Source organism: Rhinoderma darwinii, chromosome 2 (genome assembly GCF_050947455.1).
Source record: "Rhinoderma darwinii isolate aRhiDar2 chromosome 2, aRhiDar2.hap1, whole genome shotgun sequence".
In the NCBI taxonomy this organism is placed as follows: domain Eukaryota; kingdom Metazoa; phylum Chordata; class Amphibia; order Anura; family Rhinodermatidae; genus Rhinoderma; species Rhinoderma darwinii.
Window position 1 is genome coordinate 459821324 of NC_134688.1, and position 144179 is coordinate 459965502.

General features: G+C 43.5%; 4 protein-coding genes across 5 annotated transcripts; 1 reads left to right on the forward strand and 3 right to left on the reverse strand.

Moving 5' to 3' along the window:
• The first annotated feature begins 11617 nt into the window (after positions 1-11617).
• On the forward strand, positions 11618-34778 carry IFNGR2 (interferon gamma receptor 2). 2 transcript variants are annotated; one of them, XR_012881603.1, is made up of 8 exons: positions 11618-11900; positions 19345-19465; positions 24052-24215; positions 25962-26107; positions 26717-26861; positions 27667-27818; positions 28994-29420; positions 33152-34778. XR_012881603.1 is itself a non-coding variant. In XM_075854574.1 (7 exons), the coding sequence occupies exons 1-7, from the start codon at positions 11669-11671 to the stop codon at positions 29150-29152; spliced, it is 1119 nt and encodes a 372-aa protein (XP_075710689.1). In that variant the 5' UTR covers positions 11618-11668; the 3' UTR covers positions 29153-30657. The 2 variants fall into 2 exon arrangements, 1 of the variants encoding a protein (XP_075710689.1); XM_075854574.1 differs by lacking the exon at positions 33152-34778 and having other exon boundaries at positions 28994-30657.
• Positions 34779-39383: 4605 nt separating this feature from the next.
• Positions 39384-84859, reverse strand: LOC142741604 (interleukin-10 receptor subunit beta-like). Its single transcript, XM_075850969.1, has 7 exons — positions 84721-84859; positions 73867-73990; positions 53196-53359; positions 51783-51943; positions 49474-49624; positions 43970-44127; positions 39384-41442 (listed from the first exon to the last, which is right to left on the reverse strand). Exons 1-7 carry the CDS (start codon positions 84767-84769, stop codon positions 41323-41325), a joined length of 927 nt encoding a protein of 308 aa, XP_075707084.1. The 5' UTR covers positions 84770-84859; the 3' UTR covers positions 39384-41322.
• A 30048-nt stretch (positions 84860-114907) lies between these two features.
• On the reverse strand, positions 114908-118502 carry LOC142741605 (uncharacterized). Its single transcript, XM_075850970.1, has 7 exons — positions 118306-118502; positions 117526-117593; positions 117114-117256; positions 116717-116879; positions 116083-116138; positions 115562-115648; positions 114908-115343 (listed from the first exon to the last, which is right to left on the reverse strand). Exons 1-7 carry the CDS (start codon positions 118428-118430, stop codon positions 115221-115223), a joined length of 765 nt encoding a protein of 254 aa, XP_075707085.1. The 5' UTR covers positions 118431-118502; the 3' UTR covers positions 114908-115220.
• A 14599-nt stretch (positions 118503-133101) lies between these two features.
• On the reverse strand, positions 133102-133952 carry LOC142741910 (uncharacterized). The gene is given in 2 exon segments (XM_075851233.1): positions 133102-133675; positions 133677-133952. Coding segments are annotated over 2 exon segments (768 nt in total). The 5' UTR covers positions 133871-133952.
• Positions 133953-144179: the final 10227 nt, after the last annotated feature.

Below are 144179 nucleotides of genomic sequence, written 5' to 3' on the forward strand. Positions count from 1 at the left end.
TCGCCATGGCTACGAGTAAGTATATATATTTTTTTTACCTGCTGTTTTCCACAGCGGGCTTTCCGGGCGAAAAACTGCACCACAATTTGGTGCATTTTTGCGGCCGGAATTCCGTGCGGGGACCGGGGTTGGTTGGCTGTGTACTTTTACGCAGCGTTTCCGCCCTGTGTGAACATAGCCTCACTATAAAACAGGGTTCCACGGGTTGGATACGCTATGTAAAACTACACAGCATATCTGACCTAGGACCCGCAGGCCACTCCATCCGAAAAACCATACCACATTGTGGTGCAGTTTTTGAGGCATAATTTTCGCTGCGGAAAGTAGCGCTAGAAAAAAAGAAAGTTCATACCCCAGGCGTAGTTGTCTAGTCCGGCCTCCTGTGATGTCGTTGCAGCCTATGTGATTGGCTGCAGCAGTCACATGAGATGAGACGTCATCGTAGGAGGCCAGCCTGGACGAAGAACAGAAGAAAGCGTCGTACATTACCTTAATCCCTAAATCAGGAAGGGATCAGACGGACTGCAAAAATTATAGACCCATCACGTTATTGAACGCAGACCTCAAACTCTTCACCAAAATTCTAGCTTCCCGCCTCAACGTTTGGCTACCGTCCCTGATCCACATGGATCAAGTGGGGATGGTCCCATTCAGGAAAGGAGGGTATAATACCCGTAGAACCATTGACCTTATTGAAGTTGCTAATAGACCTGCGGAGCCCACCTTATTATTGAGCCTTGATGCCAAAAAGGCGTTTGATCGCCTGGGGTGGCCTTCCATGTTCTCCTGCCTGAAGGCTTTTGGTCTGTCTGGTCCCTTCCTGTCTGCCTTAAAGGACGAGTGTCGCGAAAAAAAAATTTTTTTATATCAATTTGCTTTTAGTGTTTTATTAAAAAATGTTTTATTTATTTGTGTGTTTGTGTTTTACTTCTTTTTATTTTTTAACTTTTTCTTGTCTATGGGGGCTGCCATTTTTTTTCCATCTCTGTATGTGTCGATTAACGACGCATACAGACATGGAATACGGCACATACAGCCCCATAGTGAATGTGAACGGGACCTGTTCCATCCACTATGCTGTATGCCCAGCTTCTGGCAGTGCAGACACAGCGTGTTCTCGAGACATCACGCTGTGACGTCACTCACAGGTCCTGCATCGTGTCGGACGAGCGAGGACACATCGGCACCAGAGGCTACAGTTGATTCTGCAGCAACATCAGCGTTTGCAGGTAAGTAGCTACATCGACTTACCTGTAAACGCTGATGCTGCTGCAGAATCAACTGTAGCCTCTGGTGCCGATGTGTCCTCGCTCGTCTGACACGATGCAGGACCTGGGGCAGGAAGTGAGTGTACGTCACAGCGTGATCTCTCGAGAACACGCTGTGTGTCTGTGCACTGCCAGAAGCTGGGCGTTCTGAAGAGAAGTGGATGATACTTCTCCTCAGAACGCCCAGCTAGTAAAAGTAGTAAAAACGCCCCGATGTACGCACATAATACACGCCCGCTTGGACTTTTACTTTAAACACGCCCACTTGGATTTTTGCAAGCCTCATTTGCATAAATACAAAAATGGTCATAACTTGGCCAAAAATGCTCGTTTTTAAAAAATAAAAACGTTACTGTAATCTACATTGCAGCGCCTATCTGCTGCAATAGCAGATAGGGGTTGCAAAATCTGGTGACAGAGCCTCTTTAAGTAGAGTCGTGTGATATTGAACCTTCTTACCTTTCTTTCCATACCTCCAACCCAAGAGAGACACGTGACAACCGAGATAGAAAATGCTATTTAATCCGAGACATTCGGATAAACACAAGGAATTCTCCCAAAGAATTCCTTCTATAATTCACATGACCGAACATGGGTCAATAATAAAATAACATAAAGTACGCCAGGGGAGTCCTTGAAGTTATTTTTTCCGGTTTACCTTGAGATAGCCATCTGCAACCACCACCACCTATATACATCCAGCTGTAAACCAGTTCGAAGTTACCGATCACCTCTGCAGATGGCTCCAACCAGAAGACCACTTCAAAGGGATAACACCCTATGAAGTTTTCCAAATATACCTTTCTGGGAGACGCATACCCCCGATGCGACCCCCCCACCAGTTCGTACTGACCAACCTCAAGGACTCCACCCGCCACAGCGAAACAGGCCACGCAAAAGGCATTTGACAGCTCCGTGTGTCATCCGTGTATGATGCGCGGCTGCGTGATTTTCGCGCAGCTGCCATCATAGAGATGAGGCTAGTCGACGCCCATCACTGTCCAAGGTGCTGAAAGAGCTAACTGATCGGCAGTAACTCTTTCAGCACCCTCGACAGTGAATGCCGATCACAATATACAGCAACCTGTGAATAAAAAAAGACGTTCAAACTTACCAGGAACTGCCTGCTTCCTCCAGTCCGGTCTCCCGGCCGTTGCCTTGGTGACGCGTCCCTCTCTTGTCATCCGGTCCCACCTCCCAGGATGACGCGGCAGTCCATGAGACCGCTGCAGCCTGTGATTGGCTGCAGCCTGTGCTTGGCCTGTGATTGGCTGCAGCTGTCACTTGGCCTGAATTGTCATCCCGGGAGGTCGGACTGGAGGAAGGAGCCGGGACTTATCGGTAAGTCCGAACTTCTGTTTTTTTTTACACGTATATGTATATGGCGATCGAAAGTCACTGTCCATGGTGCTGAAACAGTTTAAGTCTTTCAGCACCGTGGGCAGTGACTGTCTCCTGACGTCGCGTACCCGAACATTTTTTGCCGGGTTCGGTCAAAACGAGTTCGGCCGAACCCGGTGAAGTTCGGTGCGCTCATCTCTAATTTGACACTCCGTTTGGATGTTTGTAAACAGAAAAGCACGTGGTGCTTTTCTGTTTACATTCATCCTTTTGACAGCTCTTGCGTGATTTTCGCGCATGCAACGCAGTAGCGTCCGTGTGGCATGCGTTGTTTTCACGCACCCATTGACTTCAATGGGTGCGTGTTGCGTGAAAAACGCACGATTATAGAACATGTCGTGAGTTTTACGCAACGCACTCACGCTGTGCAAAATTCACGCATCGTCTAAACTGCCCCATAGAGTAATATAGGTGCGTACGACACGCGTGAAAAGCACGCGCGTCGCACGCGCGTATATTACGCTCGTGTAAATGAGGCCTAAGTCTAATGCACTCCATTACTCCAAAAATTACCTTCCCCTGACTCCAAGTCCCTGTAATGCACACAAACTCCCCCATTCCTGGCTATGAATTGTGACACTGCTCGGTTCACTTTTATGCAAGCCTTGTTGATCTCATCCACCGACCGCGCCAACCGGCAATGCCTCCTAGGGACTATGTCAGACCAGACTACAATTAGGCTCAGATAAGAAGCCCATAATCACAAAAGATCATGCTTAATGTCCTGTACCCGCTCACGAAATGGGCGTCCACCCAAATCATTCCCGCCCACGTGTAACACCAGGACCTCTGGACCCGATCTAGCTGCGAGTATGTGTGGAATTCAGCCAATACCCGGTTCCATAACATACCGCTGATCCCCAGTCAATGCACGACCGCGTAATGTCGTGGACGTCGGAGCTGGCGACCATCAAGGTCGCCCTCAGGGCGCCCCAATGTACATATGAGTTCCCTAACAGCCACACCAGACACGGGCGCCGATCTGGAATGAAAAGAAATAACATGCACGCACAAACGTAAGCCGATCCACCACGACCACAACAGCACAACCCACCGCCATACAAACCCAGCAAAACAAACAATGAAACAGTACAGTACTTATAACAAATGTGGACAGACGTAAGTGCGAAACCTGTTGGACTCCCAGCGCCCAAGGCGACGCACCCCTCATCGTCCAACCCCCAGGGCACAGCCTCGGTCGCAGCACTGATGCAAAACGAATGAGAAGCGTAATGGGTGGAACTGATCCCCACCTCAGTTAAGCATTTATCAAACATAGCGCAAAACTGGTCCTGGACAGGAACGTTCCATTCTTATGACGGAGCAGAGGTACGTCAGGTCCCCCCATCTGTGGCCTAAAAACAAGCATGCAACTAACAGGGCATACAGCCGACCCTGGGAGAGCCAACAACACAATCCGCTTCCCACAACCCAATTGGTCCGTCTTGGACCACCGCAAAACAATTTCAGTCTGTCCCCATACAGACGTGCATCCTACTGCCTCAGCCCCCCCCCCCCCACCCACGATGTACTGGGAGAAACCAACTCACCCAATCTAAGCGCACCAAAAAACGCGAGGGAAAAAACTAGGTGAAACAGCTGAACCTCAAAAGACGAATTACAGACTGACTCAAGAGATGTGCCCGAGGAGCAGAGGAGAGTAAATAACACAGGCCGCCTCTGGTCTAATTCCTCCGTGTTATGCTGCAAACCTTTCAAAGCTTGCCCCACCAAAAATACCTTGGTCACATCCCTTAAACCCCGCAAACTTAAAACCAAACGCCAAAGCGGATACAAAACTATTGACCTTAGCCACGGAAAAAACCCTGCATCCCAAACGTCGCCAACCAATCCAATAAGGACACCAACCTGTCTTGAGCTGAGCAGAGCTCCTCCCACTGCCGCCAACTAGCAGAATAAGTGCTCCACGTTGAAACTCGCCAACGACCTTCGGATTAAACCTCCCGCGGAACCGAACCAGGTCCCAAAGATGCCCCGGACAGGCCAAACCGAGCAGATCCGCTCCCGGCGCCAGTTGTCGGAAACAATCCCACTGCGAGCGAGAAAGAGCGTCAGCGATACCATTGTTCACTCCCGGCATATGCACTGCCACGACCCACATATTCAAAGACAAGCAAACCAGCACCAGGTGATGCAGCAACTGAACCACGGGCAGAGATGACGCCCAGATGTTATTAATCGCCAATACCACCCCTATATGATCACAATGGAAGCAAACCTTTTTATCCCTGAGCCTGTCCCCCCCAAACAGTCATAGCAACTACGATGGGGAACAGCTCGAGCAGGGCCAGGTTACGCGTGAGACCACTGACCACCCAGCTTGACGGCCAACTCCCCGTACACCAATGGCACCTGCCGTAAGCGACAAAACCGCCCGACCCCGCTGCGTCAGTAATTAGGTCTAGATTGCACGTATCCTGCACTGGAGACATCCAGAGAGATCTACCATTGTATTGACCGAGAAAATTCCTCCCATACCCTTAAATCCACCCGATGTCCTACCCCCATCCGTACAAAATGATGCGGTTCTCGTACACCCGCTGTCACTTCTGCCACACGTCTACTAAAAACTCTTCCCATGGGCATGATACAACACCCAAAGTTTAGCTTCCCAAGCAGGGACTGAAGACGCAGGGTAATTTTCTTTACGTGACAAGCTCGCCGAACCTCCTGACACAGCAAATTTAACTTATCCTCGGGAAGTCTACACTCCATCGCAACCGAATCCATCTCAATTCCTAAAAACAGATAGTGGTGACTGGACCCTCTGTTTTTTCTGGCGCTAGCGGAATCCCGAATTCCCTTGCAACGTTTTTAAGGAACACAACAAATTTCCGCAAATAGGAGAACCGTTGGAGCTAAACACACAAAAATCATGGACTTAATGAATCAAGGATTCAACCCCGGCTACACCCCTTGTTACCCATTCCACCAAGCAACTAAACGCCTCGAAGTATGAGCAAGAGAGAGAGCACCCTATAGGGAGGCAATGATCGACTTAAAACCCCTCATTCCAAAAACATCACAACAGGCTCTCGGGATGAACTGGCAACAATCGGAAAGCCGATTCGATGTCCGTTTTTTGCCAACAATGTGCCGGCCCCCGCCCACCGAACTAAACCCACAGCTTTGTCAAAGGACATGTAGACTACTGAGCATAAATCGTTATTGATGCCGTCATTAACCGAGAACCCCCCGGGAAAAGAGAGACGTTGAATCAAACTGAATTTTTTTGAGTTCGCGCTTGGGCACCACTCCCAACCAAATTCTCTACCGTCGAATCGAGGAAGGGGCTCGCCATACGACCTAACGAACCCTCCTTAAGAAGTATTTGTGAAACAACCTCGGAGTGCTAATAAGCCAACTTAAAATTACGCAGAATAACAAAACCCAAAACAAAACCCGTCATAAAGTCAGTTTGCCGCCATCCTATCAGGGTATTCATTTAGATAAGAGTCCATCTTTTCCAACCTCACCCCCTTGACCAGCAGAGCTGGGCTGGTTACCCGACCGCTTTCCCTTCCACATACATTTTCAAGACCCGTTGCATTGTGAACAAATGTGCTTAAACTTACAGGTGGCCCCGAAATAACACTGGCCGTCATTGAATTGCCAGCAAAACCCAAGTTTTAAACCAGAGCTTTGCCCAGCCTGACTGGTCTGACCCGACGCTCCCGGGAAAGAACTGTTTAACCGGGGCAGTAACCCTTCACCACAAAGCGATATCTTTTTGATCCCACCTAATTGATGGCTGGACCGCCTTATGCTGGCGAAATTGCTAGTCGTAACGCAACCATGCCTGACCGCCATACGCTCTATGAGCCTCACCGATGGCATCCAAATAGCAGAACAGCGACGAGCCGTTTTCCGGCGCCTTTTCCCTGATCTCACTTGCCAAAATGGCAAAAGCCTAAAGCCAATTCACAAACGTTCCTCCTCCTCCTTTTTACTCTTGTCCCATTTGCTTTTATCCAAATTAAACTTCGCATGCGGCAGAAGAGAAAAAATTTCTACGTATTCATCCATCCAAATCCGCTCACGGCCCTCTTGCTTAAGATGAGCCACTAACGGGCCCTCAAAACATATGTATCGATCGTCAAGGCGAACCCTATCCCTGTCCTTTTTCGCTTCAGTTTGAACCGAAACCGCAACCGCCTCCCTGTACGCCTCCAGTGGCTCCCCGCCAATGGGCCGCGACTGTGTCCCCCCCCCAACGTCACGAGAACCGTCCCAGACTACTATCGTGGACGCCGCCAGAACTACTGGTGCAGACGCCCTATCCAAGCGCCCGACTAACTTGCGCAAACAACCCACTAAAATCGGCTAAACCTTCACTCCTCGCAGCGCCACTAACACCCGATGACTCTGCGCTCGCCGACCCCCCACCCACTACATCTCACATAAAAATTGCAGGATAAGACAAAGAAGGTGTTAAGCACTCACCAGGCTGCCCAAGCGCTGTGCTCCCGCCAGCCGGAAACTCCTGACCACGCTGAAGCTCTTCCAACTCTCCATCTTCCATCTCATCCACTGCTGACGATCACATATGCATCTTTGACCCGAGGATCCCAGAGTGCTAGTAGATGGGCCGGAAACCTGCCGCCCGACCGAGGGGACCCAGACTTCGGACCGAACGTTCCATCTCACCACTGCTGAAAAACGAGGAGTCCTTCCTGCAGACCGCGAAGAAGCCAGCCCCCTGGTAGGAACATCACAATGCGGGACAGCCGTCGACATTCCACCTGGAATGGCCTCATAAGGACGGGGTGTGACTGGGAGCCCAAGCTGCGACCCCCTGTTAACCGCCGAGCCCCGCCGCGGCTGAGGATTCCTGCCAGAACGCGGCCTCGGGTGGGGGGCATCCATCCCAGATGCCTGGCCTGCAGCGTCCCTAGAGGGGCTCCTCCTGCGGCAGACTCGCGGGACGACTTCCGGGCTGAGCCATGCTGGCGGGTAAGACCGCCGTGAACGGCGAGGTGAGCAGGCCTAAAGTCGCCGCCCCCGACAATGGATTAAACTCCCCGCTCCGTGAAGGAGCGCTACCAGAAAGTGATTCCCCTCCCGCCGCCATGCCACCGGAAGTGGAATGGGGGACGGGGAAGGGGAGCATGTCCGGCCTGGCGGGGAGAGGGGCCAGGTGGAGGTACCCTGGTCAGGACAGCGACCTGTTCTTCTAACCAACCCGGGCCATGATGTGCAGCAGCGGCCAGGAGCTGCTCCAGCAGCCTGTCAGTGGACGCCATGACACAGGACACAGGAGGTAAGAGCTGTTATTTCTTGTTCTTCCCGCTGCTACCCGCTCAATGCCGGAAAACAGCGGGAAGAATGCTATACACAACCCCTTACTCCTCCTTCCCCTAGCTCCTCCTGCCATTCCCTGCACTGACCCCTATATGACCTAAATTATTAACCCCCTCCCTCCTATATCGGTCATGGAGGCTTCCCCTTATTTCTTTTGGGCTGCAATCCAGCCTCTTCTATACCCGAAATATACATCCTTTTGACTGGCTCCAAGACAAATTCTCCCTACCTGTTCAGAGCAAATTCCACTACATATTCATTATGCACTATGCCAACTCTCTCTTCCGGGGTCAACCGGTATCCAATCCTACTTCATTCGAGAAACTATGTAGACTGGGCACCTCAACCAAAGGGCTTATATCTGCCATCTACCACATTTTACTAAACCCAATCCTTACATGCAACAATGGGAGGTATATCTGGGAGGACCGATCTCCGATGCTACATGGAGGACAGTTTGGAGAAGGGCTGCTAAAACTTCAGTGTGCACTACACCGTGTTCCAAATTATTATGCACATTGGATTTAAGTGTCATAAACATTTAATTATTAGCTTTTCAATTAAACTCATGGATGGTATTGTGTCTTAGGGCTCTTTGGATCATTGTAATCAATCTCAGACACCTGTGGTAATTAGTTTGCCAGGTGTGCCCAATCGAAGGAAAACTACTTAGGAAGGACGTTCCACATTATTAAGCAGGCCACAGGTTTCAAGCAATATGGGAAAGAAAAAGGATCTCTCTGCTGCCGAAAAGAGTGAAATACTGCAATACCTTGGACAAGGTATGAAAACATTGGATATTTCAAGAAAACTGATCATCGTACTGTGAAAAGATTTGCGTCTGATTCAGAGGGCAGACGGGTTCGTTCACATAAAGGCATAATGAGGAAGGTTTCTGCCAGACAAATTAATAGGATTAGGAGAGCAGCTGCTAAAATGCCATTGCAAAGCAGCAAACAGGTATTTGAAGCCGCTGGTGCCTCTGGAGTCCCGCAAACCTCAAGGTGTATGATCCTCCAGAGGTTTGCAAGTGTGCATAAAGCTATTATTCGGCCACCCCTAAACAATGCTCACAAGCAGAAACGGTTGCAGTGGGCTCAGAAATACATGAAGACTAATTTTCAAACCATGTTGTTTACTGATGAGTGCCGTGCAACCCTGGATGGTCCAGATGGATGGAGTAGTGGATGGTTGGTGAATGGCCACCATGTCCCAACAAGGCTGCGACGTCAGCAAGGAGGTGGCGGAGTCATGTTTTGGGCTGGAATCATGGGGAGAGAGCTGGTAGGCCCCTTTAGGGTCCCTGACGGTGTGAAAATGACCTCTGCAAAAGTACGTAGAGTTTATGACTGACCACTTACTTCGGTGGTACAAAAAGAAGAACCGTGCCTTCCGTAGCAAAATTATCTTCATGCATGACAATGCACCATCTCATGCTGAAAAGAATACCTCTGTGTCATTGGCTGCTATGGGCATAAAAGGAGAGAAACTCATGGTGTGGCCCCCATGTTCCCCTGACCTCAACCCTATTGAGAACCTTTGGAACATCCTCAAGCAAAATATCTATGAGGGTGGGAGGCAGTTCAAAACAGAAGCTCTGGGAGGTTATTCTGACATCCTGCAAAGATATTCAAGCAGAAACTGTCCAAATACTCACAAATTCAATGGATGCAAGAATTGTGAAGGTGATATCAGAGAAGGGGTCCTAGGTTAACATGTAACTTGGCCTGTTAAGTTTTTTTTGGATTGAAAGAGCTTTTGATGTCTGTAAATATGACCTCCTGATGCTGCAAATTCAACAAATTACCATTTTAGTTCCCTTTACAACCTTTAAAATGTTTTGATCTGTGGTTATTGATCATGTTTTGTTTGTTTGAAAATACCAATAAAAAAGATTGAATCATAAAATGTTTTGATCTCTGTTGTGCATAATAATGTGAAACAGTGCATTTTGAGTTTTTTTACTTCTAAAAAAAATCTATTATAATTAGGAGATTTGTTCAATAAATTTGCATTATACTCCAACGGTTGATGGCTTGAAGATTATACTGACTGTCATTTGCATCGACTATTTACGAAAATCAGCAAAAAGTAACATTTGCATAATAATTTGGAACGCGGTGTATATACAGGGTAGAACCAATATAAAGTGATGATGCACTGGTACCATACTCCTGAATTCCTCCACCATTTGAACCCTACTATACCGCACATGTGCTGGAGATGTCAAACCGCCAGAGCGTCTCTATTCCATATCTTTTTGACCTGTCCCGATATACGCCCCTTTTGGGACGAGGTTAAACACTAATCTCTGACACCCTTCATCTAGATATCCCACTAGATCCCCTTTCATATCTACTGAATGTATTCCCGTCCCCGTTAGGGAACCCCACGTTAGCACTCCTTCTACACACCCTAACGGCTGCCTGGTGCTGCCTAGCCCGTTCCTGGAAACAATCTGATCTCCCAACCCTAGCAGATTTATATTCTAGAATTAAGGATATTAGATGCATGGAACATCTTACAGCAGTGATTCTTGACAAATTAGATGATTTCCTGCAAATCCGGAATGCGTGGGATGTTTTCTCTCTTACCTGTCATTTGTTAACATTGATATCTCTCATCAGTACGTCCCGTTATCAATAAAGCTGCATCAGAATCTTCCCACTCCCCTTCCCTCCTTTTGGGTTCTACGTCTTGTCCTTTATGTTGAATGTTGTGTTATTTTATGAAGGTCTGTTTTTTTCTTGTTTGATTGCCACCTGATATGCTCCTGTTATCCGCATATTGACTGCACTTCTCTTTTGAAAAATCTAAAATCTTCTTCCAATATAAACACAGTTAAAGAAAACAAAAACCGCAGGAAAAGGTGCGGTTTTGCCGCAGCGGAAAGTCTGCAAATTTCAACGGAATTGCTGCAGAAAGTTTCTGCAGCAATTCCGTTGTGTGTGGGCAAACCCCAAATGCTGCAGAATTTTCGCACAGAATTACGTTGTGGAAATCCAGCAGCGTTTAACCCTTGCACATGGGACCTAAATGCTGCAAATTTTCCATGCAGATTTACGCATGGAAAATCCGCAGCGGATTACAGTACCAGTCAAACACGTGATCATTGAGCGCTGTGTATGCAGAGAATGAAAAGGGCAGAAAACGGAGGCAGCAGACGGACTGACAGAGAAGCCATAGAGCAGTGGTCTCTAATCTGGTTCTCCAGGTGTCGTAAAACGACAACTTTTTCTTTGTCAGGGCATGCTGGGAGTTGTAGTTTCACGGCAGCTGTAGATCTACAAGTTGGAGAAAACTCCCATAGAGAATCTGTTTTCCATGCGTGTGCCATGGTATATCATCAGACCACTCTGCTCATAAAGGGAGTAACAGAAGGAAATTAGGAAGTTGCTATTCATGCGATTCCCCGATATACATACATAAGACTATAAAAGACATTCTTGCGAAAACAGGAAACCCCTGCGTGAAATTACAGGACTTGCTTCTGCAAATCTGCGACATTCTGTACATGGTACAAACACAACATGTATAAAAGTATAGCACTCTATATGCCGAGCGCCATAAAGTGGCTTCACAACAACTGCAGCCATTGTCCCGGGAGAAGGAAGGGGTTTATCTCTGCTGCATTTTATCCCTATATAGAATAGTAGAGAGGACGGTTCAGGACAGGGATGATATGGCACATCAGGCAATGGGAAGGCCCTGACTGTGTTCCAGTAAAGGAGGAGTCTTATAATAGAGAAGCAGGAAGAGATCTCAGTAACGTCAGGCCCTGTTGTCTGCTAGGCCACAAGAAAACCCCGACCTCCCAGGCATCTGATCAGGAAACATACATTATGTGGCCCCTTCTCCTGGCACTATTCTCCATGATGCCCGTCTCCTTCACCACTATGGTTGTGGGGGGTGAGTAATTGCCATGGCTTGTATATAATGTGTGGGTTACAGCTCCCGGACTGTACAGACTGTTATATGTGTTCAATAGCTAGAGTTGATGTAGCAGAGCTGAGTATGTCATTTTGGATAACTTGTCGGATCTGGTGCGTTATCCCCAAAAAAATGTAGACGACTAAAACAACTCCACTTTATGTATAGAAACGCACATTATATATATAAAATGTACTGTATATGGCTCTGCACACATTATTTGCGTCCCATCAGGGCTACCTGTATTTTTTACAGAAAGAATAGTGCAGTCTGCACTGCAGCGCTATTTTTTGCCCATCGGTAATACCAATACTCCAATGGAGAACCGATGGACCTCGTTATAAATCCATGGCGTCCATCACGACCTGTTGGAAAATAGATCTGTTATGGGTCTTAAGTACATTAAGAAAAAGTATCTAATATGAATCTTTCTTTCCTATATTTGTTATAATTATTAATATTATACTATTTTATTTGTATTCTTTTTATAACAAGACATGTTTCTATTTTTATATGACTAGAGGACAAATATTGAGAATTATTTCATTAGATTTGTGAAGAGCTGTGGGAATATAATATGTAATATAATATATGTGTGGCCCAGTTCACACCAAGTTATTTTTTACGTTCTTTGACGTGGGAACCGCGTTGGAAAACGCACCAAAAAACGTCCGAAAACGGCTCGCAGGAAAGAGAAGCGACATGCCCTATCTTCAGGCGTTTATACGTCTATGACCTCCCATTGACATCAATGGGAGGCAGAGGAAGCCTTTTTCGCGGCGCTCAATTCCAGACGGAATTTTGAGGCAGAATTTTCTGTGTGAACAGGGCCCAAATCAGTTTGTGCAAAAATTATTTTGTCATTTGTTGCCTGACTTAGGCCTCATTTACATGTGCGTTGGTATTTCCGTTGTTCTGCTCCGTCAGAGAAAATACCAGAAGCGGCGGTTCTGTTGTACGGCGGACACCATAAGCGCTCTACAGAACCCATTGACTTTAAAGGGTTCCTTCAGGTCTTCGTCTGGCTGTTCGTGGTTTTTACCATGCACAATAGCGCAGCATGCTGCGCTAATGTTTACGGTATTTTCGGCCGGATGTGTGACAGGGGCCCTTGATGGAGCTTCCAATGCAGATATGAACCGTGCATTAGTCTCTGTTTACATCCCATTTTTGCATCCTGTTGAGGTACCTGTATTCTGTTCCTATTCACTGTCTGGATCTTGTTCTTCAACAGGACAGAAAAAAAGGAGCCTGCATAATTTTTTGTGTCCCTCTGCATCCTGTTATAACCCCTTTCCGACATTTCACATACATATACGTCGTAGTCGGGAGGGGAGAGCACGGAGCGGGCTCTTGGGCTGAGCCCACTCCTTACGCTGCGGGTCCAGCTGTATATTACAGTTGACACCCTGCTCTAACGGCCATGATACATCAAAAGGGGTTTTCTATCCAGTAAAAATTGATGACCTATCATCAGGATAGGCCATCAATAGCTGATGGGTTGGGGTCCGACTCCCAGGACCCCCACCGATCAGCTGTTTTGAAATAGGGTGCTGCGCTCATACGACCACTGCTTCCCCTTAATTTCTTCTTGCTCACTGTGAATCATCGACACGCGTGTAGCAGCGATTCACAGGTATTGCAGCCTTTTCTCCCATTCACTTCAATGGGAGAAGAAAGCTGCAGTTCTGCTGCTTCGTTTCAGCGATTCATGGGGGTCTCAGTGGTCCGACCTTCACCGATCAAAGTTTCTGACATGTCAGACGTTTTTTGAAAGTTTAGTTACCCTTTAACATCATGCTGTCTTTTCTTCATAAATCCTTTTTAGTGGTCTGTTTTTCTGATACAGAGCTCCAAATCCTCTACATAGACATAGATATACCGTATTTTTCGGACTATAAGACGCAGTTTTTAGCAAGAAGAAATCCGGGCCGCCTGACTGCTCCTTACTTAACCCCTTCCTGACCCGTGATGTGCCAGCACATCAACCAGCGGGGAGGGGATGGTGTATGGAGCGGACTCACGCGCTGAGCCCGCTCCATACACTGCAGGTGTCAGCTTCTGACACGCTGCACTAACGGCTAGGGACAGTGATGGCGCATGGCCTAGCAGATGCCTGTCCGTTTTAAACAGACAGGCAGTAAGGGTATGTGCACACACACTAATTACGTCCGTAATTGACGGACGTATTTCGGCTGCAAGTACCGGACCGAACACAGTGCAGGGAGCCGGGCTCCTAGCATCATACTTATGTACGACGCTAGGAGTCCCTGCCTCTCCGTGGAACTACTGTCCCGTACTGAAAACATGATTACAGTACGGGACAGTTGTCCTGCAGAGAGGCAGGGACTCCTAGCATCGTACATAAGTATGACGCTAGGAGCCCAGCTCCCTGCACTGTGTTCGGTCCGGGACTTGCGGCCGAAATACGTCCGTCAATTACGGACGTAATTAGTGTGTGTGCACATACCCTAATACACTACAATACAAAAGTATTGCAGTGTATTATAAAAGCGATTGGATGATCGCATAGTAAAGTCCCCTAGTGGGACTAGTAAAAAAGTAAAACAAAAGTTTAATAAAAGTTCATCAATAAATTATATGTACCCCAAAATGGTGCTATAAAAAAATACAACTCGTCCCGCAAAAAAACAAGACCTTATACAGCTATGTCGACGCAAAAATAAATAAGTTATAGCTCTTGGAATGCGACGATGGAAAAACGCAAAAAATGGCTTGGTCATTAAGGTTTAAAATAGGCTGGTCATTAAGGGGTTAAGTAAGTAAGTGGGAACAATTTACTGCCGCAAGTTCTTTTCAAAACTTACCATTGCAAAGAGTCGACTGCGCTCCGTATTGACATCACGCGCCTCACCACAGAGAAGCTGTTCCATCACATTAAGGGGGAGTTTATTAAATGTTTGACCAGATATCGCAGGCTCATTTTTAAGTTGATAATTTTGTATGGCCCGCGAATGATGTTATAAATATCCAAATGGCCCTCAGCAGAAAAAAGGTTCCCCACCCCAGCCATAGAGGCAGCTAAAGTGGCTGCTATGGGGCCCTTGGAGGGTGGGGGCCCAGTCCCATTCCCATTGTTATTAGGTGGCAGCCACCTGTCCAGAGGAACCGCATCGCTAGCAGAGTTAGGGTATGTTCACACAACCTATTTTACGCCTCGAATTACGCCTGAAGAGACGGCTCCCTTACGTCTGCAAACATCTGCCCATTGCTTGCAATGGGTTTTACGATGTTCTGTGCAGACGAGTTGTAATTTTACGCGTCGCTGTCTAAAGACGGCGCATAAAAGACGCCGGCGTCAAAGAAGTGCATGTCACTTCTTGGGAAGTTTTTGGAGTCGTTTTTCATTGACTCCAATGGAAAACAGCTCCAATAACGTCCGTAAAATGCGCAGCGAAAAACGCAAGTACTTGCAAAAACGTCTGAAATTCACGAGCTGTGTTCGCCTGAAAACAGCTCCATAATTTCAGACGTATTTTGCGTTTGTGTGTGAACATAATTGGACCAAGGATCATTGAACGCCAGGCCCTTCTGTCCTCTGTAGTAAAACCCGGCAAAATAATGGGGACCCAGGGTCAGTGTGGTCTTTGCTATGGCCACCCCCTCTCTTCTATGTAGACTGATCCTTCAATGGGATGTAATAATAACATAGCAATGTAAAGGGACAGACCATCAGAGTGGTGATGGGTGAGTATGAAGAGTACTGGGCTACTGGATCATTCCATGTAACTTGTCAAAACTGGGTGTACGGGGTCTATGCCCCAGACCCCATAATGTGACTCCCCAAACCATGACATTGGTCAGGAGATTTACTGCTTCCCTAATTGTTATCATTAACACATTGGTGGTTCAGTGGATGGGCACCAGGGTCTGGCGTTTGCCCCATGCCGCTTGCAAATGTGAGTATGTATCCATGCATATTCTCCAGGACTAGAGGAAAAAAGAAGTGTGCCAGTCTCCGGTAAGTCCCGGTGGCACATGGCTGCATTGGTGGATCAATAGACTGGCAGTGTTAACCCCTTAATGACCGGGCCTAAAAAGGCCTTAATGACCAGCTAAATTTTTCTGTTTTTGCCATAACTTTTTTATTTTTTCATTGATGTGGCTATATGTGGTCTTGTTTTATGCGGGAGAAATAGTATTCTTTTTTTCACAGTTTGGGGGTAGAAAAAAAATAATTTTTACAGCGTGAATATAAGAAAAAGCGTTTCTCTGAATCATTTGTCTGGTTTATTTTTATCCCGTTCACGTTTCACACTAAATAACCTGTTAAATTAATTCTCCAGGTTATTATGGTCATGTAGATACCTAATATGTGTAGGTTTTTTGTTTTGATGTAATGTATGGGCAATAAAATGTATTTAATTCAAAATAATCACTTTTGGCGGGACATTTTTAATTTTTTTTTTTGTTACTTTTTTTTTAATCCCATTAAGGGATAACTTTATTTACAACTTTATCTTTTACTTGTAATGAATTAGTATACTCCTGTATGCTAATACATGATCTTCTGTGTCACTTTGACACAGGCTTCTGTTAGGGCATCACATAGTGTGCCCTAACAGCAGGCAAACTGAACAGACAGTCCCCCAGGGCTGACTGCAGATGGATTCCCCGGTCTTTGATTACGTCACTGGGTTTCCAATGACGTGATCAAAGAGCGGAGTTCCCTTTGATCATGCCGGGGTAACGGACTGCGGCATTTAAAGGGTTAGACAGCTGGGGTCCGAATGTTTTCCGACCCCGGCTGTATTCAGCAGGCTGCTCTAAGATCAGGAGCTGTAAGTTACAGCTCCTGCTTAGTGCTCACAGGAGCGCTCACCAGCCTCTTCTACAGCGACGCCAAAAGACGTCGCTGTAGACAAAGCACCTGCAGCGCCTGCCGTCAAAAGAGTTAAATGGGAATATGGCTGCCATTTATAAGGAGCCATGAGCTTGCACTGTTGAGGTGGCATGTGGTTGGCACTGTTACGGTGGCACTGTGGCAGGCACTGAGTTGGAGCACTCTGGCTGGCACTTTGTAATATGGGCACTAAACTGAGCACATTTCGGAATTTTACTGATCATCGTGAGGGTCATGAGCTGAAAAGTGATGAGGACCATGTATCCCACAGGAATTATTCCATGCAGGTTTATTCTTCTCATAGCACATGTCCTGTCTAGGTTCTTCTCTAGTGCACTCCTGGTCAGTACAGGCATGATTGGGGCGTAGTTGGGGTGGCATGTTCCCTGGCCACAGTATTTAGATACAGGATTAAGGTTGTGATCTAAATTCTTGCCCCAGGTAATGGAGAGAAAAAAAAAACCACACAAAAACAGGCCATACTTATTAAATGGGCAGGTTAAAACCAGTTCCCAACAGGATGCAGACAAGCCACAAATGCTACATAGGGAGAGAGGGCTCAGGGACAATATGCTAGTGATATCCACTCCCACTAATCTGGAGGGGAGGTGGCTGCTCAGTGTTATCACTGCGCACACAACCAAAGCTGCAAACAATGTGTCGGTCGCACGGCGTAGCGTATCTTGCCGGATCACAGCCTATTAGTCACACCCATGCTATTAGATCAGGCGGGCTGCCCTGCACGCCACACCAGACAATGGCACACTCTTGTCCTCCAGCATTACGAGACCTGGCTGCCTCCTGAAAAACGTATACATGATAAACATGAGGTATTAGTTGATATTTTGGCCAAAATCCGAAAGCTCGCAACCCACATCAGGGGTCCTCACCGTCTTGCGAGTCCCTACACTACAACTTTTCGTTCCCTAAATGGAAGCAATTCACCGAAAAATGGGACATATTAATATAGAAAAAAACACAAAAACAGGCCATACTTACTAAATGGGCCGGTTAACACCAGTTCCCAACAGGAGGTAATGGAGGGCTGCGCCGATGGTTTCAGGTATAAAACGAAAGCCTTTTGGGAATGTTTATTTAGGGGGAGCGGCTGACGGCCGATGAGGTTTTTTTTTTTCTCTCGGTGGTTTCTGATTCTTGGCTCACCTGGTACGTTCATCATTTATGTTTCCAGTATGTCTCATTACCTGCGATTACAACGCTGCTCCTGACTAGGTGGTTTCCAGCGCTGTACGTTTATCATGTTAGATGCTGTGAAGTGCATCCTCTGCTTCAATACCTTTTCATGAAGTGATTTATATTGCTGCAATTTCTGAGCAGGGGAATTTTCTTACAGATTACGTGGGATAAATCAAAGCAGAAGTGTGGTTAAAAAGTCTGTGTCTAGTTCTTTCCGGCTGTTTTTTTGTTGCTGCTCTGGCAAATATTTTTAGCTCTTCTCCATTAGGGCACAGCTATGATCAGTGACTCCAGTTTAGTAGCCTTGTCTGTTGGAGTCTAGGGTAGTCTGAAATCCACCTCCTGTCTCACCAGAGGCTCAGACTGCTGCTTGCTAGGGCTTATTTACACGAACGTGATATACGTCCGTGCAACGCGTGTGATTTTCACGCGTGTTGTACGGACCTATGTTAGTCTATGGGGCCGTGCAGACAGTCCGTGATTTTCACGCAGCGGACACACGTGAAACGCACGACAGGTCCTATATTTCTGCGTTTTTCGCGCAACACGCACCCATTGAAGTCAATGGGTGCGTGAAAATCACGTGCACCACACGGAAGCACTTTCGTGGGACGTGCGTGATTCACGCAACAGCAGTAAAAAGTATGAATGGAAACAGAAAAGCACCACGTTCTTTTCTGTTTACAAACGGCGTGTCATAAGGATGGCGGCTGCGCGAAAATCACGCAGCCATGCATCATATGGCGATGACACACGGAGCTGTTAAGTGCCTTTTGCGCGCGCAAAACGCCAGGTTTTTTACGCGCGCAGAACACACACGCTCGTGTAAATACGTTCTTAGGCATACCTCCCAACCATCCCGGGTTCAGCGGGACAGTCCCGGATTCCGGCCGGTGTCCCGCTGTCCCGGGTGGCTGGGGGTATGTAATGCTGTCAACTTTATCTACGTCCTCAGGACGCAGATACAGTTGGACCCAATACTGCAGCAGGGAACCATCAGCTCCCTGCTTCAGAATTAGTTCAGAGCGGAGGAGCAGTGGGAGCTCCTCTGCTCGCCGAGGACTTCCCGGGCACAGCGTTACTTTAACTTACTTTAGATCCACACATTCGGGTTAGCCTCATCCAGCATGGCTAGTCCGTGTGCGAATATCTGCTGGCTTTTCCGCATGGAATCTGTGTCAGTACGTGACATGTCCCTTATTTTTTTCAACGCATTTCGTAGAGATTCGTATTTATTATTGAAGTCAACGGTAGATGGATTTCATGCAGATTTCATGGGTATTTTCCCCGGGAAATCCCTGTGAAATCCCGAACACCTAGGCGGGCCTTATGTTCATGTGTATTTGTTTTTCATGTTTATAGACCTTCCAGCACCGACTAATGTCCACATTGATTCCTACAACATGAAGCATATACTGAGGTGGGATCCTGTGCAAGTGCCAAATCAGCTGCACCCCGTAACGTACAGGGTAGAATGTGAACTGTAAGTAATGCATGATATATATTTCTACGTTGCAGCTGTACTGTATATATGAGCTATGTAATCTATGTCATAAGAAATATTTACAAATGAACAGATTAATTAACGGAATGATTTAGGTGATGAGATGGTTTAGTGGTTAGCACTTAATATTATGTAATAATATAATTATATTGCTCATAATTATATGGTTTAGGATGGTGAAAGGGTTAATGGCAGTGGTATAGGGCAGAAAAGTTTATCTATCATTTATTTTACATAATCTAAATAGGTTCAGAATTCTTATAGGGGTTGGAGCTCTGATACAAAGCTCCAAATCATCTGCATCTCTTTACACGATCATCCTAGTAAACGGAATCGGTCATGTCATTTTAGTCCCCTAAACCGCCACCACGCTGTAATACACAACCTGACAATATTTCTAAATGGGCCCTTGTATAATTTTTTCTGATGCAGCAAAATCTAGAAAATAAACTAAATGCGCTGTATGCATGCGCAGTGCATCGATGAACCGGGCCGAGTACACTGCGCTGCACTGCATCCCCTGGGAGTATAAGGGAACGGCACATGTGGGAAAGTTGCAGGAGGCTGGTAGTGACATAGAGCAGTCAATTAGACAGGGGGATGTCAATCGAGCCTAGAAGAGAGGGTTTGGAGACCGGATTACGTGACTCTTCAGGCCAGCGTCACCGCCCCCATGACTCGCCAACGGTGATTAGCATACAATGCACCATTTTAGAAGTTGATTTTATAAATTTTGTTGCGTCAGAAAAATACATACAGGGGCAGGGGCATAGCTAAAGGCCGATGGGCCCCCGATGCAAAAGTCCTTCTTGGGGCCCCCCAACTTCTTCTCATGGACGATCGCTGGGTGTCGTAAGTGACTCAACAATGCAGCACTAGCAGCCAGGGATGTCGCTAAGGTCTTAAAATGTCCGGGGCAATAGCCCCAATATATATGCCCCCCCAAAAAGAAATGTGTATGTGTCTGTGTATATGTATATATATATATATATATATATATATATATGAGGCAGCATATCTATAGCACTACGACCCTATTGCTATGGATAGGATTAAATCCACTGGCTCATCAGACAGTATCACATATGACAGGCTTAGATACAGCGGCTCGGCAGACAGTCACACATGATAGGATTAGATACAGTGGCTCAGCAGACAGTATCACACATAATAGGATTAGATACAGCGGCTCAGCAGACAGTGTCACACATGATAGGCTTAGATATAGGGCTCAGCTCGCTGACATTGCGGCTCCAGCGCTGGACCCAGGAAAAGTAAGTATAAGAATTGTTTTGCTTTTTTATGTGTTATTAATTATTTTTGTGTCTTTTGTTTTTTTTACAGGTTCGGTCGTTGAACTACGTCTGATTCGAGGACTACTTCGATGACAGCGGTTTTTTATTCTCAATATAATTGTTAATGAGGGTTGTGTGGGGGTTTTTATTTCGATAAAATATTTTTTCTATGTCCGTATATTTTTTTAATACTTTATTACTACCACCTTATTATAAATAGCCGCTGGCTGATTGACAACATCCATTACTAAGGCGAGACTTCATGTTAGACATGAAGAGGCTAACACTAACCCCCATTATTACCCACTGCCACCAGGGGTTGCCGGGTATGATCGGGCGCTGGGGCGGCCGCAGGCTGATATTATTAGGTTGGAACAGCCCAAACACAGTGACCCTTCCCACCCTGGTAATGCTGCCTGCTGCTGCTGTGTTGTATTTGGCTGGTTATAAAAAATGGGGGGACCCCACGTCGTTTTTTCGAATTATTTTTTTATTTTTATTAAATGATGTGAGCCCACTTTTCATAACCAGCCAGATACAACATAGCAGTCGCAGCCTAGCATTACCAGGATGAGATGACCCACTGTTTCTGCCTTTCCCAGCCGAATAATACCAGCATGAGGCCGCCCCAATACCCGACCATCAATAGATATGGTCGGGTACTGGATCGTACCCGGCTCTTCCCGATACCCTTGGTGGTGGTGGGTACCAGGGTAATAATGGGGGTTAGTGTTAGCCTTTTCACCTGCTAACATTAAACCCTGCCTTAGTAATGGACGCTGTGAGTCAGCCAGTGGCCATTACTAGGCAGTAGTAATAAAGTTTGAAAGAAAATACAAAGATATAAAAAATATATTTTATTGAAATAAAAAAACACACAAACTTCGTTATCCATTTTATTGAAAATAAAAAAAGCAGTTATCGAAGTAGTCCTCAAATCCGACATAGTCCAACATCCGAACCCTGCAAGTCCTGCTTGCGCCCTGCTGCTCCATTCATTCTCTATGGCACTGCCGGAGATAGCTGTGTGCTATACTCGGCTGTCTCCGGCATTCCCATAGCCAGTGAATGGAGCCGCAGGTTGCAAGCGGGACCTGCCGCTGCGTTCATTCGGAGGAGAGGGACCCCCGTTCTCATGATCAGTGGGGCTCCCAATGGTCGGACCCCCACAGATCAGCATGTTATCACCTATCCTGTGGTTAGGAGAGAACTTTTAATCTTGGGACCCTTAAGCAGCAACTTGCCTTCTTCCTAGTTCCTTACCATTAAATTGCAGGCTGTGCAGGTCAGGACTACAGAACCAGGTTAGCGCACAGGGACATCATGTACCCCTTCCTCCCAGGCTCTCATGGACAACACAGCTGGCCAGCTATCATCCCTGGTAGCATTTTCAGAAACGTGGGGGGGGGGGGAGGTGGGCAGGCTCTTCTGACACAAAGAAAGAGCAGACGGGTGGCGGAAGTGACTGAGGGAGGAGTCCGTGACGTTCGATTGGCCATGAATTGTCCAAGCGTCACTGACTTCGCGCCCCCCCCCCCGCGGTACTTTTTGAGAGTTAGGAGAGATCCACCCACGTCCTGCAATCCTCCGCTGTTGGTTCCCCCGAATGACTTCCTCCGCTCTTGGTCCCCCCGACAATCCACCGCTCTTGCACTCCCCAGCCAAGTTAGGGACCTGGCTGCACTGCACAGTGTGGTAAGGGGGGCCTCTGGGCCCCCCTGGCTTAGGGGCCCGGTCGCAACTGCGACCCCTATAGCTATGCCACTGTACAGGGGCATGTTTGTACACATTGCCAGGTCATGTATTACAGCATGGTGGCGGTTTAGGGGGCTGAAACAACCTGACAGGTTCCATTTAATGTCTAAAATTCTTTCTACTGCCACTAGGGGGAGCTCACCTCATAGGGATTTATAAAGCTCCCATTTCGGCAAACTCGGTGACAGAAATATATTGTTTTCCTAAACTGTTCAGATGTGGGGTTTCCGTTTCTAGCAAACCCAACTTAAAGGTCCTCACATCCCTGCTTCCATCGCCTATTTTTTTTGTTCAGTTCCCTCCGATCCTGATTAATTGTTCCCCGTTCTTTTATATGGTAATTCACTGCAGTTAGCCAACGGGCGTTTTTGCCCCGAATTACGTCCGAAAATAGCGCTTCAATAGCGCTGACAAACATCTGCCCATTGAAAGCAATGGGCAGACGTTTGTCTGCTCACACGAGGTGTAATTTACGCGCCGCTGTCAAATGACGGCGCGTAAATAGACGCCCGCGTCAAAGAAGTGACCTGTCACTTCTTTGGCCGTAATTGGAGCCGTTATTCATTGACTCCAATGAATAGCAGCGCCAATTACGTCCGTAATGGACGCGGCGTTCAAGCGCCTGCACATGCCGGTACGGCTGAAATTACGGGGATGTTTTCAGGCTGAAACATCCCCGTAATTTCAGCCGTTACAGACGCCCTCGTGTGAATCTCCTCTGCCCTTTCTCCTCCCCCTGCTGCTGTGCAACTCCTGATTGGGCACTGTCGCTAAGCGTCCCTCCTCTTGCCTCACTGGCAGGACGCGGGCAGCCTCCTTGCCCGTCATGTGGCTCTCATGGGAGCCATTGGAATGGAGCGCCAACACTGCCTGCCTATCAGCTCGGCTTACTGTCGCACCTACTCACTACCCGCAATGTTAATGAAAAACACTATGGAAAAACAAGGTCCAAGGGAGAGACACTGGGAAAGGCAAAATCATACACACAAGGGAGACACACAGACGTGAGAGAACATCAGAGTAAATCATTTTGTACTGATCCTGAGTTACAGCCTGTATTCTATTCCAGAGAGGCATTCACAATTCTACAGGCTTCAGAGCTGAAATCTCTCAGTATTCCTTGTTTGTTCAATGTCTGAACAGAGTTTGTTCTGGTGAATCTCATTCTAGGAAGTTTAGTCTTTAAACCAGACACTGTACAGTAATCTGATATAGGAGAAACTAAATGCCCTCCATATTATAGAAGCTCAGCTAAGCTATTAGGGGTGTGTCTGACAACAAGCTTGTAGACTGTTTCTAGTGGCAACCAACAGAGTTATGCAGTAGCTCTGGAGAATAATACACACTGTATCTCAGGATCAGTACAAAATAAATATTATATGTATTTATAAAGTGACTCAACTCTTCATGTAGATTATATTTATACATAATATCCTGTAAAATACTGTTGAACATACCCTGTAAGCTACATTGCTTCGGCTGTACCATATTTTATACATGTGCTATATATTCTAGGATCAATGAAAGTCGTCCGATGTGTGTGGGCATCACTGAGACGCAATGTGATTTTACAGACAAAATAAAACCTTTTTGGAGAGGTGAATATAAAGTCCGAGCTGAGCTGGGGGAGTCGCGGTCTGTCTGGGTCAATGTATCTGAGTTTCAAGCAAGTTTACACAGTAAGTGGCTACTATGATATATCTGACCCATTTCATATTACACGGTTGTCACTGTTGCCAATACTGGAACAATTGTCTAAAATATCTAGCTGGTGCCCCAAAAAATCCAAATTAATGCCTGTATGGTCATGAGTGGGAGGGCGACCTAATCGTAAGGGTTGGAATATTTAAAGGAGTAATCCCACAATAGTAAGTGATGGCATATTGCTAGGATACTCCATCACCTACTGATTGATGGGGGTCAGACTGTTGGTACCCCACGATCCTCAGAATGAAGGAGCAGCAGAGCTGGTTGGGCACTTCATATCTCTCACAGATTTTTCCTGTGCAGTGAGGCTCCTGACCACCAGCTGTGCAGGAAACTACAATACAGCCCCATTCACTTAAGGCCCTTTTACACCGGCCGATAGTCGCGGCGAGCGCCGATCAACAAGACATCGTTGATCGGCGCTCGTTTGCTCCTGTCACAAGGAGCTATGGCTGGGGACGAACGGTCGTTACTCCGATCGCTCGTCCCCATACGTTATTATCAAGTCAACGATAATATTTTACTTTTTTAAAACGATACGACCAGCAGATGATCGAGTGTTTGCTCGTTCATCTGCTGATCGTTCCCCTGTTTACACAGGACAATTATCGGCAACGAGCGTTATATGAACTCTCATCTGCACCATAATCGCCCAATGTAAAACCCCCTTTAGATAGAGCTGCAGAAAGAGTTTTCTGTGCAGGGAATAAGCTAAAGGAACCCTGTTTACTTCAGTCTCAAGATTTGGGAGGGTCCTAGAGGTCCAAACCCCACCCATCATATTGCTAAGGCCAGCACATTATTAGATGGGAATACCCCTTTAAGAAATGTATAGATAGCTGTGAAATAGTACTGATTATTAAATAGGAGATGGAACTGCTGGTCATATTGATTTTTAACACAGCTGACCCCTATGCTATGTGGGTGTCCATGTTTCTCACTCCACTTGTGAGGATAGCCCAATATGGCTTAGATCATGTTCACACCAGCGTCATTGTTTCTGTTTATAAGAAAGCCATGACGCTGTGACATATCTGCTGTCTGATGGACCCTATTGACTTTAATGGGGCCCGTTGGGGTTTTCACAATTTTTGACTGCAAGACTAGCGCTGCAGACTCCACTATACTTGCAAATAAAAGTGATGGGACTTTGAATTTAGTGAACATAGCCGTATGCACTTGGCATTATTTGATGACATCTCTATTTTTTAGAAAATGTTGCTTTTTGTTTTTTTTTGTCCTTTCTGTGCCCGCTTTGCCGCATACCCCACTTATGGTATGCCAGGATTTGTGGCAGAATATACTATTGAAGTTACCCTTTAAAACACTGGAAAATTCTAAAACAGAGAAACCAAACTTTGACATGTCCTAGATAAGTGGAAGTAGTGCTCGTGTCAGCGCTCAGCCGCTTCGTGTCTGTTCGGCGTTCTGAGAAAAGCCGAGCAGAGCCGATCAGAAACAGAACAGCACAGCGCCCCCCTTAGTGCTTCTGCCACTTCGTTTTAGCGAACTGTGGGGGTCTCAGTGCTCGGACCCCACTGAACAAATCTTCTGACATGTTACTATGACACGTCAAAAGATTAACGAAGTTTAGTTACCATTTAATAACTTTTATGTGTTATCTCACTTTTTGGCTTTTCTCTTTGTATTAGGTTTTGTCATTGCCTAGCCTGTTAAATAAAATGTTGTTATAAGTTTCGTTTTCTTCTGCTTTGCAGCAAAAATTGGTCCTGTACAGTCCCTCATCTTGAAATCCCATGCAAACACAGTGACGGTAGATTTTTCACCCCCGTTTTCACCAATCCCACAAAATTTTAAATTCAAATACTGGCTGTATTACTGGAAGAAAGGCACTGAAGATAAGGTGCGTAACCTGGATCTCTTGAGCAAATGTTTAACATTTGGGTATGAACATAGGGAAGGCCCTACGTGGTGGAGGCTAAAAGGATTTTCCCCATTTTGCCTTATAATCTGTACCTGGATTTTCCAATAATAACTTGTATTAGAGAATTATTTCTCTAAGGTGGAGCTTGTCTTTAAGACCATGTTATATAATCATAAGAGGCATTTTGTATATTTTGAAAATGTTCCTTAAAGGCATCTGAATCCCTCACTGTGGCCCCGAGGGGTAAAGGGCTCACATATGACATCATAGAGGGGGGGGGGGAGGTCACCCGGTTGGGACGCTCCTCTATGAGCCAGAATAGAGAGCCACTTCTGAATGACCACCATGTAATTCTACATTTCCCCTGTAGAGGGTGCTGCAGGAGAAATGTCTGACTGGCCGTGGCAAAATCAGCTGTTTGTGGCTCCAGTCTGACAAAACAGCTACTTGAATAGAATAAGAATAGAATAATAACCCATTGATGCCCCATTTGGAAAGCATGCAACCCTCAGTGACTCCTCTAGAGCAATTCACTATTGTCATGTATGTCCTGTCGGATATTGACATATTATGTAATGTGACCCACAGACAGAGGTTCCTTTAAGAGTGTCAACACACTACATCATGGGCGACCTGGAAGAACTGACCGAGTTCTGTGTGCAAGTAAAAGCTTCCACTGATTATATAGAAGGTCAAACAAGTGATCCCCAATGTGCAAAGACAATGATTAGAGGTAATTCAACCCATATGAAAACATTATCCGAATTATTGAATGAGTGCAATAATCACACCTGATTTATCGTTGTGGAGCCCTGGCTTTAGGGGGAAATATGGATATGCAGTGGACCTATAGATTATCAAAACAAACTCTGGCTATCAGTTGTATCTATGCAGACATTGATCTCTCAAAGGAACACTCCAGGAAAAACGATATACTGTGTTATACCTAGTGCATGGCCTGAAGGGGGCAGTGCATGACACATCTTTTGGTGTTATTTGGATCCCTGTGTCATGCACCGCCCCCTCAGGCCCTGCATTAGCATAACATCAGTTTTTCCTGGAGTGTTCCTTTACATCATAACACGAGATTAGTGTCCCAGAATTTACTAACCAAGGTGCCCAAGTATACAACAAATTTTATCTAAAATTATTAAAAAAAAATAATATTTTCAGATGTTTCCTAATTATTTATATTTCAAGGAAAGCTGAATAACAGTCAATATGTTTACTACTATAGCTCCAGTTGTCACTAAGCCTGAGCCTTAGGCGGCAAAGGACTTGGCTAGTTAGATTAACCATTTAGGAGTCTGGGAAAGTAAAATGACCATCACAGTGAGAGCTGAAAGGGTGGATGCACTAGTTGTCACCCAGCTTTCTGAAACACAGATGTAACTTAGAAAAATCTAAAAAGAATCTTTGACAAAAGAAGACGACTAATTATGTTTGAATTCACACGCTGCAGATTGTTTATTTTACATCTAGAGATGTTTATACTTTTATACTTCTATTTATTCTTTTTTTTTTCTCCCAATATTCAGAATACACTGGAAACGATTTGGCTGTGATTATTGTCTGTGTTATCCTTGTCTGTGTGATCTGCTCAGTCGCTGGACTCCTACTTTATAAAAAACATGTTCTTATTAAGCATTTTCTGTATCCGCCTTTCAGGATGCCAAATCACATACAGGAGGTGAGTATGTGGGTGGTTATTTCTGTCATTTTGAAGGAACCCCAGTAGGGACTTAAAGGGTACAATAGGACAGGGGCGTAGACATTAGTCATTGTGCCACCTAACAAAACTCTGAATGAGCCCCACTCCCCACCGAGAGGTCTGTCAAATGTACTACACCTTTATCACTATGGAGAGCTAACTGCCTATGGACTTTAACAACAAGTAAAGGGGCTCTCCGCTTTGGACAATCCCCTCTTTTTAGAAGGGTGCCAGACAATAAGCTGATCACAAAGCCCCCCCCCCTCTGGGACCCCCAGCGATCAGTTGTCATCTGTGTGGAAACCTGGCAGTAAGTGTTCAGTTTCCGTGCAGCGCCACCACAGGGTAAACTAAGCATTACACAGTGCGCATACAAATCAATGGGTTGTCTGTGTAATGCAGTGCAGGACAGGTGCTCCAGAGAGAGAGAGAGAGAGACTCTCTTTGTAGCCGCTCTCCACTCTGGCCACGAGGTAAGGATCCTGAACATTAACTCACGATTCTCTAATAGGTTATATGAAAATAGGTTTTCTAAACTGGACAACCCCTTTAAGCATTTACGGCATATGCACAGGACATGCCATAAATGCCTGAATACAGCGGGTCTCACCTCTGGGACCCTCACACGTCGGCAAAACGGGGATCCAAGCAGCATTCTCTCTAGCGTTCAATAGAGAGGTGCTGCTTGCTCGGCTCTTTCTGTTACTCCCATAGCTATTTGACTATAGATGGACGCACAAACTGGTCTTTTTAGCAAGGGAGCATTGGGATAATACATAATTAAAACTCCCTGCCAGTACCTTGAAATCCGATCAGCAGACTGCAGGCTGGTTTCTAATACCTGTAGTCTGACCTCCAGAGGCATAGCTAGGCTTTTCTTCATCATGGTCAAGGCAAAGGGTCAGTTAGCACCCAATGTCGCCCACTCACAGCTAGCCCCTTGTCAACTACTCCGCCGCTAATCTTTGACTGTTCTTGTAATGGATCCCCCTGCTCTCTATGTCCACCAATGACAGGTTACGCAATGTTTTGTTAGCCAAGGCTGAATATGTATGCTGCAACTACTAATCCAGAGATTACCCAAATTCTACTAACAAGTTGACGCCTATGCTGTACACTATGTCGGTATTAATGATGATGTTGATCTATTACAGTTCTTACAGGATCGTCCAGAGCAGCCATATGAGGCCATGTGTGATCCCGCTCCTAAAGAAGAACATTATGATCATATTTCGGTTGTAGAAGTGCCGCTCTTTCAGGAGGTTAACCAAATTTCTGCTGAACCAAACCAAGTGTCTGCTGAGAAAACCTGAAGACGGACTGACTAAACATTGGCACAACTCACGCTATGCAGATCATCGCAGATATGAAGCCTCTGCAGACACCACATTACATTCAGTGCACACATCCTGAGCTCTGGGACCTATAATACGTAAACTCTCAGGACAAATTTGTGCCATGTTTAAGATGTGTCTATGGTAACGAAGCTGATTCATAGGCATGACACCTGGCACAGAACAACATCGGTACTGGATACCCAGATGAGGATGTGGGACAATTGTCGCTTTTGTAATAATTCAGGTTATTGTCTGAAGACAAATCAATGTACTCATCCTGTGTGTTCCCCGATGTTCAGATTGTCAGTCGGGGACTTTGTTGTATTTGTAGGATGGTCCTTTGTTGTTCAGTGGTTTGCTGTATATTTTGTGGTCCACATGCTGGTATGATTGTGGTTGCAGTATTCTGGTCCTTATGGAGACTGAGTCTCCTGCACCTTCCCTATAGGCTACAGGCTTAAGCCGGAGAAGACACTTGAGTGAGAGGGGTGCGGCAGACAGAAGAGCCAAGGTTCGACACTCGGGAAATAAATAAAGTGGAGTCTATGGCCTCATGCACACGACCGTATTTTCATCCATCCGTAAATACTGTCCGTAAATACGGATCCGTAGTCATCCGCAACTTATCCGCATATATATATGGGACGGTATCCACAAATATGGTCAGTGGATCCGCAAAAAGAAGAAAACCACAAATGATGTGCAACGCTAGGTGCACATCCGTAGCCGTCTGTAATTACGGAAGCGCCCATAGACTTCTATGCCATAGTCTAGTTCATAATTACGGACAATAATAGGACATGTTTTATATTTTACGGATCATTTCTACGAACGGACACCCATCTGTAAAAATACGGAAAGGTGTTCATAGCCCATAGAAATGAATGGGTCCGTAATTACGGATGAAAAATATGGTCGTGTGCATGGGGCCTAAGTCTGGACATAGTGAGCTCCACCAGCTAGAAGGATATAGGCACAGCCCAAGTAGGTGATTAGATAAGTGATTACCACAAGTGATAATGAACATCAGGCTTGTCTGCCAGCTCTTGCTTGAGGGTTGAAGTCTTAGGTAAGAGTGTGGAGATATGAGGCAGACAAGAGTCTGCTAAGGAAGTTATCATGGAGCAATCTACGCCCTGATCGGATGCACCTTACGAAGAAGGGTCAGGGCACAGTTCAAGGCTGGATACTTAGTGAAAATGAATATCAGTATAGAGGCCTCCTAGCGTTCAACTGAAGTTTGGATGCTTGGGGAGGTCTGGAGGAAGATAGGAAAGTCTCTTTTGTTTTGGTGTCACTAGGTCCTATAAGTTGAACTGGTAAACTTACCTTCATAGCACTGAAGTCTCCCTGATTCCAGCATTGTTTTTATTTTTTACCTTGACCACCCCGTTCCAGAGATACAGTGAAGGAAATAAGTATATGATCCCTTGCTTATTTTGTAAGTTTGCCCACTGTCAAAGACATGAACAGTCTAGAATTTTTAGGCTAGGTTAATTTTACCAGTGAGAGATAGATTATATATAAAAAAAAAAAGAAAATCACATTGTCAAAATTATATATATTTATTTGCATTGTGCACAGAGAAATAAGTATTTGATCCCTTTGGCAAACAAGACTTAATACTTGGTGGCAAAACCCTTGTTGGCAAGCACAGCAGTCAGACGTTTTTTGTAGTTGATGATGAGGTTTGAACACATGTTAGATGGAATTTTGGCCCACTCCTCTTTGCAGATCATCTGTAAATCATTAAGATTTCGAGGCTGTCGCTTGGCAACTCGGATCTTCAGCTCCCTCCATAAGTTTTCGATGGGATTAAGGTCTGGAGACTGGCTAGGCCACTCCATGACCTTAATGTGCTTCTTTTTGAGCCACTCCTTTGTTGCCTTGGCTGTATGTTTCGGGTCATTGTCGTGCTGGAAGACCCAGCCACTAGCCATTTTTAATGTCCTGGTGGAGGGAAGGAGGTTGTCACTCAGGATTTGACGGTACATGGCTCCATCCATTCTCCCATTCATGCGGTGAAGTAGTCCTGTGCACTTAGCAGAGAAACACCCCCAAAACATAATGTTTCCACCTCCATGCTTGACAGTGGGGACGGTGTTCTTTGGGTCATAGGCAGCATTTCTCTTCCTCCAAATACGGCGAGTAGAGTTAATGCCAAAGAGCTCAATTTTAGTCTCATCTGACCACAGCACCTTCTCCCAATCACTCTCAGAATCATCCAGATGTTCATTTGCAAACTTCAGATGGGCCTGTACATGTGCCTTCTTGAGCAGGGAGACCTTGCGGGCACTGCAGGATTTTAATCCATTACGGCGTAATTTGTTACCAATGGTTTTCTTGGTGACTGTGGTCCCAGCTGCCTTGAGATCATTAACAAGTTCCCCCCGTGTAGTTTTCGGCTGAGCTCTCACCTTCCTCAGGATCAAGGATACCCCACGAGGTGAGATTTTGCATGGAGCCCCAGATCGATGTCGATTGACAGTCATTTTGTATGTCTTCCATTTTCTTACTATTGCACCAACAGTTGTCTCCTTGTCACCCAGCGTCTTACTTATGGTTTTGTAGCCCATTCCAGCCTTGTGCAGGTCTATGATCTTGTCTCTGACATCCTTAGAAATCTCTTTGGTCTTGCCCATGTGGTACAGGTTAGAGTCAGACTGATTCATTGAGTCTGTGGACAGGAGTCTTTTATACAGGTGACCATGTAAGAGCTGTCTTTAATGCAGGCACCAAGTTGATTTGGAGCGTGTAACTGGTCTGGAGGAGGCTGAACTCTTAATGGTTGGTAGGGGATCAAATACTTATTTCTCTGTGCACAATGCAAATAAATATATATAATTTTGACAATGTGATTTTCTTTTTTTTTTTTTATATAATCTATCTCTCACTGGTAAAATTAACCTAGCCTAAAAATTCTAGACTGTTCATGTCTTTGACAGAGGGCAAACTTACAAAATCAGCAAGGGATCAAATACTTATTTCATTCACTGTATGTTGGGTTTTCTCATTCTATACTAATTTGCTGTAGTTAGCTAACAGGGCGTGAACTACCCTCAAGCTGCCTTGTGCTGATTGGTCAGAATCAGAGGCAGGGAAATTAGCTCCACCTCTTTGGCTAACTAGAGGAAATTAGCATATAGGGAGCCAACACAAGAGAGGGCCACATCTCTGGAATGGGGGTTCCTGTAAAAAAATAAAAAACAGCGCTGGAATCAGTTCAACTTATTTGACCTAGTAACAAGTCCTCTTTAAGAAAGGCTGAGAGGCAAAGGTCAAGACAGTGAGTCGATGAGCACTTAATACAAGGCATTAGATATAATGTCTTCGGGAACAAGAGATGGTGAAGCTGATAGAAATGCCCATTCTTACTTCCTGAGGTGCTGTTTTGGAGAAAACTTCCTAATTGCATGCATCTCTATCAGGAAGCATACAGTGTATGAAAGTGAGTAGATGCTACAGTAGGTTGAGAGTATGTAGGTGGTGAAGCTGATATACATTGAATGGCCACTTTATTAGAGACACCCATCTAGTGGTGCTTGGACTTCCTTTTGGCCTTCAAAACTGCAGCAATTTGTCGGGGCATAGATTTCACTAGGTGTTGAAATCGTTCAGCAGGAATATTGGCCCATGCGGACAGGATAGCTTCTCGCAGTTGCCACTAAAGTTCTATCGCTACAAGGTAAATAGCTGCCATGAATGGATGAACTTGGTCGCCCACAATGCTTAGGTAAGCCCTACTGTTCAAACATCCAAAACATTCCCCATAGCATCACACCACCTCCACCAGCCCGAATTATTGACATCGGACAGGAAGGGTTTATCGATTTATGCTGCTTGTGCCAAATTCTCACCCTCCCATCTGCATGATGCCACAGAAATCTTGCCAGGTGATGTTTTTCCACTGCTCAGTAATCCCATTTTTTACCTCTTTTACCTACTATGTTTTGTCTTTCTGTTTCCCTTATACAGCAATGGCGCTGTAACTGGTTGTCTGCTGTTAAAGACCTTCCGTGCTAAGGAACGACGAGTTATGTGTTCGCACATGTTAGTTGGAGCACCAGCGTTGTATTGTACTACAATTTGCTTGATGGTACCGCCTGTCCGTCGGAACGATTCTTGACATCCTCCTCTGTCCCCTTTTGTCGATGAGTGGTTGACGTCCACAGGATCCCCTTTCACTGGATATTTTTTCTGGATCACACCATTCCCGGTATACTCTCTACACCATTGCACGAGAAAACCCCACAAAGTTGGCAGTTTTTTACATACTGGCCATGTGTAGTCTAGCACCCATGACCATACCTCGTTCCAAGTCGACCAGATTGCTCGATTTTCCCTTTCTAATGTGGATTCACACTGATACTGAATCACGGAAAACTTGCTCACTTGATTTCATTTTACACTCCGGGGGCACGTGTCTAATTTCCATGCAGGGTAACTCCAATCATGAAAAGGCAGGCGTCTCTAATAAAATGGCCATTCAGTGTAAGTCTATGCCCACCACCAGGGAAGCCATCATGGTGGAGCCTGTGTTTCGATGGATCCTAGCTCCACTATCTATAATAAGCCTCAATGTATCTTTGCGGATTGAGCTTGGTGTGTGATACGTAAAGTTTTAACTCTTATGTTCATGTTATAAAACTCCACGTTTTATAATAACTTGTTGGTTTACCGAGGCCTTCGAAGGCCATAGAGATTTGCCACTTTAGAATCCTTGGAGCAGCATGGCGTCCTGATCATTACTATGTGCTGCAATAACGGAGACTGTCCATGTAAGAGGCTGTTACATGTTCTGCAGGCAAATATAATCTGTGTAGTAGAGCGTTCGTTCAGTATTATAAGAGGCCACTCCACCGGTCAAAGACCTCATTTAAAGTGCACTTCTATTTTTAGTGCGAAAACTTGACACATGAGTCTTTAGCACTTGAGATTTGCCATGGGGGCTGGCCGGGGAGCAGGGAGCAACGTTTGGGTATAGGTTATGTTTCATTTCAGCCGGTCTAGCGGTACTGTGAGGAAAACGGGGGAATTTTGTGTGTATAATTGTATAATTGTAACCACTAGTTCAATTTTATTAAGGTAAATGCCCAACTTATATGGGGTGTTTCCAGTGATAAATTGTTGCGATTAATTGGTTTATTGAGCCTGACCTGAACTACGCTGTAATTGAGGGTCACACGCAAGTCACTCTAAAATTACGAGAGTGCAGCCAATGTAAGTGACCTTGCGGTGGTCACAAAAATTCTGAGATGAAATGCAATTTTTTTGCACTATAATAATAAAAAAGTGGCCGATTAGATCATATTGGTCTGCTGATGCTAGGGGGGACACTGTTCAATCATTGTCTTCTCCAATTATTTTCTGTGTGTACATGTAGTACATTGATGTGAATTGATCTTATAAGACTTTGAAGTACCGTGAAGTATTAGTATATTGCTAATTCCTCAATTATGATTGCAAGATTCTGTTCTCCGTTTCTACAGAATTAGAGTGAACATTTTTGACGGCCAAATCCTGTGGAACTATGCCTTGAGTTTTTATTAATGATATGACAGAAATGCACTATTAATGAATAAAACTATTAAGATGTTTTATATATGGTGGTTTGCACTTGTCATTGTGTAAGGAGTCCTGCAAACCCCTGGTGTCTTGTACAAATCGGGTAGAGAACACAAGGTTACATCATCTCCTGGTTCCTTTTATGCGTGACTGGGCACTTACCAGTGGGCAGGGGCATAGCTATTGAGAGTACAGCAATAGTAGTTACAAACGGGCCCTGGTACCTGAGAGAGCCCAAAGAGCCCTCTGGCACATAAGAAGACCCAGTAAATGGCAGGTGGAGACCCTGTTACAGATGCATTGATGCCCAGGAACCTTAAACTATGCCTTTGCCTGTGGGGCTTAATTTAAAAAAAGGGACTTAGTTTGCCTGGTGTCTATTGCAAACCCAGCAGTGGAAGAAGGTTTCTGCTGCAGCAAGAGGCCACCCAGCCCCAGAGATGGTAGCCTAAACCCTGGCCAATTTCCTTTAGGTTATTGTTCAGATTCACTAGCACAGGAGGGGGAGACAAAATGGACACCTTCTTGGACATACGACTTGTTTTTGTTTAATCCTTCGGACTACATGGGTTGTCCGGGACATTTAAAAAAAACAGGCTGCAGCCAAGGGATGTGCTAAAATAAAATAAATGATACTCGTCGAGGTAAAGCATCGGAGCAGTGGTGTTGGATCGACAGCGGATTTACCAGGTGAGTAGAACTTCTTTTGACATTTTGGCACATCTCTTGCATGCAGCCTGTCTTTTAAATATCGCCGAAAAAAAACCTTGAGGGGATGTTCACACTTAGGCCTCATTTACACGAACGTGATATACGTGCTTTTCACGCGGGTCGCACGGACCTATACAAGTCTATGGGGGCATGCAGACAGTCCGTGAGTTTTGCTCAGCGTGAGTGCGCTGAAAAAAACTCACGACATGTTCTAAAATTCTGCGTTTTTCGTGCATCACGCACCCATTGAAGTCAATGGGTGCGGGAAAACCACGAAGGTCGCACTGAATCACTTCCGTGCGAACTGCGTGATTCGCGCAAGAGCTGTCAAACTGAATGTAAACAGAAAAGCACCACGTGCTTTTCTGTTTACAAACATCCGAACGGAGTGTGTTAGAGATGAGCGAACCGAACTTCACCGGGTACGGCCGAACTAGTTTTGACCGAACCCGGCAGGAGACAGTCACTGTCCAGGGTGCTGAAAGAGTTAAACTGGTTCAGCACACTGGACAGTGACTTCCGATCCCAATATACGTGAACGTGTAAAAAAAAAAAAAAGTTCTGACTTACCGATAACTCCCGGCTTCTTCCTCCAGTCTGACCTCCCGGGATGACAATTCAGTCCAAGTGACAGCTGCAGCCAATCACAAGCCAAGCACAGGCTGCAGCGGTCACATAGACTGCCGCGTCATCCAGGGAGGTGGGGCCAGATGTCAAGAGAGGCGCGTCACCAAGGCAACGGCCGGGAAGTTCTCGGTAAGTACGAACCTCTTTTTTTTTAAACAGGTTACTCGATATGGTGATCGGAATTCACTGTCGAGGGTGCTGAAAGAGTTACTGCCGATCAGTTAACTCTTTCAGCACCCTGGACAGTGACTGACGTCGACTAGCCTCATCTCTATGATGGCGGCTGCGCGAAAATCACGCAGCCGCGCATCATACACGGATGACACACGGAGCTGTCAAGTGCCTTTTGCGCACGCAAAACGCTGCGTTTTTTTGCGTGCGCAAAACGCACACGCTCGTGTAAATCAGGCCTTAGGGATATTCTGCAGATTTTCTGTCCAGATTTGCCGGCCGAAAATCTGTAGCATATTTCATTAGTAGCAAAGTGAATGAGATTTATAAAAAAGATCATCCACACAAAAAATGTTCCAGAGAAAATGTTCCGAAATTGACATGCAGTGCAGCCTGTCAATATACAGTAAGTTGCGGAGTCATTACAGATTTGTTACATATATTTCACATTAAGATCAACGGGGAAGTAAAGATCCGCAACAAGTGACAAATGTTGCGGAATTTGTTGCGATTTAGATGCATTTTTGTAGCAAATTACACAAGATCTGAAAAGGAAATAATTATATATTCCAACAGACCATACTCTCTTTTCCTGATGCTCCCATGAAAATGCATCGCTGATCTGTACATAGACAGCCTCCTGTGATGACGTTTCATCACATGGGACCAATGCAGCAGTCACATGATAAAACATCACAGGAGGCAGGTTGTATAGAAACCCGCCAGGGCAGCACGGCCGCATTGCTATGGAAGAGTCAGGAGGGGTGAGTATAGTCTTATATTTTCTGTCAGCCGTTTTCCGTAGCAGTCACTTCAGCCGAATATCCGCACAATAAATGGTGCAAATATCTGTCCGTATTTCCCTGCGGGTTCTTGTTCGGAAACCATGCGGACTACGTATCCAACCCGTGTGAACATGGCATTTGCATGTTCTATATGATGCTCTAATTTTCATCCCACGTTCCAAACACTTGTTTAGGAGTTCTGTGTCATGCTTCGTGCAGGGTCTGAGGGGGCGGTGCATGACACAAGGATTAAGAGAACACTAAGGAAGGAATTACAGTGTCATGCCCCACCCCCTCAGTCCCTGCACTTAGTGTATCATCCGTTTTGCCTGAAACATTCCTTTAATTGGAATTCTGGGACACTGACCGTAGAGTGTGCATGGGAGACCAAACCAGAGACCAGATATGAATGCTGCACCGCGCTCCAATACATGTTGGTGAGATACAAGTGACTGCAGTTGTTTTGTAGACATATTAAGTTTTGCATATACATTTTATTTTTTATTGAAATGTTTTAAAAGTAATTACAGTGTAAATAAATTAAGACAATTACAAAACATCAAGGACTGAAAGACAAAGTTACCAACAAGTCAGATTTACCACATATTAAATAGTTCAGGACCGGGCTATTTTGAGCCTTCAGGACCAGACACCTATCTTCTCCTCAGGGTCCCCGGCAGTCACTGACCGGAGACCCGACAATCAGCTTCCGGATCGCTCGGGCAGCAAGTTAAAACCCGAGCCGTAAAAAGTCTATGGCTCGGGTTTTAAGGACCCTGACCGCTGGCCGTAAAAACACAGCCAGCGGTCGGGAACCAGTTAAAGGGGTTATGTGGGGACCAAAAACAATTAGAAGTGTAGACACTGCAGTATGTGAGTACTCGCTAATATACATTCCGGTCCCCGTCGCGCTGATTCTGAGATTCTCATAGATTTTTATAGCGCTCCCGGGGGAACGGAAGTCTAATTGCACAGCCTTCTTTGATGACGATACGACTCTTCGTCATGTGACCGGCCGCGCTGTACTGTATGTACTTGCTGTACTGTATGTACTTGCTGTACTACTGCTTATACATGGAGTACAGCGGGGCGAGTGTATCACATACTGCAGGGACTACACTGCTAATTATTTTTGGTCCCCACATAACCCCTTTAAGTTAAGTTATAAATTAGGATATACAACAGAGCTACGCATTTATATAAAATAACATGAGGGTATATGAAATGTCCAGGGCAACGTTCTCCCGCTGTGGCAAAACTACATCTTCCAGCATGCAAACACGCTGGGAGTTATAGTTTTGCAACAGCTGGAGAGCCACAGGTTGGAGATCTAAATGCAAATTTACATTAGTGTGAAATAGATATTGCTGCCTCCATCCATGTGGTCAGGAAACATAACACTCCCGGAAGTCTCTATAGAGACTAGACATCCCAGGAGACTGCTGTCACGTGAAAGGAGACATCTGCGCTCTAGGAGACCGCAACAGCTACTGCGTACTAAACTAAGGAAAATGTTCTATGTGTGTCATAAGAAACCAGATGAGAAGCATCAGCAAGCGACAGGAGGTTAAAGATATAGGAGTAAAAGATTTTACTTACCAAGAGAAACAAGGCTTGAATGCCAGCGGTAAGGCAATAAAGTGGAGAAAAGACGAAAAGAATAAGGGCAAAGCCACACGTGGCGGAATTGCTCTTGAATTCCGCTGCGGACACTCCGCAGCATTAATCCGCAGCGGAGCCGTTTCTCCATTGCCTTCCACTTCTTTTTAGTAGGCTTCGTTTAGACGAGGCAGAAAATTCCGCTGCGGAGCATAGGCTGCGGAGCGGAATTTGGTGTCCGCAGCATGCTCTGTCTGTTGCGGACCAGTGGCGGACTGGTTGCGGACTCATGGCGGAATTTCTCCATTGACTTCAATGGAGATTCTAAATTCCGCAATGAAGTCCGCAGCTGTCATGCACATGTTATGTGTGCTGCGGATGCGTCTTGCTTTTTTGACATGACATTTCTTCATTCTGGCTGGACCTATGTATTTCTAGGTCTACAGCCAGACTGAGGAAGTCAATGAGGCTCCCGTAATTATGGGAGCGTTGCTAGGAGACGTCAGTAAATAGTCACTGTCCAGGGTGCTGAAAGAGTTAAGCGATCGGCAGTAACCGTTTCTGCACCCTGGACAGTGACTACCGATCCCAATATACAGCAACCTGTCAAAAAAATAGAAGTTCATACTTACCGAGAACTCCCTGCTTCTGTCTCCAGTCCGGCTTCCCAGGATGACGTTTCAGTCTAAGTGACGGCTGCAGCCAATCACAGGCTGCAGCGGTCACATGGACTGACGCGTCATCCAGGGAGGTCGGGCTGGATGCCGAAAGAGGGACGCGTCACCAAGACAACGGCCGGTAAGTATGAAATTCGTTTACTTTCACTAGGGAAAGTGCTGGCCCTTCTCTCTATCCTGCACTGATAGAGAGAAGGGAAGCACTTTTCCCGCAGTCCGCAGCAGCTAGTCCGCATCAATTTACTGCACATTTTGGGCAGATCCGCCGCAGAATCTGAAACGCAGATTCTGTGCGCCATTGATGCGGACAGTTGCGGAGGAAATCCGCCACGTGTGGGCATGCCCTAAGGATTAAAGTTCGGCCTTTTCAGACAGGTGTATTATCGGGATGTGACAACCAGGACCCCTGCGGTTATATCCAGAATACGGTTAGTTAAACACGGGTGGGTACAATACGCCTGTCTCAATGAGACCTGAGGAAAATGAATAGGAGAAAAGTAGTAGTAGAAATAAAGCAGAGGCCTAAAATGAGCTGCTCCGCTCCAATGTCATTAGTAGGGAGCGCTAGGTGGACCACCCAGAGCCAACAGGTTGAGATATATATGAAAATGTTAAAAACACTTGAAAATGGCCCCGAATGTAAAAAATTCTTATGATTGTGTCAGCCAATCGCTGCCTGTACAGGTGATGTCATCTGTAGTGACATCACAGCTGTGGTCCGTGGGAATGTAGCAGAATTTACATTTATTTTTCAACATTTAGGTTACTACTTTCAGTTGTATTTTAGCGGTGTGAATACCCCTTTAATTCTTAACATTGTAATGTAAATAACTATCTAGGCCAATATAAAAATAGCACATCATTAAAAAAAAGTCAGCGACACCAGACCTAGGATCAGTGTTACTCATCTCAAGTCCCCCCCCCCTCTCAATTAGTTATGTATTGAAGATTTCTCCTGCTTTAACAAGTTCCCCTGGCGATAACAGACGATCACCGGGGGAAACTTGCGGCCAGCCATACAGCGGCCCCTGCAAGAGAAATGTAGGCAGACAAAGTGTTTTTCGCTGCATTTTTTGCACGCGGCACTCAATGGCCGCGGCCGGAAATTGCCACAAGGAATGCGGCAAATGGCGTGCAGGCAGGTAAAAATCCACATGAAAAAGCTCTGTGTGCACAGGCCCTTAAGTGAGGCAATGCCCTTTTAGGCCTTGTTCACATGGCGCTAAAAAAAAAAGATGTGTAAACGCGTTGAACTCCCATTGACTATAGGAATTAGGTTCATTTTCGCCGTGTTTTCGGAACAAGGAATTGACCTGATGCTTCTTTTTTTGCACAACGCGTTTTTAAACACACGCGTTAAAAAACGCGTCGTATGCACTACAATGCGTTTTTCCATTGATTTCAATAGGAAGATTAAAGAATCCTTTTTTATGCGTTTTTCGACACGTAAAACGTGACAAATACACGCCGTGTGAACAAGGCCTAATAGTGCACAGGTTATTAGTGTCAATGCATCAGAAATAGCTACATGTGAGCTCTCTATGGGAAATCCTGCACACATGACTGGTTGGGGGACTTGAGGACTGCGGCTGTGACATACACTACTCTAGAGGACACACAAAATGTAAACGGTAAAGATAGAAAATATGCTAATGCCCATATAGCCCAGTATCTGATCTCCGGGTCTGCAGAGGGCACTGAACAAAAATTGGAGCTGTCCCAAACTCATAAAATGTATCCAAAGTCTAATTACAGGAGCATAAATAGTGGACTGGGTAGCCAGCCTCAACAATCAAAAAATAGCCCCCTGGCTGGAGCATGCCAATAAATATCACCCGGCCTGCAGTAGATGACCCAGAGGTTGTACAATGAGGCATTTGGGGTGTGTTCACACATCGTGGTCAATTTGCCTTTTTGAGAATAAATTGCACCACAAAATGCATTTTGACCACGAAGTGTGAACACAGCCTTATCAGTAATTAAAAGGGGCCGGAGAAAAACAGAATTGCTGTCATGTATCTTTCTCTTCTGTCTCTTCTGATACAAATGTCAGCTGCTCACACGATTCTCCACATTCCTCTGTAGGCTGAGGAGACAGGTAAGACGTGTTGTAGAAGGGCTTGTTCAAATACTGCAAGAGAAACAAATCCAAAAGTTAGGCACGAATATCTGAAAAATATAGATCACACAACGACTAAAAAATCATTATCTATCTATCTATCTATCTATCTATCTATCTATCTATCTATCTATCTATCTATCTATCTCTCTCTCTCTCTCTCTCTCTCTATCTATCTATCTATCTATCTATCTATCTATCTATCTATCTATCTATCTATCTATCTATCTATCTGTCTGTCTGTCTGTCTGTCTGTCTGTCTATCTATCTATCTATCTATCTATCTATCTATCTATCTATCTATCTATCTATCTATCTATCTGTCTGTCTGTCTGTCTGTCTGTCTGTCTGTCTGTCTGTCTGTCTGTCTGTCTGTCTGTCTATCTATCTACATACTAGTATAGGGTTATCTGCACGGAGTATTGTAGTGTAGCCCTACAAATTAATTGAAATGTATTTTAGTCGATTTTAATTAAATAATATCACAATTAAGTATCCACTTACTTTCTCGCACAAATTGTAACAGTCCTGAGACAGTGGCCGTCCAAAATAAGTAAAGGGAGGGTTGTGCGTCATATCTACTCCAGTTCTACTGAAGCGTGACCCAAAGTGAGACAAATGACGATGTAGTCGCCATCTAGTACCGGCCCAACTGTACTAAACTAGTGGTTACATTTGGACCACAAAAAAGCCCCCCTGGGTACGGTGCCCCATTTACTCAAGGGACAGGATATGTAATAGGATAAATTCTAGTGAACATATGTTTCGCCTTCGCGATCATCCAAGAGGCTTAAAGACCATCTAGGAGAAAAGGTTCATGCTCTAGACCAGTGGTCTCCATCCGTACACGTCTACAACCAAACTGGTACCGTTACATTGGTCAAGTAGACACTTTGACGACATCATCAACATCAGATTGGTGTTCCTGGGGACCACCAGAGGAGATGATTCTGAGGCCCACCATCCATCTCTACAGAACATGTGCAGGTCCACTTTTGATGTGGACATGCATCATAATCTTTGTTGTCATCATTGTACACAAGACATATCAATAAGGTCTAATAAATAAAAATAGACCCTATTGACAAGTGACTGACTCAAATGTCACTTCTAAATTTAGTTGTCTTCTGCTGGATCTTTTGACCCCATTTTTATGTCAGAACCTAGGCCCACTGGAGGATCCTCTGGTACTCTGATGGGGTTGTGTAGTTTAGAAAAACAATCTTCATATACCCTATTAACCAGTTCAGGACCGGGCTATTTTGAGCCTTCAGGACCAGACACTGTTTAGCCATTTTTAGCACGTGTTAGTTAAATGGCTATAACTTTTTTATTTGTTGGGCTAACGACGTGACTTTTTCGATGTTTTTTTCCGTAGACAATGCAGGTTTCTTTTTTTATCGTTTTTATACACATCCTTTTTGCTATTTTTGAATTTTTATTCTTAAAGTTTGAAAATAATAGTAAAAAAATAAGCTTTTTTACGTTTCAGCTATTTTTTTTTGGTAATAACATAGTTTTACCCTAAAATAGACTGTTTATTCGTTATCGTCATTGTCTACCGCAAATTGTAATATATTACATGTCTATATTAGGGTAATTGGGCCAGTGCTAGCGTTACAACAATGATTGGCGGGGGGGGGGAACGTTTTTTTTGGGGTGGGTATTTTATGTGTATTTATTATTATTTTTTTTTTGCACTTTACTTTACTATTTTTTTATTCCTATGGTCTGTCCCTCAAAGGTCAAAAAAGGCCTTTGGGGAACTTTATATATTTTTTTTCTTTCTTTTACACCATGCTTTTCCACTGTAACTGGAGCTGCACAGCAGCCCCAGTTACAGGGGAAATCAGCCCTCTTATAGTGACTATTGCCACTAATAGGGCTGTGCTGGGACTAGTTAGACCCAACAGCAATCTGTCAGTAACGGCACCCGGCGATCATGTGACCAGTCACATGATCACCGGGAGGAATAGAGACAGCGCCGCTGCTGTCTCTATTCCTATACACAGCGTTCATTGAGCGCTGTGTACAAGTGATCAGAGAAGATAGAAGCAGCAAAAGCTGCTTCTATCCTCTCCTCAGGGTCCCCGGCAGTCACTGACAGTCGGAGACCCACATTCAGCTGCCCGATCGCTCGGGCAGCAAGTTAAAACCCGAGCCGTAAAAAGTCTATGGCTCAGGTTTTAAAGACCCTGACCGCTGGCCGTAAAAACACAGCCAGCGGTCGGGAACCAGTTAAGGAATTCTGAGTTAAAGTCTGTGGTTTAGGATCCTCATCTCTTGGCCAGAGTGGAAAGCAGAAACAAAAAGCGTCTCACACCCTCGAGGACCTGTCCTGTCCGGTATTACACAGACAGCCTATTGATATGAAAATGCTCTATGTAATACTTAATTTCTCCTGTGGTGGAGCTGCAGGTAAATTGAATGCTTACTCAAGTTTCAATACAGATTACAGCTGATCGCTTATTGTCAATGGACCCTTCTAACAAGTAAGGATTATCCATAGCAGAGGACCCCTTTAAGGTCAGGTACAAACCTCTTTTAGATGTTGTGGGAAGGAATATGATGGAAAGAATATATATCGTGTCATCTTATATGCCTTGATTATGAGAACGATCACTATAAGGATGAAAACAACTGCAAGAACCATGGATCCTAGGAACAGCAGGGCTATTTTCCATGATGGTGTCCTGTCTGGAAACAGTGCCCAATGTTAGTATCAGTACCACGTTATAAAAGCAGAAATATGCAAACCAGAACTAAAAAAATTTACACCCATTGGTGAAACAAAGGACTCTATGTAAGTTTCCTAAAGATCAAGTAAAATGCTTGTAGCACATAGACAATTCATTTTTTTAACTTTAGTATTTGTGACACATACAAGTAGGAATGTCGGATAACTGGTTTTGTATACCTAGTCTACCCTCCCTTATTAGTTTTGGAACAAAGATATTTACATCTGTCATGTTCATGTCCTATCACAACGTCATGGAAAGAAACAAATGCCCTTATGGACAATTTCATGGAAAGCTATGTTCATGACAATACCTGGGAAACACACATTTGAATACCTGAGAATGGGATAACAAACCAGTGGACAACCGCAAGGGGAGCACCTGACAATGGACAGTAGGGAATTCTTACAGGGGCCAGTTCAGTTGTAAAGTGGCTTTGAGGGCCTTATATATTAGAAACACCCAATAAGTCACGCCATTTTAAATACTTCACCCCTCAAAGTATTCAAAACAGGCACTTAGAAAATTTCTTTACACTTTAGGCGTTTCACAGGAATTAAAGCAAAGTAGAGGTGAAATGTACAAATTTCATTTTTTTCCCAGAAATTCATATTTAATCCATTTTTTTTTATAACACAAAGTTTTACCAGAGAAATGCAACTCAATATTTATTGCCCAGATTCTGCAGGTTTAGGAAATATCCCACATGTGGCCCTAGTGTCGTAATGGACTGAAGCACTGGCCTCAGAAGCAAAGGAGCACCTAGTGGATTTTGGGGCCTTTTTATTAGAATATATTTTAGTCCCCATGTCAGGTTTGAAGGGCTCTTGCGGTGACGAAACAGTTGACATCCCCCAAAAGTGACCCTATTTGGGAAACTACAGCCCTCAACGAATTCATCTAGGGGTATAGTGAGTATTTTGACCGCACAGGTTTTTTGCAGAAATTATTGGACTTAGGCCGTGAAAATGAAAATCTACATTCTTTCAAAGAAAATGTAGGTTCAGCTATTTTTTTCTCATTTCCACAAGGACTAAAGGAGAAAAAGCACCCCAATATTTGTAAAGCAATTTCTCCCGAGCAAAACCGTGCCCCATATGTGGAAATAAACGGCTGTTTGGACACACGGCAGGGCTTAGAACGGAAGGAGCGCCATTTGACTTTTGGAGCTCAAATTTAGCAGGAATGGTTTGCGGGGGTCATGTCACATTTGCAAAGCCCCTGAGGGACGAAAACAGAGAAAACGCCCAAAAAGTGACTCAATTTAGGAAACTACATCCCTTGAGGAATTCATCTAGGTGTGTAGTGAGCATTTTGACCCCACGTGTGTTTCATAGATTTTTTTAGAATTGGGCAGTGAAAATAAAAACAATCCTTTTTCTTCAATAAGTCGTAGATTTAGATCAAAATTTTTCATTTTCTCAACAAATAAAGGAAAAAAGAACCACAACATTTATAAAGCAATTTCTTCAGAGTACGACAATACCCCATTTGTGGTAATAAAGTGCTGTTTGGGCACACGGCGGGGCTCAGAAGGGAAGGAGCGGCATTTGGCTTTTGGAGTACAGATATTGCTGGAATGGTTTCTGGGTGCTATGTCGCATTTGCAAAGCACCTAGGGGAGCGAAACTGTGGAAACCCCCCAGAAGTGACCCCATTTTGGAAACTACACCCCTCAAGGTATTCACCTAGGGGTGTAGTGAGCATGTTAACCCCGCAGGTGTTTTGCTGAAATTATTGTGCACTCCATGTTGCAGAGTGAAAATGGGATTTTTTTCCATAGATATGCCAATATGTGGTGCCCAGCTTATGCCACTATAACAAGACAGCTCTCTAATTATTATGCTGTGTTTCCCGGTTTTAGAATCACTCTACATGTGGCCCTAACCTTTTGCATGGACGATCGACACGGCTCAGGAGTGAAAGAGTACCATGTAAAATTGAGGCCTAATTTGGCGACTTACACAGTGTTGGTTCACAATTGCAGAGCCTCTGATGTGAAATAATAAAAGAAACCCCTGAGAAGTGACCCCATTTTGGAAACTACACCCCTCAAGGCATTTATTAAGGGGTGTAGTGAGCATTTTTACCCCACAGGTCTTTTCCATAAATGAATGCGCTGCGGATGGTGCAAAGTAAAAATTGCAATTTTTCCCTAGATATGCCACAGGCACAGGCCGGTGTCGCACTGATAAATATCTTTCCTTATCCACCTTTTGGTCCACACTCTGCACCTTTCAGTTTGGGGAATTTTGCTGGGAAGTGTTCTGGTATAATACGGGCGCCCTCGCTTCCAGCGGATATGTTTGAGTCCTCTTCTTCCTGGTTCCCTAATTTTTGGGCCTTGATAAATTGCCACTTGAAACAGAAGAAATGTTCCCCTCGGGCCGGCACAACTGCATATTTTTTATTTCTTGACTTATTGGAGCCTTAACTAATTGTATTCCTTCATAGATGTAGTGGTATGAGGGCTGTTTCTTTGTGAGACGAGCTGTAGTTTTTCTTGGTACAATTTTGTGGTACATGTGACTTTTTGATAAGTTTGTTTCCTATTTTTTGGGAGGCAAGGTGACCAAATAACAGCAATTCTGGTATAGTGTTTTAGGTTTTTTTTATACAGCGTTCACCTTGCGTTATAAGCTACATGTTAACTTTATTCTGCGGGGCAGTCCGATTCCGGCGATACCTAATTTATAGCACTTTTTTATGTTTTACAACTTTTTGCACAATAAAATTACTTTTGTAAAATAAATTTATTTTTCTGTCGCCATGTTGTGAGAGCCATAACTTTTCTTTTCCAAAATTTTTATTGTTTTATAGAAATAGCAAATATAACAGATATTGTCGTAAGGCACAAGTAAAATAGATCAAGATAACAATGCCCAAATGGGCAGCAAGCATAATACATGCTAAACAGTGCAGAAGGACATCAAGGGGCCCCTGGGGGTCTATCAATGAGGTTAATGTACGACATTGCAGAACAACAGGTTGCGATTACAGAACATGGTTATAACATAACCGATGATCAAACAATTAAGAGAGAAGAAGGAAGAAAGAAAAAGTAGGAAAATTCTTCACCCTAGGGATAGGGGGAAGTAAGAAGAAAGGGGAGGAAAGCGTAGAAACCGGTGAGAACCATATCTTTTAAATTTTTTCATCTACGGAGCTGTATAAGGGCTTGTTTTTTGTGAGACAATCTATAGTTTTTATAGGTACCATTTTTGGATACATGCGACTTTTTGACCACTTTTTATTTTAATTTTTGTAGGGCAAATTGACCAAAAAACCTGAAATTCTGGCATTGTTTCTATGTTTTTTTTTACGCCGTTCACCGTGTAGAATAAATCGCATCATATTTTTTATAGTTTAGGTCGTTACGGTCGCGGTGATACCAAATATGTATGGTTTATTTTATTTTTTTCAATAATAAAGCACTTGATAAGGGAAAAAGAGCGATTGTGTTTTATTTTATTACTTGAAACTTTTATTATATTTTTTACAACCTTTTTTTATACTTTTTTTTAGTCCCACTAGGGGACCTGAAGGTCCAACTGTCAATTTTTTTTTCTAATACATTGCACTAAAGTTGGACTTTGCATGGCAAATGTATAGTCAACATACCTGGTGACCTCCTCATCAAAAGTCCTGCCGTTTGTGCCTTCTGGTTCCCCTTTGCATCCTTGCAAAATGTCTGTCACAGTCTCGGAATACCCTATGCAGAGCGGTCTTAGGAAATCTGAGACACGACCCCTCCTTCTCCTATTGACCAGCGGCAATAACATTTAAATCATTGGCGCTCTGGTCATCGGTGCTGGCTCATCAGAAGGCAGTGGAGGGGGGGGGGGAGTAGGGATCTCAGTCTTCCTAAGAACACTTTGTATAGGGAAATCAAAGACTGTGGCGGCCATTTTGCGAAGATACAAACAGAGGACCAGTACGGACGAACAGCCGCAGGATCGTTCTTAGGGAGGGCACCAGGTGCACTATATGAACAAAAGTATTGGGACAATTGCACATTACACCTGCATGAGCTTTTATGACAAAAAGGGGCTTTCCCCAAACTGTTCCCACAAATTTGGAGGTATCCAATTGTCCAAAATGTCTTCGTATACTGAAGCATTAAGATTTCCCTTCACTGGGACTAAGGGACATAGGCCGACCCCTAAACAACAACCCCATAGCATTATCCCTCCTCCACCAAACTCTACAGCTGGCACAATGCATTCGGGCAGGTAACGTTCTCCTGGCATTCACCAAACCCAGAATCGTCCATCAGACCGCCAGATAGAGAAGCGTCACTCCACAGAACACTTTTCCACTTCTCCAGAGACCAGAGGCGGCGGGCTTTACACCACTCCATCTGACGATTGGCATTGTGCTTGGTGATGTAAGGCTGGCATGCAGCTGCTCGGCCATGGAAACCCATGACATGAAGCTCGCAGGGCATAGTTTTTGTGTTAATGTTAATGCCGAAAAAACTTTGTACTCTGCAGTTATTGAGTCAGCAGAGCGTTGGTGACTTTTATGCACTATGCTCCTCAACACTCGGTGCCCCCGCTCTGTAACTTTACGTGGTCTGCACTTCGTGGCTGAGATTCTGTGGTTCCTAAACAAAAATCCAATTTACAATAATATCACTCACAGCTGATGGTGGAATATCTAGAAGGGAGGAAATTTCAGGAACTGACTTGTTACAGCGTTGACGTCCTATTACAGGACCAGGCAGGAATTCAGTGATCTCTTTACAACGACCCATTCTTTCACATACGTTGGTAAAGGCGACTGCATGGCGAGTGTTGAATTTTATACACCTGTGGCAATGGGACTGAAGGAAGCGCTTGAATTGAATGATTAAGAGGTGTGTCCCAATACTTCTCTCCATATAGTGTATGTTGAATATACATTTGCCACGTAAAGTAAAATTTTCCATTTTGACTGGAGGGTTGTTTTAAGTCTATTTTGGTAATCCAAACCTCCTCAGGACTACATTGTTACATGCTCCCTTACATGTTACTATTTTCCCTTTTTTTTTGTGGTAAGCTCTATGCCGAGGCCAAAAAGATATTTTTTATTTTTATTTCCAAGATCAAGGGGAATCACGGCATTCCTCTTTAATGTGGGGCAAATACCTGAGAGTAGAATAATTATATTGCACCTTAGCAGCTGGGCCAAATAAACTGAAAAACTTGGTTTCCTTATCTAAAGCATCAAAACTTTTCCTTTCGCAACACTGGGTATACAGTTTGATGTATATTGCTGTGTTAAATGTTTCGTATTTTGGAGTTCAGGTCTGAACATTGCTTACCATCATTGGTGGTCTTCTTGCATATCACAGGGCTGAATTCACCAGCTTTGTCATTATAAGACACATAGGCTTGGACCTTCACACAGTACATGGTCCATGTGTCTAAGTCATGCAGAATTTCAGTGTTTTGTGTGGTACTCACAACTAATTCCTAGAAAATGGGTGAAAAAATTAGAATATAGTAAAACTCAATGAAAATATACAAAAAGAAAATAGAGGGTATGCCTCCAGGTCAGCACCAGAAGAGGTCATCAGAAAGACAAATGTTTGGGCATCTATAGACATCTGGACATAAGAAAACTGAGCCTCATTGACAGTAGTCACTGTGCAAAGAGAGGGAGGAGGGGGGAGGAGGAGCTGAACTTTCTCTATCACTTATTGTCAATGGTGTAGTTTTGTGTTATTGTTACGAGCAGGTATGCTCGGCATGCCCGTCATCTCCTAGCTATTAATCAGCAGCTGGGGCAGTTGCTAAGGCAACTGCTGCACATCGGATTCATCAGTGCAGGTCAAATGACCACACTGATGTGAGCCACTGAGGCTCATTTTGAGAAAGCGATCTGATTGGTCTGCCTTTCCTTAAGATTTCCTGGATCCATTAGTATGGCGCAGGTGATAGCGTATGCTATGTGTGTTTGCTTTATGCATCTCTGTAATCTGTGCAAGATCATGTGTTGCTAGCCTAGTCTTTTTCCAGCTCTGTATTGTATTTTCTCAGTCATTGTTTGCTTCAGTGTTTTATCTTGTTGAATTGTTCAGTTTTATCTTTTCTCAATTGTTCTCTGTTCTGCTTTCCTTGTTTCACTGTGTTTTGAACCTGTTAATGAGGCTCTGTCACCAGTTTATAAGTGGTTTTTATTTTGAAAAACTATAATTCTTGAGCAAGTTATGAACAATTTTAGATTTATGCTAATTAGTTCTTAATGACCAACTGGGCATTTTTTAACTTTTTACCAAGTGGGCGTTGTAAAGAGAAATGTATGACGCTGACCAATCAGCGTCATACACTTCTCTTCATTCATGCTCAACTTGTATTACTGTACAGTGTGATCTCGTGAGATCACTCTGTGACGGGACTTCCTCCCACAGGTTCTTCATCGGAGCCATGGAAGACTGAACAGACATCGCCTCCAGCTGCTGCAGATTCGAATAAACGTACCGGCACGTCTGGAGGCGATGTCTGTTGACTCTTCCATCGCTCCGGTGAAGGACCTGTGGGAGGAAGTCCCGTCACCACGTGATCTCGCGAGATCATGCTGTACAGTGAAACAAGCCAGGCTGGAATGAAGAGAAATGTATGACGCTGATTGGTCAGCGTCATACACTCCTCTGTACAACGCCCACTTGGTAAGAAGTTAAAAAACGCCCAGTTGGTCATTAAGAACTAATTAGCATAAATCTAAAATTGTGCATAACTTGCTCAAAAATAATCGTTTTACAAAATAAAAACCACTGCTGTTATCAACATTACAGCGCCGATCAGATTAGGTAGGAGACCGGACACTTATAATCTGGTGACAGAGCCTCTTTAAGTTTTGCTTTTTATTACCTTGGTTTCCTAGTGTTTTCTTGGTGTTGTGTTACGGAAAGTATCTGCAGATTAGCAACTTAAATAGGGACTGTGTTTGGGACAGTAAGGGTTAGTGGTGTCTGGTGTAACGGTCAGTGCTTATTGATAGATCCAGTGATATAGGGTGATTTAGTTAGGGTCAGCTTGCTACCATCACTCATCATAAGTTTGCTACCATTATCCAACAGTTATCATCACCCATCATCTGTGTTGGCTATCATCCGACCGTTATGATCACCCATCATTCTTTTGTTACAATTATTCGACACTTGTCGTTATCCATCATCATCTTGTAACCACCCCTGTCTTTAATAAATGAGTCCTGTTTCTTGTATTCCTGTTTCCTGCTAGAATTGGGATACATGCTCCATATTTCCCTTTCCTTAGACAATCGGTTGACTCACAATTTGGCTCTACTGTGAGTCCCAGGGATAACTGAGTACCAGGAGACACTGTTAGTCCCGGGAAAGGAAATTGTTATAGGTGAAGCCTAGTTCTGTCGTCTTGTGGCCAGCTGGCGTTGTCCGAGTTATCTGCCTCCAGATTTATTACAGAGGTTTTACCTTTTTATTGTAAGAATACCCTCTGATGATAATGACAGAACTGCTGATCCTCACAAAAAGGGTAATTTTCTCACAAAAGCTTCCCCTTAATTGTAGTCTACTGGTAGCCCTCCAGCTGTGAATATACTGGATGCAATCTTTTCATGGTAACAGAATCTTAATCAGACATTACTTACATTTGCAGGGTCAGATTCTTTCCAGTATGCCACCCTGTAAATAAGCTCGCCATATTTCTCCTTCACTGAAACATCATTAGACCCAACAAAAGGACCATTGATACTGACATCCAGGTATCCTGACCTCGAAGAGACTTTAACTTCTGGAGCCTCGATAATTGCTTGATGCAAAAACAGATAAATATAATATTATATAATTGTATAGCATTGCGTAGTATTAAAACACTCGATGCATTTAGAACTCTGCAGTGTAATACCAGACCTGTCTGGGGTGTGAAGAGGCAGACAACTGGATGAATTGTAACGCTTATAGTATGTTCACTCACTGTGGATTTTACTGCAGATTTTTGTAATAATATGCAGACACTACATTCACACGACCGTGTGACAGACTGCTTTGGTTTTTTTAACGGCTGTTTTCAGAACAATGCAGTTCTATGGGTGTATTCACATGGCTGTTTTTGTTAATGGGCCGTGAATACTGACAATCAAAAAATAGGGCATGTCCTATTTTTGCCCATTTTCACAGCCCCACAGCTCCCATAGAAGTAAATGGATCCATTTTTAATGGCCGTTTTTCAGAAATCGGAAACCGCTCCACAAAACTCGTCAAAAACCGGCCAAAAATGCCTCCCATTGATTTCAATGGGAGGCGGAATGCGGTTTTCTCCCGCGAGTGGTAAAACAGCCTCGCGGGAGAAAGAAGGAACATGCTCTATCTTCATTCGGTTACGCCTCTGACCTCCCATTGACATCAATGGGAGGCAGAGAAAGCGTATTTCGCAGAGTTTTTTGCCCGTAGCACTCAATGGGCGAGAGCAAAAAAACAGCGTGCAGGAAGGACAAAATCTGCCTCAAAATCGCAAATGGAATTTTGAGGCAGAATTTTCCTCCTGCAAAAAACTCTGTGTGAACACAGCCTAATAAAGGACTTGATATTGGAAAAAAAGGTCATTTATTTGTATTACTTTTAGAAAACATTTATTTTTTACTTATTTTTTTTAGTCCCATTAGGGGACTTGAAGATCTAAAAGTCTAAACGCTGATATAATACACTTGTAATTCAGAGTATTATGCTTGTCAGTTTTATACTGACTGTCCGCCTATTAGGCCCTGCCATACATAGCAGACCAGGAGACTATTATAAGACCTCCGGTTGTCATAGCAGCCCATCTGCACCCCTCGATCGCGTTGTTGGGGTACAAACCACTAATGACCGCAGAATCTATGGGATTAAATGGCCGCTGCAGCTGACACCAGCTGCGAATGATGCAGGCTCAGATTCTGTTATAACCCTCATTCACAACCGAGAAATACACAAAGAACTAGTGAATTAATATTTAGCGGCTATTATGTGCCCCAAGGATGGAGCAGGTTCTTAGATGGATGTAGAATAAGTACGAAGTAACTTACTGTGACTATAGGGATCAAAATAAATGGTCACCCAGTCAGATATATTGAGTTGGAGCTTCGCGTTCACTCGCACATAAGAATTGTATGAAATAACGGATGCAATACACTGCAGTTCCTGAGTTACACATATCGTTTTATAGTCCGTTTTGCTAGATCTGACATCCCTGAAAAACAAGTAAATGTTCACATTAGGTGCAGCAGAATGATGCTAATGTAATACAATGACACAGGAGATGAAACCATTTTATCTCATGGATTACCACTGAAGTGAACCTGTATATTCTGCGCTTATTGAGTTCGGCAGTGTAATCTCTGTTCCCTTGTGAAACAGGAAGAAAACGGGAGACAAAGAGGCACCCAACAAATCATACATAGCACAAAGATTAGAGAATAAAAGATCAAAGTTGTATCAACTGTATTATAGCTTAAAGAGGCTCTGTCACCACATTATAAGTGTCCTGTGTCCTACATAAGGAGATGGGCGCTATAATGTAGGTAACAGTGCTTTTTATTTAGAAAAACAATCTATTTTTACCACGTTAGGAGTGATTTTAGCTTTATGCTAATTAGTTTCTTAATACCCAAGTGTGCGTGTTTTACTTTAGACCAAGTGGGTGTTGTACAGAGGAGTGTATGACGCTGACCAATCAGTGACCAATTAGCGTCGTACACTTCTCTCCATTCATTTACACAGCAGCATCGTGTTCTTACTAGAACACGATGTGCAGCCACATACACACACATTAACTTTAACCCCTTAATGACCGGGCATGTTTGTACCTTAATGACCAAGCCAGATTTGTCAAATCTGGTATGTCTGACTTTATCAGAGAATAACTCTGTGAAAGTTTTGAATATCCAAGTAATTCTGACATTGTTTTTTCGTCACATGTTGTACTTTATTTTAGTGGTAAAAGTAGACTGATACGATTTGCGGAAATTAATTAAAAAATAGAAGAAATTTTGTAAAAATTACCATTTTCCCCTATTTTTAACTGCAATATGTCACATATGTACACACATACTGTACAATTTTTTTAATTAAATATATATTTCTATCTCTTTACTCCATTTTGGCAGCACTTTTGAAAAAATAAAATACATTTTCAGCAATTTAGAGGACTTACAAATTGAATAATAATTTTATAAATTTTGAAGTACATTTTGTTTTCCTGCACCAAGCCAGATTTTCAGAGGCTCATAGGTGTCAGAATGGTGGAAACCCCCACAAATGACCCCATTTAGAAAACTAGACCCCTTAAGGTATTTACCTAAGGGTATAGTAAGTATTTTGACCCCACAGTTTTTTGCTAAATGTAATACATAGCAGGTGAAAAAAAAAAAAAATTCACTTTTTTTCATAAAAGTATCAGTTTGAAGACCAATTTCTTTGTAAAGCGACCATGAGAATGAAGAAACACACCACAAAATCTATCACCCTGTTTCTCCTGTTTTCAAAAATACCAACATTGTGGCCCTAATGCGCTGCCTGGACACACGGCAGGACCCAAAAGGAAGGGAGCACCCGGAGGCTTTCAGGACTCATATTTTGCTTGAAAATGTTTTAGGCCCCACTGTACATTTGGAGAGGCTTTGAGCTGCCAGAACGATAGAAACTCCCCATAAACGACCCCATTTAGAAAACTAGACCCCATAAGGTATTTATTTAGGGGTATAGTAATTATTTTGACCCCACAGTTCTTTGCTAAATTTAATGCATATCAGGTGAAAAAAATAATAATTTCACTTTTTTCATAAAAGTATTTGTTTGAAGACCGATTTCTTTGTAAAGCGACCATGAAAATGAAGAAACACACCCCAAAATCTATCACCCTCTTTCTCCTGTTTTCAAAAATACCCACATTGTGGCCCTAATGCGTTGTTTGGACACACGGCAGGGCCCCAAAGGAAGGGAACACCCGGAGGCTTTCAGGACTCATATTTTGCTTGAAAATGTTTTAGGCCCCACTGTACATTTGGAGAGGCTTTGAGCCGCCAGAACGATAGAAACTCCCCATAAACGACCCCATTTAGAAAACTAGACCCCTTAAGGGATTTATCTAGGGGTATAGTTAGCATTTTGACCACACAGGTTTTTCGCTAAATATATTGAAATAAGTCTGTAAGAATTAAAATGTACTTTTTTTCTGAAACAACATAGAAATTTTTATTATTTACAAGGAATAACGAAGAAAATGCACCCCAACATTTGTAAAGCAATGTCTCCCGATTACGACAATACCCCATATGTGGTAATAAACTGCTGTTTGGACCCACAGCAGGGCTCAGAAGGGAAGGAGCGCCATTTGGATTTATGATTTTGCTGGAATGGTTTTCGGTGCCATGTCGCATTTGCAATGCACTGGAGGGACCAAAACAGTGAAAACCCACCAAAAGTGACCCCATTTTGGAAAAACCTTCAAGGAATTTTTCTAGGGGTATAGTGAGCATTTAGACCCCACGGGTCTTTTGCAGAGTTTATTAGAATTAGGGCGCGAAAATTAATATCAACATTTTTTCCACTAAAATGTTGCATTTTCTCATTTTCACAAGGGATAAAGGAGGAAAAAAACAACCATTTTTTTTATAAAGCAATTTCTCCCGAGTACGGAAATACCCAACATGTTGTCATACGTTTTTTTCATTAGAAATGAATTAACCCTTTCAGGACTGATCCATTTTTTGCTTTCATATTTTAGATTTTCACTCCCCGCTTTCCAAGAGCCATAACTTTTTTACTTTTCCATCAATAGAGCGGTGTGAGGGCTTATTTGTTGCGGGACAATCTGTCGTTTTCATTGGTACCATTTTGGGGTACATGCGATTTTTTTGGATCACTTTTTAATCAATTTTTTTGCAATCCTGAGCAAAAAACAGGAATTCTGACACCGTTTTTTAGGTTTTTTTTTTGCGGCGCTCACCGTACGCTATAAATGACGTTTTTACTTTATTCTGCGGGTTGGTACGATTACGGCGATACCATATGTATATAGGTTTGGTCCTTTTTTTTAGCGTTTGCGCAATAAAATGACTTATTTATAAAAAAAAAAATTTCTGTGTCACCGTATTCTGAGAGCCATAATTTTTTAATTTTTTAGTCAAAAAAGCGGTGTAAGGGCTTGTTTTTTGCGGGACGGATAGAAGTTTTTATTGGTACTATTTTCGGGTACATGCGACTTTTTGATCACTTTTTATTCTTTATTTAGGGAGCGGTGGTGACCCAAAAAATTGCGATTCTGTCGTAGTTTTTTATTGATTTTTTTTGGGGTGTTCATCGTGCGGGAAAAATAACATTATAGTTTTATAGTTGGGTTCGTTACGAACGCGGTGATACCAAATATGTTTACTTTTTTAACGTGTTCATTTTTTTTCTATAATAAAAGTCTTATTATAGGGAAAAAAAGCATTTATTGTTTATAGAACTTATAACTTTTATTTTTACACTTTTTTATTACTTTTTTTAACTTTTTTAACTTGTCCCACTAGGGGACACTTAGTCTTGCAGCTTTGATCGCTGCTAGAGTACATTACACTACACACGTAGTGTGATGTACTCTAACTGTCATTGTGACGTGACTGTCACACTGACAGGAAGCAGAGGAGGAACGGCCGGAGGCTGTTCCTCCGAGGCTTCCGTGCATGGCAGCCCGGAGGTCATTATCTGACCTCCGATTGCCGTGACAAGCATCGGTAGCCCCCACGATCACTTCGTGGGGGCTGCTGATGTGCTTCAAACCACTTAAATGCGGCGACGACAATCCGTCGCCGCACTTAAGGGGTTAACTGCCGAAATCAGCGGCGATGGTCCGCTGTCCGGCAAGACTGATGTCTCAGCTGTCGGGGACAACTGTCAGCGCGGGTCTGTCACTCTGTGTTTACACAGAGTGACAGTTTGAAATGCGGACGAAAATGAACGTCATGGTGCGGGAACTAGCAGCCGACCATGACGTTCATTTTCGTCCTTGGTCGTTAAGGGGTTAATCAAGTGTCCTGACAATGAATATACATTACCTCCAGCCAGGACGTGATGTGTATTCACAATCCTGACACTTCTGCAACTTTTCTGTGAGATTTCCAGCAAGGCAATCGTAATCTCGCGAGATTACGCTGTAAACTGTCATTTAAAACGAGATTACGATTGCCTTGCTGGAAATCTCACAGAAAAGATTCAGAAGTGTCAGGATTGTGAATACACATCACATCCTGGCTGGAGGTAATGTATATTCATTATCAGGACACTTGATTAACATTAATGTGTGTGTATGTGGCTGCACATCGTGTTCTAGTAAGAACACGATGCTGCTGTGTAAATGAATGGAGAGAAGTGCATGACGCTGATTGGTCACCATCATACACTCCTCTGTACAACGCCCACTTGGTCTAAAGTAAAAACACGCCCACTTGGGCATTAAGAAACTAATTAGCATAAAGCTAAAATCGCTCATAACGTGGTAAAAATCGTTTTTCTAAATAAAAAGCACTGCTGTAATCTACATTACAGCGTGAGAGAGAGAGAGAGAGAGAGAGAGAGAGAGAGAGAGAGAATTACAAAGTTGTTTTATGTTAGGTATACTATTAGATCAGCAGAAGTTGTTTGAAAAGTTAGTGCCCATTTAATCAACTCCAAGATGCCGTCCAAGACAACCACATGGGAAAAAAATTGTAAGAAAAACAGCCTCCACATCCAAAACGGCAACATCTGGCTCCAATATTTCAGGGACCTATACAAAGGTATCCCGAAGAAAAAGCATAGCCAAGAACAAAAACAGATAATGACAAAATTGAAGACTATGGAGGAAACAATTAAAGATTTCCAAAACTACCTGGATGCACCAATAACACTGCAAGAAGTAACAGAGAGACTCGCATCCATGAGGAGTAAAAATCCATTGGCCTAGACAGAATCTTACCAGAAATAATAAAAATTGGCCGCAATAGCAAAATTGTTAAATATTGTGCTTGTCCTTTAAATCTAGACCAAGACCTACAGACAAGAGCAGGGACAGGTACAACCCAGCCAGCTACCAAGGGATATGTGTTAGCAGCAACCTGGAGAAACTGTTTAACAGCATCCTGAATAGGAGATTCCTGAGCTACCTCACCCAGATCAATGTCCACAACCAAGCCAAGATGGGTTCATAAAAAACTACCACACCACTGACCACTACTACTCCCTACACAGTCTCATCAAGAGCCACGTCCACAATACAAAACATGGAAAGATATACGCCTGTTTTGTGAACTTTAAAAAGGCCTTCGACTCAGTGTGGCACTCGGGCCTAATCCTAAACCGCCAGAGAGCGGAATAGGAGGTAAAACCTATGACGTCATCAGAAGCTCCTATACAGAGAACAGATGCAGCATGAAGGTGAATGGCAGTAGAACGGCTGATTTCCAGCAGAGCCAAAGAGTTAGACAGGGCTGCAGCCTAAGTCCAATGCTCTCCAACATCTACATCAATGAACTGGCCACAGCTCTGGAATCCTCCTCAGCACCAGGTCTCACTCTCCATGACAATTTCTATTATATGTAAATGCTCTTCTGCTACTATCACCAACCGCGAAAGGCCTTCAAGACAACCTGGAAATTCTGGAGAAATTCGTCTCCAGGTGAGCACTTCCCATTAATCCAAAGAAAACCAACATCATGGTGTTCCAGAGGAGAAACTCATCCAGCAATCCTTCCTTCATGCTAAACAATGGCCCACTTACAGCGACCGACAGATACAGCTGGGCCTAGGAATTAACTGCATCATCTAACACCACCAGTGACGGTCTGGCTTACAATCTTTGACTGCATCATCCCCCGATCCTTCTGTAGGGCAGTGATGTCTAAGGTCCGGACAAATTAAGAAGAGAAAAAACAAGATCCAAGAGGACTGGAGGAACGACATAAGCACATCACAGAAACTGACAATATACCAGGGTCTGCACAGAAAGTACAAACTGGCCATGGATAAACTACCAAACCCAAGAGACAGACAGATCCTGAGCCAGCCAGTACAGACTGAGTGCCCACAGGCCTAGGGAGAGCAGACTGTGCCAACAGTGCAACCAGGAGGTCTATGAGGATGAAGCCAACTTCCTAATAAGATGCCCCAAACAGTCAGCAGTGAGGGACACACTTCAGGAGACTCTAATCTCTTCCTGCACTTCAGCCTCATGGAGGAGGAAGAGAAACAACACATTCCTGCAGGGTGAAGAAGAAAACACAGTGGGCATAGCAGCACAATAAGTTAATTGTAAAGGATCTTCCAGACACAGCTTCTGTGTCGACGCCCGTGTTTAATCAGTCTGCATCTGTTCCTAGGTCTGATAGAGTGACTCGATCTGCTACCACTCAGGTTGGTAGGCTGAGGAGTGGGAGAACCTATCACAGCCTGGCCAGACGGTTCTAGCTCCCGCCCTTGGTCTATTTATACCTTCATTTGCTGCTTGTCCTTTGCCTGTGATTCTTGTGTTTCCTGGCTCTGCTGTTCCTGCTATTACCATTGACCTCTGCTTCATATTGACCCTGGCTTGACTGACTATTCTCTTGCTCTGCATTTGTTACCTCGTACACTCCTGGTTTGACTCGTCTCGTCCACTACTCTGTTGCTCACGGTGATGCCGTAGGCAACTGACCTTCTTCCCTTGCTTCTGTGTTCCCTTGTCTTGTTTTGTTTGTCGTGCACATAGTGAGCGTAGGGACCGTCGCCCAGTTGTAGGCCGTCGCCTAGGACGGACTGTGCAATTAGGCAGGGACTGAGTGGCGGGTAGTTTAGGGCTCACCTGTCTGTCTTCCTACCCCGACATTACATTAGTGCATGCCATAGACTGAGAGGAACATTATATGCCATGAACTTCTATACCCCTGTCTGGATGTTTCACTATACCCCAACCCCTCATTCCATTATTTACTACTTGAGATAGATAGATAGATAGATAGATAGATAGATAGATAGATAGATAGATAGATAGATAGATAGATAGATAGATAGATAGATAGATAGATAGATAGATAACTAAATGTGTAAAAAGTCACAAGCTATGCAAAAATACAAATTCATCCAAAAATGTATTGAAGACCAAACATACTAATACGTGCATGCTGTATATATAAACAATCATAAGTTATATGAATATAAATTCCACCATGAAGCAAGGACAAAAATTGTAAGTGAGAAATACTTTGAAATACTTGAATAATTATTCAGTCACTATGTGGTTATGATGTGGCGGTATTATTCAGTAAAAGAATGGGGGTATTATTCAGTCACTACGTGATTATGGTGTGAAGGTATTATTCAGTAACAGTATGGGGGTATTATTCAGTCACTATGAGCTTATGGAGTGGCGGTATCGTTCAGTAACAGTATGGGGGTATTATTCAGTAACAGAATGGGGGTATCATTCAGTCACTATGTGGTTATGTTGTGGAGGTATTATTCAGCAACAGTATGGGGTATTATTCAGTCACTATGTGGGTATAGTATGGAGGTATTATTCAGCAACAGTATGGGGGTATTATTCAGTCAATATGTGGTTATGATTTGGCGGTATTATTCTGTAAAAGTATGGGGGTATTATTCAGTCACTATGTGGTTATGGTGTGGAGGTGTTATTCAGTAACAGTATGGGGGTATTATTCAGTCACTATGTGGTTATGGTGTGGTGGTATTATTCAGTAATAGTATGGGGTATTATTCAGTCACTATGTGGTTATGGTGTGGAGGTATTATTCAGTATCAGTATGGGGGTATTATTCAGTCACTATGTGGTTATGGTGTGGAGGTATTATTCAGCAACAGTATGGGGGTATTATTCAGTCACTATGTGGGTATAGTGTGGAGGTATTATTCAGCAACAGTATGGGTGTATTATTCAGTCAATATGTGGTTATGATGTGGCGGTATTATTCTGTAAAAGTATGGGGGTATTATTCAGTCACTATGTGGTTTGGTGTGGTGGTATTATTCAGTAATAGTATGGGGTATTATTCAGTCACTATGTGATTATGGTGTGGAGGTATTATTCAGTATCAGTATGGGGGTATTATTCAGTCACTATGTGGTTATGGTGTGGAGGTATTATTCAGCAACAGTATGGGGGTATTATTCAGTCACTATGTGGGTATAGTGTGGAGGTATTATTCAGCAACAGTATGGGGGTATTATTCAGTCAATATGTGGTTATGATGTGGCGGTATTATTCTGTAAAAGTATGGGGGTATTATTCAGTCACTATGTGGTTATGGTGTGGTGGTATTATTCAGTAATAGTATGGGGTATTATTCAGTCACTATGTGGTTATGGTGTGGAGGTATTATTCAGTATCAGTATGGGGGTATTATTCAGTCACTATGTGGTTATGGTGTGGTGGTATTATTCAGTAATAGTATGGGGTATTATTCAGTCACTATGTGGTTATGGTGTGGAGGTATTATTCAGTATCAGTATGGGGGTATTATTCAGTCACTATGTGGTTATGGTGTGGTGGTATTATTCAGTAATAGTATGGGGTATTATTCAGTCACTATGTGGTTATGGTGTGGAGGTATTATTCAGTATCAGTATGGGGTTATTATTCAGTCACTATGTGGTTATGGTGTGGAGGTATTATTCAGTAACAGTGTGGTGGTATTATTCAATCACTATGTGGTTATTGTGTGGGGGTATTATGCAGTCACTATGTGGTTATGGTGTGGCGGTATTATTCAGTAAAAGTATGGTAATATTATTCAGTCACTATGTGGTTATGGTGGGAAGGTATTATTGTTCAGTAACAGTATGCAGGTATTAATCATTCACTATGTGGTTATGGTGTGGCGGTATTATTTAGTAACAGTATGAGGGTATTTGTAAAGGATCTGCCAGGTACTACGTCTGTGTATACTCCCGGGATTAATCAGTCGACACCTGAGGCCAGACCTCTTAGACTGACACCAGCTCCCACCAACCAGGGTGGCAGGCTCAGGAGTGGGAGAGCCTATCGCGGCCTGGTCAGTCGGAGTTAGCTCCGCCCCCTGTCCATTTATACCTGCCGTGTTCTCTTCCTCAGTGCTTGTTATTCTTCTTGGATTCCTGGCCCCACTGCTGCCTTGCTCCAGCCTGCTTCTGCCGTGCTTCTGCCTTGCTTCAGTTCCGCTTATCCTGCTTCGCTTTGCCCCTGGCTTGCTTCCTGCTCCGTGCTCTCGTTGGTATACTCCACTACATCCTGATCCTAACTGACTCATTCACCGCTCCGTTTCCTCGCGGCGTTCCGTGGGCTACTGCCTCTTCCCTTGCGTGTTCCCTGTTTGTACTCCCTTGCACTTAGACAGCGTAGGGACCGCCGCCAAGTTGTACCCCGTCGCCTAGGGCGGGTCGTTGCAAGTAGGCAGGGACAGGGCGGTGGGTAGATTAGGGCTCACTTGTTCCCTTCACCTCCTTCCTGCCATTACATAATAACAAGCCCATACCTAGTCTACCATTTCTCCTACGCTGACGCTATCATGGACCGCCTTGAGACCCTGACCCAGCAGATGCAGGGCCTCTCCCTACAGGTCCAGGCCCTGGCTCAGAGGGTCAACCAGTCTGACGCTGCCATAGTAGTACCCCTCACCTCACCTCTAGAACCCGACCTCAAGTTACCTGACCGGTTCTCAGGGGACCGTAAGACTTTTCTCTCCTTCCGGGAGAGTTGCAGACTTTATTTCCGCCTAAAACCTCACTCCTCAGGTTCCGAGAACCAGCGGGTGGGTATCATTATATCCCGACTCCAGGAAGGGCCCCAAGAGTGGGCCTTCTCTTTGGCTCCTGACGCCCCTGAACTTTCCTCCGTTGATCGTTTTTTTCTCTGCCCTCGGACTCATTTACGACGAGACTGACAGGACTGCCTTAGCCGAGAGTCAGCTGGTGACCTTACGTCAGGGTAGGAGACCTGTTGAGGAATACTGTTCTGATTTTAGAAAGTGGTGCGTAGCTTCTCGGTGGAACGACCCGGCCCTAAGGTGCCAGTTTAGGTTAGGATTATCTGACGCCCTGAAGGATCTGCTGGTTAGCTACCCCTCTTCTGACTCCCTAGACCAGGTTATGGCCCTAGCAGTACGACTTGACCGACGTCTCAGGGAACGTCAGCTTGAACGTTTCAATGTGTTCCCCTCTGACTTCCCTGCGATTCCCCCCGAGGTCCCGTCTCCTCGCTCTTCCACGGAGGACTCGGAGGTACCTATGCAACTCGGGGCCTCCATGTCCCCTCGACAACGTAGAGAGTTCCGCAGGAAGAATGGTCTCTGCTTCTATTGTGGGGACGACAAGCATCTACTGAACACCTGTCCCAGGCGCAAGAATAAACAGCCGGAAAACTTCCGCGCCTAAGTGATCATCGGGGAGGTCACTTGGGCGCACAGGCATTTCCCGTTAATATGAAACGCAATAAAATTTTGCTTCCCTTTCAGGTCTCGTTTGCTGGCCGGTCTGCCACTGGCAGTGCCTTCGTGGATTCTGGCTCATCTGCTAATATCATGTCTGTGGAATTTGCTATGTCTCTAAAAATGCCTTTTATTGATTTGCCTTATCCTATCCCGGTAGTGGGTATCGACTCCACTCCTCTTGCTAATGGTTATTTTACTCAGCATACTCCTGTTTTTGAACTCCGTGTTGGCTCCATGCATTTGGAGCAGTGCTCTGTACTGGTGATGCAGGGATTATCGTCCGATCTGGTATTAGGTCTTCCCTGTTTGCAGCTGCATAATCCCACGTTTGATTGGAATACTGGGGATCTCACCAAATGGGGTAGTGAATGCCTGATGTCATGTCTTTCGGTTAACTCTATTTCTCCCCGGGAGGAGGTAAACACGCTTCCTGAGTTTGTTCAGGACTTCGCTGATGTGTTTTCTAAGGAAGCCTCCGAGGTGTTGCCCCCTCATAGAGATTACGATTGCGCCATCGATTTGGTGCCTGGTGCCAAGCTTCCTAAGGGTAGGATATTTAATCTTTCATGTCCTGAACGTGAAGCTATGAGGGAGTATATCCAAGAATGCCTGGCCAAGGGTTTCATTCGCCCCTCGACTTCTCCTGTAGGTGCTGGCTTCTTCTTCGTGGGGAAGAAGGATGGTGGTCTTAGGCCGTGCATTGATTATCGGAACCTGAATAAGGTCACCGTAAGGAACCAGTATCCCCTTCCTTTGATTCCGGATCTTTTTAATCAGGTTCAGGGGGCCCAATGGTTTTCTAAGTTCGATCTACGGGGGGCATATAACCTTATCCGCATCAAAGAGGGGGATGAGTGGAAAACTGCGTTCAACACACCCGAAGGTCATTTCGAATACCTGGTCATGCCCTTTGGGTTGTGTAATGCCCCTGCCGTCTTCCAGAATTTTATTAATGAAATTCTGAGAGATTACCTGGGTAATTTTCTTGTAGTGTACCTTGATGACATACTGGTGTTTTCCAAGGACTGGTCCTCCCACGTGGAGCATGTCAGGAAGGTCCTCCAGGTCCTCCGGGAAAATAATCTGTTTGCGAAGACCGAAAAATGTGTGTTTGGGGTACAGGAGATACCATTTTTAGGTCAAATCCTCACTCCTCATGAATTCCGCATGGACCCTGCCAAGGTTCAGGCTGTGGCGGAATGGGTCCAACCTGCCTCCCTGAATGCGCTACAGTGTTTTTTGGGGTTCGCTAACTATTACAGGAGATTTATTGCCAACTTCTCAGTCGTCGCTAAGCCTCTTACGGACCTTACTCGCAAGGGTGCTGATGTCCTCCATTGGCCCCCTGAGGCCGTCCAGGCTTTTGAGACCCTCAAGAAGTGCTTTATCTCGGCCCCCGTGCTGGTTCAGCCCAACCAAAGGGAGCCATTTATTGTGGAGGTTGACGCATCCGAGGTGGGAGTGGGGGCCGTCTTGTCCCAGGGTACCAGCTCCCTCACCCATCTCCGCCCCTGTGCTTACTTCTCTAGGAAGTTTTCGCCCACGGAGAGTAACTATGATATTGGCAACCGCAAACTTTTAGCCATTAAATGGGCTTTTGAAGAGTGGCGTCACTTCCTGGAGGGGGCCAGACACCAGGTAACGGTCCTTACTGACCACAAGAATCTGGTTTTCCTAGAATCTGGCCGGAGGCTTAATCCGAGACAAGCTCGTTGGGCACTATTCTTTACCAGATTTAATTTCTTGGTTACCTATAGGGCTGGGTCCAAAAATATTAAGGCTGATGCACTGTCACGTAGTTTCATGGCCAATCCTCCTTCCGAGAAGGATCCTGCTTGTATTTTACCCCCTGGTATAATCGTTTCTGCCACTGATTCTGATTTAGCTTCTGACATCGCGGCTGATCAAGGTTCAGCTCCCGGGAACCTCCCTGGGGACAAACTGTTTGTCCCCCTGCAATACCGGCTAAGGGTACTCAGGGAAAACCATGACTCCGCACTATCTGGTCATCCTGGCATCTTGGGTACCAAACACCTCATTACCAGAAACTATTGGTGGCCTGGGTTGCCTAAAGACGTTAGGGCTTATGTCGCCGCTTGTGAGGTTTGTGCTAGGTCCAAGACCCCTAGGTCCCGACCTGCGGGCTTACTACGTTCCTTGCCCATTCCCCAGAGACCTTGGACCCATATCTCCATGGATTTTATCACCGATTTGCCTCCATCTTAGGGCAAGTCGGTGGTGTGGGTGGTAGTAGACCGCTTCAGCAAGATGTGCCACTTTGTGCCCCTTAAGAAACTACCTAACGCCAAGACGTTAGCTTCTTTGTTTGTTAAACACATTCTGCGTCTCCAAGGGGCCCCAGTCAATATCGTTTCTGACAGAGGGGTACAATTTGTTTCCTTATTTTGGAGAGCTTTTTGTAAAAAGTTGGAGATTGATCTGTCCTTCTCCTCCGCCTTCCATCCCGAAACTAATGGCCAAACGGAAAGGACTAACCAATCCCTGGAACAATATTTAAGGTGTTTCATCTCTGACTGTCAATTTGATTGGGTCTCATTCCTTCCCCTCGCCGAATTTTCCCTGAATAACCGGGTCAGTAACTCGTCAGGGGTCTCCCCGTTTTTCTGTAATTTCGGGTTTAACCCAAGGTTCTCCTCCGTTTCTCCTGGTTGTTCCAATAATCCCGAGGTAGAGGACGTTCATCGGGAACTGTGCACAGTCTGGGCCCAGGTTCAGAAGAACCTAGAGGCGTCCCAGAGCGTACAAAAGATTCAGGCTGATAGTAGACGTTCTGCTAACCCCCGGTTTGTCGTCGGGGATCTGGTCTGGTTGTCGTCCAGGAACTTACGCCTTAAGGTCCCGTCCAGGAAGTTTGCTCCCCGATTTATTGGACCTTATAAGATCATTGAAGTCCTCAACCCTGTATCCTTCCGTCTGGAGCTGCCCCCATCCTTTCGCATACATGACGTCTTCCATGCCTCCCTCCTTAAACGCTGCTCCCCGTTCTGGTCCCCCTCGAGGAAACCTCCTGTTCCCGTTCTCACCCCTGAGGGGGTGGAATTCGAGGTGGCCAAGATTATGGACAGCAGGATGATCCAGGGCTCCCTCCAGTACCTGGTCCATTGGAGAGGATACGGGCCGGAGGAGAGGACTTGGGTACCTGCTCGTGATGTTCACGCTGGGGTATTGATCAGGAGGTTCCACCTTCTCTTCCCCACTAAACCGGGTCCTCTTAGTAAGGGTCCGATGGCCCCTCATAAAAGGGGGAGTACTGTAAAGGATCTGCCAGGTACTACGTCTGTGTATACTCTCGGGATTAATCAGTCGACACCTGAGGCCAGACCTCTTAGACTGACACCGGCTCCCACCAACCAGGGTGGCAGGCTCAGGAGTGGGAGAGCCTATCGCGGCCTGGTCAGTCGGAGTTAGCTCCGCCCCCTGTCCATTTATACCTGCCGTGTTCTCTTCCTCAGTGCTTGTTATTCTTCTTGGATTCCTGGCCCCACTGCTGCCTTGCTCCAGCCTGCTTCTGCCGTGCTTCTGCCTTGCTTCAGTTCCGCTTATCCTGCTTCGCTTTGCCCCTGGCTTGCTTCCTGCTCCGTGCTCTCGTTGGTATACTCCACTACATCCTGATCCTGACTGACTCATTCACCGCTCCGTTTCCTCGCGGCGTTCCGTGGGCTACTGCCCCTTCCCTTGCGTGTTCCCTGTTTGTACTCCCTTGCAATTAGACAGCGTAGGGACCGCTGCCAAGTTGTACCCCGTCGCCTAGGGCGGGTCGTTGCAAGTAGGCAGGGACAGGGCGGTGGGTAGATTAGGGCTCACTTGTTCCCTTCACCTCCTTCCTGCCATTACAGTATTATTCAGTCACTATGTGGTTATGGTGTGGAAGTATTATTCATTAACAGTATGAAGGTATTATTCATTCAGTACGTCGTTATGATGAGGCGGTATTATTCAGGCACTGTATGGGGGTATTATTCAGTCACTATGTGGTCATGGTGTGGCAGTATTATTCAGTAACAGTATGGGGGTATTATTTAGTCACTACGTGATTATGGTGTGGAGGTATTATTCAGTAACAGTATGGGGGTATTATTCAGTCACTATGTGGTTATGGTGTGGAGGTATTATTCAGTAACAGTATGGGGGTATTATTCAGTCACTATGTGCTTATGGAGTGGCGGTATTGTTCAGTAACAGTATGGGGGGTATTATTCAGTAACAGTATGGGGGTATCATTCAGTCACTATGTGGTTATGTTGTGGAGGTATTATTCAGTAATAGTATGAAGGTATTATTCATTCACTACGTGGTTATGATGTGGCGGTATTATTTAGTAACAGTATGGGGGTATTATTCAGTCACTATGTGGTCATGGTGTGGCGGTATTATTCAGTAATGGTATGGGGGTATTGTTCAGTCACTACGTGATTATGGTGAGGAGGTGTTATTCAGTAACAGTATGGGGGTATTATTCAGTCAGTATGTGGTTATGGTGTGGAGGTATTATTCAGTAACAGTATGGGGGTATTATTCAGTCACTATGAGCTTATGGAGTGGCGGTATCGTTCAGTAACAGTATGGGGGGTATTATTCAGTAACAGAATGGGGGTATCATTCAGTCACTATGTGATTATGTTGTGGAGGTATTATTTAGCAACAGTATGGGGGTATTATTCAGTCACTATGTGGGTATGGTGTGGAGGTATTATTCAGTAATTGTATTTGGTATTATTCAGTCACTATGTGGTTATGGTGTGGAGGTATTATTCAGTATCAGTATGGGGGTATTATTCAGTCACTATGTGGTTATGGTGTGGAGGTATCATTCATTAACAGTATGGGCGTATTATTCAGTCACTATGTGGTTATGGTGTGTTTGTATTATTCAGTAACTGTGTGGGGGTATTATTCAGTTACTATGTGGTTATGGTGTGGCGGTATTATTCAGTAACAGTATGGTAATATTATTCAGTCACTATGTGGTTATGGTGGGAAGGTATTATTATTCAGTAACAGTATGCAGGTATTATTCAGTCACTATGTGGTTATGGTGTGGCGGTATTATTTAGTAACAATATGAGGGTATTATTTAGTCACTATGTGGTTATGGTGTGGAGGTATTATTCATTAACAGTATGAAGGTATTATTCATTCACTACGTGGTTATGGTGTGGCAGTATTATTCAGTGACAGTATGGGGGTATTATTCAGTCACTATGTGGTCATGGTGTGGCGGTATTATTCAGTAACAGTATGGGTGTATTATTCAGTCACTACGTGATTATGGTGTGGAGGTATTATTCAGTAACAGTATGGGGGTATTATTCAGTCACTATGTGGTTATGGTGTGGAGGTATTATTCATCAACAGTATGGGGGTATTATTCAGTCACTATGTGCTTATGGAGTGGTGGTATTGTTCAGTAACAGTATGGGGGGTATTATTCAGTAACAGTATGGGGGTATTATTTAGTCACTACGTGATTATGGTGTGGAGGTATTATTCAGTAACAGTATGGGGGTATTATTCAGTCACTATGTGGTTATGGTGTGGAGGTATTATTCAGTAACAGTATGGGGGTATTATTCAGTCACTATGTGCTTATGGAGTGGCGGTATTGTTCAGTAACAGTATGGGGGGTATTATTCAGTAACAGTATGGGGGTATCATTCAGTCACTATGTGGTTATGTTGTGGAGGTATTATTCAGTAATAGTATGAAGGTATTATTCATTCACTACGTGGTTATGATGTGGCGGTATTATTTAGTAACAGTATGGGGGTATTATTCAGTCACTGTGGTCATGGTATGGCGGTATTATTCAGTAATGGTATGGGGGTATTGTTCAGTCACTACGTGATTATGGTGAGGAGGTGTTATTCAGTAACAGTATGGGGGTATTATTCAGTCAGTATGTGGTTATGGTGTGGAGGTATTATTCAGTAACAGTATGGGGGTATTATTCAGTCACTATGAGCTTATGGAGTGGCGGTATCGTTCAGTAACAGTATGGGGGGTATTATTCAGTAACAGAATGGGGGTATCATTCAGTCACTATGTGATTATGTTGTGGAGGTATTATTCAGCAACAGTATGGGGGTATTATTCAGTCACTATGTGGGTATGGTGTGGAGGTATTATTCAGTAATTGTATTTGGTATTATTCAGTCACTATGTGGTTATGGTGTGGAGGTATTATTCAGTATCAGTATGGGGGTATTATTCAGTCACTATGTGGTTATGGTGTGGCGGTATCATTCATTAACAGTATGGGCGTATTATTCAGTCACTATGTGGTTATGGTGTGTTTGTATTATTCAGTAACTGTGTGGGGGTATTATTCAGTTACTATGTGGTTATGGTGTGGCGGTATTATTCAGTAACAGTATGGTAATATTATTCAGTCACTATGTGGTTATGGTGGGAAGGTATTATTATTCAGTAACAGTATGCAGGTATTATTCAGTCACTATGTGGTTATGGTGTGGCGGTATTATTTAGTAACAATATGAGGGTATTATTTAGTCACTATGTGGTTATGGCGTGGAGGTATTATTCATTAACAGTATGAAGGTATTATTCATTCACTACGTGGTTATGGTGTGGCAGTATTATTCAGTGACAGTATGGGGGTATTATTCAGTCACTATGTGGTCATGGTGTGGCGGTATTATTCAGTAACAGTATGGGTGTATTATTCAGTCACTACGTGATTATGGTGTGGAGGTATTATTCAGTAACAGTATGGGGGTATTATTCAGTCACTATGTGGTTATGGTGTGGAGGTATTATTCATCAACAGTATGGGGGTATTATTCAGTCACTATGTGCTTATGGAGTGGTGGTATTGTTCAGTAACAGTATGGGGGGTATTATTCAGTAACAGTATGGGGGTATCATTCAGTCACTATGTGGTTATGTTGTGGAGGTATTATTCAGCAACAGTATGGGGGTATTATTCAGTCACTATGTGGTTATGGTGTGGCGGTATTATTCAGAAACAGTATAGGGGTATTATTCAGCCACTGTGTGGTTATGGTGTGGAGGTATTATTCAGTAACAGTATGGGGGTATTATTCAGTCACTATGTGCTTATGGAGTGGCGGTATTGTTCAGTAACAGTATGGGGGGCATTATTCTGTAACAGTATGGGGGTATCATTCAGTCACTCTGTGGTTATGTTGTGGAGGTATTATTCAGCAACAGTATGGGGGTATTATTCAGTCAGTATGTGGTTATGATGTGGAGGTATTATTCAGTAACAGTATGGGATATTATTCAGTCACTATGTGGGTATGGTGTGGAGGTATTATTCAGTAACAGTATGGAGGTATTATTCAGTAACAGTGTGGGGGTATTATTGAGTCACTATGTGGTTATGGTGTGGCGGTATTATTCAGTAACAGTATGGGGGTATTATTCAGTCACTATGTGGTTATGGTGTGGAGGTATTATTCGTCATTCACTACGTGGGTATGATGTGGCGGTATTATTCAGTAACAGTATGGGGGTATTATTTAGTCACTATGTGGTCATGATGTGGCGGTATTATTCAGTAACAGTATGGGGGTATTATTCAGTCACTATGTTGTTATGATGTGGCGGTATTATTCAGTATCAGTATGGGGGTATTATTCAATCACTATGGGGTTATGGTGTGGAGTTATTATTCAGTAACAGTATGGGGGTATTATTCAGTCACTATGAGCTTATGGAGTGGCAGTATCGTTCAGTAACAGTATGGGGGGTATTATTCAGTAACAGAATGGGGGTATTATTCAGTCACTATGTGGTGGTAATATATGGTCATGGTGTGGCGGTACTATTCAGTAACACTATGGGGGTATTATTCAGTCACTATGTGGGTATGGTGTGAAGGTATTATTCAGTAACAGTATGGAGGTATTATTCAGTAATAGTGTGGGGGTATTATTCAGTCACTATGTGGTTATAGTGTTTGTATTATTCAGTAACAGTATGGGGGTATTATTCAATCACTGTGTGATTATGGTGTGGTGGTATTATTCAGTAATAGTATGGGGGTATTATTCAGTCACTATGTGGTTATGGTGTGGCGGTATTATTCAGTAACAGTATGGGGGTATTATTCAGTCACTGTGTGGTTATGCTGTGGTGGTATTATTCAGTAACAGCATGGAGGTATTATTCAGTCAATATGTGGTTATAGTGTTTGTATTATTCAGTAACAGTATGGGGGTATTATTCAGTCACTATGTTGTTATATGTGCTCATGGTGTAGTGGTATTATTGTTCAGTGATGGTGGTAATATGTATGTGATAATATTTGCTCTTTGTATAGTCGTATTATTTGGTATCTGCATGACTGTATTATTTAGAGCTCTATTATCATACATAGATAAGTAGCCCTCACAGTACACAGGGACAGTGTACTGCTGAGCCGGTGTATCTAAGCCTTATGTGTTATCTAAGCCTCATCATCCCGTCTTATCTATGTTATTTTATTTTTTGAGGGGGGACAAAACACATCTCACTGGGAACAAAAGAATTGGGCATGTTGAAATCCAACTTGCCTGACCCTACTTTCTCCCTACATCTGCCATTGGGGGAGCGTCCGGACACCCGCATACTTGTTACATAGTTGGCCAGTCTTGTCGAAATCGGGGGGATCAGCCAACATCCATCTAATGTGTGACCACTTTTAATCATCACATTCGGCAGTACTTATTACAGTATTACATAGGTAAAAGCTTCAGCAATATCTACAATACATGCAGCTTTACTGCCGCATGTGACACGCTACACAGGGGCCCACCAAACCTCTATTGCCCAAGGGCCCGCATGAACCTGGAGTCGGCCCTGACTTCAGACCTCCAGAAGCGTTAACATAAACTCCTCCACTGCCTTAGGCGGGATTCACACGACCGGGTCGCGTCCGAGCCCGTGTGCCGGCCGGTAAAATCGGCCATTCTGCCCGGCCGGTTTGCATAAAGTTATGCATCCGTGCCGGGCCGGGCAGATCCGGACAGTGACATCAGCGGCAACTCCTGAAGGGGAATCCCCATGTGTTCGGGGATTCCGCTTCAGGAGTTTCCCCTGATGTCACTGCCCAGATATGGACAGAGACATCAAGCGCTCTGTCCAGGAGCGGAATCCCCGAACACACGGGGATTCCGCTCCTTCAAGGAGCTAAAGTGCGGCTAGCACATAGCAGAGCGGGGTGATACCTCCCCGCTCTGCTATAGTGGCGTCGCTACAGTAGTAGCAGCAGCAGCTGCTGCAGCTGCTAGCGGCGCCATCAAAGGTGTCGCCGGGCCAGGGCGCTTTTAAAACAAGCAGGAGAAGGGAGCCAGCGCAGCGCTCCCTTCCACCTGCTGTACACCCCGGCCCTGCCACACCGTGTACAGCGATGCCATTCGTCAGAATGGCATCAACTCCTCCTCGCATGCACTCTGCGCTGTGAGGAGGAGGAGATAGAGCGCAAGCGCCGGAAAACCCGGCCGTCACTCGGGACACATCCCGGTGATGGCCGGGTATTACCCGGCCCCATAGACTTCTATGGGAGCCGGGCGGCCGGGTACCCGGGCGAAAATAGAGCATGTCCTATTTTTTGACGGGCGGTTTTCCCGGCCGTCAAAAAAATCGGTCGTGTGAATAGCCCCATTAGGGGTCTATTATTCCTAATGCAGCCGGGTGCCGGTCGATTTATGAACGGCCGGCACCCGGCCGGGAAACCCTGCCGTGTGAATGAGGCCTTAGACTATCAGGTATTTAGCTGATAATCTGTTTTACTGCTCTAGCAAATATGTCATCATTAACCCTTCACCCCTATAACTATCTGAGAAGTCACCATTAACCCATTATCAACCCATATGTATGGGTGATCTATGTGCAGCTTTTAAAATGATAAGTAACAGTGCATAAAAATAGTGGTCGAGAGCCCTACAATGCTTTTTGCCCATGGCCCCATTGTATATATAACCGACCCGGCTCATGGGGAGAAATATGTCAATCAATTTGTAATGACTGATATTAAATCTCCCACTTCATTGCTGTAGCTTCTGTAAAATCTTTATGACATGAAGTTCCCCTTATTTCTTCTAAAAGCGGTTCTGCAGAAATAATACACTGCCAAACTTCTGCAGAACCTGCTACAGAGGCAAAAAAAAAGTATTTTTAAAGAGGTTCTGCAGCAGTTGGAATGTTAAATATTAGGTAAAATGCATTGGCCAGCTGTTAAACAACATATATGAGAAGAGGAAACCCAAAAAAAAATAACTAAAATGTCCCCTACATTTTATATTGCACAGTGTAAGTCACATCACCCTCGAGGTCAGTTGGTCGATTCCATCGTAAAATATTCCTGAAGTTAATGGATTCCATGGTGACGTTGATGGGACCTGGAAGATTCCCGAACCCTGTGCATACAAAAATATCAGTGTGGATAATATTATTATTATTGATGATGATCTAATACAGTGGGAGAGATTGATCAATAGTGCCGTAAAATACATTATTTTATGAGATGGCGAATATGGCGCAAATTGATCCAAATTAATCAAAATAGCAAACGCAGATCCATAAATGTGGCCAAACTCGTTAGACAGTTTGCTCTTCCTTTAACCACGTCCCATCTGGTGTACTTTACACCAATATTTTGCGCCACAAAAATGTGCACGTGTGATAATAAATCTGCTGCATTTAGCGACTCATCTTAGCCACGTTCCTTTTTCTATTACATTTAAAAAATTTCAATGCAGGTTCAAAAAGTCTCTAAAACACATAAGGAATGTACTTTTACCACAATTTCTGCCATAAATCTGGTGTGTTTTGCTTAGTAAATTAGTGGGCCCCAGCTATCAAAAGTGGCATTGTTTCCCAATAGCAACCAAATCACAATGCCACTGTCATCATTTTACCCTGGCGGTTTCAGAAATCAGAGCTGAACCTTGGTGGGTTGCCATCTTTTACACTCAAAAATACTGGCCAGGGTCTATTTACCGGTTTTTGCTTTTTCTCTGCCACAATTTTTGACAAATTGCAGCAGAAAAAAAGCCACAAACCAGCACAAGTAAATACACCCTAAAGCCAGGTTCACACCTGTGTTAATGTTTCCGTTCCATAAGAGGAGCAGAACGAAAATACCAGGAGTGCCGGTTCCGTTGTATGACGGACAGCATCGGTGCCCAACGGAACCAATTGACTTTAATGGGTCCCATCTGAGTTCCGTCTAGCTGTCTGTGGTTTGTAAGTTTGCTCTCTGCTGATAGGAGGACATTTGGAGTATAATGCATCCCACGCCACTCTTGATAGTACATATGGGGTCCATCAATGTGAATTTGTTGGGGTTCCTACAGGGAGGAAGAATTGCAAGCTATATGATAATGATGTTGACATAGTCAAGAATATCCTGTGAGTACAAGCACATATTCTTTATGATTTGGGCTCCGCTGCCACCAAACTGGATATGAAATGAAACAACTGAGATGCAATTGAAGTCTAGACTTTCAGGTTTAATTCAAGGAGTTGAACAAAAATATCCTGTGAAACGTTTAGGAATTGCAACCATTTTTCTACACAGCCGCCTCATTTCAGGGCTTCAAAGGTAACTGGAGAAATTAGCATTACCATAAAAAAATATATATTTTTTTTAATACTTTGTAGAGAATCCTTTGCAAACAATGATTGCCTGAAGTCTGGAACCCATGGACATCACCACACGCTGGGTTTCCTCCTTTGTGATGCTTTGCCCGGCCTTTACAGCATGTAACGTCTATGGCCGCGGACCGTCGTTCTGACTTACCCTCTGACGGCCACAGCCATGGACATGTGAGTTCTCGGCGGCATCTCCCTCCTGAGAGATGCTGGCACTCACTTCCTGGTTCAGTGACTGCCTCCCGCAGGGCGCTTGCACCCGCGCGTGCATGGCCTTAAAGAGCCAGTACGCGTCCAGTTGCAGTGAACCTGCAATAAACCCAGAATGCTGCTGGACTATAAAAAAGGCTCTGCCCTCTTGATCATTGCCTGAGCATTGTTGTGTTACCTTAATTTGTCTTGCAAATGGTCTCCTAGTGTTTTCCAGTTTCCAGTGTTACACGTTCCTGCTGCCTGTACCCTGTATCCTGTGCTACCGTTCCTCTGTGCCGTCTAGAGTTGAAGTCGAGTTGTGTCTTCCGCTGCATCCACTGAGTTACACCCACCTCGTGTCTGCCTGCTGCCGGAGCCTCATCTTAAACCTGAATCACCGCTACTGTCTACATTGCCACAGGTACCCTTTCTGAACTATAGACATTGTATTGTACCTGGTTGGCCAGCTGTCTTTCCGCTACACGGTACGGCCCAGTGGGTCCACAACCTGCATCGTGACAGTAGGCTCAGGCCATGGACCCTGCTGGTCAATTCAAAGGTCTGTCACCCTCCCAAGCCATGCAGGCGGTTGAACCTGGCCCGTCACTGCTGGAGGATCTTCCAGGACCTGAGTGTCGGAGTATGCTTGGACAGTTTTGGACAGTTACAGTGTCTACTTACAGCTACAGTAAAGATAATCCTATTGACATTTGGTGGCCAGAAGTCTCAGGAAAACATGTGTTAACAAAAAGGGCGCTTCTTTGGTAGAAACTATTTCATCCAGCTGAGCAGAAACCAAAACTCCATTTGGTGCCAGATTGAGGTTGGTGGAGGCCCCTGGGCAAACAATTTGTTGGTGACCCCATCCCATCTCTAGGACCTGGTTCCCAACTGACCCCACATATAAGTGAGTTTGACGTTTATGGGGGTTATGGATAAAGTTGAGTCAGGGACTTATTTAGACTTTAAAAGAGAGGTCACATGTATGCATGGCCACCTCCCATAGATAGGAACGCCAAACAGCCATCAAGGACCCCATTTTCCAAAAGTTGGGGGTCCCGAAGGTGAGCAGTGTATAAACTACCCAAATAAATAGTCACTGTCTGGGCAGAAAGGTTGACTGGTGGAGTCCCCCAGGGCACGTGCCCAGTGTGTTCTCCCGTTAATCCGGCCTTGACTCCATCCCCCAGCTCAACAGAACTTCAAAGAATAGACATATCTTCCAGGCTGTTCCAGAGAACCTATCAACTGTTATTCCGTTTCTTGTTTACATGCTACACATGTGTGGCATGGCCTATTTCTGGGGGCTGGAATTCTTTTAGTCGCTTTGCTGACTGGTGAAAAGTGAAATGGCACCACCAGCCACCCCAAATTGGAGATGAGAAAGAGAAGGCATGGACTGTGTCCGAGTATGTCCCAAGATACTGCCCCCAGCAGACAGGGAAGGTTGCCACCTCATGGACGGCGTCACCCTGATAGGAAGAGAACTATTTTTCTAGCCACCCAACCATGTTCTCAGACTGTAGAAAGAAGCCAACGTTTCCATTTGAAATCCAAGCAGGGAGAGAACATACAGTACATGAGATAAATCTGACCCAGGTGCGAGCAAAACTATGACCACAACACTGCAAGGCAGCAATATGGACACTTTACCAGCATGTCATTCCTATATCAGCTCTTATGTAGCATAGGGTGAGTAGTAATCGTATCTCTATCAGAGTCATTTGTTTGCTCTTCATGAGCTGAAATTTGAACTACGAAGAATGATAAAGTATGTTATGCAGGAATGTCTCTGTGAGTGACAAGAACCATAATACTTTATTTCTCATAGGAACAAAGGTGAAAGTTTAACCAATAACTAGCAGACTAAACTTTTCTCTAAACCAAGAAAAAATAACAACTGGAGTACCCCTTTAAAGGTAAACCCTAAAGGCTATGTACACCTTTGAAATCGTTTTGTTTTTTAAAACAAATAAAAATGTCTATCAGTGTGTTTTGTGCAATTTTCTAAATACTTTTTATTAAAAATTATTTTCACTTTTTTAGATACAGCTGCTTTGTATCTTGTATACCAGGGGTCCCAAACTCGGCCGGGTAAGTGGGCCACATATAGAAAAAATGGGAAGTTGACGGGCCGCATTACTGTCAAATTTGATACAATACAAAATTATTGTTAATCCATTAGTTATTTGAACTACTATAATAATAATACTACATTACTATAATACTACATTACTATAATACTACATTACTATAATAATACTACATTACTATAATAATACTACATTACTATAATACTACATTACTATAATACTACATTACTATAATACTACATTACTATAATAATACTACATTACTATAATACTACATTACTATAATACTACATTACTATAATACTACATTACTATAATAATACTGCATTACTATAATACTACATTACTATAATAATACTACATTACTATAATAATACTGCATTACTATAACAATACTACATTACTATAATAATACTACATTACTATAATAATACTACATTACTATAATACTACATTACTATAATAATATTACATTACTATAATACTACTACATTACTATAATAATACTACATTACTATAATAATAATACTACATCGTAGTGGCTGTGCCTGGGATTGTACAGTCGCTATGGATGTGTATGGCGCTGTGCCTGGTAAACACAACACTGAGGAGGCCGTGGCGGTAAACGCTGTGGCACCATTCGCCAGCTGATTGGTGGGGGTGTCGGGAGTCAGACCTCCACCGATCTGATATTGATGGCCTATCCTAAGGATAGGCATCAATATAAAATGCCCGGATAATCCCTTTGATAAATATAGCGAACAGCATGTACTCCAGAATTCTGTCTCAATTTAATCCCTTATTGACGAAGAATGGATATATCCGTCCTATGCAGGTGCTAGTTCCCGCATAAGGATGGATATATCCGTCCTCTGATTGCGTGGGTACTGACACTGTACCCACGCGATTAGCGGCAGGAGCACAGCTTTTATAACCATAGATAAATTCCTTGAGGGGTGTAGTTTCCAAAATGGGGTCACTTTTGGGGGGTCTTTACTGTTTTGGTACCACAAGACCTATTCAAACCTGACATGGTGCCTAAAATATATTCTAAAAAAGGGAGGCCCCAAAATCCACTAGGTGCTCCTTTGCTTCTGAGGCCAGTGCTTCAGTCCAGTAGCATGCTAGGACCACATGTGGGATATTTCTAACTGCAGAATCTGGGCAATAAATATTGAGTTGCATTTATTGGGTAAAACCTTCTGTGTTACAGAAAAAATGTATTACAAATGAATTTTCAAAAAAAAAAAAATTAAATTTGTAAATTTCACCTCTACATTGCTTTAATTCCTGTGAAACGCCTAAAGGGTTAAAACACTTTCTGACTGCTGTTTTGAATACTTTGAGGGGTGCAGTTTTCAAAATGGGGTGATTTATGGGGACTTTCTAATATATAAGGCCCTCAAAGCCACTTCAGAACTGAACTGGTCCCTGAAAAAAATAGGCTTTTGAAATTTTCTTGAAAATATGAGAAATTGCTGCTAAAGTTCTAAGCCTTGTAACGTCCTAGAAAAATAAAAGAATGTTCAAACATAAAGTAGACATATAGGAAATGTTAACTAGTGACTATTTTGTGTGGTATTACTATCTGTTTTACAAGTAGATGCATTTAAATTTAGAAAAATGCAAATTTTTGCTAATTTTCTCTAAATCTTGGTGTTTTTTTTACAAATAAATATTGAATTTATCGACCAAATTTTTTCCCTAACATAAAGTACAATTTGTCACGAGAAAACAATCTCAGAATCACTTGGATAGGTAAAAGCATTCCGGAGTTATTACCACATAAAGTGACACATGTCAGATTTGAAAAATCGGCTTCGTCCTGAAGGCCAAAACAGGCTCAGTCCTGAAGGGGTTAATAAAGTGGTATAACTATGTTCTCTTCATGCGCATCTATGACCTTTTTTTTTTTTAACATATTTTTATTTGGTTTTTGAAACATACCAAAAGAGATAGTATGACAAAATAAACAGACATATAAAAAAACATTATAACATTACAGATAAATCATAAATAACATCAGTGTTACAATTTGTGTTGCCGGTATTGCTGATTACAGTTATGGCTTCAAGGGTCTCCGCCTCTCCCTACTTCATCAAATATGTCCAGAATTGATTCGAAAATATTATTCCCACCCATCACTGCATTTCCTCATTACCCTCACAAGAACCCTCTCAATCTCTCCCTGCCTCCCCCAACAATCCCAGAGTACCTCCAAGAAATTCGTTGGCATACCAGGTTGTGTGCCTAAATGACTGAGATATATCGCTAATCTCCCGTCTAGTCAAGTGTCACAATAAATTGTTTCCATTTTATAAAGAATTTTGATGTTGCTTTTTCCTTATGCCATTCCGTTTCCAGCTTTTCCAGCCTAAGAAGTTTTGTTAGTTGTGTAATTATATTAGCCATAGTTGGGGCATCCGATTTTAGCCAAATTTTACAATAAGCAACGCTTTGCTATCAGGAGGACAGTATGGGTTAATTTAGGCACTCGTGTGGGGTGAGCGTCAGTAGCTTCACCTGGAGGTCTCACCTGATGAATCAACAAACATTGTGGTGATGATGGCAAGGAATATGATCCGGTGGACTCCATGAATTTCCCCATTTCCTCCCAAAATTTTTGAGTTTCTTTACATGACCATATTCCATGCCATAAATCCGTTTTCTCCACACTGCATTTTGGACATGCTGTAATCCTATCCGGATTGGAAGGAGAGGGTGGGATATTTTATCCATATATCGCATTATGCATCAACTTAAAATATGACTCCCTCCATCTTTCATTGGTGATTTCTTTACGAATTGTCTCCCATCCCTTAATGATAACATCAGCTATATCAGAATCGCCAGTCACCCTTTCCCAGGCCTTATAACATTCCTTCAGTTTATTTTTATTACCTCATTCCGGATTATGTTATATAATGAGGAAATTGGAGTTTTCTCTGCACTAGGGCCCATAATCTCATCAAAAGTATGAATACTAGCCTCTGTTTGCAATTGACGCAGTCTATTTTTACAAAACATCAAGATCTGGATTATGGGGAAATTATGATTAGAAGAAAACATATTTTTCTTTCAATTCAGTCATCGTGAGCCATCGCGGGTCTTCTGAATGCAGCAATTGATGTGCTATCTGGATACCCTTCTCCCTCCATTCTCTAAATAATCCATTATCCCTTCCCTGAGTAGATTCCGGATGATCCCAAAGGGGCATTTTTTTTGATAACAAGAATGGCACACAAAATAATTTTCGCAATACCTTCCAAGATGCTATGGTATCTCTAAGTAAAACCGAACCTTTCATTCTATGGGGAAGCTTGGCGTATCTGGTATGTAATAAGGTTAAAGGATCCCATGGTGAAGCTAGCTGCCTCTCTAGTTCTCAATTGGAAAAACAACTGGTGCCCTGAGACCAATCTAGCAAGTGGTGAAAGAGGCATGCTAAATTATACCCTCTCATATTTGGGAAATTAATTCTTCCTTCGGCCTTGCAGAACATTAACTTGGACAGGGCTATTCTGGGTCTCTGGCCATTCCAAATAAATCATGAGAAAGCCCTGTTAAGATGCCTAATATGCATATGTTTTAATAAGACCGGAAGAGTTTGCAACAGATACAGTAGATTCGGGAAGCTCATCATCTTAATTAAGTGGCAGCGACCCAGAAATGTAAGCAGAAGATGTTGTCATCTCTGTAACTCTAGGGAAATCTTGGTAATGAGGGGTTTATAATTTAAATTATATATGGTGTTAGTAGTTTTTCCAATCTTAATGCCCAAATACGTATGTATTTTGTGGTCGTGTTTATTGGAATCCCTAACTTAGACCAGAACCCCGTCGGTTGAGGGTTAGTCAATTCTAATAATTCGCTCTTTAAAGAGGCTGTCACCAGATTTTGCAACCCCTATCTGCTATTGCAGCAGATCGGCGCTGCAATGTAGATTACAGTAAAATCAAGATGTCATCTGCAAAAAGCGTAGTTTTTACCTCCTGGTCCCCATGACCCTTTTAATGCATGATCTTATTAGCTTTGGCAGCAGCTGCCTGACACTGGTTGCTACAGTCGAGTTTACTGTCAACCAAGTCCTTTTTGATGTCAGTTTTACCCATTTGGTATGCAATGGTGACATATATTTTCCCTTCCCAAGTGCATAACCTTACATTTATCAATGTTTAACCTCATTTGCCACTTCTCTTCCCAAGCCCCCAACTTGTTGAAATCCTTTTCTACCCTAATACTGTACTCCGTTCTGTTAATTACATTAGTATTATTATTAATGAACAGTATATGGCTATTATTTGTAGGACCGGGAGGAGGAAGAAGGAAAATTTCAAATGGGCGCTGACACTGCAGTAGTAAAAAAGTATAAAAAGATTTATTAGATATACAATGCGTTTCGAGATCGATCCGGTTTCTTCATCAGGTACCTGCTGAATTGATCAGAGCGGTCTCGAAACGCTTTGTATATCTAATAATTCTTTTTATACTTTTTTATTACTGTTATGTCAGCGCCCATTTGAAATCCTGCTTTTTCCTTCTCCGTCTTACATTGTTTGGTGATCTTGTGTCCAGAGATCTGCAGGTTGGAGCAGCTACACCTTTACTGGATGACTATTCACCTTACAAGCGCTGTACAGAGTTGGGCCCGGAGGTTGCACAACCTCTTCTGGTAAGCCGTACATTATCATTTTCATCTATGGTATCACCTGTAGAGCCGACAGACGCGGACTGTCGGCACCTCCCGCATCCCGATGGCTGCGGCCGTCCGTCTGTATGTACTTACCGCTGGCGTCCCCTTCCTCCTTCCCTGGGACGCCAGCGCGCTCTGCCTCCGGGACCGGTAGTGTGCGCGTGCACACTCTGGCCATTTCCTAAACGGCCAGCACCCGCACTAGGAATAGTGCCCCCAGCCTATCCATGAATATCTAGCACTATTTAAGGTACTCTGCCCACTATCCCAGTGCCTGAGCAATGTTGTACTAACCTAGTATAAGCCTGCAAAGGTTCTGTATCCTGTGTCCGTTACCAGTCTGTATACTGTGTCCTGTATCCTGTGTCCATGACCAGTCGGTATCCTGTACCCTGTATCCTGTGGCAGCTTCCAGTAATCTGGCACCAGCCTGCTTCCAGTAATCCGGCATCAACCTGCTTCCAGTAATCCAGCACCAACCTGCTTCCAGTAATCCAGTACCGGCCTGCTTCCAGTAATCCAGCACCAGCCTGCTTCCAGTAATTCAGAACCAGCCTGCTTCCAGTAATCCAGTACCAGCCTGCTTCCAGTAATCCAGCACCAGCCTGCTTCCAGTAATTCGGCATCTGCTTGTATCCCCGCTACCTGCAATATGACTGTATCCAGCCACCACAAAAAGTACCATCTAGCTGTGACTGATTAACGCCTGTCTGGCCAGCAGCTACTCCATTACGGCAGAGTAGCCTAGTGGATCCACAAACCCAATGGACGTTAAATCATCCTAGATTTACAACACTATGGAGCGCTTTTCTGTTTTTGTTATATGGCTATTATTTGGGCAGTATCATTGCATTAGTTCCTTCCACTTTCCTCCTTTTCAAAAAATCATGGAAAGACTGCCTATACATGTTTTGCCTTCACCAATCTTGATCTTGCTCGAATGCGTATATGGCAAATAAATCAAAGGTAATGTAAAACAGAATACAGTCAATGTCATTCTTTTGTAGTTTTATATGTCTCATAAGATCTTTTATTCAGTACAGTGTTGGACAGGCCCATCAAAGTACTTGTGGGTCCAGTCTCTTAAAAAAATAAAGGGCCCAAAGGTCCAATAATGGTTCATTGTATTTATTGTCTATTTAAAGTTATAGTTAGAGAATGTAAGAAATCCAAATTTAACAAGATAATAACACAAAATAACTTTATTGTGATATTATAAATTTGAAGGGTAATATTGTGTGAACTTAAAGGGATTGTCCACAACCGGACATCTGATGACCACCACCAGATAGGTCATCAGTATATGATCAGTGCGGGTCTGACACAATGGACCCCGCAGCGATCAGCTGCTCCGGCTGCTTCTGGGCATCGGCGTCCATACCGCAAGCAGATGGCTCTGGTCACAGAATAGCGGCCGTCCGCTTCTATTCAAGTGAATAGGACCAGAGCTGCAGTTCTGCTGAACGGCCACTATGCAGTGGTCGGAGCCATCTGCTTCCAGCTCCAACTACTGCATACCGTTCAAAACATCTGGCGCCCGGTGGCAGCTGGAGCAGCTGATCGGTGTGTCGAACACGCACTGATCATATACTGATGACCTATCCGGTGGATGGGTCATCAGTTGTCTGGTTGTGGACAACCCCTTTAAATAATGGAAAACACATTTTGTATGCACAGGATGCATTTTGTTTTTGTTGACACACTTCTTCACTGTTGGTGTATTTCATGTGCTGCTTTTTTTTTTTTGAATGATTTTTTTATCACATTGGTTTTCTGTTCAGATAAACAGCGCCAAAAAATGTTACACTGAAGAGAATGGGATCTTCACTATCTCTAAACTTTTATAACCGTTCCAGTCACTGCAATAGTTTTTATGGAAATATAACTTGAAGATATGGAAATCTCCAAGGTAAAAGCCAAAGGACTTTTTGTTCTGACTATGGGTGGGACCAATACTATGTTCTGATGTGTTTCAATGATAAAAAAAGATAATTGTAGAGATAACCTTCACGTGCATTACCTCCTACTAAACACTGGGGAAGATTTCTTAATACTGTCCTAAAGTCAGACAGAATAAAACTAAACCAGACAGGCAGAAGCTGCGCCAAATTTATTACGATGTATGATAAATTTGTTGCAACTCGCTAGACATGTTACACCCTTTTCTCTCTCTTACGCGGCGGAACTTGACACAAATTTTTGGCATCACATTTGACGTCTCCTTCGCCACTCCACTCTTTCTAGACTTTTGACGTGACAAAAGTGTCTAAACACGTAATAGATTTGGCGCACACCATGTACGTCACTTTTTTTGCAGAATTTGAGTGCAATTTGCTTAGTAAATCTCCCCCAATTTGCTATTATAAACTGATTGAGGTTATAATCCGCCTCATTTCACACAAAGGGACAACACGTAATGTGTCCCCTGTTAACCACCACATGAATGAACCACGGAAACGGCAAGTTTACTGGAAATATAACCCTGTATAGGTGCTTCTATATAATCACAGCTCACCTGGATTCCAGAAGCAGATAAAAATAATTAGCCCATAGTAATAATCCATGATCCGACCTCGAGTCTTGCGTGCGGTGTAATGTGTCACATACTGTATCGACACCCCAGTAACGACACTCAGTCACTTCCTCATTTTTCAGTTCTGGGGAAGACACACAGTTACAGGAAAACACTACAAAGCAAGTCACAAGAGGGAGGAGACTGCTGATGGCTCAATACAACCTCCTATGTAATCAACCCACAGGTTGTGCAAGCCTATGCAGGAGCTTTGACGACCAGGCAGAAATGCCATAATGATGAAGAGAAGAGTGCGTCGGGTTTCCACTGCAAATACACAGGATAAACAGTTTGTTATTGTCAAGGGATTCTCCAATGAAGGTCCTGGAACTGAGAGTAAAGGCCCTTTTACACGGGCTAATGATCAAGCTTTCATATAAATCCCGATATTGCCCTGTGTAAACGGAGCAACAATCAGCCGATGAACAAGCAAGCGCTCGTTCATCAGGTGATCGTATTGTTTATGCAGCAGAAAATATTAGCGTTGTTGGCAGCACATCTTCCTGTGTAAACAAGTAGACATGCTGACGACATGATTGTAATGCATGGAGACGAAAGATTGTAATAACGAGCGCTCGTCCCCATACATCATAGCTGCTTTGAAAGGAGCAAACGAGCACCGATCAACCAGCTGTCTCGTTGATCGGCTCTCATTGTTACGGCCAAAATTGTCCGTTGTAAAGGGACCCTAGCCTTCATAATCTGCAAGAAGAGATCCTGACACTTGGACCCTTCCAACTCTTGATAAAGCGACTGATATGGGGCACTTAAAGAAACGGGGACTAGCTCTGGTTGGTCTTACCCCTTTTCCTCCAAGAATATGTGCAGAACTCTCCTCTCCAGAGGAACTAGATTGATAGCTAGAGTCGTAGCTAGAACCTAGCCTTGTATCTAAATACCCTCGCCAAGGTAAAGTGGTTTGTTGGTACTCCTACTTGCACCAAGAACCTAGGGTACATGCCCCCGTTAGCTTTGCCCTGCGCTAGCAAACTAGGCATGTGGGATTGGCCAACAGAAGGGGTGTGGAGGGGGAAGCAAACATCAGACCCTTTTGTTTTGGAAGCCTGTTCTTTTATATGGAGCACCCTCTCTGTTGTGTATGACACTGCTCTTGAGTATTTCCTTAGATCAAAATAGCTGATCGTGGAAACCCACCGTATAATGAGCAGAAATTATGGATTATCGCTCTAACCTGACCAATAATCTTTGTGTCTATGTTTGATAAGATTGGTTGAAATTATTTACTGTAGGAAAACTGAGAAAATATCTTTGCTTGTTGTAACGACCAATAGGTTTGTGGACCCACTGGGCTACTCCGCCGGATTTGCTTAGGACCACCTCTAAGGGCGTTGTCTAAGCAGCCGCCTAGTCTTCACCCTTTAACCCCTATACAAGGATCTGGTCTTCGCTGCAGGGAGACTGCCAAGTCACTAACTCTTGAGGTGGTCCTGATGGAGTAGCTGCTGGCCAGACAGGTGCTAGACAGGCACAGGTAGATGTTACCTGGATGACAGATGGATGCAGACTGCGGAACACAGACAGGTAGCTGGCAGCTAGATACAAGCAGGTAGCAGGTAATCGGACTAGGGCAGGCAGGGGATACTGAATGCAGGCTGGTACCGGAATACTGGATGCAGGCTGGTGCCGGACTACTGGATGCAGGCTGGTGCCGGACTGCTGGATGCAGGCTGGTGCCGGACTACTGGATGTAGGCTGGTGCCGGACTACTGGATGCAGGCTGGTGCCGGACTACTGGATGCAGGCTGATGCCGGACTACTGGATGCAGGCTGGTGCGGGACTACTGGATGCCGGCTGGTAGCGGATCACTGCATAGAGACTGGTAGCGGATCCCTGCATTCAGACTGGTAACAAACAACTGTATACAGACTGATAACTGAAAGCGATAGTGGACAGAATCAGGTGCATTCAGGAACCTTGCAGGATAACTCTAAGTTGTTCCAAAATTGCTCAGGCACCTAGGAGAGCAGCAGGGGTGATTGGGTCATTTTTGAATTTCGCGTGCGCTAGCCCTCTAAGAGACGGCCAGGGCGGGCGTGCACTAGGGATCGGGCGGCCGTGAGAAGAAGGCATCAGAGGACACCTGGTGGGGGAAGAGACCACTGAGCAAGGTATAGGACCCGGAAAGGGTGACCGTTGGCAGAAGCGGGACATGCCGCAGCATTTCACTTGTATAGGCATTATTAGACAAAATATCATATATTGGACAAATACCAGATGACTTGGGTAAGCAGACCAAAGTAAACGTGTGGACCATACCTTGTCACATGAAGGCATCTTATTGCTATGTTTTGTGGTCAATAGTTACATTTGCTTAAAGGGGTTTTCCAGACGCTAAAAATTTATGGCCTGTCCTCAGGATAGGCCATTAACAGCTGATGGGTTGGGGTCAGACTTTCGGGACCCCCTGCCAATCAACTGTTTTGAAGGGGCCGCAGCGCTTGTATGAGCGCTGCTTCCCTTTAATTTCTTCTTGCTCACTGTGATTCGTCGACACGCATTTAGTGGCGATTTACAGGTATTGCAGCCTTTTCTCCCATTCACTTCAACTGACCTAACATTGTGATCACCGGGGGAAGAATTGGCGGACAAACTATTAATAGTGCACACGACTGCCATATTATCACAATGAAAAACAACTGACCGATTGGACAAAAGTTTTCCTCAAATTCCTACAGCAACCAGAATGGGAAACAACTCCAGAAAACAGGGATTGCCTGTCAAAACACACTCCCTCCACTCCAGTGGCCAAGCACCTACAGACCATTTACCTTGAAAATATGCCCAAAAAACCGATAGAACCGGAAGCGTCAGTACATAATTGCAACTTCACATTCGAAACTTCCGCCGCAATCCACAATGATCTGCCGTTATATTCCACCAAAAATGAATCCCAAACCCTCAAATCCACATTATGCTCCTGGCCAAGGCGAATAAAATGGTGAGGACATCGAATACCAGCAGTAGCTTGCGCTAAACGCCTACAGACAACGCGGCCCATGGGCATAATTCTACAGGCGATATTGAGCTTCTCTAAAAGAGATTGCAGGAGCCGCAGGGTGATTTTTGTTTTCACCAGAGCCTCTTGCACCGTTGACCACAGATCGATAAGTTTTGCAACAGGCCACCAACATTTCATTGCTTGGGAATCAATTTCAATTCCCAAGAAACAGAGCGTTGTGGTCGGTCCCTCAGTTTTTCTAAAGCCAACGGAACCCCAAAGTCAGCAAAAACATCCTCTACCGCCTGTAACAATATCACACATAACAGCCGAGCCGCAGGGCCCACACAAAAGAAGTCATCCAAATAATGAACAACTGATTTAGAGCCGGCTCGTTCACGGATCACCCACTCCAAAAATGTGCTGAAGGCTTAGAAATAGGCACAAGAAATAGAGCACCCCATAGGGAGGTACCTATCAATATAAAAAAGACCATCAAACGAGCACCGCAGCAAGTGCATGGATTCTGGGTGCACTGGCAAAAGGCGAAATGCAGACTACACATCCACCTTAGCCATTAGCGCCCCTTGCCCCGCCGTCCTAACCAAACGAACCGCCTTGTCGAACGGCGTATAGGAAACCCGAGTCAAAGACTCATCAATATAATCATTTATGGAAGAACCCTTCGGATAAGATAAATGATGTATGAGACGAAATCTGCCCGCCTCCTTTTTGGGGACGACCCCCAGCGGGGAGACACACAAATTTGAAATAGGAACATCAGAAAAGGGGCCTAATATTCTACCCAACAAAACGTCCTTCTTCAACTTGTCCCGCACCGAACGCAGATTATTAGCCATCAAAACACCCACCCCCAGGGAAAACTTAATCCTAAATCCATCCCCAAAACCCTTCAATAACAGCTGCGCCTCCTCACTGTCGGGGTACCTCTTTAGCCAAGGTGTAATGGTGTCGATTTTCACTGGACTCTCCGCCTTTAGTAGTATCATCCCCTGGCTTTGTCGGAAATTCACGTGCCCGCTTAAAACACCGGAAGATGGGGTGGTTACCACCCCCACATCGAGACACAATTAGCTTCCCATTTACAGGTGCTCTCGTTATAGAGCCAGCAGACTACTTTTTTAAGACTCCATGATGAACCCGCTGATCTAGACTCGCTGGGTGAGGACTGAAAGGGGCTGCGCAAACCCGCCACTGCAACTCGACGCCCTTGACCGGCCCCTCTTGGTGTAGTCATAAGGCGCATCCAAAGGCTTATGTCCGTATGATCCCACCGTAAGGATGACTGAACCGCCATACGTTGACGAAACTGCTCGTCATATTTAAGCCAAGCAGTTCCCCCATACGTTCTATAAGCCTCACAATTACAATCCAGGTAACAAAAAAAGCCAGAACAATGTTCCGGATATTTTTCCCCTACAACGCTAGCCATGATGGAAAAAGCTTGTAGCCAATTCCCAAACATGCGCGGAATCAGCCTATACCTTCTTCTCTCCTCATCCTCTTCCTTACGATGTTCCTTGCCCTTTTTCCACCATTCTACACTGAAACGCTCCAAGGGCAGTAAAGTAAAAATATCCAAATTCTCCCTTTTCCAAATCTTCTCCCGTAGTTCTGGCTTTAAGTGTGCCCCTAATGGCCCTTCAAAGCAAATATAGATGCTCCCCTTTGCTGTATCTGAAACTGGCAAGGGCTTATTAGCCCCGTCTACCTTTTCTGTGTGGACCGCGGCATGTAATGGCATTAAAAGACGAAGGGCCTGCCTCAACACCTACGAGACCCCCCATCTAACCATCTGTCCCTGAACTGACCACGCTCCAATGGGACCTGCTAGCTGTGACCCATGAGAATTATCAACAGTAGCGAACGGATGACGCAACAAATTTCCCAAAACCCCACACGTGACTGACAAATCCCCCATAGAACCGCTACCTACAGGTAATTGTCCCGATATACTAATCTCCCCAATAAAATTATTGCCTACATGTGTGGTGTATAAATGTTGTGACTCACCAGCATGCTGCCTGTCGCCAGACACTAACGGGGCCGTCCGTCCTGTATCCACAGAAACAGTCTCCTAACCGAGCATCCTGGGCACCCCGAGCGCCCGCCGTAGAGCATCAGCCCTTTCCACACTGAACTCCCATCCTGACGACACCTGTAAAGGCAAGTAGACGGATGAAACACCTGCCACCTGGCCAACGTCACCATCAGAAGGCGCTGGACGATGTATAGTCCTATTACAAGATCATATGATAGCAGGGAGACCCAAAGGAAAAACCAAGAGAAGGGAGTGCCCCCTAGTGTCATTTAATTACACTACAAAGACACTGTAATGCCCCTCTCCTTGCTCCAGAGGGTCCGGACTTTGAAAAAATCTGTGTTCAAGGCCAGAAGAAAGTACACAGGGCTTCTGGAGACAGGAATGACACCTGGTGGGTTGTGGTCTTTATATGATAGCTCCTTCCAGCTGGAGCAAATGTTCAGGATCTGGATGGGGTAGAGACTGGAGCTGGGGACGCAGGCTTTTCAAGTCATTCTGGGAATTTGAGTACAGCGTGAGGAGGCAACAATTGGATGGTATATATAATGTCCTATATTCAGCCTTGACATCCCTCCTCCTATAGGATTACACTATTGATCGTGTCAGTAGTAATGGAAACGGCTTGTTGGCCTTTTGCAGGCGAGCTCCAAGGTATCATATCTTATCAAGTAATGGTCCGCTAAGGAGTCTGGAGCAAACGACTGGAGGAAACGCGTCGGGACTATTTTGACCTGGCATTAGTTACGTTTTTCTGACTTTTTTGAAGACTGAGGAGTTACGTATCCGAGGTTGTGGGCCCTATCGGGGTGGGTGACCTGTGGTTATAGGCAGCTTAGGGTATCTGACCCTAGTGAAGGCATACTAGGCAAAGTGATATCCCATTATTCCTTCTCCATGTTTTGCCTTTTATGGGACATTTTTGGGCAATCTGCAGGAACTGGTAAAATTATTTCAAGTTTACTTTATACCTTAATCCTGCAGGATTGCCTTGCTGACCCTGAAATTGGAGATATCTGCTATTTGGTATAGAGTGTTGTCTTTTATGTGTATATGCTCACATACTAAAACACACGTGGAATTTCATATATGCATTGTTTTATCTTAATATATTTATTTAATTAACAGTTATGTTTTAGAAGGGTTTTACCTACTTTTAGTGATTTAGCACTTCCTTAAAATAGCATGAAATAACACAATAAATGCTGAGTTGGCATGTGTGGGATTCACATCTTGAGGTCAGGATGTATAGCTTTATACTCCTGACAAGCTGAGAAGTTTCCTCTGCTATAATGCCATGCTACTACAGAGGATCTGCTCCTTCCCTAACGAGCAGAGAAGAAGTTTCCTCTGCTATACTGCCATGTTACTGCAGAGACTCTGCTCCTTCCCTGACAAGCTGAGAAGTTTCCTCTGCTATACTATCATGTTACTATAGAGGCTCTGCTCCTTCCTTGACAAGCTGAGAACAAGTTTCCTCTGCTATACTGCCATGGTTCTATAGAGGCTCTGCTCCTTCCCTGAAAACATGAGAAGTCTCCATAGCTATACTGCCATGCTACTGCAGAGACTCTGCTCCTTCCCTGACAAGTAGGGCAGAAAGCTATTTCTATTGGCTGCCCTGCATTAAACAGAGGATCACTGTGCAGAGAACTGACTGTGGGTAGAGTGACTGAACATGTGTGTCCACCAGAACTCAGCGCATTAGGTTTACGTGCACATTGCTAAACACCTTGAAAACCATGTGGCGCTATACTATGTAAATAACACTCAGTTATAACACTTCACTGGATCGTTTTTTTTAACAGCATGATTATGGCAAACATTGTTAATTTTTTTCTGATCTGTACAATGAACTTGATATTTAATGGTGGGACCCCCTCTATAATTAGACCTCAGCACAATCTAGTGAATGTAGCAGGCACAGTTAGTAATGTCAGAATTTGCCTGCTGAGTAGATCAAAGCGACAACAGGTAAGATGTGCTGTGGGCATCAGAGGTAGTTATTTTCTCTATCCCCCACAAACGGGTGTAATACTATATCGGGAGGCTAAGAATTATAAGGTAATGTCGCTTTCAATGTTCTGGGTTTTTTAAAATCACTTTTTACAAGTCTCCGCAAATTTTTGGCATACTTTGTCTCTTCCTCCCTTGGTTCCCTGCCAGATCCCATTGCTTCTCTATTTCTTTGGCCTTGAAAAATAAACAAACTCACATTATAGGAGACACAGGCATGATATGATCTCACAGACCATCACGGGTGTACACAGGATTTTCTCAGGAGGGGGGGGTTTAAAAAAATAATTATTGCGAAGCTTTGGCCGGACTCGGACTATTGTATACCCTGCACTTCCCCCATTCTCATATCTCCTACTTCAGTTGGCTGAGCAGAGGATGTGGCTGCTGGATATCATGCAGAGAGGTGTCTTGTCTTCTCTTTTAGAAAAGCAAGCACAGTCCCATCTTCTGCTCAACAAAGTCTGCTTTAGGCCAGGATCACACATGCCGTTTTCGGTGTAGTTTTTGGTTTCGTGTTTTTTTTTGTCAAAGTCAAAAGTGGTCATGATGTGGTGGTATTATTCAGTAATAGTATGCTGTATTATTCAGACACTATGTGGTGGTAATATGTGGTCATGATGTGGTGGTATTATTCAGTAATAGTATGCTGTATTATTCAGACACTATGTGGTGGTAATATGTGGTCATGATGTGGTGGTATTATTCAGTAATAGTATGCTGTATTATTCAGACACTATGTGGTGGTAATATGTGGTCATGATGTGGTGGTATTATTCAGTAATAGTATGCTGTATTATTCAGACACTATGTGGTGGTAATATGTGGTCATGATGTGGTGGTATTATTCAGTAATAGTATACTGTATTATTCAGACACTATGTGGTGGTAATATGTGGTCATGATGTGGGGGTATTATTCAGTAATAGTATACTGTATTATTCAGACACTATGTGGTGGTAATATGTGGTCATGATGTGGGGGTATTATTCAGTAATAGTATGCTGTATTATTCAGACACTATGTGGTGGTAATATGTGGTCATGATGTGGTGGTATTATTCAGTAATAGTATGCTGTATTATTCAGACACTATGTGGTGGTAATATGTGGTCATGGTGTGGGGGTATTATTCAGTAATAGTATGCTGTATTATTCAGACACTATGTGGTGGTAATATGGTGTGGAGGTATTGGTGGTATTATTCAGACACTATGTGGTGGTAATATGTGGTCATGATGTGGGGGTATTATTCAGTAAGGGCACGTTCAGACGTGGCGGAATTTTTCCCCTGAAATGTTGGTGCAGATTTGGGGCAATTACGCAAAGAATCTGCACCAACATTTGCATGTTTGACAGGTAATTCAGACGTTGCAGATATCACAGCGGACTTGCCACAGATTTCAGTTTTTCCATTGCAAAGGCTGAAATCTGCAGTGAAATTCCGCTTCTTCTCCGCAATGGAAAGAGCATTCTGCGGAGGCAAAAATCTGCACCGCAGCCTAATTTCCGCACAGTTATTTTCTGCAACGTCTGAACTAATTTTCCTAAAAATGTATAGAAAGAAATAAAAAAACTACTGCTGCAGAATTCCACTACGGACTGTCCGCAGCGGAATTCAACAGCAATTCCGCCACATCTGAACGTGCCCTAACAGTATGGGGGTATTATTCAGTCACTATGTGGGTATGGTGTGGGGGTATTATTCAGTAACAGTATGGGGGTATTATTCAGTAACAGTATGGGGGTATTATTCAGTCACTATGTGGTCATGGTGTGGTGATATTATTCAGTAACTGTATGGGGGTATTATTCAGTAACAGTATGGGGGTATTATTCAGTCACTATGTGGTTATGGTGTGGAGGTATTATTCAGTAACAGTATGGTGGTATTATTCAGTAATAGTATGGGCGTATTATTCAGTCACTATGTGGTTATGGTGTGGTGGTATTATTCAGACACTATGTGTGGTAATATGTGGTTATGGTGTGGTGGTATTATTCAGTAACAGTATGGGGGTATTTCTCAGTCACTATGTGGTTATGGTGTGGCGGTATTATTCAGTGACAGTATGGGGGTATTATTCAGTCACTATGTGGTTATGGTGTGGAGGTATTATTCAGTAACAGTATGGGTGTATTATTCAGTCACTATGTGGTTATGGTGTGGCGGTATTATTCAGTAACAGTATGGGGGTATTATTCAGTCCCTATGTGGTTATGGTGTGGTGGTATTATTCAGTAACAGTATGGGCGTATTATTCAGTCACTATGTGGTTATGGTGTGGTGGTATTATTCAGACACTATGTGTGGTAATATGTGGTTATGGTGTGGTGGTATTATTCAGTAACAGTATGGGGGTATTTCTCAGTCACTATGTGGTTATGGTGTGGCGGTATTATTCAGTGACAGTATGGGGGTATTATTCAGTCACTATGTGGTTATGGTGTGGAGGTATTATTCAGTAACAGTATGGGTGTATTATTCAGTCACTATGTGGTTATGGTGTGGCGGTATTATTCAGTAACAGTATGGGGCTATTATTCAGTCACTATGTGGTTATGGTGTGGAGGTATTATTCAGTAACAGTATGGGGGTATTATTCAGTCACTATGTGGTTATGATGTGGCGGTATTATTCAGTAACAGTATGGGGGTATTATTCAGTCACTATGTGGTTATGGTGTGGTGGTATTATTCAGTAACAGTATGGGGGTATTATTCAGTCACTATGTGGTTATGATGTGGCGGTATTATTCAGTAACAGTATGGGGGTATTATTCAGTCACTATGTGGTTCTGGTGTGGCGGTATTATTCAGTAACAGTATGGGGGTATTATTCAGTCACTATGTGGTTATGATGTGGCGGTATTATTCAGTAACAGTATGGGGGTATTATTCAGTCACTATGTGGTTATGATGTGGCGGTATTATTCAGTAACAGTATGGGGGTATTATTCAGTAACAGTATGGGGGTATTATTCAGTCACTATGTGGTTATGGTGTGGAGGTATTATTCAGTAACAGTATGGGGGTATTATTCAGTCACTATGTGGTTCTGGTGTGGCGGTATTATTCAGTAACAGTATGGGGGTATTATTCAGTCACTATGTGGTTATGATGTGGCGGTATTATTCAGTAACAGTATGGGGGTATTATTCAGTCACTATGTGGTTATGGTGTGGCGGTATTATTCAGTAACAGTATGGGGGTATTATTCAGTCACTATGTGGTTATGGTGTGGCAGTATTATTCAGTAACAGTATGGGGGTATTATTCAGTCACTATGTGGTTATGGTGTGGGGGTATTATTCAGTAACAGTATGGGGTATTATTCAGTCACTATGTGGTTATCGTGTGGCGGTATTATTCAGTAACAGTATGGGGGTATTATTCAGTCACTATGTGGTTATGGTGTGGAGGTATTATTCAGTAACTGTATGGGGGTATTATTCAGTCACTATGTGGTTATTGAGTGGCGGTATTATTCAGTAACAGTATGGGGCTATTATTCAGTCACTATGTGGTTATGGTGTGGGGGTATTATTCAGTAACAGTATGGGGGTATTATTCAGTCACTATGTGGTTATGGTGTGGTGGTATTATTCAGTAACAGTATGGGGTATTATTCAGTCACTATGTGGTTATCGTGTGGCGGTATTATTCAGTAACAGTATGGGGGTATTATTCAGTCACTATGTGGTTATGGTGTGGAGGTATTATTCAGTAACTGTATGGGGGTATTATTCAGTCACTATGTGGTTATTGAGTGGCGGTATTATTCAGTAACAGTATGGGGCTATTATTCAGTCACTATGTGGTTATGGTGTGGGGGTATTATTCAGTAACAGTATAGGGGCATTATTCAGTCACTATGTGGTTATGGTGTGCAGGTATTATTCAGTAACAGTATAGGGGCATTATTCAGTAACAGTATGGGGGTATTATTCAGTCACTATGTGGTTATGGTGTGGGGGTATTATTCAGTAACAGTATGGGGGTATTATTCAGTCACTATGTGGTTATGGTGTGGAGGTATTATTCAGTAACAGTATGGGGGTATTATTCAGTCACTATGTGGTTATAGTGTGGCGGTATTATTCAGTAACAGTATGGGGGTGTTATTCAGTCACTATGTGGTGGTAATTCGTAGTCATGATATTATTTGGTTCCTGTATAGTGGTGTTAAGTGGTAACTGTATGACTATTATTTAGAGACTGTGTACAGTACGGCAGATTCTGCTTCGCAGAAGATTTGGCTGCCGGTGTTCGGGTAGAAAGACAGTCGCATCTTCCGCTCAGTAGAATCTGCTGTACACGATGAGTTGTGTGTTTCAGTGATTTCAATATGGTGTAGACACGTCAAAAAAAATTGGTTAAATGAACCAAGTAACATAGTTAGATAATGCGTCGCCTTTTTTTTTAAGGCTTTTGTCTAACGAAAATAGCGTTTATAGTCAATTGCGCTGTTATGTTTTATAGCAACGTACTTCTTCGAAAAATGACCTACAACACTATATGTAACGTCAAAAAAAATGAAACAGCGCTATTCATGTCAATTAACCGGTTAAACATATATGACAACTAGTGTCACGTTTTCTTTAAACGTGGCAAAATCTAGTCAAAGCAGAAATCATTATTCATTGATATTTACTAAGGTCTCATGCACACGACAGTAAAAAAAACTCTGTAATTGCGGACCGCAATACATTCCGCAATTACGGACCCGCCTGGTTCGATTAGCCGCGGATACCTTTCTGTATTGCTACGGAAGGGATTTCTGTGCTGTAGAACCGTGCCGGGAAATATGGAGCATGTCCTACTTTTTGTTTTTTGCGGGTCGTGCTCCCATACTTTGTTCGCGGACGGACGAGAATAGGTTTTACCCGTGTTTAGAGAGTCTATGTTTTACTCCAGGGCCAGTCACGACTGTCTGCATAGAAAACCATAATTCCCTTGTAATCTTTGGGCTAGGGTGCAAACTAAATAACCATTAATCAAAAATGTAGGCCGAGGATTGTTTTAAGATTTCAACGTGGGTTGACACGAGGGTCGGCCACAGCTTTTATGTATTGTTTTCCAACATCATACTGTAAGTAAAGACTATACATATATCATTTACCCGAATGCCAGCCCGCCGATGGAAGGGCATGTAGGTCAGACCTTTGTCAACTCCGCCAGCTTTGACAACAGAAAAACTTCTAAATCAAAAACATAAAATCAAGAAGAAAAGCAAGAAAATATTGCACTCTCCATTCTTTTCCATCACAACAATGTTTTTGTTTTTTACCCTGTAACACCCACTAATCTGGAGTTTTGTTGTTTGATTTATCAAATAGTTTTGTTTAAACAATAAGGGGTTAAGTAAAACAAAAAGTTTTTGGTGTTTCCCAGAAGTCTGTGATGTAAAAAAGCTGTTACTTCGCTTGTGCTGCCATCTAGAGGACAAAACATAAATTGCAGATACACTTACGTTCGTGTTCTGCGATGTGAGATGCTAACACTACAAGACACATTCAATTTCTAATGAACGCTACATCTGTATGTTTTATTTACATTTGTTACTATTATTATGTTATCTAAAATTAAGATTATAATCTTTGTCTTATTATGATTATTCCTATTATTGTAAGTGCAGGTGGGATCCTGGTACCATTGGTGCAATGCTCTGCTTCATTATGTTATATTCATCCTTTCTCTTAATCACTTATACAATATGATCCCTTAGTTTTAATGCAGGAGCCGTACAACATGAGCGGACTCTGAGGTTTGCTGCAGATTCTGACAATGTAAAAATCAAAGAAATGATGAATGAATTTAATTAGTGGAGTATAATCTCATTTTCATAGGACAATATCGTCACGGTCAGAACTCGGTCTGGAGCTTGTCACTATTGGCTACGGCTAGACTAAACCGAAGTCTAAGGGCTAGTCCACTCGTTGCGGTATTGCTGCTTTTTTTCCGTCTCGAATTTCGGACGGAAAAAATGCAGCAGAATACAGTAGCAGTATAGTGAATGAGATTTAACAAATCTCAACCACACGCTGCGTAAAAATTACGACCAGAAATTGACCTGCGGTGGGTATTTTTCGGACTGCAGCATGTCAATTCCTACTGCGGAAAGTGGACTGAATTGCTGCATTTTTCAGAGGAGATGTCCCCATCCCCCAACATTGAGAAAAACGCAGCAAATTAGTAGCAAAGTGAAAACTGCAGGGAATGGTGCATTTTTTGCCACAGCTAAAATACTTTCAACGGATATGCTGCAGAAATGTTCTGCAGCAATTCCGTTGTGTGTGGACAAGCCCTACGAGTCACTGCACACGATGCGTATTATGTGCGGTTTTGCCGCGCGGATTTGCATTTGGCAAATCCGCAGCGTATTACTGAACCAGCATAGTCAATGAGATTCCAGGAAATCTCATGTACACGCTGCAGTATTTTTCAGGACTGAAATTGACCTGTGGTGCGTTTATTAGAATCCGCAGCGTCAAATCATCTTGCGTTTCCGCTTGCAAATTCTATCTGCCTAATGGAGAAGAAAATCGCACCAAAATCCGCAGCATAAAAATGTGCCAGGAAACGCATCAAACCGGAAAAACCGCATCAAAAACGCACTATTGCGGTTTTAGCTGCGGAGTTACATGCATATACCAGCGGTTCTGATGCGCATTTTCCGCATCAAATTACGCAATGTGTGCATTCAGCCTTAGGGATCTCCACCTTAATCGAATAGTCAAATCCAAAATAGTAAACAACAAAAACCTTCACAAATGATCAGGAGCCAAAGAACCCTGCTGCCCAGACAGAGAGTGGCAGTTCTGAGTATATATATATATATACACACAACCACATTTTTCTGTGACCGATTTCCCCACCGTTATAATCTATGGAAGCTGCTCCTCTATAAGACGACCAAATGCTTTTTTGAGAAAGTTTTTCAGTGGGAACCCTTTTGAAAAAAAAAACCAATTTGGACTTTGGACGTGTGCGGTAAATCATCTTGATGCGCGTCCGCACTGCACCCCATCACAGGACCAGAGAGAGCAGGAGGAGCAGCATTTCTAGCACCACAGAGCGTCAAAGAAGAGGAAGGGTGAGAATGGAGTGTGTCAGAGAAGAGACGGGTGCAGCACGCATCATGCGGCACTGAACACCCCAGTGTGATTTCTGCGCAAGGTAACCTGCAGACTGCCCCTGAGGTGTTAAGGTTCGTAGTGAGGGAGGATATGGAGAGAGCCTGGCCGGGGTCTAAGAATGAGGGCAGCCATGGTGAAATGGGAGGGGAGCCATGCTGGTGTACTGTATGACAATGAGAGGGGAGCCATGCTGGTGTACTGTATAACAATGAGAGGGGAGCCATGCTGGTCTACTGTACTGTATAACAATGAGAGGGGAGCCATGCTGGTGTACTGTATAACAATGAGAGGGGAGCCATGCTGGTGTACTGTACTGTATAACAATGAAAGGGGAGCCATGCTGGTGTACTCTACTGTATAACAATGAGATGGGAGCCATGCTGGAGTACTGTATAACAATGAGGGGGGAGCCATGCTGGTGTACTGTACTGTATAACAATGAGAGGGGAGCCATGCTTGTGTACTGTATAACAATGAGTTGGGAGCCATGCTGGTGTACTATTCTGTATAACAATGAGGGGGGAGCCATGCTGGTGTACTGTACTGTATAACAATGAGAGGGGAGCCATGCTGGTGCATTGTATAACAATGAGAGGGGAGCCATGCTGGTGTACTGTACTGTATAACAATGAGAGGGGAGCCATGCTGGAGTACTGTACTGTATAACAATGAAAGGGGAGCCATGCTGGTGTACTCTACTGTATAACAATGAGAGGGGAGCCATGCTGGTGTACTGTACTGTATAACAATGAGAGGGGAGCCATGCTGGTGTACTGTATATCAATGAGAGGGGAGCCATGCTGGTGTACTGTCCTGTATAACAATGAGAGGGGAGCCATGCTGGTGTACTGTACTGTATAACAATGAGAGGGGAGCCATGCTGGTGTACTGTACTGTATAACAATGAGAGGGGAGCCATGCTGGTGTACTGTACTGTATAACAATGAGAGGCAAGTCATGTTGGTTTACTGTATAAGATTGAGAGGGGGAGCCATGGTGAAATAAAAGGATCAAAATCAGTGTTGGACTTGCTATCTGCACTACCCTAGATCTTATAATGGGTCCATCAAGTTCCTTCGTGGTTGCCGTCATTTTGACATGCGAAATAGCGCTGGGTTAATTTCCCTTGTTATTAACCCTTTCCCGTCACAGCCATTTTTTGGGATTTTCATTTTCATTTTTTCCTCCCCATCTTCCAAAAGCCATAACTTTTCTATTTTTCCTTGTCGATAAAGCCATATAAGGGCTTGTTTGTTGCAAGACGAGTTGCAATTTATTGTACCATATAATGTACTGGTTCACTGTATTTCAAAGATATATTAAATTGTGCTCCCACAACATAACAATTTTAAAGGATTCACTGGTGTGATATGAGTAAAATATAACATTTATTTATAACTCTCTAAAAACAGGGGTACAATCACCACTGTGAAAAAGCCCCACCGTGTGTATAAAAACGTATTAAATAGTAAACACTTAGTTCTAATTCAATTGTGAACCTCCTATAGCTCAGTGTTCAACAAGAATATCAATACGGAATCAGCATTTGAAAAATGGGCATAACAATAGTCTTGACCCTAATTCACACTAGAGTCCGTGATAACCGCACCGGAAGCTCCTAGTGTTGAGGTAAACAAACAATGCTAGTGTTCCCTATACTAAAAAATTCCTATTCACAACCGACCCTACGCGTTTCAATACTCATCATCAGGGGTCTGTAGCTTGGTCACTCTGGCCGGGATGCCAGCGGTATTTAGTTCAGCAGCAGGTATTCTGCTGTACACCACGGAAGCATGCTCGCATAGATGTCAGCGGCATGCTTCATTCTGGGACTCTAAGTTATTTAGAGCATCTGATTCCTCCCCCTGTCCTCGGCACCGCCAATCGAAACAGCCAATCGCACTCACCAATCGAATTCGTGACACCTGTCCATGTGACTCCCGGCCATCAGCTGACAGCCAGGAACCAACATCGACCGCATCAATTGCCGAACGCGCAGGCGCAGTAGAGGCCACAAACGAATCGCCCATGCTGCCGGGAACTCACCACTGCAAGGAAGGAGTATAACGATATTAAGAGTTTGGGTAAGTGTTGCGGGTCAGCTCAAAACCCGCAGCTGGACTGCCATTGATAAAACAACTACACTGTAAGTACTGTGTAGATAAATGAGTGTCTACCCCACTATGAAGTGTCATTGGAACACCTGCTGAATAAAGACCATAGCCAGACTGCCCATACGATGATTATTATTGATGAAGAGTCCACCTATCATGACGGCCATGTGGGTATCTTGCTCTCCTGAAGGGATAACTGGCCATGGAAATGCATGTTTGAATAAAAAATGCATGTTTAAATAAAACATGCATAATTTGTCTGCTCATTTAAACCCCCTGGTTGTACACTCGCCAATCTATAGATCCACTGGGCTTCCTTTCGCAGTATGAGGTTGTCCCAGTCACCTCCCCGTTTGGGAGGCCTAATGAGTTCAATTGCTTGAAATTTAAGACATTCTGCACGACCCTGATGTGTAGCGTGTACATGTTTAGATATAGGAGTATCTCTAGAATTCGCAATGTCGCCAACATGTTCTCTGATCCGGCGCCGAAACTGCTGCACCGTTTTTCCCACATAATTCAGTGGACATGGACATGTTATCAGATATACCACCCCTGCTGTTTTACAATTGACAAAATCACGAATGTCATATTCCAATTGCGTAACGACACTCCTGAACTTGTCACCTTTTTGAATAAAATCACAAGCCTTGCACCTGCCACATCTATGTGTGCCTGGTATTTGTCTGTCCAGCCATGTTCCTTTTGGTGCAATGGGGTCAAAACAACTATGCATAACTCTGTCCCTGATGTTTTTCCCTCTCCGGAATGTGACTGAAGGCCATTGCGTGATCTGATCTATCAAATCTACATCAGTACTAAGAATACACCAATACCTCTTCAGGATCTCCATAATTTCACATTGTTTAGAATCATAAGTGCCTATGAGTCTCGTAACTCTCTATTCCCTCCGTTGTCTAGGAACAAGAAGACTCTGCCTGTCCGCATCTCTCGCTCCCACATAGGCCTTTCTGATCACTCCCTTAGGGAAACCTCTATCCTTCAATCTGGTTGTAAGTTCCTGAGCCTGTCTCTCGAAGTCGTCCATGGAGCTGCAATTCCGGCGTACTCTCATGAACTGACCCTTGGGAATACCGCGTTTAAGGGGACAAGGATGACAACTGTTCCATTGCAGGAAACTGTTGGTTGCTCTTTCTTTACGATGTACTTGAGTGCGGATTGTACCCTCTGATGTTTTTATAATTTTAAGGTCTAAGAAAGACAGTTCCTGATTGCTGATTTCACATGTGAACCTTAGCCCTAGATCGTTCTGGTTAAGGGCAGCCACAAAACTATTGAATTCTTCCACTGTTGAATTCCAGAACAGTAGCACGTCATCAATATATCTGATCCAGATCCCTATTGACGAAGTCCACTTGGAAAAACTCTCCCCAAAAACAATTGTCTCCTCCCACCAGCCAAGAAATACATTTGCATAGGTGGGAGCAGTTGGACTCCCCATTGCTGTACCACATTGCTGGTGAAAAATCCTGTCTTCAAAGATAAATACATTTTTCTCCAGCTAATAATGTACTGGGAAACTGGAAATTCTTTGTGGGGTGGAATGGGAAAAAAACAGCGATTCCTCAATCTTTTGGGGGGTTTCGTTTTTACGGCTTTCACCGCACGGTAATTATGGCATGTTAACGTTATTCTACCAGTCAATTTGATTACGGCGATACCAAATTGATATCGAGCCATAACTTTTTTATTTTTAAGTCGATTGAGTGGTATGAGGGCTTATTTTTTGTGGGGCGAGCTGTAGTTTCCATTGGATAATTTTTGGCTACATGGGACTTTTTGATCACCTTTTTAAAATTTTTGTGGCATATGAAGTGACCAACATACAGCGATTCTGGCGTTTTAATTTTTTACGGCACTTACGGTGTGGGTTAAATAATGATATATTGTGATAGTTCTGACTTTTACAGATGCAGCGACAGCAATTTTTAAATTTTTTTTATTTTTTACATTACTTTAGAGGAAAAATGGGAAAAAAGATTTTTTTATATATATATATTTATATATATATATATATATATATATATATATATATATATATATATATATATTTATTTGTTTACACTACTAAACATATTAAACTTTTTTACACATTTTATTAGTCCCCCTAGGAGACTTGTACCACTGATCATCAGATCGCTGGTACGATACACTGCAATACTAATCTATTGCATTATATTGCCATTTCTACAGGTTCCTGTTAACCCCTGCCAGAGGCTGCTATGACAACCATCTGATGAGCTGTCGGAGGTGGTTGCCCCCCTCTTTCTATCGTCTTAGATGCTGCAATCGTGATTAGTACACAGATGACACCCGCTGCGTACAGAGCGGGCTCAGCGCGTGAGCCCGCTCCAAATATCACCCCCCCGCACCACGACAGGCTATTAACAGTCATACAGATGTAGCCATCTTTAACCACTTCCCGCAAATGGGTGTGACTGTACGTCCAGATGGCAAGTGCTTTATCGCAATTGGGCATAAAGTCACGTCTTGGCTTTAAACTGTCACCATGTTAAGTGACGCGGTGACAGCATCCTGAACACAACTGTTACTGAGAGTTGCCGGGCAGGACTTACTGGCACGGGACCAATTGTAATGCTCCCGTGTCATCAAGTGCTGTGATTGGCCAGTCAGCACTGACTAGCCAATCACAGCACAGGAGGCAGGATTCACAGGCATCGCCGGCTCTGACAAGCTCTGTTTGTAAGAGTCGGTCGTAGTGAAGTGAAGTTAAGATAAGAGAAGTGGAGAACTGATAAAACCCTCAGATCTGCCCAATTTCTGCCCACTGACCAGAGATGCCCACTGGTCATCTGATTGATCCACCCAAAGTGCCCTTCTGTGACTTGTGACCTGTGCCCAGCCATCAACTGTCACATCAGGAGGGTGAAGACATGGGTGAGCAGGATCAGGTAAGTAGCTGGGTTAATGTAGTTAGGGGCAGTAGAAAGGGGTCAAAGAAAAGGAAGGCCGGTCCGGTTTCTGACATTCCAGGCAAAATTGCCAAGTTGGGTGATGATGCGAGGGTGTCAGTCTCAGAAATGGCAGCCCTAGTGGATACTGATCTCCCTAACAGCCGGGAGAACAGCCCAGCTAGTAGTCGGCGGGATGGTAATGCAGGTAAGCCAAGACAATTGATAGTCGTAGGGGATTCTATAATCAGGAAGATGGATAGAATAATTTGTCGCCAAGACCACCTCAACCGAATGGTTTGCTGTCTCCCTGGTGCCAGGGTTCGGCATGTGGTGGAACGGGTGGACAAATTGCTGGGAGGGGCTGGTGATGATCCAGCTGTCGTGGTCCATGTCGGTACCAACGACAGAATAAATGGTAGGTGGAGGAGGCTTAAGAATAATTTTAAAGAACTAGGCTACAAACTGAAGGGAAGGACCTCCAAAGTAGTATTCTCAGGAATACTGCCTGTGCCATGCGCATCACAGGAAAGACAGCGGGAGCTCAGGGAGTTAAATGCATGGCTGAAGTCTTGGTGTAGAGGAGAAGGATTTGGGATCCTAGAGCACTGGGCTGACTTTTCATTGGGGTACAAACTGTATTCTGCAGATGATTTGCACCTAAATGGAAGGGGGTCCGCTGTGCTGGGGGAGAGAATTCTAGCTGGGGTGGCGGAGTATTTAAACTAGGGCTGAGGAGGGAGGTCAATGTAGAAAAAAAAGGGGTAGCCAGGTTAGAGAGGGGTCAGACTATATTGGTGGGGGGAGAAACAGAATGTGGGGAGAGGACTAGACAACAAGATAAGGAGATCCTTTCGTTACAAAACATCAGTGTAAATAAAAAGGCCCGATTAATGTCAAATCACATTTCTGATAATAAAAGTGAAAAACTGACAGGCAAGTTAAAGTGTATGTTCACAAATGCCAGAAGTCTAGCAAGCAAAATGGGGGAGCTGGAGGCCTTGATACTGGAAGAAAATATAGATATAGTTGGTGTTGCTGAAACATGGCTGGACTCTTCACATGACTGGGCTGTAAATCTACAGGGTTTTACACTTTTTCGGAAAGACAGGACAAATAGGAAAGGTGGTGGTGTATGTCTGTATGTGAGAAGTGATATGAAGGCGAGTGTGAGAGACAATAGTGGGTGAATACTGTGACGAGGTTGAAACCTTGTGGGTGGAACTAGAAAGGGAGGTAAACACTGAAAAAATTACTTTTGGTGTAATCTATAGACCCCCCAATATAACTGAGGAGATGGAAGGTCAGATATATAAACAGATGGAGCGGGCTGCACAGGCGGGTACTGTAGTGATAATGGGAGATTTTAATTTCCGGGATATTAATTGGTGTCATGGTTCGGCTTCAACTGCAAAGGGGAGACATTTCCTCAACCTGTTGCAGGAAAATTTTATGGGCCAGTTTGTGGAAGACCCGACTAGAGGTGAAGCTCTGTTGGATCTGGTCATTTCTAATAATGCAGATCTTGTTGGGAATGTCAATGTTCGTGAAAACCTCGGTAACAGTGATCATAATATAGTTACATTTTACCTATACTGTAAAAAACAAACGCAGGCTGGGAGGGCAAAAACATTTAATTTTAAGAAAGCCAATTTCCCCAGGATGAGGGCTGCAATTCAGGATATAGACTGGGAAGAACTAATGTCAAATAATGGAACAAATGATAAATGGGAGATTTTCACATCTACTTTGAGTTATTATAGTGCAAAATGTATTCCTATAGGTAACAAGTATAAACGACTCAAATTAAACCCCACATGGCTTACACCTTCTGTGAAAGGGGCAATACATGACAAAAAAAGGGCATTTAAAAAATACAAATCTGAGGGTACAGCTGCAGCCTTTGTAAAATATAAAGAACTTAATAAAATCTGTAAAAATGTAATAAAATTAGCAAAAATACAAAATGAAAGGCAGGTGGCCAAGGATAGTAAAACAAATCCTAAAAAATTCTTCAAGCATATAAATGCAAAAAAGCCCAGGTCTGAACATGTAGGACCCCTAGATAATGGTAATGGGGAGTTGATCACAGGGGATCAAGAGAAGGCAGAGTTACTAAATGGGTTCTTTAGCTCTGTATATACAACAGAAGAAGGAGCAGCTGATGTAGCCGGTGCCAGTGCTGTTAATATATCAGTTGATATACTGAATTGGATGAATGTAGATATGGTCCAAGCTATATTAAATAAAATAAATGTGCACAAGGCCCCGGGACCAGATGGGTTACACCCTAGAATTCTTAAAGAGCTTAGTTCAGTTATTTCTGTCCCCCTTTTCATAATATTCAGAGAATCTCTAGTGACTGGTATAGTGCCAAGGGACTGGCGCAGGGCAAATGTGGTGCCTATTTTCAAAAAGGGCTCTAGGTCTTCCCCAGGTAATTATAGACCAGTAAGCTTAACATCCATCGTGGGGAAAATGTTTGAGGGGCTATTGAGGGACTATATACAGGATTATGTGACAATAAATAGCATTATAAGTGACAGCCAGCACGGTTTTACTAAGGACAGAAGTTGTCAAACTAACCTAATCTGTTTTTATGAAGAGGTGAGCAGAAGTCTAGACAGAGGGGCCGCTGTGGATTTAGTGTTTTTGGACTTTGCTAAGGCATTTGACACTGTCCCCCATAGACGCCTAATGGGTAAATTAAGGACTATAGGTTTAGAAAATATAGTTTGTAATTGGATTGAGAATTGGCTCAAGGACCGTATCCAGAGAGTTGTGGTCAATGATTCCTTCTCTGAATGGTCCCCGGTAATAAGTGGTGTACCCCAGGGTTCAGTGCTGGGACCACTATTATTCAACTTATTTATTAATGATATAGAGGATGGGATTAATAGCACTATTTCTATTTTTGCAGATGACACCAAGCTATGTAATATAGTTCAGACTATGGAAGATGTTCATGAATTACAGGCAGATTTAAACAAACTAAGTGTTTGGGCGTCCACTTGGCAGATGAAGTTTAATGTAGATAAATGTAAAGTTATGCATCTGGGTACCAACAACCTGCATGCATCATATGTCCTAGGGGGCGCTACACTGGCGGATTCACTTGTTGAGAAGGATCTGGGTGTACTTGTAAATCATAAACTCAATAACAGCATGCAATGTCAATCAGCTGCTTCAAAGGCCAGCAGGATATTGTCGTGTATTAAAAGAGGCATGGACTCGCGGGACAGGGATGTAATATTACCACTTTACAAAGCATTAGTGAGGCCTCATCTAGAATATGCAGTCCAGTTCTGGGCTCCAGTTCATAGAAAGGATGCCCTGGAGTTGGAAAAAATACAAAGAAGAGCAACGAAGCTAATTAGGGGCATGGAGAATTTAAGTTATGAGGAAAGATTGAAAGAATTAAACCTATTTAGCCTTGAAAAAAGACGACTAAGGGGGGACATGATTAACTTATATAAATATATTAATGGCACATACAAAAAATATGGTGAAATCCTGTTCCTTGTAAAACCCCCTCAAAAAACAAGGGGGCACTCCCTCCGTCTGGAGAAAAAAAGGTTCAAGCTGCAGAGGCGACAAGCCTTCTTTACTGTGAGAACTGTGAATCTATGGAATAGCCTACCGCAGGAGCTGGTCACAGCAGGGACAGGAGATGGCTTTAAAAAAGGGTTAGATAATTTCCTAGAACAAAAAAATATTAGCTCCTATGTGTAGAAATTTTTCCTTCCCTTTTGCCTTCCCTTGGTTGAACTTGATGGACGTGTGTCTTTTTTCAGCCGTACTAACTATGTAACTATGTAACTAACTATCACCTGTCGCAGTACCCGGTCGCCATCGGCCTGCTGTGTCCCTAGATTGCCCACTGCCCGAGATCCCTGTTAGGTAGCAATGACATCCTCTCATTTAGCATTTATGACACATCCTCACTTATCAAATACAGCAGGGTCGATGGTCGCCAGTATGTTCTCGTTGCTCACTTGAGAGTAGCGTGGGGGGGGGGGGGGTTTGTTAAAAAAAAAAGAAAAAAAATTAATTGCAAAAAAATGAGCTTTAGTTTGTATATGTAAAATCCCCTAATATGACTAGAAGGGTTTTCACAACTGAGGAAGTATATGATATGCTCTGCTCCGATACGGAAAGCGAGGGTGAAGCGCAGTTCGTGTTCTCATCTTCGTCCGTATCCAGCGACTCTGACTCTGCACCCCACCCCGTCAGTGCAGAAGAGCCGTAGGTCCTGCTCTGCCCAAGCTGACATGGGTAGCTGCGAACAATTATACCCCCCAGGTGCCTGAATTTACAGACCCCCTCAGGCATTCAAGTTGAGTTCAACTACAGGGTTCAGCCCCATAGGTTATTTTAAACTTTTCTTTTCTGACACCCTTTTAATTTTGATGATCCAGCAGACCAACATATATGCAGATCATATCCCAGAACCCTCACTCGTTTTACGCCAGAGGCCAAAATTGGACCTCCACAAACACAGTGGAATTAGGGAAGTTTTGGGGCCTATTTTTAAGCTTTGGTCTCGTCAATAAACCAAGTATTAGAGACTATTGGTCCCCTGATATTTTATACAATATTCCGCAGTACAGAACAATTATGAGCAGGACACGATTTGAAGCTATCCTGAAGTTCCTGCACTACAACGACGAGCATCACTGCCCACCCCCACAGGACCCAAGTTTTGATAGGCTCCATAAAATTAGACCATTGATTGCCCACTACTGCCAAAGTTTTTCCCAAGTTTATATCCCCCAACAAAATATTTAGGTAGATTAATCATTAGTGAGCTTTAACGGTAGACTGCACTTCAGGCAGTATCTACCCAATAAAAGAGCCCGCTACGGCATAAAAATGTACAAATTATGTGAAAGTGCCACCGGTTACACCCACTCGTTTAGCGTTTATGAGGGGGAAAGACTACCATATAGATCCCCCAGAATGCCCCCTCTTCCTAGGGATTAGTGGAAAGATCGTATGGGATCTTGTTCATTCTTTGCTCGGCAAAGGATATAATTTATATCTGGACAACTTTTACAACAGTGTTCCATTACTAAAAGTTCTCTCGTCCAGATCCACATTGGCGTGCGGAACAATCTGCAATAATTAGAAGGGCCTCCCCAAAACTTTGCTGGGTCAGACACTAAAATTAGGAGAGAGCAGAGCTGTCTGCAGCGACGATCTGCTCCTCCTGAAGTATAAGGATAAAAGGGACATCCTTATACTGACCAGCATTCATGACAGCAGAGGCAGCCTTGTCCCTGTACGCGGATCCACCACCCAAGTTCCCAAACCATATTGTGTACAGGAGTACAACAAATATATGGGTGGCGTTGATCTGTCTGACCAGGTATGGTATAAAAAGCTGTCTGTGCATCTTACACAGATGGCTTTATACAACGCCTTTGTCCTCTGCAGATATGCCGGCAGTGGGGACACGTTCCTGCAATTTCAGGAATAAGTCATCAAGGCCCTGATATTTGCTGACAAGGTAGGAGAGGGCACTTCATCCGGTTCTTCCGTCAGCAGGATAATTCCCGGCCAGCCTTTCCCCACAGAAATCCCCCCCCCCCACTGAAAAAAAACAGAAGACCCTAAAAAAAATGTCAGGTGTGCGCCAAGCGAGGCATTCGTAAGGACACCACATACCAAAGTGAGACGTGTCCCACAAATCCCGGCCTGTGCATGAAACAATGTTTCAAAATATATCATATGTCATTGGATTTTTAATTTTATTTATTCTTCATCCACCTTTTCTGTCACCTTATTGGCCATGACAATTTTTTTATTTTTTTTTACTGACCAGCCTCATTGCTCATTTAAAATTTTTACAAGAACCCGAGGGAGCGTCTTTCTCTCCTAGATTGCAAAACTGGGTGAGAAGAATAAATCCAGATGAGATTGGTTGTTTTAGCAAATATTTTTTGCTGAGACCTTTGATTTACTTTTTGGGCTGGATTTTATGGAATGATGGGTAGGTTGGTAGTGGGACCTGCCATTCCCTCTCCCTCCATTGGGGGTTTTCAGGTAGTCCTCAGTCACTGCACAAATTAAAAGTACTTACTATACCCCTAGATGAATACCTAGAGGAGTGTCAATTCACAAATATATATATATATTTTTTTGCTATACCCCTAGATGAATATCTTGAAGAGTCTTACTTTACAATCTAAAATTTCTCACTATACCTCTAGATTAATTCTTTTAGGGGTTTAGTTTCCAAAATGGGGTCACTTTTCTGAGGTTTCTAATATTTTGACACCCCAAAGTCTCTGTTTTCATGAGACAGGGCAGTAAATACCACCATAGTAGGCCTCAAATTTTCCTTGGTGCTCTTTATGTTCTGAGCCCTTCCAAATAATGAAACAGCAGTTTATGACCACATATGGGGTATTGTACTCGGGAGAAACTGCTCTATAAATGTTGTGGTGCTTTTTCTCTTTTAGTTCTTGTGGAAGTGAAAAAAAATTAGCTAAACCTACATTGTATTGAAAAAAATGTAGATTTGAATTTTCACGGCCAAAATGCTCACTATACCCTTAGATAAGTTCCTTGTGTTTTAGTTGAAAAAAATAAAATTTTTCATTTTCATGGCCCAATTCTAATACAATCTATAAAACACCTGGGGTCAAAATGCTCACTACACCTAGATGAATCTTTTGAGGTGTGTCGTTTCCAAAATGGGGCTGTTCTCTTTGTTTTAGTACCACAAGACCTCTTCTAACCTGACATGGTGCCTAAAATATAATCTAATAAAAAGAAGGCCCCAAAATCCACTAGGTGCACCTTTGCTTCTAATGCCGGTGTTTCAGTCCATTATCACACTAGAAAAAGGCAGAATCTGGGCAATAAATATTGAGTTGTGTTTCTCTGGTAAAACCTTCTGTGTTATAGAACAAAAAATGGATTAAAAATGAATTTCTACAAAAAAGATGAAATTTATAAATTTCACCTCTACTTAACTCTTGTGAAACGCCTAAAGGTTTAAGAAACTTTATAAATGCTGTTTTGAATACACTGAGGGTTGCAATTTTTAAAATGGGGTGATTTGTGGGGGTTTATATGGGCCCCTCAAAGCTACTTCAGAACTGAACTGGCCCCTGTAAAAATAGCCTTTTGAAATTTTCTTAAAAATGTGAGAAATTTCTGCTAAAGTTCTAAGCCTTGTAATGTCCTAAAAAAATAAAAGTGTGTTCAAATAACGATGTCAATCTAAAGTAGACATATGGGAAATGTTAATTAGTAACTATTTTGTGTGGTATAACTGCCTGTCTTACAAGTAGATACATTCAAATTTATAAACATGCTAATTCTTGCAATTTTTTTTGCGAAATTTTGGTGTTTACAATTAAATAGTGAATGTATCAACCAAATTTTACCACTAACATAAAGTCCAATGTGTCACGAGAAAACAATCTCAGAATCGCTAGGATTGGGGAAAGCATTCCAAAGTTATTACCAGATAAAGTGACACAGGTCATTTGGTCCAAAAGTGGCTGCGACGGGAAGGGGTTAACTTGACTTATTACAAGAAGATACGACGAAACCCTGTGTTGGGCTAACTTGGCGTGCCTTGATTTTATATGGTGTTTTAAAAAGTTCTATTTGTTCGTAGCAATAAACTTGTTTTTTTTTATCACAATTTACTGGCAGTACTACCCTATGTGTCACCTTTCTCGTAGTTGGCTCATATTAACATCAAAAAGAGCCCAGGACGGTCGTAGTACTACTGAGCCCAGCCAGCACGGACATCTGCTGCAACAGTTTTATTGTGCTGTTACCTTTGCTCAAGGTGTTTTAGGCCATGTTCAGACGTGACGGAATTGCTGTTGAATTCCGCTGCGGACAGTCCACAGTGGAATTCTGCAGCAGCCGTTTTTTACATTTGTTTCTATACATTTTTAGGCAAGTTCGTTCAGACGTTGCGGAAAATAACTGTGCGGACCATAGGCTGCGGTGCGGAATTTTCCCTCCGCAGCATGCACTGACTGTTGCGGAGAAAAAGCAGAATTTCACTGCGTATTTCAGCCTTTGCAATGCAAAAACTGAAATCTGTGGTAAGTCCGCTGAGATATCTGCAACGTCTGAATTACCTGTCAAATATGCAAATGTTGCTGCACATTCGTTGCGTAATTGCCCCGAATCTGCACCAACATTTGCAGCGGAAAAACTCCGCCACGTGTGAACGTGGCCTTAGAGGAGGATATCACCTGGATCACTGGACTGAATTAGTGGAATTAAGAGTTTTTGGTACAAACTCTTAACTTAGCCTGCTCCGACCTTTTTTCTGGCATTAAGTGTGCGTGACACAATTGTACACATATATAATGCTCACAACTTGTATTCTGGTTTTATCCTGTATACAGAGCAGCTGTATCTTGCGCTGACACCTGAATCTGTCAGGTCAGCGGGACTGACGGGTTCAGTGACAGCGGGTCCTGACAAGCAGCATCAAGCGATTATCGATCATATCTAAGTTCATAACTTAGATGTGATCAATGACAGGTGAATCCTGCGTCTCAGGACCCGCTGTCACTGAACCCGTTAGTCCCGTTGACCTGACGGGAGCAGGATTCAGTTTTTTTGTTTTTTTTAGGTGTAAAGAGCCTTTAGAGTCAATGCACACGATGTGTATTACGTGCAGCAAAACCGCAGCGTAATACAGTACCAGCATAATCAATGAGATTCTATGTAATCTCATGTCCACGCAGCGGTAATTTTCGGGACCTCAGCACGTCAATTTAACTTGCGATTCCGCTTGCGAATTCTATCCCTGTAGTTCTACAGAAATACGCAGCAAAACCCGCAGCATAAAAACGCTGCGATTTTCACAAAACGTAAAAAACGCACCGAAAAACGCATAAAAAAACGCACGTTTTTTTCGTGCAAATTTCTTGCGGTTTCCTGCAGTTTTGCTGCGTATTTTCCAAAGCAAAATTCGCAACATGTGCTTTTAAGTAATAAGTTATCACGCAGTAGCAAGTTATCAGAGACAAGATAAGGATTGCTACTTCTGTATCTTTATTTTTATTTTTTTGCGAGATGACTGGTAGATTTTTTAATTGAGATTTTGCAATACATATAAATTAGTGTTTCATTTATATTAGCTCATACTATGGGAGAAATGCAGGAAAAAAACTATTCTCCATTATATTCTTTTATTTCATTTTTCGATCTGTGTTGTATAGGAAAAGAAATACGGCTGTTATTTACTGTTTTGTGATGTTTTTTCAATAAAATGTATTCAAAAATATTGTCATTTTTTGGTGGCATTATTTTTTGAAACATGAACTTAATAATTGTAAAAATGTTTTAGTGCCACTAGGAAACCTTTACTTTAGATTTTTTTTAGCTGTAATGTCCTGCTATCTCTCTCTCTCTCTTTCTCTGTATATATATATATATATATATGTATATACTGTATATCTCTATATGCCAGTACGTTATATCTATGAATTCTTATACTGTTGGGTCTTATTCAGATGAACGTCTGTGACGGCCGTTAAAACAACGGCCGTCACACGGTCGCGTGTATTTCAATGGGGTCGTTCACACGGCCGTTGTTTCAACGGACCGTGTGAAGGGTCTGTTAAAAAACAGAACATGTCCTATTTTGTTCCATTTTCACGGATCCCTCCATAGACTCAAGACCGAGTTTCCCCGCGTTCGTCTGAATAAGGATTCGGGCATGAAAAATCCCCTCATTTGTATTGGCGCAGCTTGTGGTCAGTACTAGTGTTTCTGCTTCCCATGAGCAAGGTCCTGAGTGTAATCCCAGCAGAGACGAGGTACAAAGAGAGTCTGAAAAATAAATACATATAGAGAGGAAACCCCTGAGCACCATCACAGAGCCGGGAGGACCCGATCCCAATATCCCGTGTGAGACGTAAGACAGATACATAGCTAGACTTTCCTTCACCCGGGGCAATGGTTTAGTTTGCTGCCCCCACCCTTCTATCTAAATATCCTGACCAAAGCAAAGTGACTTGTTTGCACCTCCTGGCACCCAGCACTCGGGAAGAACATGCCCTGGTAGCCCTCCCCTTAGCTACACCCCTGCGTAAGAATAAAGCAATGTCCTGTGTAAGTGAAATTACGTAGAAGATAAACGCAGACCAGAAAGCAGCGGGTCCTCCCTCCTGCCAAATTACCGGGTGCTACCGCCAGCCCTGATTGGACGTTTTGGAGTGCAAAAGATTTAAATGAAAATAGAGAGATTGGGTAGAACGCTGTGTCAGCAGCATCACAATTACAATATATTCAGCTGTAAACCTGACAACACTAAGGATATAAATGACGTCATCTCTACAATCTTCCTGTTTTCCTAATAAAGAAGTAATGGTGTGGGAGACGCCATGGCGATCAGGGTCCGGGACCCGACATACCCGGCACGCCAAACAGAGAATTACGTGGCCGCCATTCAGATGAATAGCTACGAATGTAATACATGGATGTCCAGTCTGCCAGAGCGAGAGTTGCTGTGTGTTAGCGGCTCTCTGGCCTGGCTCTTAGAGGTGGGTGCTGAGAGGGGTGACCCGCCTCTATGACGTCCATATGCCCTAATAACACATATAAAAAGGGGTTATCTTCATGAGACAACCCCTTTAACCCTTTCTTTCCCCTCATTTTTTTTAAACCCTTTTTAAGTAGTCAAATCCCAATACCCATATCCCTGCTCCACCCCTTGTCATCCCACTTTACTCCGCTATACCTCCCAACATTTTAATCTCCATTTGGGGAACATTTAGGCCGTGCCTCCGATCCACCCAGGAATGCCCACAAAACATACCAATAATACGGGACTGTCGGGCGGTATTCTTACACTACATGGTCGTCTTTCTATGTGCAGCGCAGCAGAATATATTGTTTGGTAGAAAGGAGAAAACAAGTAGTAAAAAAGTAAATCTTTATATATAAATTTTTTATGAAAATAACGTTTTATGTATAAAATAATATATACAAATATAATACATCTTCAGCAGCGTAACTATAATGGATGCAGAGGTTGTGGTCGCACCAGGGCCCTGGAGCTTGAGGGGCCCAAATGTTCTCTGCCCCATATGAGGAGATCAGTGCTATAAATGCCACATGATAGTTTGGGGTCATGTTACTGGTTTTACATTGGGGTCCAGGAACCTCAGGTTACATCTCTGTAAAGCTGCGCTGGAGATCAGACGAAGGGTCCTAACACTGTAATACAGCCTAGGGCCCCATTTTCTCAGGGTCTGGCTCCTTTTCTTCATTGCTGGGTGATGTTTCCTCCAGGTCGTCCCTCAGGATTATCCAGTCCTCCTTTAGGCTCTTCCTGAATTTTATTGTTAGAACCTGAGAAGAGAAAGAAGAACAGGACACGTTATATCCATTCCTATTCCCTGAGATTTCACGACATATAACAGTCTCTGGAGAGGGGAGGACTGAGCGGACAACAGAAGAGAGGGGGTCCGACAGCTGAGAGCGCCACAGTCCCCTCCTCCGCCAAATGTGTAAGAAATAAGGAGGGAGCAGTGTGAATATGTAGAATAGATCTGATCTCATATACTGACCTGGAAATCCCGATACAGCAGGATTTGACTTATACAGGAGCTGAATAACACCAGCCATTCCAGGATTGTTAGGGACGTTTTTGCAGACTGAAAAAAAGGGAAAGAAAATACATTTGACTTTGTCTTTTCTGTTCTTCTTACCCTTCCATGTAGTGATAAATTATTACTGGGACCGGGGTCCCCGGGATTGTATATATTATATTCTATACAGCCGCTTCTTAGTTGTATCTGTGTCTGGAAAAGCAGAGTAACAACCTATATGTCCGCCATGACAGCGCTAATAGTTGTCATCCAGGTTCTACATCCTCATGAATAGCAGTGATACGTCCTCCGCTTCCATATTACTGCAGAACTCAGCAGATCACCCAAAACTTCAAGAAAACTGGCGTCACCCCCCTGTTAAGGGGCGTTTTCATGGCAGTCGTATTGTTGACACCCGGCTTTCCCAGAATAAGATATATATAAGAAATGGCTGTATAGAACTATGAAGAACTTGATCCTGGATGATAAAACACACATACCTGTATACAGTGATCGCTGGTACAGAGGGCATACATAGCCATTTTACATGCCAACTCTGCAAGGAGGATGTATATAGGAAAATAACCGCACACCTGTAAGATGGACTTTATATGTGTCACATGTAAGTGGATAATCTAAGCTGTAAGGAGCGCGGCAGACGATGATGTAATGACATAGAGGAGGGGTCCTGCCACTAAACAGCCACGGAGGCATGAGCCACAAAGCCCCTCATTATACCTCAGTGCTGTTTATAGTCCCTTCTGTGATGCATAAGCTGAAATATAATAACTATTTCTTCCACATAATGGCGGCTCCATTAGAAGTTAGCAGGAGAGGTAGGGGTTAATATTATGGGTCACTTTATGGAGACAGAACTACCCCCAATGCCCACTTGTAATTTGCCCAAAAAAAGAATATTCAATATGTCCCTTTATTTGCTTCAGCTGTGGGTGCTGGTGGTCATGTCCCCAGGAGAAGTCCAGGGTTGGCAGCGCTGGTGACATCATCTCTACTCATCACCCACATTGGTGTTATCTGTAGTGATGATGACGGGGCACAGGAATAAGGAGATCTATCATTACAATAAAGATGCTGCTCGCTATAAATGATAACGTGGTGACTTGGAAAGGATACTGCTCAGGAAGGCCAGAAACATCAGTACAGACAGGGCAGCTTTCGTACAGCGTACACAGCGGACGTTCCTGGATGCCGTGTACAGAGGTCCTGCCAGGCAGATACTGTAGAGTCCGGTACATAACATTGCTGCAAAGCCAATATAATTTCTCACACAGGATTCCTAGAAGGAAACACACAGAATATATTACACGTCCCATCATGGATTACATGTCATCATACAGCGCACATGTCCCCCATATTATTAGATTATCCTGGACACCTTCCATTGTCAGGTTATACACAGTCCCTGCAGTGCTCCTTGGTCAGGGGTCATAGATGAGCAGCTGAGGGCCCGGCACCCTGAGGGGCCCTTACTCCATAGTGTAGGATCCCGGTTAACACTATATACACCAACCTGTAAATATATGGCTATCAAGTTCCCCACACAGGCCGTCCATCCGAGCGCCAGCAGCAGTTTCCGGAAGATGACGCCACAGATTTGTCTCTCAGCCGCTCTGATCTCTATTAGTCTGTACATTACGTACATGATGACGACTTCTGAAATACAGAACATGACATCAGCCCATAGATGTTACATGTACTACACACAATAATGATATGTTATATAAATGTGAAGATAATAACAGGTACAGGGGTCGTATCACCCAATAACTGGGCATATTAGCCATTCAGGAGTCTGGGAAAGTTGGGTAACAACCTCTGTTGGAGCTGTCATAGCGGCCATGTTGGTTGTTACTCATCTTTCCCAGAGACGGATATAGGTCTTATATTGAGCTCTATCCCAGATATAAATATAAGGCACTTACTTAGTAGGTTAGAGACGGTGGTCACTATCATCAGCACTATGGACTCTGGGATCTTCGCTCCAGTGTCGCTGAGAAGAGATAAAATCCATATGTAACATTAGTAGAGCTCCGTGCAGGTGACTAGAGCTCTCAGTAACACAAGTGACTTCACTGCCGGAGTTCTAGCAATTCCTCCATGTTACTAAGTGACCAAGAAATGAATCTTAATTTGGCCACTTCTGGAATAAGTGCTGGATACATTATAGTGAAGCTCTGGTTATTCCATCATGATTCCCTAATATCAGGTTATTATCAGAATTGACCCTTTATGAGCTGGAATCACTTTCTACATCACTGTCCCCAGGCCGATATCCCAGTCAGTGCTGTCAAATCATAAAAAGTGACGACTCAAGTCATGGAGAAGCTGGTACTGGACGGCAGCAGTGGTTATGTAGCCGGGGTCTCACTTTACCTCCCATATGGCACAGCTTCTCTCTGATCTGGCTGCCAACCAACTGCCCAGTCAGACCCCCACCAATCAGAATGTGATGGCATATCCTAGTCATATACTATAACCTAATATGATGGGGATATCCCTTTCATATGAAATACAGTATGTTAATTTTTTTTTCTTCTGAGTTCCTTACATTAAACCCATTCCCATGAATTCCCTGGAGTTATATACAAAAGGGTCTAAAATAAAGTTTTTCTAATCTAGAACCTCATGACCCAGAATTCTTGTTACTATTAACATTTCGTCTTTATTAAGTGTCTCTACATTGTCTATAAAGAGTCTCTTACCTGATGCTCATCAATGGTGTCTCATAATGACCTTCAGCCATAGTCATGGTGTAAGTGGTAATAATACCGATGAAGGTCCACGCTGCCCAGAGACATGGCAGAACAGCCAAGCCTGGGCTCAACATATTGGTGATATATATGTTGTTCAGAAAAGCAGTATATAAATATATGTCGCTTACAAACGCAGTAGCCTTCTCCTCCTTCTATCCGAAATCAGAGAAAGTGATTAGTTTTCCTTTTACCTGTCCTTTGACAGGCATCCAGCTGATGATGTCACAACCCAGCTGATGATGTCACAATGACACAACAACCCAGCTGATGATGTCACAATGGGGCCTTGACATTGACCAGAGCTGGAAAAACTGTTAGATCAGAAATAAAGTTATCTTGTAGAAGTCAATTATAAATATCAGATAAATTGTTATTGATGTATTACGGCGTGTTTTCCCCATTTTCCTAATCCAGAAGCCACTGAAGATTACAGTTAGGCGCTGTTCACACTGAGTATTTTGACACACTGAGTATTTTTTGGCTCTGAAACCGCTCCGCAAAACTCGTCAAAAACCGTCCGAAAATGCCTCCCATTGATTTCAATGGGAGGCGGTGGCGGTTTTCTCCCGCGAGCAGTAAAACCGCCTCGCGGGAGAAAGAAGCGACATGCCCTATCTTCGCGCGTTTAAGCCTCTGACCTGCCATTGACATCAAATGGAGGCAGAGAAAGCGTATTTCGCTGAGTTTTTTGCCCGTAGCACTCAATGGGCGCGGGCAAAAAACGCTGCGAAAATCACGGCAAACGACGTGCAGGAAGGACAAAATCTGCCTCAAAATCACAAACTGAATTTTGAGACAAAATTGTCCTCCTGCAAAAAACTCAGTGTGAACACAGCCTTACAGTTGCAGCATTGCTTCATGGTCACATCATAGGCGTTATATTATAATATAATGTATTCATTTTACCACTTACTATTACTCAGGAGGGGGATAACTCTATAGAACAATGCACTTTGTGGTGGCGTTTTGGTGGTGTTTTTAATCATTATTTAATAATCTATGTAGATCCGGCAGAGCAGTGTGGGTCGGAGGCATGCTGGGATTTATCACCGTTTCCTATCACACATTTTCTGCTGTTTTTTCAGAAAAAGATGTCTTCATGCCGATTTGTATAGAATTAATAAAGCTGTGGCCATTTCCACATTTCCACAAAGAAGGTGTTGGTGTTTTTATTATAAATGAAGTGATGGTGTAAGGTCCTGGGCAGGTAAGGTTGGTAATGGGTCCTTGCAGTCTACCACACACACAATGCCGGGTTTACCAGGCATGCTGAATCCAGACAGTCCCAACTCCTTCCACCATTCTAATATATATTTCCTTTTCTGCTTATTGTATATATGGTGACTGTAAATCCACAATCTAGTAAAGATGGCGTCTTCGGATGTTGCTTCTTCTTACTGCTTATCTGTAGGAGTCACTGTGTTCAGGTAGCTGTCTGTGGGGGCTAACATAGCATAAAGTGGCAGGGACGGAACTGGGGCCAGGGGGAGACGCAACTGACAGGGGCTCTGTGGTGGGGCGCGGGAAGGCAGGTGGGCAGAGGATCTGTGGGAGGTCAGGGGGAGATAGTAGGTGTGCAGGGGGGGGCAACATAAAAAAAGTCACTCACCAATATACAGTTCTGGCTGCTGATTCATTGTCCTGCAGGCCCTTATATCCTCCATGCCTGGATGAAGTGTCCACCTTCTCCTCATACATTGCATTTACATCACCTGCGTAGACACCAGACCAAATGATAAAATTAATACAGGCCAAAGGCCAGATCTTCAAATGAATTCAGACCCCTGAATGAATACACATTCTCCATCAGACCCCCAAACTAATTTAGACCCCTGACCAGACCCCTACAATTTTCAGCCTCCTGACCTGACTCCAATATTATTTCATACCAGACTCCATTATTATTTTAGACCCCTAAATTAATTCAGGCCCCAACCAGACCCTTAAATTCATTCAGACTCTCAACTAATCTTCTTTGTTCAGACCCCGGATCAAACCCCTAAATTAATTTACACCCCTGTACAACCCACCCCCCTCCCCAAAAAATTCATACCCCTATGTACTTACCACTCACGGGTCTTCTTATTACCACCTCTGGTCGGGCGCCTCTTCTCCTTTGGGCACCTTCACTTCTGGCACCTGACGCTGGGACCCTGCTTCACAAAAATGACTCTGGCCAATATCAGGATGTTGTATTTGCCGCCACCGATAACAACATGGCACTGTACAGCGTCATTCTTGTGAAGAAGGGCCCCGGCATTATTTACTTTGGAGAGGGGAACGGATCCTGCAATATTAGGGGGATCATTCCTTTCTCCAAATTAACTGCTGGGGATCATTTTATTTTAGTGAAATTAGGAAACTTTTACTTTTAATCTTTATTTTATCTAACTATAATGTCCTGTCATATCTATCTATCTTATCTTATCTTATTCTATCTATCTATCTATCTATCTATCTATCTATCTATCTATCTATCTATCTATCTATCTATCTATCTATCTATCTATCTATCTATCTATCTATCTATCTATCTATCTATCTATCTGTCTATCTGTCTATCTGTCTATCTGTCTGTCTATCTGTCTATCTGTCTGTCTGTCTGTCTATCTATCTATCTATCTATCTATCTATCTATCTATCTATCTATCTATCTATCTATCTATCTATCTATCTATCTATCTATCTATCGGGCCGGCTCCAGGTTTATGTGGGCCCTTGGGCGGGGAACTCATGGCAGCAGTAAAATGGCAGAAAATGTCATCACTTTGTGCCCCCATATAGAAGTTTGGCCCCCAGTTTGTACCCCCATAAATTGAGTGCGCTCTGTAGATAGTGCCACACAGCCCCCCTCTCTGGTAGTGCCACACAGACCTCCATGGTAGTACGACACAGCCCCTGTAGGTAGTGCCTTTGGGGCCCCGTCTAGGAGTGGAATCCTTAGCCAGAGAATTGCCGAGGCTCTGGCTGGGGATTCTGCTTCAGGAAAAGCCTCTGACGTCACTGTCCATATATGGACAGTGTTGTCAGGGGCCACCCCAGAGCCATAAACCCGGGCAGAGCACTACTATCTCTCTGCCTGGGACTCCTGCTCTGCTCCTGATATCACTGTTCATATATGCTTCTAGCACTCTGCCTGGGACTATTTCTCTCCTATTAACATCACTGTCTGGGGTGGCCCCTGAGATCATACAGTGATAGTGATGTTAGGAGAAGAGGAGGAGTCCTAGGCAGAGCACTAGAAGCAGCTCTGCCTGAGTCTGGGACTCCGTCTCTGGGGAAGCCCCGGACATCACTGTACTTAAATGGATAGTGATGGATAGTGATGTCAGGAGAAGAGGAGGAGTCTCAAGCAGAGCGCTAGAAGCGGCTCTGCCTGAGTCTGGGACTCTTATTACTTTGCTTTGTGTCTGCTCGCCTTTTTCCGGAAATGAATGTATCGGAGTACGGACTCAATAAAAGTCTATGAGCCTGTACACCGATACATTTATTTCCGGAAAAAGCAGAACAGCAGTTTCTTAGATTGGGTCACTTTTGGAGGGTTTCCACCGGTTTGGTCCCTAAGGGGCTTTGCAAATGCGACACGGCACTCTCAGACCATTCCAGCAAAAATTGAGCTCCAAAAGTCAAATGGCGGTCCTTCGCTTCTGAGCCCTGTGTGTATCCAAACAGCAGTTTATGACCACGTATAGGGTATCACCGTACTCGGGAGAAGTTGCTTTACAAATGTTGGGTTGCGTTTTCTCCTTTATTCCTTATGAAAATGAAAATATCTGAGCTAAAACTAGATTTTATAAGAAATAATACTATAAATACTATTGGGGGGTTTCCACTGTTTTGGCACCACAAGACCTTTTTCAAACCGGACATGGAGAATAGTAAAAAGGAGGGCTCAAAATCCACTAGGTGCTCCTTTGCTTCGGAGGGCAGTGCTTCAATCCATTACCGCACTATTGCCACATGTGGGATATTTCTCAAAACTGAAGAATCTCGGCAATAAGTATTAAGTTGCGTTTCTCTGGTAATACATTTTGTGTTATAGAAAAAAATCGTATAAAAAGGATTTTCTGACCAAAAAAAAAAATTATGTCAATTTCACCTCTACTTTGCTCTAGATTCCCGTGAAACACGTAAAGGGTTCATAAACTTTCTAAATGCTGTTGTGAATACTTTGAGGGTCTAGTGTCTAAAATGGGGTGTTTCATAGGGGTTTCTAATATATAGGCCCCTCAAAGCAACTTCAGAACTGAACTGGAACCTAAAAAAAATAAAAAATATTAGGCAATACTTCGCTTCTTACATTATACTGATAATGACCCATGCCCACCCTGAGATGACCCCAGTTTTGACCGTTTGTATAAACAGAGACCCCTATTAGACTGTTTCAGTGCCCGGTTTTCCAAAGCATTCACCCCCGAGAAGTGTATTTCTATTGATGAGTCCTTGGTACATTTTAAAGGGAGGCTTCAATTCCGCCAGTACCTGCCGGGTAAGAGGGCAAGGTATGGCGTGAAGATGTGTAAGCTGTACGAGAGTGAATCAGGGTATACCTACAAGGAAAGGACACCAGTATTCAGCCCCCAGAATGCCCCCCGCCACTTACTGGGAGTTAATGCAATAATTGTGTGGGATTTGGTGCACCCACTGCTGGACCAGGGTTACCACCTCTACCTAGATAATTTTTATACCAGCGTCCCACTCTTCAAGTGCCTCGCTTCCAGAAGTCCTGTGGCATGCGGCACTGCTAGAAGAAATCTGAGAGGCCTCCCTAAGACTCTGCTTGGGCAAACAAGAAGGGGAGAGTGCAGGGCACAATGTAGCAGCAACATATTGTGTGTCAATTACAAGGACAATAGAGATGTCCTTGTATTGACAACAATACATGGCCACACCAGTACCCATGTACCTGCACGAGATACCAGTACAGAGACCCCAAACCAGACTGCATCCTGGACTACAATAGGTACATGGGAGGGGTGGACTTGTCAGATCAAGTCCTGAAGCCCTACAGCGCCATGCGGTGTGGTATAAGAAGCTGGCCGTGCAGATCATACAGATGGCATTATACAATGTGTACGTGCTACGTCGATGTGCAGGCCAGACGGGAACTTTCCTGGAATTTCAAGAGGTGATTATCAAGAAACTAATTTTTACGGACCAGTAAGGGGTGGGGACATCCAGTACTTCTGTAAGCGAGGCCGCACCAGGGCAGCACTTTGCAGGAGAAGTTCCCCAAACTGGCAAGAAGGGAAAAAGTCAAAAGAGGTGCAAAGTCTGCTAAAAGAGGGGTATAAGGAAGGACACAATATATCAATGTGACACGTGTCCTGAAAAACTAAGGCTCTGTATGAAAGAGTGTTTTAAAATTTATCATACATCCCTTGATTTTTAATCTACCCCAGTTTTACTTACCCTGATGCACTCCGCACAGCTTATCTCCCTCATCTTTCCCTTCTGAGCCCTGCTGTGTACCCAGTCAGCTGATAACAGCCACATGTAGGGTATTGCCATACCCGTGAGAACCCACATTACAGTTTATGGGGTGTATGTCTCCGGTCAATATGCTCACTACACCTCTAGATGAATGCCTTGAGGGTGTAGTTTTGAATACGGGGTTACTTCTTGGGGGTTTCAACTGTACTGATACCTCAGGGGCTTCTGCATACATGACTTCGCACCAGAAAATCCCCAGTAGGCCAAATGGTGGTCCTTTCCTTCTAAGCCCTCCCATGGGCCCAAACGGCAGTTTATCACCACAAATGGGGTATTGCCGCACTCAGGATAAATTGGGCAACAAAATTGGGTATTTTATTTCTTGTGAAAATAAGAAATTTTGAGCTAAAACTACATATTATTGGAAAAAAATAATTTTGTTTTAATTCCCAGCCCAATTCAAATAAGTTCTGTGAAAAAACTATGGGGTCAAAATGGTCACAACACCCATAAATGAATTCCTTGAGGGGTGTAGTTTCCAAAATGGGGTCACCTGGTGGGTTTCCATTGCTTTGATACCTCTGGGGTTCTGCAAATGCGACATGGCACTCAAAAACCAATCCAGCAAAATCTGGACTCCAAAGAACAAATAGCGCTCCTTCCCTTCTGAGGCTTCACATGGGCTCAAACGGCAGTTTATCGCCACAAATGGGGTATTGCTGCACTCAGGAGAAATTGGGCAACAAAATTGGGTATTTTGTTCTCTGTGAAAATAAGAAATTTTGATGAAAAATGACATTTTATTGGAAAAAATGTCAGTTTTTTTATTTCACAGCCGAATTCAAATACGTGCCTTGTAAAAACTGTGAGGTCAAAATTGTAACAATAACCATAAATTAATTCCTTGAGGGGTGTAGTTTCCAAAATGGAGTCATTTTTGGGGGATTCCTACTGTTTTGGCACCTCAACACCTCTTCAAACCTGGCATGCTGCCTAAAATATATTCTAATAAAAAAGAGGCCCCAAAATGCACTAGGTGCTTCTTTGCTTCTAGGGCTTGTGTTTTAGTCCACGAGCGCACTAGAGCCACATGTGGGACATTTCTAAAAACGGCAGAATCTGAACAATACATATTTAGTAGTGTTTCTTTGGTAAAACCTTCTGTGTTACAGAAAAAAATTTAGTACTATTGAAATTCAGTAAGAAAAATGAAATTTGCAAATTTCCCCCTACATTGCTTTAATGCCTGTGAAATACCTAAAGGGTTAAATAAACTTTCCAAATGCTGTTTTGAATACTTTGAGGGGTCTAGTTTTTCAAAATGGGGTGTTTTATGGGGGTTTCTAATACATAGGCCCCTCAAAGCCACTTCGGAACCGAACAGGTACCTTAAAAAACGGCTTTTGAAATTTTCTTAAAAATATGAGAAATTGCTGTTTATGTCTTAAGCCTTGTAACGCCCAAGAAAAAGAAAAGAATGTTCAATAAACGATGCCAATCTAAAGAAGACATATGGGAAATGTGAACTAGTAACTATTTTGGTTGGTATAACCATCTGTTTTACAAGCAGATGCATTTAAATTCTGAAAAATGCTATTTATTATAAATTTTGCAATTTTTCACCAAAAAAACACTATATATTTTGTAAAAAATGTCACCACTACAATAAAGCCCAATGTGTCACGAGAAAACAATCTCAGAATCGCTTGGATAGGTTTAAGTATTCCGACGTTATTACCACATAAAGTGAAATATGTCAGATTTGAAAAAGGGGCTCTGAGCCTTAAGGCCCAAACTAGGCTGCGTCCCTAAGGGGTTAAAAGCAGATACATTTAAATTTTTTAAAACTGCTCATTTTTCCAAATTTTCTCTAAATTTAGGTGTCTTTCACAAACAAACACTGAATGTATAGACCACATTTTACCACTAACATAAAATACAAGGTGTCATGAGAAACAGCATTTAAGAAGTTTGGGACCTCCATCTGTCAGACATTCAGAGCATATCGCGTGGATCTTCTTATAAAAGTTTCAGCTGGGAATACCGCTTTACGTATAAATTATACAAGGTGTAAAACTCATCCGGACTGCATCTGGGTATGCATGTACTATACACAATACTACAATACATTCTAACCCAGCCTGTATTACCTTCCAAAGTCCAGCTTATCATCACCTCTTTGTCAATACAAAGAGTGACGAATGGGCAAAATGCCCATAAGGAACCATAAGGAGGGCCATGTGGCCACCAGGAAGAAAGGGGTTGTAGTGGGGAACCTTAGATAGTTTGGTAGGAATGGGGATAATGCAGCTTAAAGGGAATGTGTTGCCAGAAAAACATGTTTTTTTTTTTAAAAATTAAACATTTAGTGTGTGGGTGATTAAACATTGTTCAAATTTTTTTTATTTTTTTGCACGAGTCCAGGAAATATTATAAATTATTTCTAATTTATAATACTACCCATTTTTGGTCACTAGATGGAGCTGTTCCCAAAATTGCAGCATTGCAACATTGGGTTAAAAGCCCTCGCTCTAGTGAGCTCTCAGCATCCCCCCCTCCTTTATCCTGGCTAGTGCCGGGATAAACGAGGGGTTTGAACGATGTAACCTCCTACACTGTGTGTCGCCATTTTTTGAGCTAACCCACAGTGTAGTAGGTTTACATACAGTAGTAAACACACAAAAACACGAACATACATTGAAATCTCTTACCTGCTCCTGCCGCCGCGGCTCCCTCCGGCCCGTCCGCTCCGTTTGCTGCCGCTGGTGCAAGTGCACAAATCCGGAAGCCGCGACCGGAAGTAGTAATATTACTGTCCGGCCGCGACTTCCGGTCCACAGGAAAATGGCGCCGGACGGCGCCAATTTCGAATAGGACTGTGTGGGAGCGGCGCATGCGCAGTTCCCAAACAGACGCCGTACACTGCAGTCAATGGGACGGGAGCCGTTCGCAGTCCCTATGGGACTGTGGCTGCCGTATTCCATGTCTGTATGTGTCGTTAATCGACACACACAGAAATGGAACAAAAAATGGCAGCCCCCATAGGGAAGAAAAAGTGTAAAAATAAGAAGAAGTAAAACACAAACACACAAATGAATATAAACGTTTTTAATAAAGCACTAACATCTTTAACATATAAAAAAATAATTTGTGATGACACTGTTCCTTTAAGGTTTTTTTTTTGCTTTGTCCACAATGGAGCTGGCCACATGGCTTGTGGTGTCAGGTAGTCTAACGGGGAGGTAAAGGAACAATAGGGGATGATTTTGGACCTGAAGATAGGTGTAAGGCAATTTGGAGAGGAAATTAGGGAGGGAGTAAAGTTAATTGGGTAAGGGGATTAATGTAGGGGGATTTAAGGCAGGTAATGTAAAGGAGAGCAGGCTAATTTTGTTTCTGTTTACAGGGAAAAGCAAGGAGTCGGTAGCAATGGGCCACGGCGAGATGACAACGAGCTACACGGCAGGGTTTCTCATCTGTGGGGGGCACAAAGTGGACGGCTCGGGACACAAGCAACACGACTGGTCCCCGGTTCGAGACACAAGCTACACGGCTGGTCCCCGGTTCAGACATACTTGGGCAACTACAAAGGTTGGTCATGGTAGCCAGCGGTTGCTCAGGGGGAGCCAGTGGATGTGCGCATGCACCACTGGCTCCTAGTCCTTGGGAGGGCAGGGGCAGGTGGGTCCCGGCCTATTATGTGAGGTGCCACAATTGGTCAGGTTCACCCAACTGAGCTGTATAATGTGTTTTAAATAAAGAGTGGCTAGTGCCACAGAATTATTTGTCATAATATTGTTGTTGTGTGGTTATTTGTGTTAGATGAGTGGGGATTTAACATGTGCACTCCTTAAGAAGAAAAGACAAATCAACATCTTGAAGGGTTATTTAATTTGTTATGCAGTTGAATTTAATTATGGCTCCCATGCTGACCTAAGCTTGAGAAACACTGACTGCGGGTCAATGTTCCCTTAACCCCTTAAGGACGCAGCCTAGTTTGGGCCTTAAGGCTCAGAGCCCATTTTTCAAATCTGACATATTTCACTTTATGTGGTAATAACGTCGGAATGCTTAAACCTATCCAAGCGATTCTGAGATTGTTTTCTCGTGACACTTTGGGCTTCATGTTCGTGGTAAAATTTGGTCGATATATTCAGTCTTTATTTGTGAAAAATTGCAAAATTTAGAGAAAATTTACAAAAAATAGCATTTTTCAGAATTTAAATGCATCTGCTTGAAAAACAGACGGTTATACCACCCAAAATAGTTACTAGTTCACATTTCCCATATGTCTACTTTTGATTGGCATCGTTTTTTGAACATTCTTTTATTTTTCTTGGACGTTACAAGGCTTAGAACATAAACAGCAATTTCTCATATTCTTAAGAAAATTTCAAAAGCCTTTTTTTGAAGGTGCCAGTTCAGTTCTGAAGTGGATTTGAGGGGACTATGTGTTAGAAACCCCCATAAAACACCCCATTTTAAAAACTAGACCCCTCAAAGTATTCAAAACAGCATATAGAAAGTTTTTTAACCCTTCAGGCATTTCACAGGAATTAAAGCAAAGTGGAAATTAAATTTGCAAATTTCATTTTTTCTGCTGAATTTCAATTTTATTCAATTTTTTTTTAGTAACAGAGAAGGTTTTACCAGAGAAACACTACTAAATATGTATTGTCCAGATTCTGCAGTTTTTAGAAATGTCCCACATGTGGCCCTACTGCGCTCGTGGACTAAAACACAAGCCCTAGAAGCAAAGAAGCACCTAGTGCATTTTGAGGCCTCTTTTTTATTAGAATATATTTTAGGCAGCATGCCAGGTTTGAAGAGGCGTTGAGGTATCAAAACAATGGAAACCCACCAGAAGTGACCCCATTTTGGAAATTACACCCCTCAAGGAATTCATTTATGGTTTTTGTTATCATTTTGACCGCACAGTTTTTTCACAGCACCTATTTGAATTGGGCTGTGAAATGAAAAAAATTATATTTTTTCCAATAAAATGTCATTTTTGATCAAATTTTCTTATTTTCACAGGGAACAACATACCCCATTTTGTTGCCCAATTTGTCCTTAGTGCGGCAATACCCCATTTGTGGTGATAAACTGCCGTTTGGGCCCATGGGAGGGCTCAGAAGGAAAGGAGCGCTATGTGTTTGTTGGAGTCCAGATTTTGCTGGATTGGTTTTCGGGTGCCATGTCGCATTTGCAGAGCCCCAGAGGTATCAAAGCAATGGAAACCCACCAGAAGTGACCCCATTTTGGAAACTACACCCCTCAAGGAATTCATTTATGGTTTTTGTTATCATTTTGACCGCACAGGTTTTTCACAGCACCTATTTGAATTGGGCTGTGAAATGAAAAAAATTATATTTTTTCCAATAAGATGTCATTTTTGATCAAAATTTCTTATTTTCACAGGGAACAACATACCCCATTTTGTTGCCCAATTTGTCCTTAGTGCGGCAATACCCCATTTGTGGTGATAAACTGCCGTTTGGGCCCATGGGAGGGCTCAGACGGAAAGGAGCGCTATGTGTTTGTTGGAGTCCAGATTTTGCTGGATTGGTTTTCGGGTGCCATGTTGCATTTGCAGAGCCCCAGAGGTATCAAAGCAATGGAAACCCACCAGAAGTGACCCCATTTTGGAAACTACACCCCTCAAGGAATTCATTTATGGTTTTTGTTATCATTTTGACCGCACAGTTTTTTCACAGCACCTATTTGAATTGGGCTGTGAAATGAAAAAAATGATATTTTTTCCAATAAGATGTCATTTTTGATCAAAATTTCTTATTTTCACAAGGAACAACATACCCCATTTTGTTGCCCAATTTGTCCTTAGTGCGGCAATACCCCATTTGTGGTGATAAACTGCCCTTTGGGCCCATGGGAGGGCTCAGAAGGAAAGGACCACCATTTGGCCTACTGGAGCTTTTCTGGTGCTAAGTCATGTGTGCAGAAGCCCCTGAGGTACCAGTACAGTTGAAACCCCCGAGAAGTGACCCCATTTTAAAAACTACACCCCTTAAGACATTCATCTAGAGGTGTAGTGAGCATTTTGACCCCACAGGTACTGTGTAAAAGATAATGCGCAGCAGATGGTGCAGTGTGAGATTTGCAATTTTATATATGTATATGCCATTTCAGTGTCCAATATAGTGTGCCCAGCATGCGCCACCGGAGATATACACCCCTTAAATTGTAATGTGGGTTCTCCTGGGTACGACAATACCCTACATGTGGCTGTTATCAGCTGCCTGGGCATACGGCAGGGCTCAGAAGGGAAAGATGAGGGGGGTAAGCTGTGCGGAGTGCATCAGGGTAAATTGAAAATCAAGGGATGTATGATACATTTTAAAACAATCTTTTATACAGAGCCCTGGTTTTTCGGGACACGTGTCACATTGGTATATTGTGTTCTTCCTTATCCCCCTCTTATAGCAGACTCTGCACCTCTTTTGACTCTTTCCCTTTCCACCGGTTTGGGGACCTTCTCCTGGAAAGTGTTGCCCTGGTACGATGCGCCCCCCCTTCCTGGTCCCTAAAGATTAGATCTTGAAATTCCAGGAAAGTTCCCCTCTGGCCTGCACATCGACGTAGCACATACGCATTGTACAAAGCCATCTGTATGATGTGCCCGGCCAGCTTCTTATACCTCACCGCATGGCGCTGTAGGGCTTCAGGACTTGATTTGACAAGTCCATCCCTCCCATGTACCTATTGTAGTCCAGGATGCAGTCTGGTTTGGGGGTGGCCTTTCCTTCATATATCCTAAACCTGTAGGTATACCCTGATGCACTCTCGCAGCTTATACATCTTCACGCCATACCTTGCCCTCTTACCTGGCAGGTACTGGCGGAATTGAACCCTCCCTTTAAAATGTACCAGGGACTCATCAATAGAAAAACACTTCTCGGGGGTGTATGCTTGGGAAAACCGGGCACTGGAACGGTCTAATAGGGGTCTCCGTTTATACAAACGGTCAAAACTGGGGTCATCTCGGAGTGGGCACGGCTCATTATCAGTATAATGTAAGAAGCGAAGTATTGCCTCATTTATTTATTTTTTTAGGTTCCAGTTCATTTCTGAAGTTGCTTTGAGGGGCCCATATATTAGAAACCCCTATCAAACACCCCATTTTAGAAACTAGACCCCTCAAAGTATTCACAACAGCATTTAGAAAGTTTATGAACCCTTTAGGTGTTTCACAGAAATTTAGAGCAAAGTAGAGGTGAAATTTACTCTTTTTATACCATTTTTTTTATAACACAAAAGGATTTATCAGAGAAACGCAACTCAATACTTATTGCCCAGATTCTGCAGTTTAGAGAAATATCCCACATGTGGCCCTCGGGCGGTAATGGACTGAAGCACCGGCCTCCGAAGCAAAGGAGCACCTAGCGGATTTTGAGCCCTCTTTTTTATTAGGCACCATGTCCGGTTTGAAGAGGTCTTGTGGTGCCAAAACATTGGAAACCCCCCAAAAGTGACCCCAATTTGGAAACTAGACCCCTTGAGGAATCCATTGTAGTTTTCATGGGGTGCATGCGGCTTTTTGATCAGTTTTTATTCCATTTTTAGGTGGCGTGGTGACTAATAAACAGCAATTCTACTATTGTTTTTGTATACTTTTTTTTTTACAGCGTTCACCGTGCGCTATAAATGATATATTAACTTTATTCTGCGTGGCGATACGATTACGGCGATACCAGATGTTTATAGTTTTTTTTTATGTCTTATGGCGTTTGCACAATAAAATACGTTTTGTAAACAATCATTCACTTTTTGTGTTACCTTATTCTAAGAGCCATAACGTTTTTATTTTTCAATCAATAAAGCCGTGCGAGGACTTATTTTTTGCGTAACGAACTGTATTTTCCATCAGTACCATTTTTAGGTACATGCGACTTTTTGATCTCTTTTTATTCCATTTTTTGGGAGGTGAAGTGACCAAACAATTGTGATTGTGGTACGGTTTATTAATATTTTTTTTTACGGCGTTCACCGCGCGGGATAAATAACAAAATAATTTTGTAGTTCAGGCCGTTACGGACGCGGCGATACCAATTAGGTATAGTTTATTTGTTTGTTTATATATTTTTATTAATAATAAAGGCCTGATAAGGGAAAAAGTGGGACTTTTACTTTTATTACTTTTAAAACTTTTATTTTCTTATTTTTACACATCTTTTTTTAACTTTTTTTTTACTTTATTACTTTGTCCCACTAGGGGACATGAGGGCAGGAGGCCCTGATCGCTATTCTAATACACTGCACTACATGCGTAGTGCAGTGTATTAGAACTGTCAGCTACTCACTGACAGCAAGCATAGTGGGTCCTGACGTTGTCAGGACCCACTAGGCTTCCGTCTATGGCATAGCCGGACGCCATTGTTTGGTGTCCGGTTGCCATAGTCACCATCGCCGGCCGCTATCGCGTAGCAGGCCGGCGATGGCAGCTTAACCCCTAAAAAGCCGCGATCTCTATAGAACGCGGCTTTTAAGGGGTTAATCAGCGGGGACACAGCGATCGGTCCCCGCTGTAGGAGCTGTGACAGCTGCTGAACAAGACAGCAGCGTCACAGCTCCTGTATGTGTCGGGAGGACGGCCGAAACGGCCGTTACTCCCGAGACGTACTATTACGGCATGGAGCGCGAACGATACAGCTGCCATGACGTAATAGTACGTCAAGGAGCGGGAAGGGGTTAAGGGAATTACCCAGCATTCTGGGTTTCATGCACTTGCCAATGGCTGGAGCAGTGGTGGAACTACCAGTATAGTAGCCATAGCAGCTGCTACGGGGCCCGTGACATGAGGCGCCTGTGCCGCCCGGCCCATAACTGTTATGTGCTGGGTGGTACGGGCCCCTTCATGCCATGTGGTGCTGCTAGCAGTTGGCAGACCTCCTCATGCCCTGGATGCTAGCGACTGCCACAGTCAATTGTATCTGCATCCTCAGGACGCAGATACATTTAAATACTATGGCGGAGCAGTGAGCTAGCTCACTGGTTTGCCATTCACTAGGCTACAGGCCATGTTAATGTTGCAGTATTTGCAGCTTTCAACAGCACTCAGATATTGTGGGACAATCAAACTGGTTTTTACTTGGGACAAACAGCAACCAACATCAGTAACAATATCAAGATGGACAATACAAGAGATAAAATACAAATCATCACTAGAGGAGCTACACATAGATAACAACCAATAGTTACCACAGCGCCATCTACTGTCAGTTCAAGATAGTTCCTCCAGTATTAAGCTGCAGATGTTGTAATATTCCAACACCCCTTCTCAACAGCTAAGGCTTAATCCATAAGTCCCAGCTTCTTCACCAGCCTCGAATGTCTTTCAGCGTTTAGGGGCTTTGTGAATATATCTGCGATCATGTCTTCAGTTGGGCAGTACTGCAAGTCCAGAAGTCCTTGTTCTTGAACATCCTTCAGAAAATGGAACTTCACATCAATATACTTGGTTCTGGGATTAACCCTTTCCATCTGTGCAAGTGCAAGGCAACCTTGGTTGTCTTCAAAGACCTTTGTTGGTTCTGACTGTTGTTCACCCAAATCTGCCGGGAGTTGTCTCAGCCATATAACTTCTTGACTTGCCTGCACTGCTGCCACATACTCGGCTTCTGGTGATGAAAGTGTTACAGAGAGTTGTTTTCTACTAGTCCAACTGACAGCGCCACCTGGAAGAAAATACAGATATCCACTGGTGGATTTTCTGTCACAGGGGTCTCCGGCCCAGTCAGCATCCACATATCCGGTCAGGTTACATTCATCACTTGCTGGTAACCTTAGTTTGAAATGCAAGGTTCCCTTTAAATAACGTATGACTCTTTTTACAATATTCCAGTTCATCTGACTTGACATTGAGACTTCTATATAAGATTCCTACTGCTGCTGCAATGTCAGGTCTTGTAACAGTGGTAACATATAGCAATTTTCCTATTGCCTTCCTGTACTGACTGTCATTTGGTAGCAAAGCACCTTGGCTGTTCATCTCCTTCAAGTAGTTGGTTTCCATAGGAGACTTTACTGGTTTTGCATCCTTAAGGCCAAAAATTTTGATCATTTCTTGAATCTTGCACCTTTGGTTCAGAAGAAAACCGCCGTCTTCCTCTCTTTCAATTTGAATACCGAAGTAATGATTTATGTTTTCAAGATCTTTGGTCTAAAAATTCTCATTTAGAGTTTGAAGTAATTTTGTTTCATCCCCTTTTTTATCAAAACAGACTAGAAGATCATCCACATATATGAGCACAAAAATCCATCTGTCTGTCAGTCTCTTTGTGTATAGGCAGGGGTCAGCCTCACTCCTCTGGAAGCCTTCATCTGTAAGCACTTCATTGTGTATAGGTAGGGGTCGGCCTCACTCCTCTGGAAGCCTTCATCAGTGGATACTGATCTCTCTAACAGCCGGGAGAACAGCCCATCTAGTAGTCGGTGGGATGGTAATGCAGGTAAGCCAAGACAATTGATAGTCGTAGGGGATTCTATAATCACGAAGACGGATAGAATAATTTGTCGTCGAGACCACCTCAACCGAATGGTTTGCTGTCTCCCTGGTGCCAGGGTTCGGCATGTGGTGGAACGGGTGGACAAATTGCTGGGAGGGGCTGGTGATGATCCAGCTGTCGTGGTCCATATCGGTACCAACGACAGAATAAATGGTAGTTGGAAGAGCCTTAAGAATAATTTTAAAGAACTAGGATACAAGCTGAAGGGAAGGACCTCCAAAGTAGTATTCTCAGGAATACTGCCTGTGCCATGCGCATCACAGGAAAGACAGCGGGAGCTCAGGGAGTTAAATGCAAGGCTGAAGTCTTGGTGTAGTGGAGAAGGATTTGGGTTCCTAGAGCACTGGGCTGACTTTTCATTGGGGTACAAACTGTATTCTGCAGATGATTTGCACCTAAATGGAAGGGGGTCGGCTGTGCTGGGGGAGAGAATTCTAGCTGGGGTGGCGGAGTATTTAAACTAGGGCTGAGGAGGGAGGTCAATGTAGAAAAAAAAGGGGTAGCCAGGTTAGAGAGGGGTCAGACTATATTGGTGGGGGGAGAAACAGAATGTGGGGAGAGGACTAGACAACAAGATAAGGAGATCCTTTCGTTACAAAACATCAGTGTAAATAAAAAGGCCCGATTAATGTCAAATCACATTTCTGATAATAAAAGTGAAAAACTGACAGGCAAGTTAAAGTGTATGTTCACAAATGCCAGAAGTCTAGCAAGCAAAATGGGGGAGCTGGAGGCCTTGATACTGGAAGAAAATATAGATATAGTTGGTGTTGCTGAAACATGGCTGGACTCTTCACATGACTGGGCTGTAAATCTACAGGGTTTTACACTTTTTCGGAAAGACAGGACAAATAGGAAAGGCGGTGGTGTATGTCTGTATGTGAGAAGTGATATGAAGGCGAGTGTGAAAGAGACAATAGTGGGTGAATACTGTGACGAGGTTGAAACCTTGTGGGTGGAACTAGAAAGGGAGGAAAAACACTGAAAAAATTACTTTTGGTGTAATCTATAGACCCCCCAATATAACTGAGGAGATGGAAGGTCAGCTATATAAACAGATGGAGCGGGCTGCACAGGCGGGTACTGTAGTGATAATGGGAGATTTTAATTTCCGGGATATTAATTGGTGTCATGGTTCGGCTTCAACTGCAAAGGGGAGACATTTCCTCAACCTGTTGCAGGAAAATTTTATGGGCCAGTTTGTGGAAGACCCGACTAGAGGTGAAGCTCTGTTGGATCTGGTCATTTCTAATAATGCAGATCTTGTTGGGAATGTCAATGTTCGTGAAAACCTCGGTAACAGTGATCATAATATAGTTAAATTTTACCTATACTGTAAAAAACAAACGCAGGCTGGGAGGGCAAAAACATTTAATTTTAAGAAAGCCAATTTCTCCAGGATGAGGGCGGCAATTCAGGATATAGACTGGGAAGAACTAATGTCAAATAATGGGACAAATGATAAATGGGAGATTTTCACATCTACTTTGAGTTATTATAGTGCAAAATTTATTCCTATAGGTAACAAGTATAAACGACTCAAATTAAACCCCACATGGCTTACACCTTCTGTGAAAGGGGCAATACATGACAAAAAAAGGGCATTTAAAAAATACAAATCTGAGGGTACATCTGCAGCCTTTGTAAAATATAAAGAGCTTAATAAAATCTGTAAAAAGGTAATAAAATTAGCAAAAATACAAAATGAAAGGCAGGTGGCCAAGGATAGTAAAACAAATCCCAAAAAATTCTTCAAGTATATAAATGCTAAAAAGCCAAGGTCTGAACATGTAGGACCCTTAGATAGTGGTAATGGGGAGTTGATCACAGGGGATCAAGAGAAGGCAGAGTTACTAAATGGGTTCTTTAGCTCTGTATATACAACAGAAGAAAGAGCAGCTGATGTAGCCGGTGCCAGTGCTGTTAATATATCAGTTGATATACTGAATTGGATGAATGTAGATATGGTCCAAGCTAAATTAAAGAAAATAAATGTGCACAAGGCCCCGGGACCAGATGGGTTGCACCCTAGAATTCTTAAAGAGCTTAGTTCAGTTATTTCTGTCCCCCTTTTCATAATATTCAGAGAATCTCTAGTGACTGGTATAGTGCCAAGGGACAGGCGCAGCGCAAATGTGGTACCTATTTTAAAAAAGGGCTCTAGGTCTTCCCCGGGTAATTATAGACCAGTAAGCTTAACATCCATCGTGGGGAAAATGTTTGAGGGGCTATTGAGGGACTATATACAGGATTATGTGACAATAAATAGCATTATAAGTGACAGCCAGCACGGTTTTACTAAGGACAGAAGTTGTCAAACTAACCTAATCTGTTTTTATGAAGAGGTGAGCAGAAGTCTAGACAGAGGGGCCGCTGTGGATTTAGTGTTTTTGGACTTTGCAAAGGCATTTGACACTGTCCCCCATAGACGCCTAATGGGTAAATTAAGGACTATAGGTTTAGAAAATATAGCTTGTAATTGGATTGAGAATTGGCTCAAGGACCGTATCCAGAGGGTTGTGGTCAATGATTCCTACTCTGAATGGTCCCCAGTTATAAGTGGTGTACCCCAGGGTTCAGTGCTGGGACCACTATTATTCAACTTATTTATTAACCCCTTCCCGCTCCTTGACGTACTATTACGTCATGGCAGCTGTATCGTTCGCGCTCCATGCCGTAATAGTACGTCTCTGGAGTAACGGCCGTTTCGGCCGTCCTCCCGACACATACAGGAGCTGTGACGCTGCTGTCTTGTTCAGCAGCTGTCACAGCTCCTACAGCGGGGACCGATCGCTGTGTCCCCGCTGATTAACCCCTTAAAAGCCGCGTTCTATAGAGATCGCGGCTTTTTAGGGGTTAAGCTGCCATCGCCGGCCTGCTACGCGATAGCGGCCGGCGATGGTGACTATGGCAACCGGACACCAAACAATGGCGTCCGGCTATGCCATAGACGGAAGCCTAGTGGGTCCTGACAACGTCAGGACCCACTATGCTTGCTGTCAGTGAGTAGCTGACAGTTCTAATACACTGCACTACGCATGTAGTGCAGTGTATTAGAATAGCGATCAGGGCCTCCTGCCCTCAAGTCCCCTAGTGGGACAAAGTAATAAAGTTAAAAAAAAGTTAAAAAAAGATGTGTAAAAATAAGAAAATAAAAGTTTTAAAAGTAATAAAAGTAAAAGTCCCACTTTTTCCCTTATCAGTCCTTTATTATTAATAAAAATATATAAACAAACAAATAAACTATACATAATTGGTATCGCCGCGTCCGTAACGGCCTGAACTACAAAATTATTTTGTTATTTATCCCGCACGGTGAACGCCGTAAAAAAAAATATTAATAAACCGTACCACAATCACAATTGTTTGGTCACTTCACCTCCCAAAAAATGGAATAAAAAGAGATCAAAAACTCGCATGTACCTAAAAATGCTACTGATGGAAAATACAGTTCGTTACGCAAAAAATAAGTCCTCGCACGGCTTTATTGATTGAAAAATAAAAACGTTATGGCTCTTAGAATAAGGTAACACAAAAAGTGAATGATTGTTTACAAAACGTATTTTATTGTGCAAACGCCATAAGACATAAAAAAAAACTATAAACATCTGGTATCGACGTGATCGTATCGCCGCGCAGAATAAAGTGAATATGTCATTTATAGCGCACGGTGAACGCTGTAAAAAAAAAAGTATACAAAAACAATAGTAGAATTGCTGTTTATTAGTCACCACGCCACCTAAAAATAGAATAAAAACTGATCAAAAAGCCGCATGCACCCCATGAAAACTACAATGGATTCCTCAAGGGGTCTAGTTTCCAAATTGGGGTCACTTTTGGGGGGTTTCCAATGTTTTGGCACCACAAGACCTCTTCAAACCGGACATGGTGCCTAATAAAAAGGAGGGCTCAAAATCCACTAGGTGCTCCTTTGCTTCGGAGGCCGGTGCTTCAGTCATTACCGCCCGAGGGCCACATGTGGGATATTTCTCTAAACTGCAGAATCTGGGCAATACGTATTAATTTGTGTTTCTCTGATAAATCCTTTTGTGTTATAAAAAAAATGGTATAAAAAGAGTAAATTTCACCTCTACTTTGCTCTAAATTCCTGTGAAACACCTAAAGGGTTCATAAACTTTCTAAATGCTGTTGTGAATACTTTGAGGGGTCTAGTTTCTAAAATGGGGTGTTTGATAGGGGTTTCTAATATATGGGCCCCTCAAAGCAACTTCAGAAATGAACTGGAACCTAAAAAAATAAATAAATGAGGCAATACTTCGCTTCTTACATTATACTGATAATGAGCCGTGCCCACTCCGAGATGACCCCAGTTTTGACCGTTTGTATAAACGGAGACCCCTATTAGACCGTTCCAGTGCCCGGTTTTCCCAAGCATACACCCCCGAGAAGTGTTTTTCTATTGATGAGTCCCTGGTACATTTTAAAGGGAGGGTTCAATTCCGCCAGTACCTGCCAGGTAAGAGGGCAAGGTATGGCGTGAAGATGTATAAGCTGTGCGAGAGTGCATCAGGGTATACCTACAGGTTTAGGATATATGAAGGAAAGGCCACCCCCAAACCAGACTGCATCCTGGACTACAATAGGTACATGGGAGGGATGGACTTGTCAAATCAAGTCCTGAAGCCCTACAGCGCCATGCGGTGTGGTATAAGAAGCTGGCCGGGCACATCATACAGATGGCTTTGTACAATGCGTATGTGCTACGTCGATGTGCAGGCCAGAGGGGAACTTTCCTGGAATTTCAAGATCTAATCTTTAGGGACCAGGAAGGGGGGGCACCCAGTACTTCTGGAAGCGAGGCCACACGCATCGTACCAGGGCAACACTTTCCAGGAGAAGGTCCCCAAACCGGTGGAAAGGGAAAGAGTCAAAAGAGGTGCAGAGTCTGCTATAAGAGGGGGATAAGGAAGAACACAATATACCAATGTGACACGTGTCCCGAAAAACCAGGGCTCTGTATAAAAGATTGTTTTAAAATGTATCATACATCCCTTGATTTTTAATTTACCCTGATGCACTCCGCACAGCTTACCCCCCTCATCTTTCCCTTCTGAGCCCTGCCGTATGCCCAGGCAGCTGATAACAGCCACATGTAGGGTATTGTCGTACCCAGGAGAACCCACATTACAATTTAAGGGGTGTATATCTCCGGTGGCGCATGCTGGGCACACTATATTGGACACTGAAATGGCATATACATATATAAAATTGCAAATCTCACACTGCACCATCTGCTGCGCATTATCTTTTACACAGTACCTGTGGGGTCAAAATGCTCACTACACCTCTAGATGAATGTCTTAAGGGGTGTAGTTTTTAAAATGGGGTCACTTCTCGGGGGTTTCAACTGTACTGGTACCTCAGGGGCTTCTGCACACATGACTTAGCACCAGAAAAGCTCCAGTAGGCCAAATGGTGGTCCTTTCCTTCTGAGCCCTCCCATGGGCCCAAAGGGCAGTTTATCACCACAAATGGGGTATTGCCGCACTAAGGACAAATTGGGCAACAAAACGGGGTATGTTGTTCCCTGTGAAAATAAGAAATTTTGATCAAAAATGACATCTTATTGGAAAAAATATCATTTTTTTCATTTCACAGCCCAATTCAAATAGGTGCTGTGAAAAAACTGTGCGGTCAAAATGATAACAAAAACCATAAATGAATTCCTTGAGGGGTGTAGTTTCCAAAATGGGGTCACTTCTGGTGGGTTTCCATTGCTTTGATACCTCTGGGGCTCTGCAAATGCAACATGGCACCCGAAAACCAATCCTGCAAAATCTGGACTCCAACAAACACATAGCGCTCCTTTCCGTCTGAGCCCTCCCATGGGCCCAAACGGCAGTTTATCACCACAAATGGGGTATTGCCGCACTAAGGACAAATTGGGCAACAAAATGGGGTATGTTGTTCCCTGTGAAAATAAGAAATTTTGATCAAAAATGACATCTTATTGGAAAAAATATAATTTTTTTCATTTCACAGCCCAATTCAAATAGGTGCTGTGAAAAACCTGTGCGGTCAAAATGATAACAAAAACCATAAATGAATTCCTTGAGGGGTGTAGTTTCCAAAATGGGGTCACTTCTGGTGGGTTTCCATTGCTTTGATACCTCTGGGGCTCTGCAAATGCGACATGGCACCCGAAAACCAATCCTGCAAAATCTGGACTCCAACAAACACATAGCGCTCCTTTCCTTCTGAGCCCTCCCATGGGCCCAAACGGCAGTTTATCACCACAAATGGGGTATTGCCGCACTAAGGACAAATTGGGCAACAAAATGGGGTATGTTGTTCCCTGTGAAAATAAGAAAATTTGATCAAAAATGACATTTTATTGGAAAAAATATCATTTTTTTCATTTCACAGCCCAATTCAAATAGGTGCTGTGAAAAAACTGTGCGGTCAAAATGATAACAAAAACCATAAATGAATTCCTTGAGGGGTGTAATTTCCAAAATGGGGTCACTTCTGGTGGGTTTCCATTGTTTTGATACCTCAACGCCTCTTCAAACCTGGCATGCTGCCTAAAATATATTCTAATAAAAAGAGGCCTCAAAATGCACTAGGTGCTTCTTTGCTTCTAGGGCTTGTGTTTTAGTCCACGAGCGCAGTAGGGCCACATGTGGGACATTTCTAAAAACTGCAGAATCTGGACAATACATATTTAGTAGTGTTTCTCTGGTAAAACCTTCTCTGTTACTAAAAAAAAATTGAATAAAATTGAAATTCAGCAGAAAAAATGAAATTTGCAAATTTCATTTCCAATTTGCTTTAATTCCTGTGAAATGCCTGAAGGGTTAAAAAACTTTCTATATGCTGTTTTGAATACTTTGAGGGGTCTAGTTTTTAAAATGGGGTGTTTTATGGGGGTTTCTAATACATAGGCCCCTCAAATCCACTTCAGAACTGAACTGGCACCTTCAAAAAAAGGCTTTTGAAATTTTCTTAAGAATATGAGAAATTGCTGTTTATGTTCTAAACCTTGTAACGTCCAAGAAAAATAAAATAATGTTCAAAAAACGATGCCAATCTAAAGTAGACATATGGGAAATGTGAACTAGTAACTATTTTGGGTGGTATAACCGTCTGTTTTTCAAGCAGATGCATTTAAATTCTGAAAAATGCTATTTTTTGTAAATTTTCTCTAAATTTTGCAATTTTTCACAAATAAAGACTGAATATATCGACCAAATTTTACCACGAACATGAAGCCCAAAGTGTCACGAGAAAACAATCTCAGAATCGCTTGGATAGGTTTAAGCATTCCGACGTTATTACCACATAAAGTGAAATATGTCAGATTTGAAAAATGGGCTCTGAGCCTTAAGGCCCAAACTAGGCTGCGTCCTTAAGGGGTTAGTGATATAGAGGATGGGATTAATAGCACTATTTCTATTTTTGCAGATGACACCAAGCTATGTAATATAGTTCAGTCTATGGAAGATGTTCATGAATTGCAGGCAGATTTAATCAAACTAAGTGTTTGGGCGTCCACTTGCAGATGAAGTTTAATGTAGATAAATGTAAAGTTATGCATCTGGGTACCAACAACCTGCATGCATCATATGTCCTAGGGGGAGCTACACTGGCGGATTCACTTGTTGAGAAGGATCTGGGTGTACTTGTAAATCATAAACTCAATAACAGCATGCAGTGTCAATCAGCTGCTTCAAAGGCCAGCAGGATATTGTCGTGTATTAAAAGAGGCATGGACTCACGGGACAGGGATGTAATATTACCACTTTACAAAGCATTAGTGAGGCCTCATCTAGAATATGCAGTTCAGTTCTGGGCTCCAGTTCATAGAAAGGATGCCCTGGAGTTGGAAAAAATACAAAGAAGAGCAACGAAGCTAATTAGGGGCATGGAGAATTTAAGTTATGAGGAAAGATTGAAAGAATTAAACCTATTTAGCCTTGAAAAAAGACGACTAAGGGGGGACATGATTAACTTATATAAATATATTAATGGCACATACAAAAAATATGGTGAAATCCTGTTCCTTGTAAAACCCCCTCAAAAAACAAGGGGGCACTCCCTCCGTCTGGAGAAAAAAAGGTTCAAGCTGCAGAGGCGACAAGGCTTCTTTACCGTGAGAACTGTGAATCTATGGAATAGCCTACCGCAGGAGCTGGTCACAGCAGGGACAGTAGATGGCTTTAAAAAAGGGTTCGATAATTTCCTAGAACAAAAAAATATTAGCTCCTATGTGTAGAAATTTTTCCTTCCCTTTTCCCGTCCCTTGGTTGAACTTGATGGACATGTGTCTTTTTTTCAGCCGTACTAACTATGTAACTATGTAACTATGTAACTATGTAAGCACTTCATTGTGTATAGGCAGGGGTCGGCCTCACTCCTCTGGAAGCCTTCATCTGTGAGCACTTCATTGTGTATAGGCAGGGGTCGGCCTCACTCCTCTGGAAGCCTTCATCTGTGAGCACTTCATTGTGTATAGGCAGGGGTCGGCCTCACTCCTCTGGAAGCCTTCATCTGTAAGCACTTCATTGTGTATAGGCAGGGGTCGGCCTCACTCCTCTGGAAGCCTTCATCTGTAAGCACTTCATTGTGTATAGGCAGGGGTCGGCTTCACTCCTCTGGAAGCCTTCATCTGTAAGCACTTCATTGTGTATAGGCAGGGGTCGGCCTCACTCCTCTGGAAGCCTTCATCTGTAAGCACTTCATTGTGTATAGGCAGGGGTCGGCCTCACTCCTCTGGAAGCCTTCATCTGTAAGCACTTCATTTTGTATAGGCAGGGGTCGGCCTCACTCCTCTGGAAGCCTTCATCTGTAAGCCCTTCATTGTGTATAGGCAGGGGTCGGCCTTACTCCTCTGGAAGCCTTCATCTGTAAGCACTTCATTGTGTATAGGCAGGGGTCGGCCTCACTCCTCTGGAAGCCTTCATCTGTAAGCACTTCATTGTGTATAGGCAGGGGTCGCCTTCACTCCTCTGGAAGCCTTCATCTGTGAGCACTTCATTGTGTATAGGCAGGGGTCGGCCTCACTCCTCTGGAAGCCTTCATCTGTAAGCACTTCATTGTGTATAGGCAGCGGTCTGCCTCACTCCTCTGGAATCCTTCATCTGTAAGCATTTTATTGTGTATAGGCAGGGGTCGGCCTCACTCCTCTGGAAGCCTTCATCTGTAAGCACTTCATTGTGTATAGGCAGGGGTCGGCCTCACTCCTCTGGAAGCCTTCATCTGTAAGCACTTCATTTTGTATAAGCAGGGGTCGGCCTCACTCCTCTGGAAGCCTTCATCTGTAAGCCCTTCATTGTGTATAGGTAGGGGTCGGCCTTACTCCTCTGGAAGCCTTCATCTGTAAGCACTTCATTGTGTATAGGCAGGGGTCGGCCTCACTCCTCTGGAAGCCTTCATCTGTAAGCACTTCATTGTGTATAGGCAGTGGTCGCCTTCACTCCTCTGGAAGCCTTCATCTGTGAGCACTTCATTGTGTATAGGCAGGGGTCGGCCTCACTCCTCTGGAAGCCTTCATCTGTAAGCACTTCATTGTGTATAGGCAGCGGTCTGCCTCACTCCTCTGGAATCCTTCATCTGTAAGCACTTTATTGTGTATAGGCAGGGGTCGGCCTCACTCCTCTGGAAGCCTTCATCTGTAAGCACTTCATTGTGTATAGGCAGGGGTCGGCCTCACTCTTCTGGAAGCCTTCATCTGTAAGCACTTCATTGTGTATAGGCAGGGGTCGGCCTCACTCCTCTGGAAGCCCTCATCTGTAAGCGCTTCATTGTGTATAGGCAGCGGTCTGCCTCACTCCTCTGGAATCCTTCATCTGTAAGCACTTTATTGTGTATAGGCAGGGGTCGGCCTCACTCCTCTGGAAGCCT

Bases quoted from the DNA above. Each gene is read 5' to 3' on its own strand.
- IFNGR2 (XM_075854574.1), top strand. From the start codon at position 11,669: ATGATATGGCACATCAGGCAATGGGAAGGCCCTGACTGTGTTCCAGTA. The intron at 26,862-27,666 runs GTAATTCAACCC...CCCAATATTCAG, and splicing joins TGCAAAGACAATGATTAGAG to AATACACTGGAAACGATTTG. The intron at 27,819-28,993 runs GTGAGTATGTGG...GATCTATTACAG, and splicing joins TGCCAAATCACATACAGGAG to TTCTTACAGGATCGTCCAGA.
- LOC142741604 (XM_075850969.1), bottom strand. From the start codon at position 84,769: ATGGATTATTACTATGGGCTAATTATTTTTATCTGCTTCTGGAATCCA. The intron at 51,944-53,195 runs GTAAGTTACTTC...TTTTGCATCAAG, and splicing joins TTTTGATCCCTATAGTCACA to CAATTATCGAGGCTCCAGAA. The intron at 44,128-49,473 runs GTAAGCAATGTT...CACTGTTTCCAG, and splicing joins CAAGAAGACCACCAATGATG to ACAGGACACCATCATGGAAA.
- LOC142741605 (XM_075850970.1), bottom strand. From the start codon at position 118,430: ATGTTGAGCCCAGGCTTGGCTGTTCTGCCATGTCTCTGGGCAGCGTGG. The intron at 116,880-117,113 runs GTTGGTGTATAT...GTTTCCTTCTAG, and splicing joins TGATAGCCATATATTTACAG to GAATCCTGTGTGAGAAATTA. The intron at 115,344-115,561 runs GTCAGTATATGA...TTCTCTTCTCAG, and splicing joins TGCTGTATCGGGATTTCCAG to GTTCTAACAATAAAATTCAG.